Source organism: Emydura macquarii, unplaced genomic scaffold (assembly GCF_026122565.2).
Source record: "Emydura macquarii macquarii isolate MOO-44397 ecotype Brisbane River unplaced genomic scaffold, CSIRO-AGI_Emac_v2 contig_3328, whole genome shotgun sequence".
Classification (NCBI taxonomy): Eukaryota; Metazoa; Chordata; order Testudines; family Chelidae; genus Emydura; species Emydura macquarii.
Window position 1 is genome coordinate 5,012,812 of NW_027133465.1, and position 108,244 is coordinate 5,121,055.

General features: G+C 46.7%; 1 protein-coding gene across 3 annotated transcripts; it reads left to right on the plus strand.

The window, feature by feature from the left end:
• Positions 1–16,249: 16,249 nt before the first annotated feature.
• Positions 16,250–83,170, plus strand: MAP6 (microtubule associated protein 6). Of its 3 annotated transcripts, none has more exons than XM_067533263.1 (4): positions 16,250–17,200; positions 64,742–64,955; positions 66,767–66,926; positions 82,999–83,170. In XM_067533263.1, exons 1-4 carry the CDS (start codon positions 16,431–16,433, stop codon positions 83,046–83,048), a joined length of 1,194 nt encoding a protein of 397 aa, XP_067389364.1. In that variant the 5' UTR covers positions 16,250–16,430; the 3' UTR covers positions 83,049–83,170. The 3 variants fall into 3 exon arrangements, 2 of the variants coding, with proteins under 2 accessions (XP_067389364.1, XP_067389363.1); XM_067533262.1 differs by having other exon boundaries at positions 16,251–17,200; positions 66,767–66,963; XR_010917169.1 differs by having other exon boundaries at positions 16,252–17,200; positions 66,767–67,882.
• Positions 83,171–108,244: the final 25,074 nt, after the last annotated feature.

Below are 108,244 nucleotides of genomic sequence, written 5' to 3' on the forward strand. Positions count from 1 at the left end.
ATTAAGTTAATTATCAAATTATCCCCCATCAACCAGGCCCAGCATCCATCAGTCAGAGGCTTAGGGACACCCAGAAGATGGGGCTGCATCCATGACCATCTTGGCTAATAGCCATTGATGGACCTATCCTTCCTGAACTTAACTAGTTCTTTTTTTGAACACAGTTATAGTTTAGGCCTTCACAGCATCCCCTGGCAATGAGTTCCACAGGTTGACTGCATTGTGTGAAGAAGTACTTCCTTTTGTTTGTTTTTAAACCTGCTGCCCATTAATTTCAAAAGGCAACCCCTGGTTCTTGTGTTATGTAAAGGGGTAAATAACATTTACTTTCTACTCACCATTCATGATTTTATAGACCTCTATCATATGCCCTGTAGTCATCTCTGCCATTTTGTTGCCCAGTCACCAAATTTTTGGGATCCGTTTGCAACTCTTTGCAGTCTGCATTGGACTTAACTGTCTTGAGGAATTATGTATCATCTGCTATCTTTGCCACCCCACTGTTTACCCCTTTTTCCAGATCATTTATGAATATGTTGAAGAGTACTGGTCCCAGTACAGATCTTTGGGGAATGCCACTATTTAGCTCTCTCCATTGTGAAAACTGGCCATTTATTCCTACCCTTTGTTACCTGTCTTTTAACAAGTTACATGAAAGGACCTTCCTTCTTATCCCATGACTCCTTACTTTGCTTAAGAGCCTTTGGTGAGGGACTGTGTCAAAAGCTTTCTGAAAGTCCAAGTACTCTAGATCCACTGGATCACCCTTGTCCATATATTTGTTGACCTCCCCTCAAAGAATTCTAATAGATTGGTGAGGCATGATTTCCCTTTTAAAAAAGCCATGTTGACTCTTCCCCCAACAAATCACATTCATCGATGTGTAGAGCACCGCTGTGCTCCTGGTATACAAATCCAACCGGTAGATGACTTGCTGCACTCTCGTTTCACTTCAGTTTCCAGAATATCTCAAAATGCATTTCCAAGATAGAGCGCAAAAGTCTGGGGGTTTTCAGCTGGTTGCTTTTAATGATTACATTTGTAGTGAGAGAGAGAGAAAAGAGAGAATTCTGCCATGAGAACTAAAAGCAAGGTGTGTGGTTTGGGGGGGAGGGGGAAGGCACAAGAGGCTCTCTGATTGCACAACTCACGATCACCACAATAATTGCTTGGACTATAAACAGTGCATGTAGTGTATGATTTAGATAAGTGAGGCAGCTAACTCAACACTTACCAGAAGGGATTACTTTGTTATAACTACCTTAAAACATACAGTAAACTTCTACCTTTACAATAAGGAGGAAAAATAGATCAGACAACTGGGAAAATAGAGAAATCTTGTTCTTATTCATGTACTGTTGCCTTCAAAGGAGGCAACACAGCCCAGTGTATGGGACACCAGCCTACACGTTGAAGATTTGAGTTCAGTTCCCTGCTCTGCCACTCACCAGCTGTGACACCTTTGGCAAGTTTAGCTTTTCTGTGCCTCAGTTTCCTCTTTATCAGCAGTTAAAGATACACTTTCTTTGGGAAGTGCTTTGGATATCTCTGGATAAAAAACATATTGAAAAATTAGAGAGCACGGGGAGAGATCTTATATTACTACAGCAGCTCAATCTACTTATCTTATTAAACAGACTATCTGGTGCTAGAGGGCTCTTTCACCCAGCAGACCACTGTATAACAAGATCCAGTTGCTGAATGCAAAATAAGATGAAAATTTTAAAGGAGGGACTCTAACCAGTTTGCTAATGGGGGGTGATAAGTTCTCCATTGCTTGAAGTTTTAAATCAAGACTGCATGCCTTTCTGAAGATATGCTGTTGTGCAACCACAACTTTTTGCGTGAGATACAGGCCATAGATTTCCTGTATTAGACCAGACTAGATGATCAGAATGGTTGCTTCTGGTCTTAACATATATTAATTGAAAGTGCTTTTATCAGAGCTAAGGAGTGGTTAGGTTTGTTATGGCTGAGAATACCCTGGTGACTAACGTATGTCTTCTACAAACGTGTCCATCCACCTGTTTTGTTCATGTGCCATGTTTTGTCTAAATCTTAGCTTGTGAACTCTCTGGGGTAGGGGATGTCCCTGTGGCTTGTTTGTTGCCTGGTACAATGAGGTCCTGATCCCTCTGTGGGGATCTTAGTTGCTATTGCAGTAGAAGTAATTATCATATCATTAGGCCTTCATTGCACAGACGGGGAATGAAGGCACGGAGAGGCTAAGTGACTTGCCCAAGGTCTCACAGGAAGTCTGTGGCAGGGTAGAGAATTGACCACTGATGTGTCCTATCCACTCGACTGTCCTTTCTCTCTAGCTTTGTCACCTAAACCATGAGGTATGAGAGTATGAATGAGCTTTCTTAATCAGAAGAATAATGGCTAACAAACTCCAGGTACAAACGTTCAAATCTGTACTAAAGTTCACCAAACCTTTTTGTGGATAACCAGCAGTAGTCTGAATAATATTATCCCCCAAATCACTGGGAAACATAAATAGATCCCTTCCCTCACCCCTCACCCCCACTATTTGGCCAGCTCTGATTAAGAAATTATTCAAGAAAATGAACTAATCCATTCCCAGTCCCCTATGCTGTGTAACAGTGCACATGCAGTGTGACGCCTAGAGATAAAGGCTTTGCATCATAAAAGGATAATAAAGTAATAAATGTTGGCAGAGAGACACTTGCTAGCACTGTCACCTTTCCGATAACCAGAAGATTGCAAAGCTTGACAGTTCAGAATTCAAAAGTTGAAATCTCCATTTAAATCAAATCTCCGTATGTAAGTGCTTTGTGGGTGGAGAAGCTGGGGAAGTGTCGGGTGCCTGTTAGAATGTGCAGGGGTATCACACCTTTCAAACGACTGTGTGCAATCTGCTGTGAGGGGATCTCTTCCTTGAATAGCTTGACTCTGCCGGTGAGGCTTTTCATGAAAATGATCAAATTCTAAAAGTAGCCAACTGGCTCTGGTGGCCTCCCTAATTGTCCCTTCCCCCACCCACTCAAGACAGCAGGGCAGAGGTAGGTCTAGACTATGCCTGGTCTGTAGCTGGCTGGGAATCTTCTGACTGAACGGATTGTCAGCAGAAAATAACAATTCGCCGAAACCTAAATGTTGTGTGGAAACGTAGTGGTTTTGATGAACTCCCAGTTAAACGCAGGCCGGTTTCAGAAATGAAGGTACCAAAGCTTCCAGGATCTGTGGCAATGACTCTGCCCCACATGTGGGCTGCCCCAGTGACTGCAGCGCTAGGGAAGCCCAGCCATATGGACTACCTCAGACAAGGACTCCAGGGCTGTCTGTGCACCAGGGCTGATGGGAGTCTAGAAGCCCTGAAATTTGGGCTTCCAGGCTTAACTTCTTTAAGCAAAATGTTATTTGGAAACAAAGGGTTTTGGGTTTGGTTTTTTTATTCCCGTTTAGTAGGAAACTGAGAAATTTCTATTTTCCTTCCAGAAAGGGAACAATCTCTTTTCAGCACTTTGGAATTTCCCACTGAGCGGAAATTCCGGCTTTCAGGCAGCTCTAAGCTGGTCCTTTCGTGTGTGAACAAGAGGTGGGAACGTTTCTTCTCGCCTCGTCCTGGATCCCCGTAGGCAGGGGCCAACTGCAGCTGCAGTCGCTGCACTCACCTGCATGGAAGGACTGCGCCTGCTGCTGGGGAATGTGGGCAGGATGGAGGTGAGGCCGTGTCACACACCTGGCACCGTGCACCCTGTGCGGAGTAGCATAGGGTGCATTGTGTCACCCTGAGGCACAATGCAACCCGGTGTTCCTACTAGGGCTGTGTAGGCTTATGCTATGGGATTGATGGGGGCGAAATTCTATGGCCTTAGTTCTGCAGGTCAGACTCGGTGATCATAATTGTCCCTTCTGGCCTTAAAAATCTATGAATTAATAGCACAGAGCAGCTCTGCACCACTTCTAATGCAAGGCAGTAAGGAAGCATCACAATGTGGCCTTCAGTGACCATGATATATGGAGATCTGCACTGCTGGGGGGAGGAGGGTGGAAGGCGATGGTCTGGGTCATGCATGGCTAATGGCCCAGGACTTGGCCTCGGTGTGCCATTAGTTCCTCATCTATTTCAATGGTGAGTTCAGGTTAGAACCTGATGTCATGATACAGCCCTTGGAAAGCATGAATTCTGACCAGGCTCAATGCATGGTCACGTGGAGGGGTCAGTCTCTTTGCTCAGAGCCCAAAATAGCAGTGATGAAATAGTCTGGGATCAAACAGCTCTTTAAAGTGCCTGGCTGAATTGCTGCATGGTAAGTTAAAAGGTAACTGAAGGGTCATTTCTGCCAGACAAATGAAAATCTCCTGTTGTGAGAGCTGAAGCAAATCCCATGTTATTTATGGCTACTTGTAAACTTCAAATGTAATTCCCTTGTAATGGACAAGAAGGAAATTACAAAGCTCTATGTGCCATGTCGTTGCAGAGAAATTACACGAGTACTTTTGCTCTACATAACAGAGGGCTGCTGTAACTCCTTAACTGTGTTTCCAAACAGCACTGACCGTGTTCCCACTAAAGATCTCGGAACCCATTCATTTGAACTGGGAGGAAGTTAACTGCTACCATTATTTGCGTTACAGTAGGCCCGAGGCCCCAGTTGAGACAGAGGTCTCGTTGTGCTCGGTGCTGTACAAATGCGTAGTAACGGACTCTAGATGAAACCATTTGCAGTGAACCACTTATTCCATTAATTTAGCCCCTTCCTCTGTTTGCAAATTATCAACACTTTTTAATTTGTTCATTAGTAAAAACTGTTCAGTGACTGACTTATTTCATGCTGACTTATTTCAGCCTGGATTTTTGTTTGCAAGTCTGTTGCTGAAGCTGCTGCTTTGGGTACTCATTAGATGTCTGAGTCCGAGAGGTAAGGAGCACCTCCCCAGAGCTGTCGAGAGTCATCTTCACTTTCAGGAGGTGCTCAGCACCTTTCAGACTCAGCCCTTAGTGGTGCTGAGTGCTGGTCTCCTCAGTAGTGTGGTATTGTTGATTGGGCGACTTAAGTCCATCCGCTTTCAAAATAGCCTCACACACACATTTCTGATGTGAATACTCTCTGGATGGCCACACACAAACATTACCGACTCTCTCTTTGACACATAGTAGAAAATTATGGAATAAACAACTTCTCAGGGAAGTTTGCTTCCTTACCCTCATCAGTTAATAGGTAGTTCATGCCCTGAAGCATGCATTTACTGGTGCATCCCTTACCCCCCACTCCCTGTGTAGCATACTGATGAGAACATCCACAAAATTCCTGCTAATTCCTGCTAAACTCTTGGCCTTAATTATACCTTGTGGCTGTAAGTTCCACTGGTTAGCAACGTGCTCTGTCTCTTTAAATCTCTATCAGTTTTAACCTTTCTGCATCTCATTGTCATTGACCGTTCCCTGCAATGGCGTGTACTGGCCCGTTAAGGCTGCCGAGGGGAGTCTCCCAGGCCATGCATGGGTTTTGCTGCAAAGACCCAAGGAACAAAGGAGGCAGCCCCTGGGTGAGAGGAAGGCGACTGGTGCTCTGAGAAGAACCTAGGCTGCTAGTTCTGTCAATAGCTTTGGACTGGAGTTTTGCAATGTGGGTGGGGCTCCCACTTCCCTCAGCCAATCAGAATGAGTTCTGAGAAGGGGGATAGGGGGACAAACCAACCTCCTTCTCTCAGAACATGGGGGGGAGGGGGGAAGGGCAGGACAAAGCTGTGAAGGGAGGCAGCCTACCCCACCCACTCCTCTGCATCAATAGCTGCTCCCCTCTGTATTGCTTTCCACTGCTGCCATGCAGTTGCACCAAGCAGCGGTAATAAGGGTGACCTTCCTGCTGTCATTGATCTGTCAGTTCCAGCACAGACCTTTTGCAGACACCTGGTATAAATCTCTGCCTCCTCCAGCTCTTGAAAGGGTGCTGTCAAGTGGCCGCTTCTGCAACGCCCCTGGCATCTGGTCTCCCTATAATAAAGCTACCATTAGAAACTAGATGCAAACGTTCATCAGCAACAGTAGATTGTTTTTTAAAGTTTAGAGAGAAATCAAAAGACTGTCATTGCATCTGAGAGGGGTTGTTTGTTTTTTGTTTTTAAACCAGACTAGGTTTAAAACACAGGCTAAACTCTGACCTTGGAAACACGCTTGGGTGTAGGATGGGAGCAAAAGGTCTTGGAGTCATGATCTCCGGTTGTGTGAACAGTGTCCCGAATGCTACTCTAAAAAGGAGCAGTAATGAGAGAACTGAAATATTCTGTTCCAATAATGTTGAAGGAGAAACAGAGTACTTTAACCTTAGCGAAACAGCTGATGTAACCACAGTCTGAATATGTAACTAAAGCCGGGTGTAATGTGGTGAGCATTAATTCAACAGGTTTTAAAATAGAAAATGCCTTAAACTGGGACTACCTAGTTTCTTGCAGGGTGGCAAAAAAAAATATTTTACTTAATAAAAACCACTTCTGGTAAATCCAAGCCATCCCTGCTTTCCACGGCACCACTAGTGTTCATCAAGTGCTTGGCAGACGCAGCAGCTCTTTGGAGGAGACAAGGCGTGTTGGCTCACCTGAGGAAGATCAACCACAGCAGAACCCCAAAAGTCAGCCACACTTTGGACTGCAGCCCGCTGGGGTCCTTGGTAGCTGGACTGAGCCCTTCTGTGAACCAGCAGCGTCCAAGGGACGGCTAATACTTCTGAGAGTCGACTCGGCCCAAGGGGCTTAGGGAAAGAAGCGCTTTTGGTAAAGTATGAAAGTACACTTGCTTTAAGATAATTGAAAGTTTACAAATGACCATCTGTCTGTAAGCACAAGAGAGTAGATAATAGAATTGTGTACTATGAAGAAGGATCACATGTATGGTAAAATATTAGGCCTATGTATTTTTATTTGGTTTCTTGTCTGTTGCAGTTATGTTTACGGGCTTTATCTTCTATGGTGTAAATAAATAAGTAATATTTCTTCAATCAAAGCTTTGTTTGCATTCTTGTTCGGTCACCCCCATCCCCCAGTTGAGGCAACTCCTCTGCTTCTGGAACCCCACAACCCTGGAGCAAGTGCCTTGCAGGCCGCTTTGTGTCCACAATGACAACCTACTGCTATTCTCAGCTGCTCAGTTAACTCAAGTGGCAGAGGCCTGGTAAGTGCATATGACCCTGCTGATGAGCCATGGGGGAGTCAATACAGAATGTCCCACAAATGGAGGTATGCTGCCACATGATAGAATTTCTGGAGGGGTTTCCATTTGCTTTTTAAAAACAAATAAACACTGAGTCTGGGGTCCTGTATATAAATAGTCTGCGATGGTGTGGATTGTCTCATTATACATACACAGACGGGGCTGAATTAAAGTTACACAGGCACCTTAATTCTCGGATTTCATAACTTTTGAGTGGTTGACTTTGCAAGCTTAATCTTCTTTTGGGATGTAGCTTGTGTGTAATTCTCTATAGGCTCTTATCCTGCCCTCATTGCTGCGGTATCTGAGCACCTTCCAGCAGGGCATAAGGCGACATGACTGTCATCTGACCCATAGCTCTGTGCCCATTTAATCTAGCCTGAAGTCTGATTCTTGATTTAACTAGTCAGCTGTGTTCAGCTACTGGTTAACCCTAGGGAGAGCTAAGAAGACTGTTGTCTGTGCATACAGATGTGCCACACGCATCAACAGGGTAGTTGAGCCACATCTGTAATCCTATAAAATCCACTGTGGAGACCTGTTTTAGCATAATAAACCTCAGACAATCTACTATAAGGCCAACCACCTGAAAGATGGGACCTCCCAACTCAATGCCCCCTCACCACGATGGAGGGGAACTGGTTTAGCATTGTCTTCACTGCAGGGTTAAGTCAAGCAAACTCCTTGTGAATGATGGTGGAAGAGTTAGTTATTTTGGTAAATATCCAAATGCAGATGAGCCCTTAAACTAAGCTCAAGTGAGAACAGCCACATGGAGAAATAACACTGGAGCTATACAGCGCGTGTGCATTAGCAGCTGATGGGTTATGCTAACTCAGTCTTTTGCCTGTGCCCTCTGAGCCCACCAACTCGCGATAAAAGCACTACGGCGCTTGACGTGAGGATTCTGTGTGTGTACGGGACTCAACTTAGAGGCAGCAAGACAAGCTCTCAGAAGAAAGAGCATTAGGCATCGTGCGTGTATGCGTGTGCGTGTGCGTGTGTGTGTGTGTGTGTGTCTTAACTTAGAGAAGTCCATACTTCTCTTGAACAGATGAACAATTTAAATGAATCCTCTTTCCTGATGGCTAATCGGTGTGCTCTGGTTGGAAGGAGATTACCAAAATAATTTGATATGTGCTAAAACTGAAATTCTAGTGTTTTCCTGCTGCTGATCCATATTGCCCATCTCTCCAAGTGGGAAGGTGCACACAGCTGCACTTAGTTGATGAAGCATACTGACTCTCCAGTGTCATTGTTATTGCAAATGAAATAGATGGCTTCCCATTTAGAGCAACAGGATGCAACACATTATAAATACTATTCTATACTGTTCATGATCTTCTTTTATGTGATCTGCCAACTCAACTTTAATAGTTCCAGAGATGTAGCCGTGTTAGTCTGTTTTTAGCAGAACAGCAAGAGTTCTGTGGCACCTTAAAGATTAACAAATGTATTTGGGCATAAGATTTCATGGGTGGAAACCAACTTTGTCGGATGCATGTTAATGTGGATTTCTGCCCACGAAAGCTTATGCCCAAATAAATTTGTTAGTCTTTAAGATGCCACAGAACTCTCACTGGTCAACTATTATAGTTTCCACTAGTCCTTGTCAATGTTGGCGCATGCACGCACCCACCCACGCACGCACAATTATACGTAGGTGAAATGGTCTATTGAGATAAGTGGTTGTGGAAGTACCTAAGACCCAGATCCTCAAAAATATTTAGGCTCCTAACTTCTACTGAAATCAATGGAATGTTTAAACTAGATACCAGTTCTAGAAGATGTGCACCACCCTCTGGGGCAGTCCTGCTGTGGTAGGGTCCTGGAGTATATGATCTGGCCTCTTTCATTTCTGTTTTTTATGGTTGTGTGGTGCACACTTGGTGATCAGTCATGTAGTGCCAACTTTGATTAGGTTAATCAAAAGAGGCATTCACCAAATATGGCAAGATAAAAGCATGTGTTGAAACAACACAATCCAAAATCCACCGTGGCTTGCAATCCATCAAACTCAGTGGAGCTGTGCAGGTTCTACCATAAGTTAGGGCGAAGTATTAAAGTAATGTTTTTTTCTTCGCAACTTGCAGGTGGCTGCTTATTGGTGCTGACTTTTGTTTTTGCCAGCAGATGCTCCTCTTTTCCTTCTCCCCCAAGGCACCCCCCACCTGCTGCTCACTCCTTTCTGCCCCCTCCTGCCTTAAGGGCAAGTGATGGAAGGTGGGGCAGAGCAGGTGGAGAGGAGCAAGAGGCAGGTGGGGAGGGGGCCTCAGGGGAAGGGGTGGAGTGAGGGCGGAGCCTTGGGGAGAGAGGCTGAGCAGGGCCTTGGGATGGAGCATGGGCGGGATCACGGTCTGGGCACCTCTGCTCTAACTACTAGACCACGCTGCTAAATGACAGTTCCAAAGTCATACAGGAAGTCTGTTGCAGAGCCAGGAATTAAATCAAGATCTCCACAAACCAGTGAATCATCCTTCCTCTCTGCATCATCAAAATCCATAGCAACCTTCTCATTAGCTTCAGTAGGTGCGACATAAGTAGGTAGGAGACCGAGCTAAAGGTAAAGAGTGAAATCCTGGCTTCTTTGAAGTCAGCTGGGGTCAGGATTTCAACTAGATGATTTACATAGCACACTTGTTTCTGCTGTTGGTATTTTCCCACCATTACACAACAATCTGTATAAGATAAAAGCTCTTCCTGTATTCTGCTACCACTGCTGCAATTTAAAAAAATAGGCATTTTATTTATTTAAACTTCTGTCCTTTATGAGAGAGGTTTAAAGCCAGTAAAACCAATCCAACTGATTGGCACTAATGTACTTTACTTGTGGAAAGAGATTAAATTATTTTCTGTAGCTGCTGATTCATTTTCAGAAATAAGCTATGTTTCAGGAATTATTTTTTTAACTGCAAAAACAAACAGGCTTTACCAAAGGCATTATGATATTGTCTCATTATGGAGCTTATTACAACTTCTTGATCTAATTGGTGTCTGCAAAGCAGTGAATTTATACCATCCTGAGGCAGCAAATACTGCACAGTACGTGGTCGTGCCTCATCTCATCAAAAATAAGGCTGGCTGTATATGACAAAGCATTTCATATCTCCTTTTTAAAAACCTATTAAGAACTACAGTGAAATGATATTTTAAAGCATCTTTCAAACATTGTAGCAAAATTATTTGTATGAAAGTAACACCTGGAGGCCCCAAGTGAGGTCCAAGGCCCATTGCGCTAGGTGCTGGACAAACACCTAGGCTATGTACACACTGACGGCGATGAATTCACCGCCGTCAGATCGATTTTTTTTTTTCCAGATCGACTGAGCGGCAGTGAAGATACGCTCAATCGATTTGGAAGTCAATCTATTAAAACCGCTTCCAAAAAAACGTACCACTGCGTTGACAGGAATGCATTCCCTGTTGGCGCAGCACAGTGGAGACGGCGTGCTAAAGGGAAGTTACAAAGTCGATGGGGATTACGCAAGGTACCCAGCGTAGCTTGCGTAACTCCCATCCACGGCTGCCGAATTTTGCCGGCAGTGTAGACCTGCCCCGAGTGAGAAGGTCCCTGACCTAAAAAGCTTGTAGTCTAAGCAGACAACGGATGGGAGGGGTGAGAAGATAAGATAAGATATGCCCAAGGTCAATGGCAGCAGTAGAGGCAGAACGCAGGGTTCCGAGTTCCAAGTCTAGTACCCTCTCCACTGGACCACACTATCTCTGTTATACTTATAGCAATTAATCACACCAATGGCCTTTAAGGCAACAAATATAAAAGAACAGAGCAATAATATCAGTGTGCAATACAAGAACAACTTAAAACATTTTTCTGAACTAAATGGAGGGATTGTCGAGGATCATCTGGCCCTCTGACTACTTCCCGATGCTACTCATCCACACGGGTACTAATGATGCTGTCTCTGACTCTGAGAGGTCAGAAGTGACTATCAGGCTCTAGGAGTAAGGGTGAAGGAATTGGCAGCACAGGTGGTGTTCTCTTTGATCCTTCCAGTCAAGGGTAGGGGCCCAAGAAGAGACAGATGCATCCTGGAGATGAATGCCTGGCTGCGCATATGGTGTCACCAAGAAGGCTTTGGCTTCCTTAACCACGGGATGCTGTTCTGGGAAGGACGGCTGAGTGGAGATGGCATCCACTTATCAAGGAAGGAGAAGAGTATCCTTGGATGCAGACTGGCTAACCTAGTGAAGAGGACTTTAAACTAGTTTCGATGGGGGCAGGAGACAAAAAGCCCACAGATAAGTCAACAATACGGAGTCCTGGGAGAATCGAGGGGTGGTGGAGCATGGGCAATTATAGCAGGGGCAAAAGAGGGAAGAAGGAACATAGGGAAACAACAAGTTAAAAATTACTTAGGCAAGTTAGATGTCTTCAAGTTAGCAGGGCCTGATGAAATACGTCTTAGAATATTCAAAGAGCTGACTGAGGAGATATCTGAGCCATTTCAAAAAGGCATGGAAGATGGAAGAGATTCCAGAGGACTGGAAAAGGGTAAATATGGTGCCCATCTATAAAAAGGGGTAAAAGGACAACCCGGGGAATTACAGACCAGTCACCTTTCCTTCAGTACCCAGAAAGATAATGGAGCAAATAATCAAGTAATCAGTTTGCAAACACCTAGAAGATAATAAGGTGATAAGTAACAGTCCGCATGGATTTGTCAGGAACAAACTGTGTCAAACCAACCTAATAGCTTTCTTTCATAGGGTAACAAGACTTTGGATAGAGGGGGAAGTGGTAAACGTGGTACATCTTGACTTCAGAAAGGCTTTTGATACTGTCTTCCATGACCGTCTCATGAAACTTCTCATAATACAGCCTAGATGAAGTTAGTATAAGGTGGGTGCAAAACTGGTTGGAAAACCGTTCCCAGAAAGTAGTTATCAGTGGTTTACAGTCAAGCTAGAAGGGCCTATTGAGTGGGGTCCTGCAGGGATCGGTTCTGGGTCTGGTTCTGTTCAATATCTTCATCAATGATTTAAATAATGGCATAGAGAGTACACCTATAAAGTTTGCAGAAGATACCAAGCTGGGAGGGGTTGCAAGTGCTTTGGAGGATAGGATTCAAATTCAAAATGGTCTGGACAAACTGGAGAAATGGTGTGAAGTAAACAGGATGAAATTCAATAAAGTCAAATGCAAAGTACTCCACTGAGGAAGGAACAATCAGTTGCAGACCTACAAAATGGGAAATGACTGTCTAGGAAGGAGCACTGCAGAAAGGGATCTGGGGGTCATAATGGATCACAAGCTAAATATGAGTCAACAGTGCAGCACTGCTGCAAAAAAAGCAAACATCATTCTGGGATGTATCAGCAGGTGTTGTAAACAAGACACCAGAAGTAATTCTTCCATTCTACCCCATGGTGATTAGGCCTCAACTGGAGTATTGTGTTCCTTTCTGGGCAGCACGTTTCAGGAAAGATGAGGAGAAACTGGAGAAAATCCAGAGGAGAACAACTAGGCCTAGAAACATGACCTGTGAGGGAAGATTTTAAAAATTGGGTTTGTTTAGTCTGGAGAAGAGAAGACTGAGGGGAGACATAACAGTTCTCAAGTATATAAAATGTTGTCATAGGGAGGAGGGTGAAAATTGTCTTCCTTAACCTTTGAGAATAGGACAAGAAGCAATGGGTTTAAATTGCAGCAAGGGCAGCTTAGGTTGGAAATTAGGAAAATCTTCCGAACTGTCAGGATAGTTAAGCATTAGAACAAATTGCCTGGGGAGGTTGTAGAATCTCCATTATGAGAGCTTTTCTGGAACAGGTTAGACAAACACTTGTCAGGAATGGTCTAGTTATTACTGAGTCCTGCCTTGAGTGCAGTGGGCTGGACTAGATGATCTATTGAGGTCCCTTCTTTTCCTACACTTCTGTGATTCTATTTGTTTGTGCAGGATTTATTTTTCCAGAGAACCTTGTGACTTTACTGTTTGCTCTGAGATATTAAGTAGCATTTTCTTGACTTGTGATCATTGGTGGTGCCATTAGATTTAAAATGACCAGGTGTAACTGGTACCTACTATCGTATCTTTGCAAACGCGAAGTACACTTGGGATTAGAGGGGGAAACTGGGCAGGGACTTTGGGTTCTGGTTCTAGCTCTGTCACTAATTTGTGACCTCACATATGTCATCTTCTGGCTCTGTGCCTCAGTTTATCCATCTGTAAAACAGGGAGTAATATAGCCACGTCTGTAAAACGTTGTGGGATTCAGGTGCAAAGCGCTATGCATGTGCAGAGTATACCAAAATAACAGCATTTACCTCCTGAATAGTATTCCCCGTTCTTCCCACGCCACCTCACCTTCCATGGTTTGTTGTCTGTCTGTGTTTTCAGTCTAATTTTAAATTAAAAGGTACTGACTGCCCTGGGGTTCTTGTTTTTACAATCCCTGCTTTAAGTGCAAAACTCAGCTCAGCCTTAACTATGACACTTCTTTTATCTGGCTGTAATGTGTCACGCAATGTGTCTCTAGCTATTATTTTTAAAAGTGGTAATAAAGGAGATACATGCATCACACCCAGGTACTGGAGTCCTGTGTCTTGTCTGCAATTATCTTGAGTGCATAAGGAGAAAGAGTGAAAGCCTCCTATTTCATTCATAGTGAAGGGGAAACCCTTCTCAACCCTTTTAAACTGTGCTTTATACAAAAGCAGAAACAGTTCAGTCACTATAGATAAAGGGACAGCTGTTGAATTTGTAGATACACACAGACACACACCTTTTTAAACCAGTAATGTAAATTTACATACGGGTGAGGATTAAAGCCCAGATGTTTAAAGGTATTTATGTGCCTATCCTCCATTGAAATAAATGAGAGTTAGGTACCTAAATACCTTGGAGGAGCTGGGCCTATTTTGCTAATGCCTGTAAATTACTTTGAGACTGTAGGATTGAAAGTGCTATAGTAGTACATCTATTGTTAGCATTACTATTAATAATACAGTGGAATAGCAACTGAGGCTATTCTTTGCTGCACCCCCCACAAATTTCACTCACTTACCTTATCTACTGAGAATCATTTTCTCTCATACTTTGCTCCTTAATTGCAAGAAATGCAGCTGAACCTAGTTCTTTTTCTTCCCCAATGTGTATTTCTTGGAATTAGTTATGCAGCAGGGACTAAAAAGATACAGGGAACAGTTACAGACCCAGGCCCTGATCCTGCCAGCGTTTAGCCCAGGTGGGTAAGCTTATTCATGTGTATAGATCAGGGCCAAATAGCCACATGCTCGAAACTGTGGCATAAGGGGATTTGATCTTGTAGAAGTAGCCCCAAGAGAGAGGCGTGGGGAGGAGAATGAGGGTGGGATGGAGTGTGAGACAGAGAGAGTGGAAGAAGAGGGCGCAGGCAGCAGAATCCTAGGGGAAACAGAACTTGAGCCATCAATGGAAGATGCAGTGAGTCAGCACCAATGGGAGTGGAGAGGAAGACTGAACCTTTTCCCTCCTGATGAATATCCCTCCCTCTGTCCCCTGCAAAGGATATGAGTTGTGTGTGGTGGGACTTCGGGTGGTTTTTTTTTTTACTCCAGTCTAGACTGTTTGCTTTAAGGTGGCGCTGTGATCTGTGTAGGTTTGTTGTGCCTTTTTTTTTCCCCATGAGAGGAACCATTTTGATAGCTGAAATCCACACCCAGAAATAGGAAAGGGAACAATCTCCCCAGCAAGCAAGTGGCTCTAGCCATTTGGATTTTCTTAAAATACCCAAACGTCTTAATAACCAGTAATCTTCCTTCCCCCGCTCCCCGCCTGTCCTCCCCCGTCCAGTTCTAGCAGCGGGGCATGCTATGGGGGGATTAAGGTGGATTCAGTTATTGTTTGCTGCTTCCTGCTCTGCATTGCACTTCTGCATGGAGGTGGGGCTCTGTCCAGAGTTGTTGAGTACTGAAAATGGGCGGGGCGGTAAAACGTCCCTGCCGCTGTCCGGCGTTTGGCGAAACGGCTTGGAAGTATGCACAAACTGACACACACACAGAGAGGTGTGTGTGTGTGTGTGTGTGTGTGTGTGTGTGTGTGTGTGTGTGTGGATATAGAGGGGCGATGTGTGTGTGTGTGTGTGTGTGTGTGTGTGTGTGTGTGTGTGTGTGTGTGTGGACACAGGTGTGTGTGTGTGGACACAGAAGGGGTGTGTGTGTGTTTGTGTGTGTGTGTGGAGGTGTGTGTGTGTGGACACAGAAGGGAGATGTGTGTGTGTGTGTGTGTGTGGACACAGGGGCGGTGTGTGTGTGTGTGTGTGTGGACACAGAGGGGAGGTGTGTGTGTGTGTGTGTGGACACAGAAGGGCGATGTGTGTGTGTTTGTGTGTGTGTGTGGACACAGGGGCTGTGTGTGTGTGTGTGTGTGTGTGTGTGTGTGTGTGTGGACACAGAGGGGCGGTGTGTGTGCTCGCACTCAGGGAGGGAGGGAGGGGAACTGGGGAGCTGCCACCCGCTGGCCGAGCCCGGGCTCCCGCGTCCCGCCTCCCCCGGCCGGACTCCTCCCTCCCGGCGGCAGGGGAGGGAAGAGCGAAGCGGGCTGGCGGCCCCCCCTCGCCGACGGAGGCGGGCGGGTCTGTCTGCACCGCCGCCCTCCCAGAGCATCCCCGGCGGGGCGGCGGAGCGCGGGGCGGGGCGGGGCCCTTTTCTCTGCTGCAGCCGCCGCCGCAGCGGCCAGGCTCGGGTCCCCGCTGGGCAGAGGGGCGGCGCTGGGCGGAGGGGAGGACGGCGAACGCCCCAGCCAGCAGCGGCCCCGCGGCAGGGCTCCGCTCGGCTCCCTGCCTTCCCGCTCCTCCGGCGGCGCTGCAGCGGGCTTCGGGACTGCGGCCGGCGGCGGAGAGCCCCTCGCTCGGAGGTCGGAGCCGGGCAGCCGCTCCCCGGGGCTGGGCTCCCCCCGGCGTCCTGGGCCGCCAGCGAAGGCCGCCCGCTGGCTCCTTGGGCGTGCCTGCCCTCCCCCCCCCCATCGTAGCCAGTGACTCTCCCTCCGGGGCTCGGACCCTTGGATGTCCCGCTGCATTTTGTGGACCCCTGCAGTGAGTAAATATCCCTCTTGAACGAGCCCCCCCCCCCCCCCGGTTCCTGTTGCTCCCCCTCCCCCCCATTTTCTTGCCCCTTGATCTCGGCTGGCGGATATTTGGGGGCAGGGGGTGACCCGCCTGGATTACTTGGCTGTGTTTCTCCGCGGGGCGAAGGCCAGGTGGTCTGGGAGGTGGTGGTGATTAGGCGGGGGGAGAGTCGGAGGAGAGAGTCGCCATGGCCTGGCCCTGCATCACCAGGGCGTGCTGCATCGCCCGCTTCTGGAACCAGCTGGACAAGGCCGACATCGCCGTGCCTCTGGTCTTCACCAAATACTCCGAGGCCACCGAGCAGCCCGGGGCTCAGCTGGGTTTGCTGCAGCAGCAGCAGCCGCCGCCGCCGCGCCCTTCCTCTGCAATCGAGACCCAGCCCTCCATCCTCGGCAGCGACCTGGATGCAGTTGCTAGGGCGACGGCGGCTGGGGACCACAAGGCGGGTTCACAAGACTCGGTGATGCGCCAGGACTACAAGCACTGGAAAGCGCAGCGGCCGGAGCCCAGCTGCAAACCCAAGAGCGAGTACCAGCCCTCGGACACCCCCTTTGAGAAGGAGAGCCAGTACCAGAAGGATTTCCGAGCCTGGCCCATCCCCAAGAGAGGGGACCACCCCTGGATCCCCAAGCTAGCCCCCTGCCCTGGGCCAGCCCCAGACAAGGGTCCGCAGGAGAAACCAGCCAGCCAGGAAAAGAGGAGGAAGCTGCAGCCAGGGCAGGAGAAGAAGGAGGAGGAGGCGGAGCAAAGGGTCCAGGAGGAGCAGCCCAAGACTGCCAGGGCTGGGGAAGGGCGAGAGATAAGGAGCAAGAAGAAAGTCCAGGTGGTGGAGGATGGGGGGCAGCAGCAGCCCGGGCCCTCGGCGCCCCTGGAAGGGGCCAAAGGACGAGCAGCGGTGGATGCCCTCAACAGGCAGATCAGGGAGGAATCAGCGGCCGGGGTGACCAGCTCCTACAGGTGAGAGGCAGATACATCACCCCACCCCCTTACCCAACGCCCCCACTCTCTGTGCACCTCTGCCCAGCATCTGGGGTGTCTGGGCTTCCCCATCCTCTGTTCACTGGCCCAACACCGCTCCTCCATACTCTTCTCTATCTGCCCAGCACCCTGCCAGCCTGCCCCAGTCCTCTATCTGCTCAGCACCCTGTGCCAGCACTCTGCCCCGGTGACATAACAAGGCCCCAGAGGGGCTGGGGCAAGAATAGGTTCGGGGCCTCCTTCCCCAATTCCAAAATGTAAAATGTTGTTTGCTCCAATATCCCTCATTCCCCCCCCCCGCCCCACACACACCTCACAACTCACCCTGTAGCCCCCACCCCATCACTCCCTCCCTTCTCCATAATCCATCAACAGCTTCCCCTCAGCCCCTCCCCTACTGCCCCCAGGACCTTTCTGGCCACTCACTGGCACCTCCCCCCCCAACTCAACACTCCTCTCCCATCCTGGGCGAGGGGGGCTTCTCCCAATCCCAGCCACTCCAATCACCCGCCCCACACTCACTTGGCAAGGACTGAATGTGAGCAAGGAGTGACAGTGCGGCCCTGGGCACCAGGCGAAGCGCCGGAGCGCTGCTCCATCTGGTTAGGCCCCCATAACCTTGTGTGCCCTGGCGCTGCACCAGTTTCGCCATTGCAGCTATGCCACGGCCCTGCTCCAATCCTCTTGGTCCATCTACCCAGCTCCCTGCCCCAGTTCTCGGTCTGTCTTTCCAGCATCCCCCATCAGCACCCTGCTCCAACCGCTACCCAACACCCCTTCTCAATCCTCTGTCCATCTACCCAGTGTCGTGCCCCAATCCTTGAGGTCTGCCCAGTGCCCGGCCTCAATCCCTGTCTGTCCATCTGTCCAGCACTGTAGCCAGCACCCTTTCTCCACCCCGTCTTCCTCACCCTATCTCTTACACTCTCTCTTCTACCCATCATGCTCTGCACCCCACTCCACCCTGAGCTCTCTCCTCCCAGTGATTTATTTGTTGAGGGGAAACCGGGGCAATCTCCTGCCCAGCCTCCCATAGCCTCCCCCAGATATATCACCCTGTGGTGTCCGTGATCATTTCCTGCTGAATCGCTGAGTCTGCAGCTTCGAGAACTTTCTCTGGTCTCCTCCCACCAGTGCAGCCTCACCGATACATTACCGTTTCATTTCCGCCTCCCCATTGTGTGTAACTGCATGTGTTCACAGGCTGAGCTAATGAGCGTACTGGCCACTTTTGCACCATGTGTGCGAGCTTCATAGGAGCCCCAGAGAAATCACCTGGACTGAAGCATGGCCTGTGAGCTGAAGGCAACTTGTGGAGTTTCATGGGGCAGCCTTTGGCTGCTTGCACTGTGCCTTTAATCCAAAGATGCCTCCTGCAGAGGCTACAGGTGGGAGTGTGCATTGCTCCAGATATATCAGAGCAGGAGGCCGCTGGGATGAAAACAGACCTCCACAATGGGCTTCACTGAATGCAGATTAGGTGTATCCCCTACGCTTGCAAAGTTTTGTCACTGCCCTGTTAAATGCATTTGATTGAAGTAGCTTGCTGGCTGATGGGAGAATCGCATGTTTCAGTGTATATAAGATCAAGGTTTTCCCCTAGCCCTGGCGAAGTAACCTCTCTCTTTGGTTTCATCTCCCTTTTGATTCTCAGAAGGCAATTGGTGCCTGATTTCACATGAAAATGGACCTCGGAGTGAAATTTAGCTGCTGTAAAGTGTTTGTTTCTGGTTGAAGAAGTAGGATGTATTGTAAATGAAAAATAAACTGTAACAAAGAGTTGGCAGGCTGGAGGTATACACAGATTGTCTAGGTCTGACTGGAGCATTGATTTCCTTTTGAAATCAGAGATTTTCTTTGATGTTGTTTTCCAGATCTTTCCTTGCCAAAGGAAAGTAGGTTCTTTAGTCCTGGGTCTTTTGGGGTTTTTTGTTTTTTTTGTTTTTTGTTTTGGTGACAAAGTAAATTTTGCAATTCCTCTGTCCCCTGAACCTCCATGAAGAATGCTGGGTGTTTCTAGCAAAGGGAGTGTGGCTAATTAGCCCATTTTGTGGGTTCTATAGATGACACCTGTCACATAGCAGCATGAAACAGTTCATGTGCATTGAAAATATCTACATAATTTAGCGCCTCCATTTTTCTGCTTGGAGTGGGGAAAGGTGCAGTCAACATTCAGCTTAAAAATCATGTAGATTTTTCCTTCTTGTGAACTAAGGCTAAAATGCTGGGCCTGATTCTTCATTGCCCTGCACCATGGTAGCTATGTGCCCATGTGCAAAGTGTACTCTTGTGGGAATTCTGGGTCAAAAAGGTCACAATTTTGCATATTTTATTTATCAAAATAACACAGTGTAATCCCTCCTATTTCAATTATTTTGGTAATTTATTTCAAAATCCTTGTCAGCAAGTATGTCTGTAACAATACAGACAAAAAAAAAAGATTGTTTTTTGACAAATAGATTCCTTACTAGGCATATTGATACAGAACTTTAAGTAATAATTCATTTAAACTACAGTACAGAAATGGATTTCCTGCACCACTCAGAAGCAGTGCAAAGGCTTCATGGGATCAGGGGTAAGGGAGGAGCTGAGGGACAGGGAAGTAATTGCTGGGAAGGAGTCTGGGAGTGAACCTGAAGGAGTGTTAGAGGGAGAAGTAGGGAACAGTTTTTTGAGAGGGGGGATTGTTAGGGATTTGGGGAGCCTCTCCCGTGCAGGTTGGCTGACCCCTAGTTTCTCCCATTCAGTCAGACACATCTGCCCCTGTCACCATGAGTCCCTGCACCCACTCAGCCACCCCTCCTCCTCTTTCCCCATGTCCCTACACCCCCTCCTCCTGTCTCCATGTGTCCCTGCATCCCCACTCAGCCATCCATCGCCCCCTGTCTCCATATGGCCCTGCACCCCCACTCCCATTCAGCCCCCCCCCCAATCTGCCCCCCCCCACTAGCCCTTCTGAGCCCCAGTCTATGTGACTCCCCAGCAGCCCTGTGTGCCCTGATCTCTGTCCCCCCCATATCCTGTGCCTCTTCACCTGGCCCGGTGGGCAGGATGCTCTGAGGAAAGCAGCCTCTCCTCCTCCCACTCCACAGCTGGCTGCTCTGGCCTGTGAGCCAGCTGCTCTTTGTTCTTGCACAACAGCGGCCCCTGGTGGGCAAAAGGCATAACTGCAGCACCTCTCCAGCAGAATGTATTTTCTGTGGAGAAAAAAAAAATCTGCTGGGGACGTGAATTCTGCGCATGCACAGCAGCGCAAAATTCCCCCAGGAGTAAGAGTGGGTGTAAGATAGTGCCACTCCAATCTGACACCCTAACTTTGCACTAGTGTAAATGATACACCGCAAAGAAGAACAATGGTTTTTAGGAGCCTTATTCTGATTTCACATTACTATAAAGCATCAGTAACCCCTTTTGAAGTCAATGGAACTATAGTAGTGCAAGAGCAAAATGGGCCCTAAGATTCTGATATGAATGTGCCACCTGCAAATTAGCTCACCCTTGTGTACAATATTTTAACCTAAACAGTTTAAATAGAAAAAACGATATCTGAAATGGCTGTTTATGGCTAGTATTTGAAAAAAATCAGTAATTAATTTGTATCTGTCAGATCCCCATAGGAAATGTCTGAGTATTAAACATGTTTTTCTTGGGGAAAAGGGGGTTGGTATATACATAATTTAGCCCCTCCATTTTTCTGCTTGTAATGGGGAAAGGTGCAGTCAGCATTGAGCTTGAAAATCATGTAGATTTTTCCTTCTTGTGAACTAAGGCTAAAAATGCTGGGCCTGATTCTTCATTGCCATGCACCATGGTAGCCACAAACCCATGTGCAAAGTGTGCTCCCGTGGGAATTCTGGGTCAAAAAAGTCATAATTCTACATATTTTATTTATCAAAATAACACAGCCTTCTGATTTGTTTTGGAGTTGGGACTGATATTGGAGTGAATCTGGGCCCTAGTTGTTATTGGCTGATGTCAAAGCTCGGTGTGTGACACTAGGGACCTTTATATTCTGAAATGCCTAGGTGCAGCAAGTGTGAAGGACAAAGGAACTACAGTATTTGGACAAGAGTTGCCAAAGGGATTAGTGATTTGGGGTGCTTCAATATTTAAGGAGGGCTCAACTGGAGATGTCTAAAGAGGTTTGATTTTTCAGAAAGTGCTAAGCACAAGTCCTCAAAAAATCAGGCTTCTTTAAGACCCTCCCAAAAATCACCAGTCCTTTTTAATTATGAATTTTCTTAACTTTTTTTTTTTTTTTGGTTTGGGTCAATCAATGCTTTTGACATTCCTTGCTTGTTATTTAATGGTAGGAATAAAAGGTAAGCTGTGTCCTCAAATCATGTGAGAGCTGACATGATAAAGTGCTACCCTCTTCTCTTTTCTACCACATCGAGTAAGGGGATTATTTAGATTATTTACATACATATTTAGGCTTGGGATATTTTGACCCCCTGGTGCTCTGGTTAATGCAACTGATGGTAGCATCGGTCAGTATTTTGGTGCCAGGACTAATTCTGAGGATGCATTGCATACAAGGTAACAGGTGTGATCAGGTCAATTCTGTTTGGTATGCTTAATAAAGGACAGGTTTATGTCTGTCCTCTGAGGCTGCTGGAGGGGTAGGATGTCCCTCTTCACCCCCTCCCTCTAGGTAGCAGTCATAATTTAGCTGATTGCACTCCCTTTGGTATGAAGGGTTGCCTAGTGCTGTCACGGGAGACGACCACTGCAAATGGGGCTAGCCAAGGCCCCATCCTCACACCAGCTAGCACCAGGAGGCATCCCTGGGGTAGCACAAGCTATACCTCTCCTACAGGTGTAGTAACTTCTGCAAGTGACTGTGCTTCCCCTTGTTCTTCTAACGGCATTATGCCTGCTCCTGCACTGTGCCGGGATAATGCTTCCAGCTGCTACCCTGCAGGCGGTGCATCCTCTTCAACACGGGTCAAGATCCTTGAGCCACAGTGGAGTCCTGCCTTTGGGAACAAGTTATTTGCCATCAAAATGCTAAAAGCTGTTTCTGAGGCTGTTTGTTGCCATCTGTCCACATGAGTCTGCAGCTTGGTATTTTGCAAAGTGGATCTTTAGCAGTAGATTCCTAATTCCTTTGTTAGTCTGGGTGTCCAGCGAGGCTCTATCTTTAAAGCTGTGGTGGTGTTGGAATCAATGGTGGTCGAAGGGCCTCAGCACCTGGCAGGATTTAGCCTTAAGTCTGTAGTGTATTATGCCTTTTCGGTATCACTTCTTCCCCCAATCTTCCTCTTCTTTGTGCTCTCACTTTAACCCTGTTAGTCCGTGGAGCATGGCATAGGAGGGGCGTTGGCTATAAAATGGCATCTCTCTACTCTGGCCTCTTGGTTTATGCTGAAGTGATGCTCGATCTAGTTGTCAGGCGATTTCTAGTCCTCTGTTTAATATGGAAATATTTAAGAGTTATTTGTTGTTTAAATAATGCCAATTTCTAGAAATCCTTTTAACTGTTGGAAAGCTTTCTGCTCAGAGGCAGTACTCTGTGTGTGTTGTCTCTCGGACACTTACATTTCCCCCCCGCCCCCCCAAGAGATCAAATAAAAAAGGAAGTGTGCCAAGGGGGAAGGGCACAGTTTGCAAACTTGAATGCCAAAGGTTTAGGCAGCTCAATCCACAGTAAGGCACCTGCTGTAAATACCTGTCTCAAGCACCAAACTGCTGATTTAGGCACTTATGAGCCCAGGGTTTGTGGTCTTGTGCTGTTTCCATACATGGGCGGTGTGAAGTTCACCCTTCAATGCCTCCCCCAGCTGGATAAGTACCGACAATCTGAGGCTAGGCACCTACATTTGAAAATATGTGCTCATTACATGTTGTGCCGTGTATGATGCGAAAGCCATTTTTGACTTGCACAATTGTCAGAATGGATTGAATTGCTGAGTTACTCTTTTGTTTCCTGTTTAATTAAAAAAAAAATCACTTTGAAAAGTGTTTTTAAAATGGACTGCTGTGGTTTCTGGCATGAAGGAGATATTGGTGGCCAAATTTCCAGTCACCTGAACCTAAGGAGTCAGACCCCAATCCTGCACAGTGCAGAGCTCCCTCAGCCCCCAGTGCCATCAGCACAGAACTATGCTCAGCATCTTTCAGGATCAGGCCCATGAAAGCAGATTACAGGCAGAGAAGGGAGGGGCTGGGTGGGCACAGATCTGTAGCAGCTGAGCAGAGGCGCTTGCACAGGGCAGATAAAGGCGAAATGCTGCCGGGAGTTTGGTAGAGGGCTCCTTGTGCCCCTGGATAGCCAATGGCGCAAGGACTGACCACACCTTCAAACCAGTTGGCTATGCCTCCTTCAGCCCAAGCAGCTGTAACAGTACCAGCCCCTTCTCCGTCAGTGCCCAAGGAGTGCTAGGGTCACCGTTATGCCTGGGGTCTGCAGGGGTGCAATGGGAAGAGAAGTGGCTTCTTTCCATCCGCCCCCAGCAAAGCCAAGTAGGGGCAGCCACAGTTCAGACCCTAAGCTCAAGGTAAACCTATTGCTTCAGTGAAACCACGACATTTCATATTGGTGCTTGTCTTCCTTGCCCTTGGCTGTGCTAATGCACAGGTGGGGGCTGGCAGCCAATATTCACAGAACAGATGACCTGGGAGATTTCCTTACCGTCCTTGTTGCTGCTGAACATCAGCATAATGTGATGCTCTAAGGCCATGAAACTGGTCTCCCAACTGAAAGCAAATGACAAATTCAGCAGCAGATGATATGCTGGTTGCAGGGACGCAATGGAAATCTTTGCCTTAGTAAATCACACAGGGCCTGATTCTGCACTGCTTTCTCTAGCAAAACTCCCACGGCACTCAGTGGGGATTTAACTGGGATCAAGCCTATGAAGGTGACTGACTACAGTGGTCTGCTAGAGGGGGTTCTTGGGAGCCATACATTAAAATTCTGACAGCTACTTAAAGCGAAGATTGGGGACGGATTCCTCAGCCCATGTTGGAGTCACTCCCCAGTCCTTCCCTCCATGATCATACAATCATAGGATCGAATCTCAGGACTGGCAGGGACCTCAAGAAGTCATCTAGTCCAGTCCCCTGCACTCATGGCAGGACTAAGTATTGCCTAGACCATCCCTGACAGGTGTTTGTCTAACCTGCTCTTCAAAATCTGCAATGATGGAGATTCTACAACCTCCCCAGGCAATTTATTCCAGTGCTTAACTACCCTGACAGTTTGCAAGTTTTTCCTAATTTCCAACCTAAACCGCCCTTGCTGCAATTTAAGCCCATTGCTTCTTGTCCTATCCTCGGAGGTTAAGGAGAACAATTTTATTCTCTCCTCTTTGTGACTATCTTTTATGTACTTGAAAATTGTTATCATGTCTGCTCTCAGTCTTCTCTTCTCCAGACTAAACAAGCCCAAAATTTTCAATATTCCCTCATAGGTCGTGTCTGCTAGACCTTTAATATTTTCATTGCTCTTCTCTGGACTTTCTACAGTTTATCCTCATATTTCCTGAAATGTAGTGCCCAGAACTGGACACAATACTCCAGTTGCGGCCTAATCAGCGTGGAGTAGAGCAGAAGAATCACTTCTCATGTCTTGCTTACAACACTCCTGCTAATACATCCCAGAATGATGTTTGGGTTTTTTTGCAGCAGTGTGACACCGTTGATTCATATTTAGTTTGTGATCCACTCTGACCCCCGGATCCCTTTCTGCAGTACTCCTTCCTCGGCAGTCATTTCCCATTTTGTAGGTGTGCAACTGATTGTTCTTTCCACAGTGGAGTACTTTGCATTTTTCCTTATTGGATTTCATCCTATTTACTTCACACCATTTCTCCAGTTTGTCCAGATCATTTTGAATTTTAATCCTATCTTCCAAAGAACTTGCAACCTCTTCTAGCCTGGTATCTTCCGCAAACTTTATAAGTGTATTCTGTATGCCATTATCTAAATCATTGATGAAGATATTGAACAGAACTGGACCCAGGACCGATCCCTGTGGGACCCCACTCGATATGCCTTTCCAGCTTGAATATGAACCACTGATAACTACTTTCTGGGAATGGTTTTCCAACCAGTTATGCACCCACCTTCTAGTAGGTCCATCTAGGTTGTATTTCCTTAGTTTATTTATGAGAAGGTCATGCAAGACAGTATCAGAAGCCTTACTGAAGTCAAGATACGCCACATATACCACTTGCTCCCCATCCACAAGGCTTGTTACCCTGTCAAAGAAAGCTATCAGGTTGGTTTGACATGATTTGTTCTTGACGAATCCATGCGGACTGTTACTTATCACCTTATTATCTTCTAGGTGTTTGCAAACTGATTGCTTGATTATTTGCTCCATTATTTTTCCAGGTACTGAAGTGAAACTGACTGGTCTGTAATTCCCCGGATTGTTTTTATTCCCCTTTTTATAGATGAGTACAATATTTGCCCTCTTCCAGTTCTCTGGAATCTCTCCCATCTTCCATGACTTTTTGAAAATAATCACTAATGGCTCAGATATCTCCTTAGTCAGCTCCTTGAGTATTCTAGGATGCATTTCATCAGGCCCTGGTGACCTGAAGGCATGTAACTTGTCTAAATAATTTTTAACTGGTATTCACTATGTCCAATCACTACTAAACTCTTTGGTAAAAACTGAACCAGAAAAGTCATTTAGCACTGCTACCATTTCCACTTTTTCTGTTATTGTCTTGCCCCTCGCAATGGGCCTACCTTGTCCTTGGTCATCCTCTTGCTTCTAATGTATTTGTAGAATGTTTTCTTGTTACCCTGTATGTCTCTAGCTAGTTTAATCTTGTTTTGTGCCTTACCCTTTCTAATTTTGTCCATGCATACTCATGTTATTTGTTTATATTCATCCTTTGTAATTTGACCTAGTTTCCACTTTTTGTAGGACTCTTTTTTTGAGTTTCAGATAACTGAAGATCTCCTGGTTAAGCCAGGGTGGTCTCTTGCCATACTTCCTATCTTTCCTAACCAGTGGGCTGGTTTTCTCTTGTGCCGTTAATAATGTCTCTTTGAAAAACTGCCAATTCTCTTGAACTGTTTTTCCCCTTAGACTTGCTTCTCATGGGATCTTATTTACCAACTCCCTGAGTTTGCTAACGTCTGCCTTCCTGAAATCCATTATCTTTATTGTGCTGTTTTCCCTCCTACCCTTCCTTAGAATCATGAACTCTATCACTTCATGATCACCTTCACCGATACTGTCTTCCACTTTCAAATTCTCAACCACTTCCTTCCTATTAGTCAGTATCAAATTTAGAACAGCCTCTCCCCTGGTTGCTTTCTCCATCTTCTGAAATAAAAAATTGTCTCTACTACATTCCAGCAACTTGTTGGATAATCTGTGCCCTACTGTATTATTTTCCCAACAGATGTCTGAGTAGTTGAGGTCCCCCATCACCACCAAGTCGCCTGTTTCAGATGATTTTGATAGTTGTTTTAAAAAATGATATGACTAAATAATAATTTCTGCCAACATTGACTGACTCTGAAAAATAGTTCTGAAGAACAAATGGACAAGACTGAATCAATGGGTATATATATAAGACAAATCAATGTGTAGAACACCCCCATAGCCCTATGACACCTTCAGCCCTATCCTTCCCTTACAGGGCTTATCTACATAGACAGAAAGGATGCTCTCTATAGTCGTGTTAGCTCAGTCGATTGCCATTGAGAAGCCCTCTTAACACCCCACCTTTTTTATGCCTCTGTAGACAAGCCCATAGTTAATCATGTGAACACTGAGATTGTGAGCTCTTTGAAGCAGGGACTGGCTTTTTGTTCTGTGTTTGCATAGCACCTATCACAATGGACTCCTGGTCCAAACCTGGGGCTCCCAAAGGCTATCGAAATACAAAGAATAAATAATAACGCATGTCGGAACTATACATTTATGATTAATAGTTATCTGTATCACTGCAGCACCTAGGAGCCCTAGTTACGGACCAGGACCCCATTGTGCTAGGTGCTGTACAAACAGCACATCCCTGACTGCCTTCATCCCCAAAGGGTGAATCTTGCTTATCTCACTCCCATGCGCAGCTCCATTGGTTCAATGAGACTACACACATTCTCTTCCGTAGTGTCAGAGCATCAGTGGATTTTAGTCTCACAAAACAGGAAAGTAATTTTTTTTACATATGGAGAAGCGAGGCACCGTGAAGGCTAAGTCACGGGCTCAAGGCCACATGGGGAGGCTCTGTCTGGGCAAGGAATTCCCCATTCCAGTCCCTTTGTGCCTCAGAACTGCCCTAACAGGGCATCTGGGTATTTCAGGGGTGTAGAGAATACTCAGGCAGGGTAACCAGCTCTGTGCTGCTCACTGGAGCTCCCCACCAGACCCGAGCGCTGTCTTGCACGCTGATGACCTGTGGCTTTATAATGGCCACGGAGGCCATGGGTTCCCCAGGCTAACTCCAGTCACATCATCTGATTGTAAGTGATGGGGAAAACCAACCCCTGCCGCTGACTCCTGGTCCTATGACCTCCATGATCTATCTCAACTAGTCCATTGTGCTTCTCGGCTTGTAAGTGGACTGTGCTGGTTGGTAACAAGCCCACTCCCAGCCATGGAGACTCCTTATAAAACCCCAGCAAACAAATGGGGCATTTGACTGACTGAATGAAGAAAGACGCCCTGCAGCGCCGAAAGCAACCGAGGCGGGTTGGCCAGCATGGGACAAGTACGTGACTGACAAGAGGAAGGCTCGGGCTCCAGTAATCCAGCTCATAGGGGGATTAGCGTTGTTTTAAAACCAGTTGTGATCATCAGCCATAGTTGAATGGAGAGGGAAGAACTTGTGTATGATACTCAGTGACTGAACCCATTTCTGGCTTTCTGCTGTGCAGTCTGACAGGAAAACCCAGGCCTACACAGCTCATCCAATTTTTGGATGAATGGGCGGGGTGGAAGAAACCAAATTTGTGGTTTTCAGCTCTTGCTGGTGAACAGAGCCCTTTCATATTCAGTGATCTGGGGTCCTGCAAGAGTAACATTAATACTCTGCTTAATCTCTCCAGGTTACAGATTTATATGGCCCCTGTTACCACAGTAACTCTCAGTGAATTTATCCTCCCCCTTGTGAGGAAGGGCAGTGCAATTATCCCAGTTATACTGATGGGCAACTGAGGCCAGAGATACCAAGTGACTTGCTCAAGGAAGGTTGTGGCAGGACAGTCAATGTAATGTGCGTACGGGTGGCAATGGCATGAAGTCATAGAATCATAGCATTGAAGGCAGTGCCGTAACTAGGCATTTTAGCACCCGGGCCGAGAAAGCATATTTGCATCCCCTACTAGAGCCCTCCGCGGGACTGTTTTTAAAATCCCGCCCGCAATACCCACTCCTACCCGTGCCCGCCTTATTTGTAGAATTTTTATCCCGCTCCCGCTATTATGGCAGAGGGTCCTGTGGGCCCAGCGGGATCCCAGTTCCGTTGCAGGTAGGCTGTACGTCAAAGTAGCACGCAGGGCATCTGCAGCAGGATTGGGATCCTGCGAGTTCTGCAGGACCCGCTGCCTTAATAGCAGGAGCAGGATAAAAATTCGGCAAACAGTGCTGGAGTGGGTGGGAGAAAGTATTGTGGGGCGGGATACGAGTGGGATTAAAAAAATAGTCCTCCCCTGCCGCAAACAACACGAACACCGCTCTCCAACCACCCAGCTCCGAAGGCAGCGCTCGCACCAGCAGTAACGCAGAAGTAAGGGTAGCCTGGTATGGTGTATTGCCTTCAGAACTGGGTGACTGGAGAGCGCCATGTTTCCACCCTGTTTCCCCCCCTGCCCCAGCTTTGCACCCTGTGTGGCTGCGCCATTCTCCCTGCCCCGGTTACTGGCCAGGTTTAAGGCCAGAAGGGACCGCCTGATCATCTAGTCAAACCTCCTGTATATCACAGGCCATCCACCTAACAACTGAAATGACACCAGAGCATTACAGCCCACGGGAGACTAGGCTGTTATGTGCCACAGGCAGAGTAAAAAGGACCTATTGATTAGAGCAGGTGGGAAACTGGGCAATATGTTGGGTGAAAAATTTCAAAACAGAAATTAAACTTTTCTGAGATCTTTTGGTTTGATCAATGAAAAGTATTGAAGTAATTTTTTTTGAATTTTCATTAAAAATTCCCTTGATCTTGGTGGGGAAAATTTGCACTCTATTCCTCCCCCTCTTCCCCATAGAAAAAAGTGAGGAAAAAATAAGAGTTTTGTCCCCCTTCATCCCAATGAAATGAAAATTTTGAAAAAAAAATTAGTTCCTTTGTTTCAAAAATGTTCACTGAAAAATGAAAAATTTTGAGCAAAATGAGTGTTTTTTGTGAAAATGCTCATCTCGGTTGACAAGGCATTTTCCCTCAGAAAAAGGTTTTGATGGAAAACTTTTGTCCATTGTTGTCATGATGTTGATCTCAAACACTAGATATAATTTGCTAGCAGCCCCCTCCAGTACCCACCCAACAAACAGAGGGACCTCTTAGGAAGTGCTGGATTAGGCCCTGAAGGAGTAGCAAATTCATATTCAGAACTATACTTTATGATCAGAGTTGGGTCTGGAATTCTGTCACTGATTCTGAAGATAAGATTGAGTTAGCAATACATACTTGATAGATCTTACTATGACTGGATTATGGGTATTTATTGAAACCATTGGACAGTAGGCATGTCACCTGTTCTGTAAATTAATATTCCTGCTCTGTTACTATGGTGTGAAGTCAGCAGTTACTCCTGATGTCCTCTAGTGTTATCAGACCTGTTAAACTTAATGGGAATTTCTCCTTTGGCTTCTAAAGCTTTGGATTGGACTCATCAGGAACCAAATTTGGCCCATGATATTATTAAAGCAACATATATAGCAGTATGGGCCAAATTCTGCCCTCAGTTACGTCTGTGAAATCTCATGAAACCACTATGTCATTGAGAGTAGAATTTGGTGGTATGTATTTAAAGAAAGACTAAGCAAAGTTTCCTTCAAGACCTTATGGGACATGTTGAAACAAACCATGTCTGATAACTTTGGTACTGAGTGGATATTTAATATGTAAATTATTGATAGCCTGAATGGTATGACTTTGCTGAAGCCAGGGAGAAAGAAAACCTTCTGGACAGGAACAGAGTGCAAACCAATACTGAGCTACTGAAGAGAGAGGCTGAAAACATAGCTGTGGGGAGGTGAACCCCAATACACATTTCACTGTGGTGCCTATGACGAAATCTCTTTCTGGACCATGTCAGTGTTAATTTACCTTAAAGGCAAGCTGGGGGTGGGATATGGAGATGAAAGCCTCTCTCTTTGAATCCCAAGGGCCAGGAGAACAGGTAACCAATGGGATTGGCAGAGCTATGTAAAACCCTGGTCTTCGTTAGATAGTCTCCTCACTGCTGACAAAGGATGTCAGCAACACTTTCATTGCATGTGCTTTCCTGGACAAACCCTGCCCAGCAAACTGGATTTAAAGCCTGCTTTCAGCATGTTTTAGGCAAGGTTTAATGAAATGTCAGGAGTCCCTGGCATGGCCACCCTGCACCCTGGAGTCCAGTTGACTCCTGCCTGTTCTCTCCCCTGTTCAGGTAATAGACAGCACTATGGTCTGATGAGTATAGTCTGTGGTGGGGGTTCTCCTTTCTGCTAGGCTCCTCCAAATTTATACACCCATCGTTCCAATGAATAGAACTATCCCAGCACCTTGATCCGCCTGGACTGAACTCTGGTGCCATGGCAGAGAACAGTCAACGGGCTGTGGTTTAATCTCAGATGATAAGCAGGAACTCTGCCTCAGTCCGTCAAGCACAGTCTCAATGGCTCCTCCAGCCTTGGCTCCAGAGACCTGGATTAAGGCCCTAATCTCCATTCTGAAGAGAGCAGGCAGTAAGGGCAGGATTTCCGGCCAGCTCTCTAGCCAACGCGGGCTCTGGGGGATGGGGAGGCCAGCTTCTCATCTGCCCATCCCGAGCCAGTCAGGGCTCTGGGGTAGGGCCAGCCTTTACAGCACTGCTGCTGGTCTGTGAATTGGGGCTCCCCAGTTATATGACTGGAGGGCAGACTGACGTGATGCTCCAGTCTTTGCCGAGCCCCTTATTCACTATGCGACCTTGGACCAAGTCTCTCAGCATCTCCCATACTGAAGATGCAGAGAACATCTGGTTCTCCTACATTGTAGTCCATTGCGCTGCTGCTTGGTAGAGCAGGCCTACTTTTCTTAAACCCATCTATTCCACCTGTTCCAATCACCTGTCTGTTTAGTCTGCTACCCATACTGATCAGCCTCACACCAGAGAAACTCCCCTTAATATCAGCAGTCACTTGTTTGTGAAGATTCCCAGCCACGATGGTCTTTGATCCCGTGAGCTGCTGCATATTTGAATATTTCATTGTTATTTGTTCAAGGCCTAGGTGCTGTGCAGAACAAAAGTCACAAGGGGTTTACAGTCTAATTCTAGACCTGATGCAATAAGGGAGCAATAAACAGAGGAGGGGACTAAGCGGGAGAGAGGACCAGAGTAATAATCAGACACTGTAGCTCAGAGCTGTCTGTGTCCCTTGGTGGCTCTGCTATGTGACTGTATTTTAATGAATTTATTTATTATTTAAAATCTGTGTTTATAAACTATGGCCCTGATTCTGCAGTGCAACAATTTGCAAGTTTTCTTTTCCCTCTTTATTCCTTCTCCTTGACTACTTTTTTCCCTCCCTCCACTATTTATTATCCTGGGACAAAGAAGGCAGCTAACTGAGGTGGGTTCATGGCTATAGGCCTTGCAGAAGACATCATTTTATTAATGACGTTGACGCACAAACTGGGAGTGTGCTAATAAAATTTGCAAATGACACAAAGTTGGGAGATGTTGCCAATATAGAGGAGGCCTGGAATATCATACAAGAAGATCTGGATGACCTTGAAAACTGGAGTTATAGAAATGGGATGAAATTTAATAATGCAAAGTGCAAGGTCATGCACTTAGGGACTAACAACAAGAATTTTTGCTATAATCTGGGGATTTATCAGTTGGAAGAGACAGAGGAAGAGAAAGAGGAGGAGAAAGGAATGGTTAATGCATTCCTAGCAGGCATCAGGTGAGGCATTTCCAGGAGTCAAGTTCTGGAACAGCAGTGGGGGGCACAAAACCTAACTGGATTTAAGACTGAGCTTGCTAACTTTATGGAGGGATGATACGGTAGACTGCCTACAATGGCATGTAGACGATCTGCGACTGCTAGTAGCAAATATCTCCAATGGCCGGTGATGAGACACTAGTTGGGGAAGGCTCTGAGTTACTAGACAGAATTCTTTCCCAGGTATCTGCCCACATGCTTCAGGGTCTAACTGATCACCATATATGGGATCAGGAAGGAATTTTCCCCCACGTCAGATTGGCAGAGACCCTCGGGTTTTTTCACTTTCCTCTGCAGCATGGGGCCTGGGTCACTTACAGTTTTAAGCTAGTGTAAATGGTGGATTCTCTGTAACTTGAAGTCTTTAAACCAGTAACTCAGCCAGAGGTTAGGGGTCTATTACAGGAGTGGGTGAGATTCTGCGGCCTGCAATGTGCAGGAGGTCAGACTAGATGATCATAACGTTTCCTTCTGGCCTTAAAGTCTATGAGTCTGCCACCTCCCCAGGTGCTTATGTGATAGTTGCCATTTTGGCTAACACACCGAAGACTGAACTGGGTAGCTCCACAGCTAAAAGCCTGACAATGCTCCATAATCGGGGGGTGGGCTGTAAGAACTCATATCCTCTGTGGATCAGCTCAGAGGGGACTGGTAACACTGAAACCTGTTACATTGATGTGTCCCCATGTCTGTAGCATCCGAGGCCTCTCAAACACTAGCAAAGTTAGTCTCACCGCACTCCGGTGAACTAGGGAAGGGACCTTAGCCCCATTTTACAGCACGATTAAGTGACTTGTCCAGAGAGTCACACAGTGAGTCTGCAAGAGAAACGGAAACTGAACCCAGATGTCCTGCGTCCCAGTCCAGTGCATTAACCCCAAGACCAGCTACCCTCTTCTTGGGAAGGATTTGAATGAGGGCCTGTGTGACAGCACTGAGGAGTGCAGAGGGCTGCCATGGCAGTAGGCATGAAAACAGAAGTGGGGGAAGAACACAAGATTCATTATGTTCATCTAGTCTGCCCACTTGCATCCCACCTGCCAAAGAGTTTAACCACGCAGTCCTGCCATGAGCCCAACATCTTGTGGTGGAACTCGCACAGGGCTCTTGGGAAGGCATGAAGTGCAGCCTAGTGGCTGGACCACTGGACTGGACCCCAGGATATCTGGATTCTATTCCCAGCTCTGACATTGTCAAGCCGCTTCACTTCTCTGTTTGCCCTTTGTCTATCTTGTCTAGTTAGACGGTAAGATTTCTTAGACCGGGACCATCTCTTACTGTGTATGTGCACAGTGCACAGTGTATGTGCACAGGACAATGGGGCCCTGACCTCAGTTGGATCCTCAAAGTGCTGCTGTAATAATAAAGAATGATAATGGGGCAAGGAGCAGCTAATTTAGGGGGCAGGACTTTCCCTCTCCTTACACCTACATTTAGAATGGGTGTTTTGTGATTTGTTTGTATCTTCTGTTGCCTTCAGATCATGTCTTCTGGTTGTCTTATCTCCCTGCCATCAGAACAGTCTTTGCCTTGTAAATACTTACACTCTCATCAAGCACTGAGTCTTGCTTTACTTTATCCCTAGCAGAAGGAATTCATTATTCTGATTGTCTAATCACCAGATACGCCCGTTTGGCCCGCTTCATAGCATTTCAGGAATTCAAATACCCCTCCAATAGCCTGACAGCCTGACTGGGAGACAGTGAGTGTGGTCTTAGGAGAGCTTTGGCTAATGGAACAATTATCTCTTGATTTATAACTTCCTGTGCTTGCTTAACCTTTTACCCACTTCTGTATACTTCGGGGCTCCTAATTCCAGACCCCACGTTTTGCTCCTGTCCTCAAGTAGAACATTCTTTGAGGTATATATTGCCTTCCACTGCTAAAATTACACAAATGTATATGGGGCCATTCACCCAGAAGAGCCCCAAAACATTTTGCAAACAGTATGTATGTATGGTATAGGAAGAACTTGGCTACCAGTGGAAAACAACTACCTTCGTGGTGACACACGGCACAGCCTGTGCCTGTGAGACCCCGCAGCAAGCGTGTTTTCTGGTGGGAAAGGGAGGGAAGGTTGTTTTGTTGCAGGGGAAATGACCCAGTTCTAGGGAGGATTTTAGGTGACAAATCAGAGAACCACTGAATGATAGAAGTGTAGTGTTGGAAGGGATCTCAGGAGGAGAGGAAGGGAGTCAGTGGCCCTGTGATCTTCAGCAGTGGCTGGAAGAATTGAATGGTCCCAGGGGGGAGCACTGAATGTATCCCTGAGTGTGACAGGGCTTGTGAGAGCGGTTCACCAGGCCTTCCTCTGAGACAGGGCAGTTGTGCTCTACCGCAGCGAGGGTCAGTGCCTAACAAGCAGGACGGAGCCTTTAGCTTGGCAAAGCGCTGAGTCAAAACTATTTAAAGTTTAGCTTAAAATGGCCTGAGTCAGCACAAGAAACTCTCTTTGCATCAGTTGCTGTGAGATGATCTTGCCTGGCAAGTTTCCGACAACACCCAGTTTGCCTTCACAACACCGCAGTGAAGCGGAGTCGTTGGCGTCCCCAGTTATAGGTTGCTTTGAGAGTCTCAGATGGAGGCAAAGGATAATTAGTGCTCAAGGTGGGGAAACTGAGGCAGGGCTTTCAAATCACTTGGCTCAGGTCACGCATGGGAGAGTTGGTGGTAGAGATTATAACTCAGAAGTTCTGGGCTCCCAGTTTTTATGTTCAAACCCCTGGAGACCACTGCCCCTCTTTATTAAGTGTTAAAGAATAAAAGCTGGTCGTTGCAATTTTGTACTGGATAGAACCGTCTGTCTGTTTGTTGCCGCCACTCCTTGCTGTCTGTTGCTGCTGTGACTCCTTGTGACTGGAGTGACTGGCAATCGCTTAGCACAAGGCCTTAACTGCCATGGGACTTTGCATTCATTGCACTGCAGGAGCACCCCTCCATGCTAATGAAATGTTGTTTATCCAGCCAGTCTGGCGGGTGTGTTTGCTGGAGAAGGGCCGGGCATTCTGCTAGAAATGCAAAGTATTGTGGTTTGAACGTATTGTTTTGCTGCTGCTTTTCATTCCCTTCAAAGAAGGGGTTCAGAAGTTGACCTGTTATTTCATCCTTACTGCTTGTCTGACTTATGAAGTGAAGAGCATCCTTTCCTCAGCAGAGGTCTTTTGGGGGGAGCAGGGCGGTTCTGGTGCCATCCTGACTGCAGAGGGGAAGATGCCAAATTCAGCAGCTACACAAAGGGGTTGGATCCTCAGCTGGTGTAAATTGTCGTAACTAAATAAATGGAGCTAGCGGCCTCCCTGGGACTGTGGCATGCTAACAGAGCCACTGAGCTCCGCCCTCGTGCTTGCGCAGTGGGAATGGCAGGGAGAGAGGTTGTTTAGGAATGAAAACGGCCTTGTGTCTGCTTCGCAGGCTGTCACCGACGGAGGGGTGTTGTGCAGAAACAGCACGATAACATTAATATATGCCAGTCGCCTTGTTCTGCCTTCTCCCTGCTTGGAGAGGGCGTCACCCATGTTGGCCTGGCTCCTGTACTCTTTGCAGACGGGGTCGGCAGTTAAGCCCATGATGGGAACGCCGGTCATAATGGTTAATAGGGAAAAAAAAAATGTGTGGTTGAATATGACGAATTCTCTGCGATTAAATTATTCAGGGAGTGAGTTAATGCTTTCTTCCTCCCTGTCCATTTTCTTCTCCTTCCTTCCCATTAACCAGGCCTCAGACCAGACATATGGCGGGGGAGATGGACTGTGAGTTGATCGCTTTGGGGGAGGGGTGCAAATTATTTCTCAGTGGATCAGCAGCCTTCCAGGGCAGTACAGGGAGCCGGTGTAGTTAAGCACCTGAAAACATGCTAAAAGCAGGATGTCAAAAGGTCTCTGGTGCCAGTGCGCGTAGATGTCCGCCAGAAAACCCGCACCTGGCGGCGGAAGGCTGGGGCAGAAGTTACCTAAGCCTGACTCACGCAAAAACCCACCTGCCTCAGCAGACCTGTCAAACCCAATCTGCAAGGGGATCAGACAATGCCCCAGACGCCAGGGTCCCTGAGACCAGAAATCCCTTGCCCCATTAGCCCCTACGCATATTCCTAAGGTATGCAAACACCTAACCTGGATGCACATAAACCAGTTTAAGCCACGTTTCAATTAGTTTAGCTTAATTAATTAGGTAATTTGGTTTGAACTCTCCTTTGCTCAGAAATCTCAGGGATTTTTCCTTAGCTTGCAGGCGGTCTCTTGGAAGGTAGTATTCTGTGATATGGCAAACCTCATGAATTGCATGGGCAGAAGGAGACAGATGTGATGTCACATTTCAGTGAACCAGGAATTTTTCACAGGACAGAGAAAAGAACGTGCAAACTTTGTGCCTTAAGGCTCATTCACCACACCCCTTATGGTGCTATCCAAACCATCCTGAAATCCCTATGGCCCCGTCCTTAACCGGTGCCTGTCAGCTGGTTAGTGGAGGGACTGAATTCAGAAACCTGGGCTTAAGTTAATATCCATTTTTGCTTTGCATTCCCTGCCCTTGGATGCAGCATTACAATAGTCAAGTGCAAATGGGATTTTTCAAAGAAATCTGCGTAGCAATTCTCTTAGGGAGAACTAAAAACACAGCTAGCCCTTCTTTGGTCAGACTTGGGCAGTTCAGGGACAAATAGATGGGGCCAGTGATTTATTTGTACAAGCCCTAGAAGGGAGAGTCACTCAACCTTAAAGCCCATGCCCCATACCGTGGATAATGACTCTGATTCTCTTCTCACACCCGTTATGACTGTGGAGCTCCATTGATCTGAATTGCCCTGGTGTGAGACCAGAATTGCGTCCAGCCTGTCCTAAACTCTCTTGCAGGCCTGATTCTCCTCTCTCTAATGCTGGGTGTAAATCAGGAGTGATTCTCCTGAAGTCAGTGGAGTAACGGCTCGGGTAAAACTAGTATAAGAGAAGAATCAGGCCCCAGAGACCGAGGGGCTAATTTTCACTGCTTTGTTCATGGGGGACTCATTTACACCCAGACGCGGTGAATGTAACGCGTCACCGTTCTGCTTTCAGCACTTCACACGCCCTTGGCAGAGGTGGGAATGACTTCATAAGGGGTGTAAGATAATAATGAGTGAGTAGGGCCCCCTGAACTCCCATTCATGCAGTCTTAGACCCCTCAGTGTCCAGTCTAGAAAGACTGACAAGTCAGCTGATGTACTGGGGGGGCAGGCAAGCTTAGAGAAAAGGAGAGGAGATTTTTGAGTCAGGATGATAAAGCACAGAGCACAAGTGCTGAGGAAATAACACCAAAATCCCTAGGGACCGATCCTTACGCAACAAGAGATCTGTTCGGGTTGCATGCAGGAGGGAGCCCCTTTCGTTATAAAGCACTTGGCTATGTTTGCATGGGGCTGCCGAGTGAATTGCTGAGAGGCAGCGTAGTAAGTCAGGTAGGCCACGTCTCCAGTGGATAAATGAGCCCATCGGAGCCACGCAAGGGAGTTTGTCACAGAGTCCACAGGTATCTATGGCAACCAGCCCTGTGCTTTCCTGGAGGGTTTCCTGGCAGGCAGCCAAAGGGGCGAGATGGAACAGTGGCGAGGGAGGAAGGGGAACCACATGTCCCGGTTTGTGCGGTGGCGTGTGCTGCTGCTGCTGCTGCAGTGTACTAATGCAGAGAGCCGATAATCCATACTGGAAAAAAAAAACCCCAGCCAGCTGCTCAGAGGTCAGGGAGATCGACAATACGTGGGGGCAGTGCCCTCTCCCCAGCCACTGGCCGAAATACACAGAACACCGAGTAATAAAATATGAGCCACTCCTAATGCACTGCACCTAAGGCAGTGTCAAAACATTTCTGCTCCATCCCAGGACAACACTTCGCACCTCTTCAGTGCGTCTCATGGACATCTACTCCCATTCCAGCAGCGCCATTTCATAGGGGAGGAGAAACGAGGCACATTTTTCCTACAGCATTGGAGACGTCTTAAGACGTAAGGGGACTGTGTATCCTGGAGAGGAAGGGTTGGGGAAGTCTCCCCATGACACTTCATATGTTTTAAGGTCAGAGGGACCATTAGGTTAGCTAGGCTGACTTCCTATACCACACAGGCCATAGAATTTCACCCACTCACCCCAAAATCTAGTGTCTGACTAAAGTGTATCTTCCAGAAAGGCAGCTGTTCTTGATTTGAAGACCTCCGGAGATGGAGAATCCACCATTTCCCTTGGTAGTTTGTTCCAAGTGTTGCTCCCCCTCACTTGAGGGTAAGAAAGGAGTGTGTCCTCTGCGGTGTTGCCAGTTCTCATGATATTTGGTGTTTTTCTTACAGCCCCAGCTGCTGGAGTCAGGGGGTTATGTGAGGGCCTCAGCTTTCATTTATATATATAAAAAAGTCAGTTTCCAGCCTCATGGTTGTAGAGAAAAGCTTGAAAAAGGGGACATGAGGCTCAGAAACTAGAATGCAAAGAAAAAGAACCCTAGATCTCTTATTTCTAAAAAACGCAAAAACCCTTTTAAGCCAACCTCAGGATTTGTAGTGGGCTGACTCCTGAATTTTGAACACTTGGGGTTGGCAAAGCTACATGTGTGCTGATGTGCTCATTAATGCATGGAGAGTTTGTATTGAACAATCGATGATTTCCATGTAAACGGGACACAACACAATGATCAGAACCCGGAGCTGCAGCCAGCCCCTCCTGTCCAGAGCCCGGTTTTCCGCTTCGGAGGTTGTCTCTGCAGCCACACTCCATATCCTGACAGAGCAATTGCATCCTCTTCACACCCAGTCTCGCGAAGCAGCTCTCTTGTTTTAACGATGGATGGGGAAATCAGGAGACTTGATTCTAACCACAGCTCTGCCACTGATTCCCCCGTGACCTTGGGCAAGTTACCTAGTGCCACATCTACTCTGTGATGGAGGAAATCAGACCAGATGATTGTCATGGTCCCAGTGGGCTGTAAAATCTATGAAGCCTCTCTTACATCTGTGGCAGGAGTTGGTGATGTCCTTCAGGAATCTCCCAGGGGGAGTGCGAAAGTGACATATGGAGGAGAAAGGGGTGAGTAGGCGCCTCTTATGACATGGGTGGGCAAGGGCTAATGTGTTTTGGGAGGGGGAAATGCGGGATCCCACATTCTATGCAAATACGCGCAGAAGGAGCAGACGGCAGAGGTTGTCTGCTCTCATAGCCTGATTCTTTGCATAGGCTCAGTAGTGTCCTGTTAGCAGCAATGGAGAGTTGTAACCAGCAGGTGACTGTGATTTTTAGGTGCAGGCTGGCTTATTTTGTTCAAAGCCTCCCAAATGCAGCTAAATTCCATGCATCCATTTGTGCCTCATCTTCAGTTAATTTAACTGCGGTCCCAGCTGTGGTTTGCAGAAATCGATATGTTCTGGCCCAGTTCTTCTCCATATAAGTGCTGGCCAGTTAGACTCTCTCTCCGTCATCTGGAAATGGCTTGGCACACAGAATCAGTCCCAGTGTGGCCATGTATTTTTGGTCCCCATTGCTAGTAGTGAGAGAAGGGGAATGTGAAAAGTCCCACTGTCAAAGACGCTGTAGTGCGTTTATTTTCAGTGGCATTACAGAAATAAGTATATAGATCCAGAAGCATGGGAGAGCAGAAGTGGCGCCAGGACGCTGTATTTGCAAGGGTTCAAATATTCCAGTTTAGCCAAGCTGGGCTGTGGCTATCGAGTGATTGCTGTTAGCCTACCACTAGGGCCAGTTGTAGGTGCTAAAGCCACATGCCCAGGGCTTGGCTCACTGCCCGGTGAAAGTCAATGAAAAGATTGTAATTGACATGCAGCCTTGGATCTGTCACCAAGTGAGTATTGCTGCTGCTGTCCAGCTAGCCTACTCACCTAGCAAATCCCACTGTCTAGCCTTTACTTTGGCAAGGAGCCTTCTCTGCATGAGGAAAGGTCGACCCAGCTTTTCATCCTCATCACTCTCTGGAGAAGAAAAAGTGACGCCATCCCTTCCAGGTGGGAAATAATCTTCTAAGGAGCCCCCCCAAAGGGTCTGACTTCCCAGCTCTACGTCTGATATGGGTTCTGGGCTCCCGTCCTGACCAGGAACCTATTGCAATTCATAGATTTGAAGGCCAGAAGGCACTGTCAGATCCTCTAGTCTGATCTCCTGCTTAGTACAGGATTTCAGGGTCACCCCTGCCCTGAGCCCAGTAACTTGTGCGTGGCTAAAGCATATCTTCCAAAAAGACATCCAGTCTCGATCTGAAGTTGTCAAGGGATGGAGAATTGGTGCCATTGGTTAATCACCCTCTGTGAATCATTTGTCTTTATGTCTAATTTGGATTTGAAATTTCAGGTCTCAATATTTGACTCACCGAGCTACCGCCCACAAAATACTTTGCAAATCCAGATTTAAAAGGCCCTTGATCCAGGGAAACACTTGAGCTCATGTTATCTTTAAAGATGTGAAAAATCCTATCGAAGACACCCTCAGGGAGGTCAGTGGGGTCACTCACATACATAAAGTTAAGCACGTGCTTAAGGGCTTTGCTGCATCAGGGCACAGGTCCAAGGTATGCTGTGCACCAGCTGGAGATTTTCACCACTACATCACCATTGTTTCAGTCACCTCCTCCATGGCCTAACACACACAAAATCGTTCTCTCCATTGATTTTCTCTCAGTGATGACCTTGGTGTTCCTTGCCTTGCTCCACAGGGAGAGTGTTGCATCAAGCAATTACAGTTGTAATAAAAAGTACTTTGATGTGCGTGAGATCGCTTGTGATTCAAATTACCTTTATGGCTCTGTTGATCCTTAATCATGACTTCTTCCCCCTTCTCCCTCCCCACTCAGCTCAGCAGTTGCTCTGAGGCAGCTGGCAGGTGACTGAAAGTCTAGGTGCATGTTAATTTGTTTGAGCCATCATGTCTACCACCTCTATTGGTGGGAGATTTATTGGCCATAAGTGACGAGGGCCTTGATTGGGAGCCTACGTTTTCAGAAGTGACGAGTGATTTTGGGTCCCTGCGTTTTGGGGCGCCCAGCCTCAGCCCCTTTAAACTGGCTTGATCTTCATAGAATTGTAGGACTGGAGGGATGGGACCTTGCAAGCTCATCTAGTCCAGTCCCCGGCACTTGTGGCAGGACCAAGCGTTATCTAGCCATTCTCTATCATCGGGCAGTTGTTCAGATGTGTCTGAGAATCAGGCTGCTTTAAGGGATCTCAAGCTGAGCGCCCAAAAAAGGCGTAACTTGGACATTTATGTCAGCCCCTCCCGTGGCATAGGGCCTCCGACCCCCAGGCTGGGACATTGTCTCTGGACTCAGCGGGTACAGTGCCACCTACTGAACCTCAGACACCAAAGTGCACAAATGCGCTGCACAGGTTGGGTTTGCGAATGCCAGTTAAGGGCGGCACGGAACCACGGACACATCAACTTGCAGACCATGCCCCGCGCCCTACACAACATCTTTGTTGCCCTCTACGGCCTGAGGCCTGAGTGGGCCTTTGGGCTGTCGAGAACTTCTCTCCATGCCTCTCTGCCGGCGAGTGTTGTATGCGCAGGCCTGTGAGTGTGGGTTTGTGAATGTGGCACTGAGCTAGGTACAATATGCAGCTGGAAACACAGGCTGATGTGCATTGGAAAACACAAAGGGAAGACAGCATGCAGTAGAGGCGTTGCACTCTCCCTCCTAGTAAGCACAGATGAGATTATAAGGGGCCCCCCAAAATGAAGCAAGCCCACAAATCCTGCCAGGTTCACAAGGGTCTCTGGGGATCCAGTGGAGTCAGCCGTGTGGCAAGGGTCAGGGGGCACTGCGTTGCCAGTTCAGCCAGAGTCCTCCTCCAGGCTGTGACCTGTCTCTCTAGCAGCTGCTGCCCCTGGATCTCCCCTAAAAGAGAGTCTCTATTTTGGGGGTGGAGGAAAGCTGTGTGAGTTAACACTGATAAAAAAGAGGCTTAATCCAAATGCCAAGGAGATCAGAGGAAAGACTCCCTTCCCCTGGTGTAGAAAGGAGAAGGATTTGATCCTGTACAGCAGAGTGAAGATCTGGTCCTCTTGATTCCTGCTGAGCAAAATAGTGTCGTCTTTAACTGCTTTTGTTGTGGGTTGGGGTGTGCTGGCAAATAAGGAAAGACCCAGCCCTGTCATTTACAGACCTTCACTTTCACCCGCCGCAGTGCTGTTCATTTCTCCCCCAGCTTTAATCGGACTTGATTGCATTTTTTAACATTTACTTTTCTTTATTTAACATATAATATTTATGAAATGTTACAAACTATGAATTATTTATGGGAGAGGAAGGCGCAGCTTTTTCCAAGCTTTCTGCTCTGTCAGTTGCAATAAATATCAATTTAGGAATTTGTTTAAACCATGCGTGTTTGCCGGAAAGGAGTTTTCTTCCTTGCTCTGGTCTCTCAGTTAAGTACCCGTTTAATACATACGTTCTTAGCAGGTTTTAGTTGGTCAATTAAACTTGGAACAGCACCAAAGAAATAAGTATTTACAGACTTGTTTCCAAATGCAGATTATTTACCCAGTGGACCCCAGTGGCTTGGAGGGAGTGTAAACGTATGCAGTATTTACTCATTTAATAATATAAAATAGATTTATGAAATTTCTTTACAGATGTTTAATATCTTGGACATTTTACTTAAAAAAAATTCCATTACCTAAAAGTTAAGAACATTGCCAGCCAAGACACATCTCAAAGCCTTTGCGGGTAGCTGTATGATTGCAAAACACCTTTGGGGAACCCACAGCGAGGAGAGTTTACAGAAGGAGCAGCGTAGAAGTAGGTGAAATGCTGAGACGTGCAGGGTGGTGCACATTGCAAGGAATAACTGGAAGTGTTTTTACACTGTTCTAAATGAACTGTAACCCCTCAGGAACAGGATAGGAGCATCCTTTGTAGATTTAAGGCCATGTGGAAAGGCTGTGATCATCTTGGGAAACATTTTCAGATGTAATTTAGGCACTTAAGAACCTAAATCTTATTGAAAGTCAATGGGACTTAGGTGCGTACAACCCAGACCATCCAATGTATTTAGGTGCCTACCTTCATTTCATTTCAATGGGAGTTAGGCACCTACTGATATTTTCAGATGTGCCTTAGCAAGATAGGTACCTACCTGCATCTTCAGTCTGGCCCGTAGGCACTTACTGACTTTCAATGAGGCGTACGTGCCTCAGTCACTTCTGAACATAGAAGTTAGGCTCCTAAATCGTATAGGTGTTTCTGAAATTTTTAGCCCTAATCTGTGTAACTATTACATCTTTGTTTTCTGTGTACTGCACTTTTACATCTCTGGCAATGTGGTTTACAAAGACCGGCAGCCATTTTATGCTTAGTTCAGTGCAGATATTTATAGAGGAGACATCCACGCTGTACTCTTCAATGGAGACTTCTGTTTGACATGAAAGCCTTTCTGACTCACTCTATATGATTTGCTTTGTGTGTCTGGAAAAACACATATCACCTCTGAATTTGCTTTCTTGTTTGCCATATGTCAGAGGAAAGAAAGAGGAAGGAAGGTTCTGTGGTTAAGGCACTAGAGAATCAGGACATCTGGGTCCAAGTCCTGGGTCTACCACAGATTCTTTGTGGCATCTTGCAGAATTCACTCCATCTCTGTGCCCAAGTTCCCTCTCTGTAACTTGGGGACAATAATTCTTCCTTTGTTTGTCTTGCATGTTTAGGCTGTAAACTCTTCAGGGCAAGGATTGTCTCTTATTAGGTATTTGTACAGCACCTTGCACAATAGGGCTTCAATCTTGCTTCTGTAATACAAATAATAATAACACTATTTCTGTGGCCACTGTAATATATATATATATTTCTAGATCAGGGTTTAGAAAGAAACTTTCAATAGAAAATACATAGTCACCCGTGTTACTGTAAACTCCTTTGGGGTGTAAAAGTGCAACCCGTCTTGTTCGTTGTTCAGCATAAAGGCTTTGGATCCATGTAACCTTTGGAGAAAACCTCAAAGTGCATTAATTATAAAATAACTTTTTTTTTTTTTTAAAGCCTGGCTTCACATAACCTACTAAGCGAGACTTTTCAGCATTTCTGGGTTTTGATGGCAGCGGTCATACCAGCAGCATCTGTGGCAGCAGTCCCAGCTCTGACCAATAATTGCTTCATCCACTTCTATTGTCCCTTGTTTTACCTAATTAGCAAGAGGTCTTACAATGTAGCCATCTGCTGCAGCGTCTGGAGCTGTCTCTTGCCCAGACTCCCCTGAGACACGCTGATGGCCCTGGTGTTTGCTGATCCAATCGCATGGGGCTAAGCCAGTTGTTTGAGAACCAGATTCAATTGGTCTTCTCTGTCATATGATGATTGATGTGCAAATGTTGTTTACATTTTCAAAAGCTTTCAGCCTGTTTTTTGGGGAGAAAAGAGGGGTCTTACTGTGTCACCTTCTACCATTGATCAAATCTCTTGTGCCCTCCACAGGCCTGAATAACTACAAACGAAGGAAGAGTCAGCTGAAAAAGGAGTGGGCCAAGTATTACTCTATTGTGTTACGTGTGCTATGCACTCAGTGGACCTAACTTTGCCCTCAGTTATCCCCATGCTGTCCCTTTGACCTGTAGTTTTGTGTGGGCTTTTGTGGCTGCCTAGAGAACTATGTAGACACAGGACTAGACTTTGTATGATAGTCACATGCTGACTGTCTCTATTTACAAGGGATTTCCACATTTTTCCACGGTGTCCCTCCAAAATACCTGTTTGTCTAGTCTGTCTATTGCGCCTTTAAAGCACCCAATAGCACATTGTCTGGGTACTAGCCCAGTGTATTTCAGTGGAGGTAAAATCCATGTCCCTGCATTTCTTCCCAAAACCCCTACTTAAAATTTGATGTATGGGCTCAAGGATCATGCAAAAAGTCTCCACTTGCCAGCTTGATGGAGTATACTGCGAAGAGTGACAATCTAGAGCTGCATCATTCACATCTGGTTCCTGGTTTTGCTCACCCCAAAGTTAAAGGTTGTTCAGAATTGGAGCAAAGGTGGGCCTGTTTATAGAGATAATGAATGAACTGTGAAGATTTAAGATTAGGATCCTGGTTCAGACTCATAGGCTCATAGACTTTAAGGTCAGAAGGGACCAGTATGATCATCTAGTCTGATCTCCCGCACAAGACAGGCCACAGAACCTCACCCACTCACTCCTGTAATAGACCCCGAACCTATGACTGAGTTATTGAAGTCCTCAAATCATGGTTTAAAGACTTCAAGGTACAGAAAATCCACCAGCAAGTGAGCCGTGCCTCATGCCACAGAGGAAGGCGAAAACCCCCCAGGGCCTCTGCCAATCTGCCCTGGAGGAAAATTCTTTCCCAACCCCAAATATGGCGATGAGCATGTGGGTAAGACTCACCAGCCAGACACCCAAGAAAGAATTCTCAGTAGTAACTCAGAACCCACCCCATCAAAGGTCCCATCATAGGCCATTGGCATATTTACCACTAGTAGTCAAAGATCAGTTAATTGCCAAATTAGGCTGTCCCATAACACCATCCCCTCCATAAATTTATCAATCTCAGTTCTGAAGCCAGCTAGGTTTTTTGCCCCCACTGCTCCCCTTGGAAGGCTGTTCCAGAACTTCACTCCTCTGATGGTTAGAAACTTTCATCTAATTTCAAGTCTAAACTTCCTGACTCCAACCCTCCCACCCACCCTCAAAAAGTTCAGTGGTATTTGGATCTAGGATTTTGGTTCCGATCCATCTTTATTACTGACTCAATAGTCCCAGTTAAAAATAAATACAGCCTTGTTTATTTCAGTACAAGAAACCTTCATGAATACATTGCATGGGAGTAATGGAGGGCAGAATTCAGCCTATCACATCAAAGCCAGCAGCAATACAGTAATTTTTGCTACCTAAAAATTACCTTAATTTCACTTTAAATAGTCTTGTAAAAAGACAGATGTACACCATTGCCAGCAGTGGAATCAACACTGCTCTGGATTAATCTTGGCTACCTACATGTTCTGCGTTACATTATTCATATTTCTATTGTTGTCAGAATGCATGCATGATGGAATTTTAATGAAGATACACATGTTGCATATTGCATGTCTCTATGCCTGATTTCACTCACTGGTAGTACACTCTCAGGACACAGTAGAAATGTGGCTCATTGATTTGCAGAAATGTGTGCTATGAACTATTTATACTGGGTTATGGACTTCTGTGCTACCAGCTGATAGACTAGACAGACAGGTATTTTGAAGGGACACAGTGGAAAAATGGAAACTATTTGTATACCCAAATTTTTAAAAAAAAAAAGTAAGAGGACCCCCCCCCCTCCGAAAAATGCCACTATGGCTAAACAACAGAGTAAAAGAGGCAGCTAGAGACAAAAAGACATCTTTGAAAAAATTGGAAGTCAGATCCTACTGAGAAAAATAAAGGAGTATAAACTCTGGCAAGTCAAGTGTAAAAGTATAATTAGACAGGCCAAAAAAGAATTCGAAGAGGAACTACCAAAAGACACACAAATTAACAGCAATTTTTTCTTAAGTACATCAGGAGCAGGAAGCCTGCCAAACAGTCAGTGGGGCCACTGTATGATCGAGGTGCTAAAGGAACACTCAAGGAAGACAAGGCCGTTGTGAAGAAGTTCTATGAATTTTTTGCATCGGTCTTCACTGCAGAGGATGTGAGGGAGATTCTCACATCTGAGCCTTTTTTTTTAGGTGACAAATCTGGTCGCCCCCATCTCAAAAAAGACATATTAGAATTGGAAAAAGTACAGAGAAGAGCAACAAAAATTATGAGGGGTATGAAACCGCTTCCCTATGAGAAGAGATTAAAGAGACTGGGGCTGTTCGACTTGGAAAAGAGATGACTGAGGGGCGAGATATTAGAGGTCTATGAAATCATGAACTGTGGGGAAAAAATGAAGAAGGAAGTGTTATTTACTCCTTCACATAACACAAGAACCAGGTTACCCAATGAAATTAATAGGCAGCAAGTTTAAAACAAATGTAAGGAAGTATTTCTTCACGCAATGCACAGTCACCCTGTGAACCTCATTGCTGGGGATGTTGTGAAGGCCAAAAATATAACTGGGTTCACAAAAGAATTAGATGAGTTCATGGAGGATAGCCATTGATGGACCTATTAGCCAAAATAGTTCTGGACACAAACCCATGCTCTGGATGTCCCTAAACGTTGAACTGCTAGATGCTGGGACTGGATGACAGGGGTGACGGAGGATGGATCATTCAGTAAAGTGAGCTGTTCTGTTCACTCCCTCTGTAGTATCTGGAACCTGTCTCTGTTGGCTGACAGGATATTGGGTTAGATGGCCCATTGGTTTGACCCACTGTCGCCATTCTTATGTTTTTATGTTCTCTAATTTAGTTAAGCCAGTGTAACGTGATGTATAAACCAAGCCAGTGTGGCCTACGGTGTAGTGCACTGGACAAAGAGCCAGGAGACCTGGATTCTAGTCTTGCCTCTGCTGTGTGACCTTGGACAAGTCACGTCACCTCTGTGTGCCTCAGTTTCCTCATCTATAAAATGGGGATAATGATACTGATCTCCTTCGCACAGTGCTTCGAAATCTGCTGTTGAAAAGTGCTATATAAGAGCAAGGCAGTAAAGGGAATTTAGGCACTTCTGAAAATGTTACCCATAGGCATTGGTGGCAATTTAGGGCATGATCTTGCGTCTCCGCTCCCAATGAATTTGATGGGACCTTGAAATCGAAGAGAGCGTTGTCAGTTGATGGACTGCTGGATCAGGCCCTGTTCCTTTGGTACTAATTAGCAATATGTGCTGAAGTCATGTTCAGTGGGCTGCCACTGCCGGTTTTTCTTTGCACTGCACTTTTAACAGCATGAAATAGTTGGTGTTAATTAGCATGTGAAAATGCTGAAATGGTGGCAGTTCTGCCCAGGGGAAGGCTGGCTGGACGTCTCTGCCGATGCAGAATGCAAAGTGGATTGATCTGACCAGACGTAGGCCTGAAATGCCTGGCTTGTCAATAATTAAGGACATGATCCAGCTCCTGCCAAGATCAATGGGAGTTTTTCCATTGATTTCAGCAGGAGCTGGGACAGGCCCTAGTTGCATTTGCAAAGCGTCATGGTCCTAGTTCCGGTCTCATACTATTGTAAACCAGGAGTGACTTCACTGAAGTCACTAGTGTTACACCAGTGTAAGGAAGAGGAGACTCATGCTCCCTGGCTCTTTTTGAACTGCGAGTCTCCTCCTACGCAGAGCTCAGTTTCATGTTGTTATAAAATGTGCTTCGTTTGCATAGGTCTTTATTTCTGTAAATGTCTTGGGATGATGCTTGCTGTTCTTGGAGAGGCTCTCAGACAGATTTACAAAGTGTGCTGGGAGGGGGGGGGGCTGAATCCTCCCGCTCGCGTTGAGCAGGGTGGCACAGAGGTGTAAAATTCATGTTCTCCCAACAGTAGCGGCCTCTCCCCTCCCCAGCACCCCTGGATAAAAGCCACATCTGAACAGAAGGCTGGGGAGCATGGCCGTGCCCTGCCCCCCCGGGCCACACCCTCTTAGAGCTACACAGCACCCTTCATCTTGCCAGCTGCTAGTGCTCAGCGGCTCTGTCTGGGATGCTCCTGCACGAGTGTACAAGGAGAGTTACATCCCCGCGAGGCGCTGACTGTGTTTTCAGACTTGAATAACCAGTTAACTTTCCCTGTCTGCAGACGAACCTTCGCTTATTTCTTTAAGTCCTACAGTACCTTGTGTCTAGCATAAATGGTAAGTGATACTCCGGACATAGTCAATGGAGCGACAGAACAGCAAGACAATAGCAGCCATTTAAGTAGGACCTAGAGGACAACAGCTTTGCTCCTCCTGTGTCTCCTTTGCTGCTTGGTGAATGGCACTCAGCTCAGTTCTATTCCCACAGCTGTATTGACATGATTGATGAAGACGATGCACAGATAAGAAGGCATATTGGAAAGCCTTATTGATTTCAGGCTCTACTAGAAACACCGGGGCGGGGGGAAACCAGTTGCCAAATGGGAGTTGAAAGAATGTTTTGGCCAATAGTATTAAATGGCGGAAAACAGAGATATCCACCCCTTGCCACAAACCATTCTGACTTTCCCTAGGACAGAGCAGACTGGTCAACTCCCACAATTCCTTCCACACTGAGTGGAGAAAAGAGAGTTGGGAGAGATAGTCGACTGCCATGGTTTGGATGATTAATCTAGGCCATTGTTTAGAAAGTTTCTGGTAAATAAGATACAGACTTTAGGGCAAAACCTAATCCTGGCCAACGCTTAAAAATTAGATTGACCTGGCTGCATCGCTCAGGGCTGTGTAAAATTTCACACCCTGTTCAACATAGTTAGGTCAACCTAAGCCCCACTGTAGACACAACTAGGTCAACAGAAGAATTCTTTTGTTGACCTAACTACTGCCTCTCGGAGAGGCGGATTAACTACATAGATGGAAAAGTGTCTACACTATGATGCTCCAGTGGCACAGCTGCTGCGCTATAGCTGTGCTTCTGTAGTCCTAGCAGTGTAGACGTATCCCTCGATTCACAGATTTTTATAACACAGGGGAGAGAATTTCACCCTGTAATTCCTGCATCCAGCCCAAGAACTGCCCTCGTTGATCTGAGCAACCGCTGCCCTGCTCCATCAGCTCCTCCACAAGTGTCCAGACATTGCTCTGAGGGCTTGGTCCGGCACTTCAGTTGAAACCCAGGCTCGTTGCTGGATCAGGGGCAGAGTCTAGATAACAGGAGCAGGCAATGTGTTGAAATTCCTTCGTGCCCCAGCTTCCATGAAGACCAAAACAGCAGGTTTTCTTCCACAATGGGATTTCTCCCCTGCAAGGACAAATATCTGCACCATGTCATGGTGACATTGATCACCCCCTCCAAAGAGAAGTTATCTCTATCTGGACTCCTGGCAGCAGTTCAGAACAAAAGACAATTCCCCTCCCCAACTCCTGCTGCAGCATGTCAGATCAGAGGGTTGTGTTATTATCTGTCTGCTTGGGAAGTTTTCATTTCATATTCTTTGAACATTCAGATCATTCTTTCCTGAAAACTGTTGCATCCAATTCCTTTGTGTGTTCTACAAATGACCTGTTTTTAGAGCTGTTAGGGGGTCCAACAGAACCCTGATTTTACCAAACCTGAATGTATACATTTGATCCAAAACACCTTTGTCTTTCCCAGCATCCACCACATCACCCAGGTGTGTCATATTTCCATTTTAAATTGAAATTAAGATTCAGTTTAGGTTCTTAACTGCAATAACATAGGCTCTGATTGAGCAATGCACTTAAACACATATTTAAATGTTCCAGAGGGGTAGCCGTGTTGGTCTGTATACAGCAAAAACAACGAGAGTTCTGTGGCACTTTAATTTAAATTTAAATTTGTTAGTCTTTAAAGTGCCACAGAACTCTCGTTGTTTTTGATATTTAAATGTGTGTGCTTCCGTACAGTAAAGCACAGAGATGGACTTAAGCACTACTTAAAATTAAGCACGTGCTTAAGTACTTCACTGAGTTCTGGGCAATAATATTTTACCATCGATCTACAGGCGTGTAAGATCAAACTCTGATAACTTTACTCCAGCAGAATAGTATCTCATTCCACAAATAGGCCCATGGAAGTAATAGAATCACAGAACCATAGAAGTGTAAGACTGGAAGGGATCTCGAGAGGTCATACAGTCCTGCATTCAAGGTAAGACTATGTAATAACTAGACCATCCCTGACAGGTGTTTGTCTAACTTGTTCTTTAAAATCTCCCAAGACGGAGATTCCACAGCCTCCCTACACAATTTATTCCAGTGCTTCACCACCCTGACAGTTAGGAAGTTTTTTTTCTAATGCCCAACCAAAACCTCCCTTAGTGCAATTTAAACCTGTTTCTTCTTGTCCTATCCTCAGAGGTTAACAAGAACAAATTTTCACCCTCCTCCTTGAAAACTGTTATCAGGTCCCCCCTCAGTCTTCTCTTCTCCAGACTAAACAAACCCAGGTTTTTTTCAGTCTTTCTTCATAGGTCATGTTTTCTAGACCTTTAATCATTTTTGTTGCTCTTCTCTGGACTTTCTCCAATTTGTCCACATCTTTCCTGAGATATGGCATCCAGAACGGGACACAATACTCCAGTTGAGGCCTTATCAGCGTGGAGTAGAGCAGAAGAATTACTTCTCCTGTCTTGCTTACAACACTCCTGCTGATACATCCCAGAATGATGTTTGCTTCTTTTGCAACAGTGCTGCACTGTTGACTCATATTTAGGTTGTGATCCACTGTAACCTCCAGATCCCTTTCCGCAGTACTCCTTCCCAGGCAGTCATTTCCTATTTTGTAGGTGTGCAATTGATTGTTCCTTCCTAAGTGGAGTACTTTGCATTTGTCCTTATTGAATTTCATCCTATTTACTTCCGCGCATTTCTTCAGTTTGTCCAGATTGTTTGGAATTTTAATCCTGTCTGCAAAGCACTTGCAACCCCTCTTAGGTTGGTGTCATCCATAAAGTGACTTGTAGGGAACGGCACCATCCAACATATACATTTCTGGCTCATAAATACGTAAGGTGATGGGTACCATAGAAGAACTTAAGCTGGTGAAGGAGAGAACCCATGCAAACCTCCTGGAGCCAGTCTACCAGTACCCAGATATGTGAATGATTTGTACTTGATATTAATTGCACGCAAGTTATATTTTCATCTTAAAAGAAAACCAGAATTTGCAGTACTGTGCTAAGTATTGTTGTCTTTGCAGGGTATTTCACTTTCCTCTAATTGTGTGAGCCCTCCTCCCTGAATTTAGGAAGAAGTGTCCTCTGAGACCTTCTTAAAATCAGGGCCATACAGTGTATTGCTTTGTTAGTCTGAGTATTTTCTACAGCTTTATCCTTGCAATGAAGATGTGTGATGGCACTGCATGTGTTCTCAGGAGTAAGTCAAAGACATAGGGCTCTGTGGTCCAAGAACTGTTTACAGCAACACTTTTACTATTCTAGCTCTGTTTAAATACCAAGGCTTGTCAAGATCTGCCTCCAGCAACTTCTGTACTGGATTCTAATCCTGCTGCAATCAACTGTCAACAGTAAAGATTTTCACGTATCCAAACATTCGTGTAATTAGTTGTTTTGTTTGTTTGACCTTTTAGTATGTTGCATGGTGATCAGTTCACCCACATTTGGAGGGAGACACTTGCAAATTCACCCATTTGTCCTCTGCAGTCCCCACCCCACCACTTTTGGAGTCTGTGTCAATGGGCTTTGGGTCAGACCTGTAGACAGTTATATGATGGTTTAAGTCACCTAACTTCAGAAGCCCCAGATTTAAAGCTGGTCTGTGTGACTCTAATAGAGTCTGGACAATGATAGATGGGCTCAGATGCTCAGCTAGGGTCAATCACCATAGGTTGGACTGAGGATACAGCCTGTGTTTTAAGATAATGTAACTGGATACACAGCCCACATGTGCCCCATAGAGCCATAGCGTTTCATCGATTTGAATGCAAAATGGTCATTCACATCAGTGGGCTTTCCATATGTGGAAGAGAGGCAGGATATGGATAACGAGGTTATAAGGCCCTTGGACGCTCAGCAGCAGTAAGTGTAACCCTTTGAAAAGTTTTATAGTTAGAAATGAAATTGGGTCATTTTAAGAATATTTTACCAAAGACATGTTGATTTAACTCCTCCCTCCCCGTGAGGACATTGTCAGGTTAAAAATTGTAGTGAGGCAAAGTGGCCTCTTTCCAGACACGAGAGGGAGGGCCCATTACCCCCTGGTGGGTGGAGCCAAACCCACCCCACCCCCTCACAGGAAGTGCAAGGGCAGGACAGGAAATATAAAAGGAGGGCCCTGTAGCTCAGTGGAGGCTGGACCAGGGAAGGAAGTGGACATCTCTTCTAGAAAGCCAAGCTCTCTGCAGGATACCAGGCCAGTGGCAGAGCAGACCAGTGCCCTACTGACCCAGAAGGTGGAAGGTCCCAAGGCGTTACTGGAGGGAGGCTGCCCAATTGTGGAGCGGTGAGACAGAGCCTGGTGCTGACGGAGCAACGCCAGTAGAGTTGGGTAGGAAGTAGCCCAGGGCAACCAGACTTTGGACTGGTTGTGCTGCCGGGACGCGAGGCAGTGAGTTTGTGTGTTACTGGTGTCCCAATGACAGGATTATCTGCCACTGCCAGGGCCCTGGGCTCGGACCCTGTGGAGTAGGGTGGTCCCAGGTCCCTCCCAACCTCTGTTGCTGCTCCACTGCTGAGGCTGGCTGCATGTTCACCCTAGGCCAGAAGGCCCATCCTAGGTTGTTGTTCTTGCTCCAGCCAGGAGGCTGTGAGCCACAGACTGTTTTTTGCAAGGGCCAGACTTCAGCAACTTGGCAAAGCTCTATTGGTTTGTGCCGAATTTACACTGGCTGAGGATCTGGCCCCTAATTCCCTTGAATGTTTTGCATTTGTCCACTTGCCTGGTTTATAAATGCTCCTTACCCAGGCTCCTGCCCCACCTCCAGGGCCGTCTCTCCCGGGGAGTTTCCCAGGGTTCCAGGCTGCCACCCCTCTTGTTGGATGTGTGTGTCTGGCTACCATGGGAGAGCGTGAGGGGTTTGGACTATCATGCCGCCAATATGCAGCTGCCGCTCTGCTCCATGTGTCTCCTTTATCTGCCTTGGACTGTTCTTTGCCAGCACCAGGGACTTGGATGAGAGGCAGCAGGCTACAGTGCAGTCTGGGTCAGATGGAGGTGGTGCTAGGAAAAGGGGGTAATTAGAGAGGTGATGGAGATGGTGTCTGCCTCATGGTTGAGGTTTTCACCCTGCACCTTGCTGGCACTAGAGGGATACTCCTGGGTTCCGGATTTCCTCAGGTGCCTGGGGCGTTCAGTGGCCAGAAATGCTTGCTTCCATCTGCTCCTAGTGTGTGATAATTAACCTGGCCCCTTCCTCTGACCCCTGGGCCTTTCCATAGCTCTCCATGCCTTTGGAGCCTCCAGACTGGACTTCATGGTACATGTAGCTACTGATGAAGACCACTCTGAGGCTACCACCAGTGCACAAGGGCTCAGCCCACGTGCTCATTGGGGCTGGGCGTGGGGAGCAGATTACACCCATGGGCTAAAGACTTCCTTGCTTACAGCATCACTCAGTGTCTTGGTATCAGCATTGAAAGCCCCATATTGTTTGGGTTCTGTGCACCCTATAGACTCTCTCTCCTCTCCCAGCACTACTGCAGCCGTTGAAATCAACTGGGGCACTCTCGCTGAAAGTGCCTAGATCTGAATATAGCATCTGGCCATTCTCGGTGGAAGGCACTCAGTTCTGGAACTGCTCCCCGTGTTGGTCCAGCAGACCCTGAAGCATTAACGCCTGGCAAATCTCTTAATCAGGCAGAGCTGGATTGTGGCTGCTCCCTCCCGGATGCCTCACTATCTTACCCTGCTGGTTCTCTGAGGCTCTCTAGCGTATTCCTGGTGTCACCCGTCTGCACCATATTGTTTGCCATGGAGGAGAGATAAGAATGGGTACATCTTCTTCTGTGTGGCACCCTTTGGGGCCACATTGCATGGTTGGCATAGTAACTTGGGGTTCCCATTCCAATGATGACTTGAGCTGCTGACTCTAGCATCCTTCATAACCAGATGGAAGGATGGACTTCTCTGCTAGCTGGATTGACCACATCCTGTTGAGGATGGATGTGGTACATGGACGGCATGTTAGCCTGGTCCCTCTTATAACCTTCTGCCTCATGCTCAGCTCTCATGCACAGTGAGAGAGGCGCCCTACAGACTCTTTTCCCCGTGTATACACCAGTTCAGTCCAGGATCGGATCTCGCCAGCTCCCTTGTTTGATTTGATGTTTCCCACTCAGACATTAATACATCCAATTGATTCATGATATGTGTACATAACTGACTTTATATTGGGCCAACCATATTGAGCTGGTGTGTGTGTGTGTGTGTGTGTGTTAGGTGAAGCTTGAATATTAATGTTTGGAAAAAATCATCTCAGGCACAAGAAGCTGCATCATTCTATTTACAATCCCAGAGAGATATCACTGGAAATTACTAAGGATGCACCAGTGAAAAATGCTGTCTTTTAGCACCCACAGGGAATCTGCTACGGTAACACCTGATGCTGTGTGTAGGGGAGCAGATGGGATAGTTCTTGTGACTTTTTTGGCAAATGTCACTCGCTCAATAGCAATATCAGTTTAGTCGGAAGTGCTCTTCTGATCAAAAGAAGCAGAAATACCCGTGGGCTAATGGTTACAGTCAGAGCTAAAGTGAGGCTGCCTGAATTTCATCCGTCTGCTGCTCTAGCCCCTCCGGGCATTTGTGGCAGCAGGGAATCATCAGCATGTAGGACTCCTACTTCTTCAGGAGAAATAACACCTCCTGCAAATCGCTAATATGCAGATGCCTAACAGTCCTGGAAATTGGTCTGGATGAGGTGAAGGTTAAGGATTTTAGTTGTAGTGTGAGAGCGAGGAACGTGGCATGTGCGTTGTCTTACTGTACACATGGGGGTTACTTAGAGGGTGGAGTCTGTCAACGATGTAAGTGGCCAAAGGGACTTTAAAGAAGGGGACCAATTTGATTTAGGGAGCCCCAACTGTTGACTGCCAATCTGAGACACTTTAAAGGGGCTTGATTTTTGAGAGGTTGGGTGCTCAGCAGTTGCTGAAAACCAGGCTCTTTTAAGGTGTCTCTGGTTGGACATCTAAAAATTGTGGTACCCTAAATGACGAGTCTCTTTTGACAATCTTGGATGGCTACCTTAACTGGACATTCCCTTGCTTTCAGGGGTCTGTGTAGATCAGTGTTCCCCTAAAGCAACCTCAACTGGTCATGAGAATATAACTGAAATCCAGATTTGCTCTGTTTTACAAACCCTGAAGCCCTGTGGATTGCTCAGGGTGTAGATCAGGGCAGAAGTTCCTAAATAGTTTCATTCATACCACAGGACTGCAGTTATTTTGTGAGGTCCAAATTCTGCTCTTTGTCCTGCTGGCATACGGGCCTGAAACAAATCTCAGTGAAGCCATAGGAAAGACTCTTATTCACTTCAAATGAAGTTGAAGCAGGCCTTAAGTACCCAGTTTCTCCATTAACTTCAACAGAGCTACTCAGCTTTTACATAGGTGAACTAAGGACTGTTGCAGTTGATCAAAGGCTTCCTTTCCCCTGATTGTTCAGCTGCTACCGGGTATTTCAGGGTTCTTCTCATTCTCAGATGGGATCTTTCTAGTCACTGGAAATCCTGCAAAACACCTGCAATTCCTTTAGTGCGAGAACTTCAGGAGCTCAGCACCTCCTCTCAAGGTTCAAGCCATTCTTGTGCTTGGAGGGGTAGCTGAGTTAAACCTTAGGCCCCAATATCTTTATGCCATTGGTCCTTGAGGCCATTGCTATGGATGAGTAGGTAGCTGAAATTCCATGGTCCATTTGCAACTTGGCCTTTCTGCTGAGCCGACCAACATTTGTGTCAATTAGTGCTGGCCCTGCTGATGATTTTGTGATCTGGGCTCTTGTCTATTATGAACTGGATCGAGGCAAAGCACTAGAAAATCCCCAGTAGGGATCAGTTCTGCCTGGGCAGGGAGATGGACTGGCCTAACTAATGCCTCTTTACGATCTAACTTCTGTGTTCAATACTTTGAGGCCACCAGCCCCATTTCATGCAGACCACCAAGGAGTCACTACATGGGAACAGCTTCGGGTCAATAAATTATAGATTTGAGCAAATAATTGATTTTTTTGGTTCATGGGCCAAAACCTGAAAAAAAATATGAGCTCAGTTCAAACCAAAACTGAATTTCTTTGGTTTCTCTCCCCAAAATGAAAAAGAAAAAGAAAAAGAAAAAAAATCATTGCAGCTCAAACAAAACATTCTGTTCAACCAGAAGTAATATTTGGGGGTTTCATCATTTTGTTTTGGGTCATTTTGGGGTGTTTTTCCACCTTTTTAATTAGCTACATTTTGAAATGAAAAGTCAAAACAGTTTGTTTCTAAATGGCTGAAATGAACTGTTTCACATTTAGATTTTTTTCCCCCTATTTTTTGGGCGGCCACAACTATTCACTGAATTTGGCCCAAATTTACAAATAGTGTCAGTCAATGAAAAATGCATTTTTTGGTGAATATATTATTCACTGAAAAACTCTGCCCAACTTTAGTCAATACTGACCTGAACTGCATTCCCATCAAGGACTGCAGGGCGAATGGCTCCATGTCTCATTACCAAGTCCCTGAGCCAACTGGTTCGCCAAATAATACAATTTTTAAAAATAACAGTGATGTTTGTATTGCTACACGTAGAAATTTGATCTTATAAAAACCCTCATTCCAGGTGGTGGCTTTTCCTTCATTTGCTGAACATCAGTGTGTGCCGTGGCTCAGGGTTGGTTCCTATGCCACAGAATGGGACCCATTGGTTAGTCTTCATTTTGAACATTAATGAAGCACATACAGTCTTTCAGGAGTGCTCAGGGATCTGTTTCTGTTGCTGTTGACGTCCAAGGGATGTTTGCCTATATGGTTGAGCTTAACTGCATTTTGGCCCTAAGGATCTTATTTTACCCACCTGAGCAGTCCTAGTAGATTTGTGTGAGGATTGAAACATAAAGATCACCAGATTGACTCAGACCCGTGTACTATCCTGTCCACTCTCTGACAGTGGTCACCACCAGATGCCCAGAGGCAGATGCAAGAACCCAGCAGTGGGGAGATATGGGGTAATCTGCACCCAACACATAGCTCTCATTAGACATTAGCTAAGACCCGAAGCATGAGGTTTAATATCCCTTCCAAAATTGTTGTTGTCATTAATTATGATTAACTCTGGACATTCTTGATGCCCCTATAAATGCCTAGTCCTTTTTTGAATCTTGTTAAGTTCTCGACCTCAGTGACTTCTTGTAGCAGAAAATTCTAGAGAAAGTTTCACACGTTGTGTAAAAACATATTTCTTATCGTCCCCTCGTTCTAAGGTGATTGTGGTATCGTCCTCTGTAATTTAGCTGATGTGTAAAATCAGATATCGAGGGCCAGATTCTGCCACCTTTACTCACACAGAGTGGTACCTTGTTCCTCAATGAGTTGCACTGAGCTGAATGGGGCTACTCAAATAGTAAGGAGATATTCACCATGAGTACGGGCATCAGGATATAGCCCTTGATTTGTGCCAGCCAGTCTTTTCTAAAGAAACATTTATCATGGCTAGTTGGTTCTAAGTGGATTTTGCAAATGTTTCTTCAATCTGCACTACTTAGAGTTGCCAAACATGCTGCACTAGTGCAGTCTGCAGCCATTGGTGTGTGTCTCTGAATACCAGGAAATGTAATTCAGTTTCTCTATTAAAAGGGGATGATTTAAGGTGCTTCCTTTTTAACCTGAAACCACGGCTGAAGTGAATGTGATGGAAGCAAGAGACCTTGCATTTTATCAGCACCTTCTCAAATTTGGCTTTAATTTCTGCTTTAATTTATGATGTTCCCTACTGCACAGTTGTATCAGTTCCTCCAATTTTGCCAGCGTTTAACCTGTGACATGCAGCTTCTTTTTAGTAACAGACTAGTGCCACTTAGTATGGTCCAAGATGTGCGGCTTAACAAGTGATTTATCCATCTATCTAATCTATCTAGTTATATGTGTATAGCTCCCACCTCTTTAGCAGCCCAAACACTGCTGTCCAAGTGAATTCAGTGTTAGAAGCTAGTAGTCGTACAGTGTCTGATCACAATGAGGAAGGAGTCTGGGAGATGTATTTTTGGGTGGATAGAGCCGGAGACTGGGATTCTATCCTGTTCATTGTTTTCTAAGCCCCAGCTATAAGTAAAAATGCTGCATTGAGTCATAGCCTTCCTTCATCAGTCTGCAACTTAAAAATGCAACAACAGTTTGCTGGCAGGTAAAACATGGGCATGGGTAGCAAATGCATCCAGTATATTCCAAGTTCTAAACCTTTGCTAAATATCATTTTGTGCATCGTTGTGTCGTCATGAACATATTTTTCTAACTCCCCATCTCCAACACAAGGTAGATCACGGACATCCAGCTTCTATTGCCCAGACTCTGGCGGAGTGAGTACACTTACAGGTTGGCTGGGTCTGCTCAAAACTGACATTTTGGGGGCAAAGTTTTTGTAACAGGACTGCAGTTTCTAGGCTCCTGCATATGGATTCAAGGCACTACTTTTAAGCCATCCTAAGCTCAAGTGTTGAACCCTGTATAAAGGTTTTTTTACAACCCGGAATAAAGATGCAGAGTAAACACTGTTGGTTGCCTGAGTGCAGGGGACTGGACTAGAAGACCTCTCAAGGTTCCTTCAAGCCCTATGAGTCTATGATTCATGCTGGCAGATGGATGTTGCTAGCTTCAACCAGAGTATAAGGAAAATTGAAGTGTGTCTCTAGAGCGGAGAGAACCATGGGCTGGGAGGGAGGAGATGGTGTCGGGAAGATCTAGGAAGTGGATAGATTTGAACCAATAGTGCATACAATGATGGTCATCTCTGGGGTATGAAAATGGGACATGCTAAGAGCAGTTAACCCAAAGGGGTATATCTTCACAGCAGCTGGGAGGTGTGAGCCCCAGCTCGGGTAGACATACACACCCTAGCTCTGCTCAAGTGCGTGTATAAAAAGAACTGTGTGGGCGTGATGGTGTGGGCAGAAGCTCGGGCTAGCCTCCGGAGCACGTACTCAGGGAGCAGGGTGGCATTGTACTTGGGTGCCAAGACCAAGCTGCCACCCAGAGGTGGATTAAGATTTACTGGGGCCCTGGGCACAAAGAACATTTTGGCCACGCCCCCAGCTCCTCCTCTTCCCCCCCGAGGCCCCACCCCCTGGCCTGGCCAGAAGCCAGAGCTGGGCTGTGGTAAGAGCTGCCTAGGGAGCCTGGGCTGCTATAGGGAGCCCCAGTACCTCCACCTGTCCTGGGTGGCGCACTCCAGGGGGCGGAGATATGGACCAGGGGCTGCTCTCAGGCACCCTAGCCTCCCACCAGGGCAGCTCTTACCATGGCTTCCAGCCTGGCCAGGGGTCAGGGCCCTGGAAGGAAGAGGAGGAGCAGTGGGCGAGGCCGCAGTTCCAGCGGCGGTGGCCCCCCACTTCTACAGAGGTTCCAGCGCTCCTGTGAGGGCCCCCAAATTGGCCAGGGCCTATGGGCCCCTGAGTTATTCTGCCACTCGCGCCATGCATGCTGCTGTGGCCACACGGCTATTTTTAGGCACTATCTCAAGGCGAGCTAGCACACCTACGTCTGCTCGAGCTGGGAATCCTATTCCCAGCCACTGTGTAGACGTACCCAAGGAGTAACTCCTCTCACGGGTAGCTGTAGTAGGCTCCTATCTCCTGTGGACCAGCCACTAGAGTGGGATCTCTAACACACAATGAACCAAAGGTTACATGGGCATGCTCTGTTTGTAGCATTTGCTTACAGATACATTGGAAGGGGGGAGATGCCGATTCCACAGGTGTCAGTGGAGTCACTCTGGATTAGCACTAGTGCAACTGACAGTAGGATCTCCCCCTTTGGGTGCAGAATTAATTGAACAGCCTATGCCCATTTTCAGCAAGCATAAACCTCTCTTGAAAGCCCTGTGGTTTGCAGCTTGAAATGGTATTGTTCCGAACCAGTTAATCCTGACCCCTGTAGGCGCCGGCTGCAAAAGCTGAAGAAGATGGAAGAAAGCAGTGCCTGAGTGACCTTCAGTGAGCATCTCCTGCGGTGGCTGCCAGCCATAGTGTGAGATCAGATTAAGCCAGTGTCACACAGGTGCATGTGTGGGGGGTATTCAGTTCCCCTTCCCCTTCCCCTGCAGTCTCCTTTAACTAGGGGAAATCAAAACTAAAATACAAATGAAAATAACCACTGGGAATCCATCTAGCCAACAGGAGAATTGGAGCCTCATCTAAATTCCATTGAAGTCAATAGCTAGAGCACCATTAGATTTCATGGATGTTGGCACTGGCCCGGTGTATCCTATAACCAGGCCAGATAGCTCGCTGACTGCTATCTGCACTGTTATCGCTGACTGCTATCTGCACTGCTATCGCTGACTGCTATCTGGAATATTACCCATGGGCAGAGTACTGTATGATTTGATGCAATGGCATGCTGGTCATTGTACTCAGGTGCGTATTCTGGGTCAGATCCAGTCCTTACTTGGTCAAACGCCCGTTAACATCAGTGGGAGTTTTGCTGAAGGCAGGACTGTGGGGTTTGGCCCATCAGTGGTCGTCTAATTCCACAGACGCTGCTTTTATACTGGTGATGTCCGTGATTTTCAGTTAGTTCTCATCAGATCTTCCTCACCTGCGCCCAGGGCTGGATAGAGAACAAGGGATCTAGTTCCTCCGTGGCCTGCTGCCCCTCTGTCACCGAAAGAAATAGCTCCTTCAAAACGAACTCCCCAAAATTAAGGGAGGGAAAAAATCGGAAACAAAAACTGTGGGGCTAACCGGGGCTGTGCCATGCCCATTCTCTCTCACACATGCTCGCTGCTGCAGTCCTTCCCCGACCTTTGCTTTCACCTTGCCTGTTTAGGGCGAGGAGGTGGCTGTAGGAGGCTGTGTGTGGTGATTAGGCAGCTTGCTTTCTCCCACACGGCCCAAGGGGGAAGGCTTCTGCACCAGCTCTTTATCCTGCTGCCCGCTCATCTGTGTTGACTGGCACGTTGTGGCAGAGGGGTGGAGCCAAGGCTCCAACTATTTCCCAGCCCTGCATGCCCAATTTCCCCCCCTCACCTGTTGATGCTGGAGGCGGAGTAGTGGCTTTGTGGAGGCTGTTGTCTCACTCCAGCAATACATGCAGCCAGTGCTGGGGAGCGAGGAGGCATCTTACGTCTTTGTCTCCTCTGCGTGGAAGCATAACATAGATTACATCATGTTGTTAGCCTGTAGGCCCCGCCAGACAGGAATGTTGTGCTCCCACCTGTTTGCAAGGTGCCTAGCACACTTCTGGGCCAATACAAATATTACATCGGAACGGGGGAGCTTCAGAATCGCAACCACTTACTCCAAGGCTGAATCTGTTTCATTGTTCCAGGATCAGCTGACAGGGCCCAACAAAGATGCCATGGATCCATAGCAGACCACAAGGGGGCACTTTGTTCTGAACAAAGCCTCAGTTTTTGTTTCAGTGCAACATCTCTTGGATATACAAACGCTGTAGAATAAGAGCTTCATTTTAATTTGTTCAGTGCTGGCCACAGGCAGGATTTAACCTTGGTGTACTTTATGTTTTGACACTGCAAGCTAGTTTGCAGTGTGGGTTGGAGCCGTGTTGGTCCTAGGAGACAAAGTAGGTGAGGTAATATCTTTTGGTGGAAGGAACAAGCTTTTGAGCTACACAGAGCTCTTCCTCAGAGGTGGAGAAGGTAAGCAGAGAGTCCAAGGTAACTACAAAGTGGGACAGATTGTTAAGCATAAGTGGTTCACACATGCTGTAGTGGGTAATTGAAGTGGGTAATTCACACCTCTGCAGAAGGTTATCAGACAGCAGGGTGTGCTATTGAGGGCAGGTCTGCACTTAAAACGCTGCATCGGTGCAGCTGCTTCTGTAGCGCTTTAATGAAGACACTCTAAACCGACAGGAGAGAGCTTCTCCCATCGGCTTAGTTAATCCATCTCCACGAGAGGCAGTAGCTGTGTTGATGGGAGACGCTCTCCTGCCAACGCACCAGTGCTTAGGTCGGTATAACTACGTCACTTGGGGTGTGGATTATTCACCCCTGAGTGACATAATTATATGGAAGTAATTCTGTAGTGCAGAGCAGGGCAAAGTGTGGTAATGAGCCATAAAGCCAGTGCCTCTGTTAAGTCCATGGTTTTTAGTGTCCAGGAGATTTATGAATTTAAGTTCCCAGGTTCACCACAGTCACTATTTTGCTTGGAAAGATCGATGTTTCCGGAATGGTAGGTAATGTGGAACAGCATAAGACCATCAAACATATTTTCATCAGTAACCTATTAGGAATTTGAACCAGGGTTTCCAAGCTATTGCACTCGTTCCCTGCACCACTCTGATCCTTCAAGCATCCAATATTTATCACTCATTTGCCAGTATTGTAAAAGGAATCCATTTTAAGGCACTTGGAAGAGAGGAAGGTGATCAGGAACAGTCAACATGGATTCACCAAGGGAAAGTCATGCCTGACCAACCTGATTGCTTTCTATGAAGAGGTGACTGGCTCTGTGGATGTGGGGAAAACGGTGGATGTGATATACCTTGACTTTAGCAAAGCTTTTGATACGGTCTCTCACAGTATTCTTATCAGCAAGTTAAAGAAGTATGGGTTGGATGAATGGACTATAAAATGGATAGAGAACTGGCTAGAGCATAGGGCTCAACGAGTAGTGATCAATGGCTCCATGTCTAGCTGGCAGCTGGTCACAAGCGGAGTGCCCCAGGGGTCGGTCCTGGGGCCAGTTTTGTTCAACATCTTCATTAATGATCTGGAGGATGGGGTGGATTGCACCCTCAGCAAGTTTGCAGATGACACTAAGCTGGGGGGAGTGGTAGATACCCTGGAAGGTAGGGATAGGACACAGAAGGACCTAAACAAACTGGAGGATTGGGCCAAAAGAAATCTGATGAGGTTCAACAAGGACAAGTGCAGAGTCCTGTACCTAGGACAGAAGAATCCCATGCACAGCTACAGACTGGGGACTGACGAGCTAGGCAGCAGTTCTGCATTTGCGCTCCCCCCAGGCCTCATGCACCCCCCGTGCAGGGCAGAGGGGTCCCCAGCTCCCACCAAATGGTGCCGTTCCCTAGCTGCCCCGGGGAGGGGGGCTGTACCTCCAGGTAGGGACATGCCGCTTTCCTCCTCCTGCGCCCTAGGGACTTTCTGGCACTCATGGCGACGGCAGAGCCTCATTCCGCGGCCCTCCCCACACTTATCGGTCACGCGTCACCTGCCTCTCCAGCTTCAGCCCCCTAGCCCAATCAGATCCGGCATTGGCTCCCCCTACCGGGTGGGATAGCCTCACCTCCTGCCAGAGGATAACGGGGACGAGGGGAGAGTTCCTGCTCCTGGTCACCTACAGCTTCCCAGCCCCCGCCTGCTCCTGGGCTCCGTCCGCACACCCCTCAGAGCCTCCTGTGCCCCCCAGCCCGCTGTGCATCATGAAGGGCCTGACCCCCTCCTGCCCCTGCTCCCGCTCCCCCCATCGGTCCGTCACTGGACTTTTGTTTTCAGTAGGGCCAGATCCGCGTAGCAGTTTTCCCATTGACTTCAATAGACTGTGGAACAGGTCCAATGGGAGTTGGTGGATGCTCAGCTCTGGCAATTCTGGCCCCATATGTCTATGGTAATAGGGTTTTCAAAATGCAGAATATACATCGGGGAAGGGCCAGCCAACGAGATGTCTGCTAGGAAAGGGGGGTCAGTTCAGTTTCCACAATTCACCCCTTTTCCCGTTGTTTTAATTTCTGTGTCCTGTTTCTTTTTGAACCCTAGAAATGAATTCAGACCTTGGGTAGACATCAACCGAGTCAAGGTTATAAAAGCCAAGTCTCAGTACAAGCCCCCGGACGAGAAAGTGAGCCACGAAACCAGTTACAGTTCTCAATTCAAGGGGGAGCCCAATAAGCCTGTATCAGCCGACAACAAATTAATCGACCGCAGGCGGATACGCAGCCTCTACAGCGAGCCCTTTCAAGACTCTTCAAAGGTGAGAAAAACAGTGTAGGGGGCCACGGGCCAACAGGCGTTTGCAGCAGACTTTGCAACGCCGCCTAGTTTCATTCCACTTCCCATGGCTTATTCATTTCTGGCCGGGGAGCCTATTAGGAATCATTCTCTGACAACCCGGTAAGAAGCATGGGGCCAGATCCTCAGGGCTGCAGATCAATATAGCTGCCCTGAAGTCAGTGGAGTGATCCTGAATTGCAAGATCTGGTTCCAGAACAATGTCTTTGCCTTCGCATTTCCCTGATCTCGAATGTAGACAATTATTACTTGGTAAACACAAAGCTACAAATGCGTTACCTTCTTTTATTTCAGCTCCAGGAATATATTCAGGGCCAGGTCCTCAGTTGCTGTACTTGGACCCGGCTCCATTTATTTCAGTGGAGCTGCACCAATTTGCAGCAACCAAGGATGGATCTCTAACTGGATCCGATCTGTAAAATTTGGGGTCTGGATTTTTTTTCCTTCGTCCCAGAGTTTAAAGCTGTGCAGTTATTCGAGGTATTGTTTGGGCCAGATATGAAGAGAGAGGGGAGTCAGATGGGAAATTCTGCTTCCAGTGGGATTCTGAAGCCAACTTCTCCCCAAGTTTGGGAGCAAGAATGGGCTGGATCCGGGGTTTTGCTTCACTCCTTCCTCTGATATCATTCCAAGTCCGCGCTCGGGTGCTGCTGTTTCTTTTGTCAGCGGATGAGCTCCAGGCATCCCAATGGGTTTTTCCTCCATTGCATCAACCTGAGAAAGAAGCAGAATAAAGAGCCCTCCCCTGCGCCCGCCCCCAGCCTCCCAAACAATGGCTACAGTATAGAATTTTTAGAGTGTCCAACAGGGGAACCGGAGACTCTTCCCCCGCCCTTTGTTCTGGGCCACCATTTCCCTTGTATTATCCCAAAGAAAGGCAACATCTAATGCGATTGCACAGCCACTCCCCAAATCAGCCAGTAAAGGGGATGACAAAATGGGCCCCCTTCCTCCAGTGACTGACTGGGTGTCCCTGCCTCCCTCTGGGTTTTCCTCAAAAACTGGGAAGTCCAACATACGACATCAAAAAGCCCCTTTTGCTAGGCTGACCATAGCACCCATTATTAACAAAAGTTCCAGAGGGGCAGCCGGGCTAGTCTGCATACAGCAAAAACAACGTGAATCCGGTAGCACTTTAAAGACTCACCAATTTCTGCAGGCATAAGCTTTCGTGGGCTGCAACCCACTTCGTCAGATGCAACTAGGTTGCAGCCCACGAAAGCTTATGCCTGCAGAAATTTGTTTAGTCTTTAAAGTGCTACCGGACTCTCATTATTTTTATTGTTAACAAAGATGCTGAATATTGACAGCTGTTTTCCTCGGTGGTGTCCAGACAGCCACATGCATTACAGAGACATTAGAATGAGAACTTGGACGGCATCCTTAAACGGATACAGTAAGGCACTGAATGATGTCTCCTGATGAGTGGAACTCCTTAGATATCTCAGGCCACATAATCAGCTAGCATAAATCAGTGTAGCTCCATTGACTTCAGTGGTACTATGTTAATTTACCTTATGCAAGAGGGGCTGACCCTTTGTACCTAGATGGCATTTACCTAAGCATTTGGCCTCAGACTTGTCTACTCAGAGATTTAGTGCGAGGCAAGCTGGGGTGTAAATCAAAGTCTCCGTGTAGACAAGCTCTTCTTACATGCTGAACATAACTAAACAAACATTGCCGTCGCTTTGATGCTGTCTCTCTCTAAATCCTGTTTTTCTACCTTTTCCTGTGTGTTTCTGTGTTGGCGGTTTGTATGTTGCGTCCATCCAGGTGGAGAAGCGTAGTGTTCAGACTTCCAAACCAAAAAAGACAACAACGAGCCATAAGCCCTTGAAAAAGGCCAAAGACAAGCAGATCGCATCTGGCCGGGCTGCCAAGAAAAAGAGCGCTGACAGCTCCAGCGGAACAAAGCCAGAGGACAAGGAGAAAAGTAAAGAGATGAACAATAAACTGGCTGAGGCTAAAGAGTAAATTTTACTGCACTTTTCTCTTTCTTTTTTTTTCTTTTATTAAATAAAGGCCACAAAATTAATTAGAGGCTTCTAATCTGCTTTTGTTCTGATTGTATTAGAAGCTTTTGTGTTTTATTTCCAAGGAGGATTAGGAATCCTCATTTCAGAGGTCAGGTTTTCTGCTTTGCCTGCATGACACAGATCTACACCAAACCATGGGGAGAGGACGAGGAGGGTAGAATGCACAGAGGATTGTAGGATTACAAAGGTTTTCAATTAATTGTGCACTGCAAATGTATTAAATGGCTTATTCTTTCCTTGGGCCTGATCCTTCAGTACTTTGATCGCTTAACGCTGCCATTTGTTCCACTGGTGCTCAGTTCTGTTCCCAATCCCAGTGCCCTTTGGGGGTGCCGAGGTCTGTCTACTCCCAGTGGCATCAACAGAACAGACCAGGTGCTCAGTATCTTGCAGGATCAGGCCCTGTAAACCCGGCATAACTCAGTGGAGTCACTTCAGACTCACACTACTTTGACTAAGAGCAGAATTCTTCTCAGAGACATCAATGGGTGGTTTGGCCCAAAGAAGTGATGAAGGATCAGATCCCTTGTAAGGAAAGATTTTGAGGTACATCTCCAGCTGGTGTAGATGGGCCATGACCATTTACACCAGCTCAGGATCTGGCCCTGTGTTGCAGCAGAATGGAAAGTGAAGGAAGGTGCAGAGAGCGTCCAGTTGGTTGCAAAGATTTCCTGAATAGGTGTCAGGACAGACTCTGCAGGTTGTGCCTCCCCATCCTTTTTCAGGATCTGCATCTTTGGATGATTTCTGACTTGTTTTGGATTTTGGTCCGATTCCTTTGTTTTTCAGATGCAGATGAATCTTGTGTGCAACAGGAGTAGGAGCAGGTTTCAGGAATGGATTCAATTTGCAGGTGTGGCTTCTTTATAGGTAGAATGGAGCAAGTCACCATTGTTAGCTCTGATTGCATTTTCATCCAAACTGCTAGAAAATTGTCACAGGCACGATAGTTTTCAATATACCTACATGTTAAGTCATGGTGGATCATAATTGTATGAATGGGGCCATGACCCAGTTGTTTGTAGCCCTAACCTCCAACTTGGCCAAATCCCTGAGGTCTCAACTCAGTGTTTATTGTGTCTTTACTCTGGTAAATTCCCACCAACTTCAGTGTGACTCAGTAAACATAGAGGGTCCATTTCCCAGCTGGTGTCAATTGCACAGCTCTGTTGAAATCGATGGAACTATCTCAATGTACACCAGCTGCAGGTCTGGCCCAGAGTGCCGGTCTCAGGGTTCGGCTCATGATTCGGTGAGAGCTGAGCGAGCTAAGCACCTGGCAGGCTTGATTTCTGGTTGACAAAACGGAGCTGTTGAATCACCTGGTAATAAACCTGCAGAGCAGCTGTAGGAATCAAGAGTGACTGGCCTTGGTTAATCTTTTTTGCTATAACTCAATCCAATTTGCCGATTTCACTGGGCAAAAGCAACTGGGGAAGATGTCAGGTGAGAGCTCCAGAACCATACCGCTGTAGAGGTGTTTGAAAAAGGAATATTTTTCCTTCTGGAATATATTAGATGTGGACTGAAAAGTTTTTTTTTCCTCTGGGGCGGTGGCAATTTCAATTTTCAGAATCTAAATGCTTGTCATTTGGTATCTCTGAACAATGAAAAAGGGCGCCACGATGGAAGGGTAAGAAGGTTTCTAAAGATGAGGGAAGCTCTATGCTACATGAATAACAAGCGTTGTTGGCCTGAGTAATGAATACATGCGAAGTTTAGTGTATTGTGTAATGTCTCCTGTTTGCCTTGTGCTAACAGCGTAAAGCATTTGAGTATAAGTAAGTGTAATGTTCTGAATTCAGTGGTGTATTTCCAAGCTTAGCTGTGTTAGAACTGTGTAGTATGAACTAGCCAGGATGTTTATGTGGAAAAAATGTGTATATACATATATATACCTCCAGGATTTAGGAGGAAACCAGGGAAATCCTCCAGGAAATAAAACTGTGGCACTATTTGCGAATGTGACGCATTTTTGATGTGCATGCTTCATGGAGACCCTCACTGAACTGTCCATAATGGTCATCGCTATTCCGAGTGCTCAGAAATCGGATGGATGTTGCGCAACCGCAAATCTCAGTTCTGCCTTTAGGCACAGAGTAGCTCAGCAAAGGATTTGACTGAAGGATAATGCAGCTCGCAGTACCGTGCCTCAAAACTGATGTTTGTTAACTTTTCGGAAAGAGCTGAGCTTCAAAGACTCTGTGATTCTTGGCGTGTTGCCAGATGCCTCCCGTTCATCTTTACACTTCTCAGTTACATACCTTCTTATCTCAGGCTAGAGGATAGCAACAGTGAAGGAGATGACGTGTCAGAGCAGTTAGACAATGTCAGTAAAGCGTAGAAGTGGTTTGCGATAGCCAGAAACACTGACTCCATCACACATGAGAGAGATTGTACACATTCATTGCAGAGGATCAGACATGCTTACCCATTAGCATCCATGTTAATGCTTCACTAAGTGCCAAGTCTACTGAAAGTCAATGGGACTATAATTTGCCCTAAGAGGTTTAGTAGTAAGTCCCTTGGATAGGCCCAATTTTGTCTCTAGATGTGCATACTATTGAGGGCCCCGGGCAGACATCCAGGGGCATAGTTTGGCCCAATGATAAGTCCTAGGAGGAATAATAAAAGCAGGTGTTGGGTTACGTGAGGTGTATCTCAGCACAGAATTTGGTCCTATGGGCCCCATCTTGCCTTAGTCTGTGATGGAACTCCCACTGATGTCAGAGGTGTGCATGGATTTAGGACAGTATATAGCCCTCTGCCTGCTTTCTAGTTGCTGAGACTTAATACCCACACAGTTAATTTAACATTGATCAGAAAGGAGATGAAATCTTTGCTGATTCAAGTTCACTTTAGATGCTCAGCTTATTGCTTTCATTTGGCATGAATTTATTCTCTGGTTTTGTGTTTCCAACCGCCACAAAGGCTGTTCTATTTCATTGCCAACTTGTAATATGTTTTGCTTTTACTGTTAAAAAGTGTTTGTGTTATCTTTGTGAGAATTCTTATGCTTTGAACGCCTGCTTTCTTATTTTCACCGTGTCTTTTTATTGTGCTGTCACTCCTTTTTGCAAGATGGTGCTAAATGCTAAGGGGCTTTTTCCCCCGACTGCTTTGCAAATCAATCATCCGCTTCCTCATCTGCAATGTTTCTGTTGTAAATACATGACGCCCAGGAATCCCATGTACTCTTGCCTCTTGGAGGCAGATAGGAAGTGTCTAATTAATATTTTGTGGCCTGGCTTTGGTTGCATATCACAAATTGTCTCTGTAATGTGTTGAGCACACCGCCTCTTGGTGCTACTTCATTCTTGCTGTTAGTATGAGAATGACAAAAAAAAAAAGATTAATGTATAGCCAGTTGATTGTGACGTGCTTGTGATCTTTGCTTGCTCAAAGGGTTTTTTCAATGATAAATAAATGCTAAAGACGAATCCCACCGTCTTGATCTTGTTTTCTCGCTAAGAAGCGCAACTGAGTAAGTGAAGGAAGCACCTTTTCCAATGTTACGCAGCTTTCCTTTGGGAGAGCCAGGCTGAGTTTCAGATTGCCGAGATAACAGTGAGATTCTGTTATCTGGCTCTCTTCAGAGGACTGCTAAAGTCACATTAAGCATGAACTGAGAGCTAAACATTGGCAGAGATGAAGATGGACAGTGAAGTCATGTGAACGGCGCAGGTAGTTTTGTTTTTATTTCTAATCGGTGCCGTGTTGAACAGAGGTCTTCTGCTCTGTGTCCCTGTTCATAGGAGACTGCTGGGCACCTTGCTGCTGTTCAGAGCCCAGGCAGCAGGGCCGCAGAAATGGATCCCAATATAGAAGAGGAGAGGTGCTCTTCCATAATGGCTGAGTTATTAGCACTTATACCTGGCATTCAAACAAGGCCACTTAAAGCCCATTGAAGTCAACTGGGAATTTTTTTCATTGCCATCAATGGATTTTGCCTCGGGCCCTTAGACCAGAAACGTACCCTCTGGGTCCTCTGACATGATCATCTAAAATGAAAGCGACTCTGTGGTGAACTAGCAATGGCACATCCTCAACCACAAGCCCAGAAACTCAGAATTGTACTCTCAATCCCAGCGCTTGCGTCATATCTTGCCAACAGTCATGTCCATGTGTTGGGAAGGGATGGTGCCATTCACAAGTTGGTCCGTATACATAGATGACCACGGACAGGTTGATTGCACAGGCAGTCTAAATGAAACTGAACAAATTTTTGACCAGGGTCCATAAAATCCTTGCTGGGGAAATAATATTGATGTTTTACCTGTCCTTTTTTCAGTGATAATTAAGCTACAAAAGGGTTAAAAATACACGTTGGAACATGCACTATATCGGATACATGAGGGAGGCAGCGTGGTCTTATTTTGAACCGCGGATGGGAATCCAAGACTCCTGGGTTCTGTTTTGTGTGCCACTGATTTTCTCTATAAGACTATCGGCAAGTCACAGAGTAATTTCTTTGTGCCTCAGTTTACTCATTTAGAGGTAATAATATCCAACCTCCAAGGTTTTCTTCTGGGGATTAATTAACTGAATATGAAGCACTTTGGATGAAAGTTTCTGTGTAAGTGCAAAGTTTTGGTATAGATAGTAATGTAAATGTGATTGCTAGCTGGGAAAAAAGATGAAGGGGAGGCGGGGTGATATTTTGCCTTCAAATTGTGAACAGCCAGAAAATTTAATTCAGCTTTTTTTTAATCCAGATCTGCAAGCGTCTGCCTTGAATATTATCTCTATTCTTATTTCGTCTTTTAATGAATGCTACATTAACACACTGTGACAGATCCTCAAATGGAGAAAATCATCTGTCCTTGGGCCCAGATTGTGTCTTTTGGCACAGCTCCGTTGACTTCAGTGGTGCTATGCCCATTCACATCAGCTGAGAAACTGGCCCATGTGAAAAAAATTGACATTGTATCGTATGTACAACCACATTTCACACCTATGCCTAGACTCCAAACAACCTGCTAAATGTATTCCATTCCATCAAGAGCTGAAAACAACACCGTGTTGTAGCTTGAGCAACATCTCACAGACACACACCTACCAACCTGTGTTCATGCATTACAACCGTACAGTCTTAAAACAGTTCAATTGCTCTAAGCGCGTCACAGCCACAGGTCGAATGTGCATGTTTGCACACAGCTAGAGCTGGTAGCTAGACAGGAAAAACATGGCATTAAGAGTATGAATTTTGGATGTGTTTGCTTGTAATTGTGGGAGCTAATCAGGATTGTTTTCATATGCCCAACATTTATGCACCCTGATCTGACCTACCAGGCAATCACGAAGCACCTCTGTTTAGCATTCCCACAAGAATGTGGCAGAATCCACCACGCTCAGTGCTGTGAAACATGGCTTTGTTGTGCTATTCTGCTTCTTGGAATTTGCTATGAATTTCAAGAGCTACATATGGGAACGATACATTTTGAAGAGACTGTGTGGCCTAGTAAATGAAAGCTAGTCCTAGGCACCGGGAACCCATGGGGGCTAATCGCAGTTCTGCCTCTGACTCGCTGTGTACCACTGAGCACGTCATTTACTGACACAATTTATCTGTCTCACAGGGGTTTTGTGAGACTGACTGTACAAAGCTCTGAGGACAAGTGGTTTTTAAAAAGGGATGTGTTTTGTAGCTCACTTAAGATGTGGAGGAGCTCACTCGAATGAGCTTAGTGTTGGATATGCATTCAGGGGAGGAAAGAACCAAAAAATATTGAAATGTATAAATTTAAACTACCAATGGTCCATTTTAATTCATTACACTCTTGAAACCTGAATGTTTGAGGTTGGCTTCAGCTACCAATAGCTGACCAGCCAGAACATGAGCAAATAGGTTAAATCTGACAAAATGCACTAGATTTTTTGCTTCACAGTTGGCTACGTTTAGATTGCACAATTGGCTAAAACATGGCGTTGGATTGAGAGATTCCAAGTTGCATATCTAAATCTCCAGATCATCTTTGAAAATTTCAAATCATTGAACTATCATTCCCAATTCCTGAGGGCTAAAATAAAGGCAAAGTAAATCAAGCATATATGAGTATCTCAGTGCTTGATGTGCCACCCAGAGAGATGAGTCCTGCCTTTTGTGTCTCAAGCATTAGGATATATTGGGTCATCTGCCACTGCCAAAGAGAGCAGGAATGTCAAGGCAAATATCTCTGTCATTGCTGGTGTTTCCCAGTGTCCTTGGAATAACGGCGCTCTTCTTGCAATAATTGCAGCATCACAAACTAAAGAACTACCCTGGAACAAGAAACGTTTGTGGACTTGAATATGCATTTAGCACTCAGAATATTATCACCAGTACTATACACGATGCTTCCTGCTTCTAGACATCAGACATTAGCCAGATCTTGGTCACCGATCTGCAGTAGCTCCTTGGTAAGTCTGATTTAATTGTGGGTTTTGGACCCCATCGTGCAAATCCTTATTCGTGTGAGTAAACCTATTGAAATGACTAGGATGACTCACAGGAGTAAAGGTTTGCAGGGACGGGTAATAAATGGCTGGCATTTGATGACTGGTGACTCATTGTGCAGTGTGGAAACTCCTGGTAAATAGCACTGATTTCTGTTGCAGGTGGCCTTGTGAAAAGCTACGTACCCAGGAAACGTCAGAGTGGAGGGGACATGACAAACCTGCGTGTGGACCGAAAGGACCTATGGGCTTCTCGAATGCCAGCTCGCTCCGTGGAGAGTCTGCGGCATAAAGTGAGCTACGGGATGGAAATGTCCATGCTGTCCTGGAAGACAGTGGCTAAGGCAAAGAAAACATAAGCAACAGCCGGGAGGAATGTTTACCAGCAAAGAGAAAATTCGTTTCCAATAAAAGTTTGTTTGAATTTGCAACGACTTGGTTGTCCTCATGATGCCCCACTCCCCGTGATCGCCCACCCTCGTTGGCTTTTAAAGCAAGCTGTCCGAAGTCCTGCAGGGTCCCTTTGGGAAGCACTTGCTTTTCTTCACATCTCCCTGGGCCAGCAGGACTCCGTGGCCTGGGATGTGCGTGTTGCCTGGCCTCATTCTCGGCCCCTTGCCCGTTCACGGAAACTCACTGAGCTGAAAGGGCTGGGTGAGTCCTGGGAACCGACATCAGCCAAAACGGCTGGACTTTGCACTGTGTTTTTCAGTGTCAGCAGCAGACGTTTCCACTTGCGCCGGGGGAAGCGGCTGCAGATCAGAACAGGGCTGTGCGGGTGCTGTTTTGAAGCTGCTTCTCCGTGCTGCACGGCGAGCTGCTGGTCCCCCTGCACCTAAAGCCCCAGTCCTGCCAGCTGACCGCCCACGGTGACCTCCTCTCACTGGGGAAGCCTAGATACCCTGGGACCCTCTCAGGACGGACCGCGGCTCAGCCACCCTTCAGAGCAGGGGAAGGTCACCGGCAACAGCTCACTCTTCTCACGTCACCCCCTTCCCAGCTTCCATCGCCTCCCCGAGTCCCTCCCCAGTTCCCTTCACTGAGCAGGCGGCTCTGCAATTCTCCCCTCTCCTGCCCCCCCCGCAACCCACCCAGAACAGGCCTTCTGTCCCTGGCTTCCCTTCCCTCATTGCGTCAAATTCAATGTCCATCATAGGGCCCTACGCAGCCCCCCCCTCAGCCCCACTGCTCTCATCACGTTACTGCCCATCTTGCTCGCTGTGCTTCTCTCTCATTAGTGCTCCCGCCACGTTCTTTCCTCGCTGTCACTTTCGGGGGTGCTCTCATGCACTCCCCTCCCCCACCCGCCCTTTAACCTCTCCCCGTCCACTACGCGCCTTCTCCTTGAAAGCCCGCCTGAAAACCCGCCTCTGACAGGACTCCCTCCACCAGCCCCGCTCCCTCCTGTCTCATGCCTTGTCTTGGGCCCTGTGAGCTCCTCGGGCCTTCGCTGAGCTTGTACGTCCATCGCTATAGAACTGAGGGGACTAAATAGCGGCCGCTCACCCCTCCATAGCCCCGCTTCCCTCTCCGCCTGTTGTCCAGCGTGAGCACCGCCGTCCCCAGTCTGCCAGGGAATTGGCTGTCTGTCCTGGTTGCCTGGACAGCAGCTGGCCTCACTACTCTGTCATAGCAGCCTTTTGGGACTGCTGTACACACACCTCACTCTTACGGCCGTGGGGGGCCCCACCCAGCCCCTACAGAGGAGGCCTCCCTTGTCAGAGCTGTAATGTGTCCTTCGGCCCTGCCAGCGCGGGTGCGGCTGGCAGAACACTGGGCTCTGTGCAGAGGAACTCGTCAGGGCACCTGGCGCTGTGGAGGCTGGGAAAGCTGCAGCAGCCACAACAGCAGCCAAGGTCAAAGCAAAGGTCGTCCCAGAACAGAGACAGCAACCGGAGCCCCATCAAAAAACTGCAGCCGTGGGCATCAAAGCAGAAGCTGCTTCCAGAGGAAGCAGCAGGAGTCATTTCAAGGGTGGGTTTCAACAGGGCGGTTCCCAGCCTGAGTCTGAGACTGTTCTGTTTCACCCCGCTCATCTTGGGCTCAGCCCAGGCACCGTGCAGCCTGCCATCGTGAGGGGCAGAGCCGGGACTGCATTGTGCCTGTCAGAGTCACAGCTCCATCCTGGCTGCTCAGGTCAGACAGCGTCCAACAACAAATTAGTCTATAAGGAGGAGGTGGGTCGCAATGTTGAGATACACTCACTGACCTGCTACCCAACACCCACCTGCTGCTCCTAATGGACTCCAGTTGGAGACCTGCCCTTGCATACAAGGCGATCACTGGCTGTAGGTAGCAATAGAGAAAGGGCAGCCAGTTAGTAAAAGACCAATGGGAGCCTGCCAGTCAGTGGTGAAAAGATTTCCTTCAGGATCTGTAATATTGAGTGACATCCGAATAAAGTGCCAGCGACAGCCACGCAAACAAGCCAGGTACAATGTCTGGCGTGAGACACGGGAGGGAGTTGGGGAGCGAGGTGGAGATGTGCGGAGAGGAGCCTGTCACTATGCAGGAGATGATCTGGTCCCCTTAGTTCTGATGCTAGCTAGTGCTCATACAGGTGAGCTGCTGATACCCTTCCTCTCACTGAGTACTAAGCTGACACTGCATTGACGTCAAGCGGATATCTGCTGTGAGTAAGGGAATCAGGATCTAACCCTCCTCCCCCGTGCTTTCCCTGTCTGGTGCCACGGTCAGTCCATCAGTGCTATTCAAAGACAGGAGGCCCTGTATACACAAAGCACTTTGAAATGTTACCGAGTGAACGCTCACATGTCTCAGAAGAGGCAGCTAAGTATGGTATTATTCTCTCCAGTCTACATATGAGCCACAGAGAGGCTAAGGCCTAGTTTAGACCCTGAAATCTATTTAGGTGCCTATCTCCCATGGAAATACAGGGGATGTAGGAGTCTAAATACCTAAACACCTGTCAGGGATGTTCTGGATAATACTTCGTCCTGCCACAAGTGCAGGGGACTGGCCTAGGTGACCTCTTGTGGTTCCTGCCAGTCCTACGATTCTTTGATTCTACCTTGAGGATCTAGGCCTCAGAGATGTGCTGAGGCCGCACAGCAAGACATTTGCAGACCTGGGGTTACAACTGATTTTAATGAGAATTTAGCTCAACCAGCAGTTATGGGCTTGAGGCGGAGTTTACTGGGTGAGGTTCTTGGGTCTGTGCTGTGCAGGAGCGGAGACTCGAGGACCCTAATGGACCCCTCTGGCCTTAAAATCTAGGAGGCTAGGAATTTAAGAGTGCTCATCTTCAGGCGCAATCCACTAAACCACACAACCTCTATCTATTAGCACTGGTCTATACTACAGCGTTTTTTCGACAAAAGTCAGCTTTTGTCGACAAAACAGTGGAGGTGTGCACATTCAAACGCTCCTCCCACTGATGTAACACCCTTGCTGTGCTGACATAATAAAACCATCTCGGCGAGAGGTGTAGGGCTTATGTCGGCATAGATAGGGTGACACAGTGTCAATGTAGACGCTGCGTTCCCTTACATCAGCAGTTATCTGTCACGTGTGTCAATTTCCAGCGGAGCCCTGACATTGACAAGAAAACCAGCTGGGAGCAGGGCAAAAAACCCTTGGTGGCTGGACCCCAGCTCCCAGCCAGGAGGGGAAAAGCCCTAGGTGGCTTCTCCGCCAGCTCCCTCTGGGAGCCGGGCAGCCTTGTCAAGTTCACTGAGCTGCAAAATTGACAAGGCTGCCGGCTGCTAGCTCCCATCTGGGCGCCAGAAGCCAGGGCAGCTCCCCAGGGGCAAGAAATCCTGTGCTGCTTCGTCTTGGAACTGCTTCCCCTGGCTCCCAGTGGGGAATAGAGAGAAGCCTGGGCTGGCTCCAGGTGGGAACCAGGGGGAAATTACTGTGGTGGCCGTAAGTCGATGTCTCTTAGGTCGACTTATTTTTTGACTGTAAACAAGTTCATAAAAAAGAGAAAACACATACAGGGAGGTGAGTAAACTGGCCAGTGCCACAAAATTGGATCATTCACTGAGGAGGCAGATGGTGACCGGGGGCGAGATTCACCAAGGGACTTGGGCACCTATCCAACTCTTTCGGCAGCTAGGTCCATCATTTAGGTGTCAATGACATTTATAAAACCACCGCTCAGCTGACGCCTAACCCTGCAGGCCCTCGGTGACTAAAGTTCTGCCGGGGGAGCAAGCGCAAAGCCGCGTAGGTCCTGGTGTGGCCACGCTGCTGGGAGCTGTTACTCACACCTAAGCCCTAAGAATTCTCCAACGAGGCGTCCCCCCCAGCTCCCTTGTGTGTGGGTCCTGAGCTGGTCGCTGTGCTCAGAGCATCCCTCACCTGCACACACAGGGTCAGGAGCAGACATAGCGAGGGGGCGGTGCTGGGATATGCGTCTGTCCCGGTCTACCCAGTCACCCAAGGGTGAGGGCACTCATCTGGGATGTGGGAGTTCAAGGTTTGAATCCCTGATTTAGCGCAGGGACTTGAACCCGAGTCGTCTGCCTCCCAGGTGAGTAACTTCAGGGCTGTGGCTGTAATGGGCTGGCTCGCACGCATGCTGCTGCCCAGCGCCTCTCCTTGGCATTCCCTACTGCCTAGCGTCGGTGGCGCTCCACGCAGCATCCTGCCTTCCGGGAATCCCTTTCTTAGGTGTGTAACTGGCCCCATGGGAGCCTGGGTGCCGCTGGGCCGCAGGGTGTTTAGTCATTGGGGGGGGCTAGATCCCCAGTGTGTTTCTAGCCCCGAGTTCATGATGCCGTGTGCCGATCAGGAATCGAGGCACATAAAGGCCATGCAGTTTGGGGGCAGATCTTCCGCCGGTGTAACTGGAGTGGAGCTATGCCTGCTGAGGCCAGGCCCTCTGTATAGAAGAACATGCAGTGATGGAGAAGCTAGGAACAAAAGCTCCAGGGCCGAAATGGAACAAGAATATGCATGGACCCTGGTTCTTTGAGCTGGGTACCCGCACCTCTCCTCGTTAGGAACGCGTAGCAGCTCACGCCTTGGTTACCAAAGCTAAACCTTAGCAATAAAGCACAGCAGCACGCTAGCGCTTTTCCATCTGAAGGGCTCAAAGTACTCCACAATGGTGGTGAAATATCAGAGCCCCAATTTAAAACTGAGGCACCAAATGATTAAGTGACTCTCCCTAAATGCGTCGGCCTCAGCGTGCGGATGAGCCGCTCGGTCCTTTGCCTCCTAGGTCCATGGCCAGCCCCCAGCGCTGGAGTTGGCCCCCTGGTTTGAACGGCGCTAGGTCCGTGCAATCTAAACACGTTTACGCCGAGGCAAGCCAGGATGAGGCACCTCACTGGTGTGACACCCACGGAGTGGTGCTGTGCGGGCGAGAGGCATCGGGCTAGGCGGTGCAGCGAGCGTGCTGAGACCTTCCCATCTTCCGTAACTGGGAAGGAGAGGAGCGCAACACCGATGGACAAGGGCCTCAGTGGGCCCGTTCGGCCTACAGCACGTCCGTTCAGCCCAGTCAGTTTAGGGCGCTACACTGAGTGCCTGGGGGCACGTCGCCACTGCAGCTGGGGGCCAGCGTCCCAAGCGCCTGTTAGCACGCTAGGGCTTATGTGTGTGACAGCCAGCATCTCAGGCTGGTGTTTTCAGCTGGTAAATGCTGGCCTGTGAAGACACCTGAGGATTCACCACTAAGCCCCTGCATTTCCGGCCAGATCTCTTTCCTACGCGCTCGCATGTCTGTAACCAGCGTGATGAGCTGCTGCCGAGCATCCCTCTAGTCCGCAGGGCACTGAGCTGCCACCTTGTCACAGCACAGCATTCATTTCTGCCGCGAACTTGTTGCGACCCCAGTTTTGTTGGCGGATACGTTGCCACAGCTGGCCCGTGAGAGCGCAAAGAACTTCAGACAAATGCCTTGCCTGGCTGCGACGACAGGAAATTTGAACACACAGGCAAGCAATTGAGCTAGTTTTAGTCCCGGAACTGGCTTTTCTGTCAACCCACCCTTTGTTCTGAGGGTAGATATTTCACCTTCCTGACTCACTTTGCACAGGTCCACTGGACGTGTGTGTGTGTGTGTGTGTGTGTGTGTGTGGTTTCTACAAGGACTTTCACAGGGAATTAATGCAACCGCCCTCCCCAGTTAGCACTTGTGCATTGTTGGAAATGACTCTCACACCATATTCTTATTTCAGTTTCTCATGAAGGATGCAAATGAAGGGGTAGGTTGGGTCTAGAGGTAGGATACAGACCCGTTCTCTTCCAGGAGGCTGGTGCATTGCCTGCTGGGACATTACCAGCTCATGGCCATTCAGTGTCTTACAAGAAAGGCGCTGGTGGTCTCAGATCAGCTCCTAGAGGAGACCTGAGCGCCTGACTGGCCCTTGCAATCCTAGTGTGGGTCGCTAGGGTGTCCGCTGACCCATTCCCGGCATACTGGACCTTCTGGTACTTCTAGGAATGGCGGTGGTCTGCCCCACCGGCGTGACCTTGCCCTGCTGGCATGACCTCACATACGTGGTGTGCATGAGGTCACGCCTGGCAGTGGCAGCCATTTTGAAGAGTGCGCCACTCCACCCCCCTCTTCAAAATGGCATCCCCGTCTGATACTGGACAAAAACCATGTCCGGTTTTGTCTCAATATCGGACAGGACACAAGCCATCCAAGAAGAGGACTGGCTAGTGTAAATCAGCTGAAGAGCTTGCCTGTGCATTGCTGGTTGAGGCATATTTGCATCATGTCATGCAGGGGAACTTGCATGGCTGTTGCTGCTGGATGCCAAGAGGACTTTATGTCTCCACTGCATCTGGGTGAGAACCTCTCAACCCTGCGCTAGTGCCCTAAAAAGAGCTGTGTAGACGCTGCTTTGAACATGCACTATGGGCGGGAGCACAGGCTCTGCCCTCCCCACCCCTGGCTTCAGAGCCCCAGCTCTGGCACAAGCCACATTGTCTACACAGCTGTTTTGAGCATGTTAACAGGAGTCTGTGGACCCAGGCTGGGAGGCCAGCTCCCAGATACAGTGTAGACGTGCCCCCCGGCACTCAGTGCAGCATCCTAACCTGACTGGGCCAGGTGGGGAGGTGCTGTGGGCCTGCCACTGACGCCATTGTCCTTAGTTGTTGGGCTCCCCTCTTTCATGGGTTCACCTCCTTCCAAGTTATGGCACCCGGCAGGTGGGAAAGGCTCAGCTCTCTCACTGTGCACCCCCTGCCCCTGCAGGAAACCAGTCGCGTTACCATCTCACTCCAGGACTGCTCTGGGGGATGGGGAACGTGCCCACAGGGCCCTGCCGATATGTTCTGGCAGAAAAAATCCTCCCTGCTGCCAGTGTGGAGGTAGGCAAACCCTGGACATGGGCTTGAGGTTGCCCCTAGTTGAGCAGCTCCCAGCCCAATTTCTGGCCTGAATTGGCTGATAACCTCTTGCAGGGAAAGTCACCCTCTCAGGCTGCAAACCAGGGTCGCACTGGATTCCATCAGCTGGGCAGGTGCTGCTGCCCGCACACTCCCATGGACAGGGTGTCGGCCACAGACAGGCCCTGCCTTTTAATCCCAGCTCTCATTGGTCTGTACCTCTGGACCAGGCCTGCGGATGAGTCTCATTGCAAAGGGCAGCGCCTGGCACAGCTGTTTTACCTGGACGCCGCCAGGGGACAGCAGCCACTTTATATCTGGCCAGGATGCCACCTGCATTGTCCAGTCCACCTCTGTGACCTCAGCGAGCCCTTCCACCCACTCCACCTCTCTCCCCCCGAGGTCCCAGGGAGCCTACTTCCATGTCAACACTGACCAGCGTGGATCCCTTCCTGACCCCACAGATCCTTTCCCTCCAGCTCTCCCCTGCTGTACTCAAACCCCACAGCCCTCTTCCTCCCCCCCTCCATGGGCACCTGTGCCTACTGCCCTGATCTCCCTCGGCTTCTTCCCCCAGCATCCTCCCTGCAGCTCAGGGTGACCACACATCCCTTTTTTTTAAGCCCTGTCCTGGCAGGCCTGACTTTTTGGGCAGAAATGGGATTTTTCTCCCGTTTGCTCTTTCCACCTTCAAGAGCAAACGGGCCAAAGGCCCACGTTTGCCACAAAAGTGGGGTGCGGAGGAATGTGCAGGGGGGGCTGAGTGGCGAGCTGGAGCTCATGCTGGAGCAGGCAGGGCTCAGGTGAAATGCCGACCTGATTCTCAAACGGAGGGCAGTGAGGCCTCGAGCGAGCAACCACGCCAGCCCCACAGCGGGGGGGGGGGGGGGGGCGGAGGAGGAGCAGGGCTGGGTGAGTGGCTCAGGCCGCCCCATACGGGGGTGAGGGCTCAGACTAACCTCACGCTGTGTCCCAGTTTCCCTTTGGGAAATACGGTCACCTGATCCCAGGCTCCTTTCCCCGCCTGCTTCCACTTGCTGACCCCTGGCATGCAGCAGCTCGCACTGGCGCTCCCATGGCCTGTCCTCCTTCGCGCATAGGCCCAGATCCTCAGCTGGCTATAGCTGCATCGACCCCCAATGTTTGCCAGAAGCTGGGTATGGGCCACAGGCCGGATCACTTGATGATGACCTGTTCTATTGATTCCCTCTGGAGCACCTGGCCCCTATCGGAAGACAGGATACTGGGCTAGATGCACCATTGGTCTGACCTTGGGGGGGGGGAGGGGGGGGCGTTCTTAATGGCGCTCTGCCAATTTCCAGCAGCGAGGAGCTGGCCCCTATGGCACTCTCATCAATACTGATGCCCAACATCTGGGTTAACCCCAAAACGGGGCCTGTCTTGCCCCTTGGATGCTTGAATGTACACAGGAAAGGTGGTGGCAGAGTGGAATCCTGGAAGGGTGACCAGACATCCCGCTGTTATTGGGCCCATCCCAATATTAGGGGCTTTGTCTAATATACACAACTATACCCCTACGCCCCACCCCAAAACCTTTTTCCACACTTGCTAACTGGTCACCCTAAACCCTGGCTTGTATTTTTTCAGGCAATTGCTGTTCATTAAAGCCAATCATTTTAATGACATGGAAGGATCCGAGCACGCCAGGATGCCATAAGGGCAGATGAGACCCCTGAATTGATAGCACCCTTACATTACAGGGCATTCACTAGCATTCATCGCTCGCTTTGAGGGCAACACACTGTTTACTGGTGGTACAATTTTACAGCGAGACCCTCTTTGATTTCCTATGCAGGTTATAATCAATTGGCAAGCATTCTTCATAGCAATTCATGGCTTCCCATTGGGGCGATCCTGTTTGTGCCTAACCCCAGAACAAATCAACTGAAGCCAATGAAAGTGCACAGATGTAGTAAATCAAGTGTATGGGCCTGACCCAGAGCCCGGTGACATTTATGGCAAGACACCCATTGACTTCAATGAGCTTTAGATCAGTCCCTAAATGAGCACAGAATCAGGCCCATCATCTCTACAGCAAACGTATGAATCATTTATTGGGTGTCTAATAAATGAACGCACGCCACGCAGTGATTCATTGCTAGGCCAATAGCAATTGTGGTTGAGTGGGGAGGGGGAGGGCGTGTTCTGTGGTCATTGATTCAGTCTAGCAGCTGTGGAATGACTCTTTTTTTCTGCTTGCAGGACCCTCGATAAAGCCACCGGTGCTACAGACCAGGAACCAAGTCCCTTAGCCCAGGACCCACCCACATGAAGTGAAGCACTTCATTCTGAGTGGCCGCTGGGACAAACACATAGCCTGCATGAAACGTGGCTGGTTCTATGGCGTACAATAAAACGAGTGAACTGCTTTGAACGGGATCGTCTGTTGCCTGTCAGTCACTGAAATGTTACATCAGCGTCAGCGTTATTTCTTCTACTTGGTCATGACAGGGTTTATAGTTGGTTTAGCTGGGAAAGCCAATGAGTCTGATGCTCCTTTCACTTTCATTGGTGAAATGCCACTGATTTGAACTGAGGTACAGTGGCAGAGAGGAGACAGATTCATGCAGGTATCATATTGGATTTTAGGGCTTATCCTAAGAGTAGAAGTAATAGGGATAGCAGTTCTTTCTGAAATCTTCAGAGGATTAATGCAACATAACTGCTGTTTAAAAACTCATATTTGGCTGCCATTTGATTTGGCAGGCTGTACACAATATTCAACAGGATGCTAGAATCCCTTGCCTTTATACTGCAGTCAAGAGCATCTTGTGCTTTTTACTAAGAAATTCACTGGGAGGCAGAAGGCCAATACAAGTCCTAAACACTAGAGCAGGATGAAAATTTTTTGGGGGAAAAGCAAACCCCCAAAATTTCACTTGAGAAATGCTGCCACAGTGCCCCAGGGGCATTGTAGTTTGGGTGCTTCATGCCCCCATTTTCCTCTATAGGCCAGGCTCCCTGGTGGGACTACATTTCCCATAATGCACCACGGTCTCCCTTCTTGCTGAGATATTGCAATACATCATGGGAGTCAAATATCTTCGGGGCATCATGGGAGATGCGTCCAGTTGGAACCCCAGCTCATAGAGTTGAATGGGGGGATGAGGGACATGAACTACAACTCCCATGAGGCATTGCAGTGCAACTATCTAATAAAATTTAGGGTATTGGCTGGAGCTTTTTGGCTTTCAGGTGTCTTTTTTTTTTTTTTTTAATGAAACATCAAAAGTTTCTGCAAAGATCAGATACTTTTCCCGAAGAAATTTGTTCAGTCAAAACCTGAATTTTCCATTGTTTTGATACAAAAATTTTGACTGCTCCCCTATCTACCCTTTAAGCCTTTGGGTAAGAGTTAAGTGGTGCATCTACCTTAGTCTGGTACTGTGCACAGGTGTGAATTTCACCTTTAGTGAGTCATTGCTGTATGCACAAAGGCCCAGAGCCTCAGAGGCACTTCGGCACGTAAACTAGCTTCGAGGGTCTGGGCCAGGGTGGCCGGTCTTTCTTTTCTGACTGAGGCAGCCATTTCTAACACGGAGGGGAAAGAGCTGGGCAGCCATGCATGGCTCCCAGAAACAGTGTCCCCTCTACAGTGGGTTGGCACAAAACCAGAAGGACCTGTTTTTTGGATCTGTTTCCTAACTGGCCCAAGATGAAACGTTGAAGAAAGTCCCAAATATTTCGATGTGGATTTGGAAGGGTTGTGGGCTCAATTCCCCCCCCACCGGTGTAAATCTAGAGAAACGCCAGTGTGGTTAATAGTTTTACACCAGTATAAAACCAGTGTAAGTGATAGGAGATTCGGGCCCTTTGATTTTTAAAGAGAGTCCCTTAGTTATTACTATTGTTTATTATTTGTGTTACAGTGATACCTAGGAGTAGGATCACCAGATAGCAAGTGTGAAAAACCGGGACTGGGGGGTGGGAGGTAATAGATGCCTATGTATGGCAAAACCCCAAATATCAGGATTGTCCCTATAAAATGGAGGCATCTGGTCACTCTACCTGGGAGCGCTATTCGTGGACCAAGAGCCAATGGTGCTATGCGCTATATGAACACAGACCAGAAAGATGGGCCTTGCTCCACACAGCTTGCTAAATATAAACCTTAAGCTTTTGGTATTTGTGTTATAGTGATTCTCTTTGCTGTCACTGGAATGGATGTTAGAAAATCCCAACTCCTGTTAAGGGGATAAAACACAGCCCAAGATTTGTGGTGACAGGGTTTGGCTGGTAACAGCCAAGAAGAAATTAGACTATAGCCAGTCTTCAAACCATTACAAAGCACCTCAGAAAAGATGTGTATGGTAACTAAGGAAACAGTCAGCATAAAAGGAGGCGGATTAGAAGCCTGTGAACAGCGGGGATGAGTGTGTGCATAGCTTGCTAGCTGACGGGTGCTCATTACACATGATTAAGAAATTATCTTCTTGTGCGTAATTACCATGATCACACAATTACTAGAGATAGGCACACAGCAACGCTCTGGCTGCAAAAAGCCTTGCATCCTCGAGGAAGTCTCACTCAAGATCATTGCTGCTGTCTCTATAATGAGCTAAGATAAAACCCTGGTTCGGAATCACACTGAGTTCTGGAACCACTCCAGTCTCACTCTCCATTTGTCACCTCAGGCCCATCGCAAGTCATGAAATACAAAGAAGGTGAAATGGGATCCCTCAAGGAAATGGAGCTGAGGGTGCTTTTTCCTGTGTTTAAAAACCACAAACTGAGTAGGAGAAGCCCTGCGAGCACAGAGTTTGTTTTCAAACGATTTGTAAGAGCGTTGGACAGCAATGGGGGGAATCACCCAAGAGACAAGCCAAGGCCTCAGCTGGTGCAAACCTGCCCAGCTGTAGTGACATCAATGATCAACAGCTACTCAAAATCAAAGCTGGTTAGGCCCACTGAATGAAGGCATCCTGGCGTGCAGAAAAGTGCGCATTTAAAAAGCCATGTCTTAGATTGGGTTAGTAGATTGTTCTTAATGAGTTCGTGGCTGCTGGTTTCCTTATTGCTAATAGTACAGTCTGTTCTCCCTTCACTTTAATTTCTATTTTACTTATCCCCTCCATATTAGTCTCTGCCTCCCTCTCCTGCAAAAAATCCTGGAACTAACCTGACGTTTGCCACCATCAAATTGTTCACTCTGCTTGTGTGTTACACTCCATTCCCCTACCCTGGGGCTGTCCTGAGTATTCAGATTGTAAACTCTTTGGGGCAGGGCTGTCTGTTACATTCTTTTCACAGGCCCTAGCACAATGGGGCCCCATTCTTGGCTGGTCCTTAGGCACTACATAAGAAACATGATTAATAGTTTCATAGAGTCTAAGGCCAGAAGGGATGATCAGATCATCTGGTCTGACCTCCTGCAGAGCACAGGCTGTTAAATTTCACCCAATTACCGCTGTATTAAACCCAAAGACTTTAGTTAGACCTAAACAGGTCATAGAATCATAGAAGAATCATAGAAGATTAGGGTTGGCAGGGACCTCAGAAGGTCATCTAGTCCAACCCCCCGCTCAAAGCAGGGCCAACCCCACTGTCAGGCCTCAGGAAACTAAATTGTATGCTGCAGGCAAAGAACAGGAGAGACCGAGATGCCACTGAGGCCCAAAGCTCCTGCAATGGCAGGGAATTGATTCGGTAAGATATGGCCAGATGATGCTAGCAAGTCATCCAGAATAATACTCTCAGCAACAATAGCAATTCGATGGGTCATTATTTTGTAAATCTCTTTCATGCACAAAATGTTTTCCACCTGTTATAAGCAGTACATCAGCATTTATTTACATTTACATTTATTTATTTACATATATTTATTTACACAAAACAGTAGTGTCAAAGATATGTGTAGCAGGAAAAAATGCAAAAAAACCCAACTCATACATGGCTAAGACCAGAACAGGAAGAGAGCATGGAAAATTAAAAATTAAAAAAGGAGAGGAAAAAGAAATATTTCCAGATGAGAGCGGAAATAAGATGAAGAGCTCCAGAGACACGTGGGCTGCAGAAAGATTGTTGGACTCACGCTGGCTGGATAATGGGAATGGACCTGTGAGGAGACCTGCCCTAGATCAGTGAAGAGAAGCAAAGCCACGGAAAGACTAAAAAACAAGGAAGGCCATTGCTAAACTTGGATCACCCCCTGGTCTTATGGCAGGGCCACGGCTACTGCAGTTCTAAGGCTTCTTACTGGTTTCCAGTGAGTAGAAAGTACAGGGCATTGGAGAGCAGTGTAGATTTGCTGGACGCCTTTCGTATGCCAAAGGCACTAACTGCATTAAGAGGGATTAGTGTTGTAAAAAACCTAATCTTCTGGGTTATTTCCATGTAATGTGTTAATGACTGAGGGAGCACATGTAGACAAAGCCTTCAATCATTTACAAACCTTCCTCTCCGTCAGACTCCAGGGGGATTCACTTAGGAATCCAGGGCAAAAGGCATCCCTGGTGCAACGCCGCTGAATTTGCCCGTGTTGGATTAATTTTGATGGAATAAATGAGCCCAAAGAGTTAAATGTCGTAATATCATCCAGAAACTGCCCAATATTAAATAGTTTTAACCAAGGCTCAGGTTTTGGTATACAGAGACCTCAGCCTGCTTAGTACCATGGCAAACACATCATTTAAAACCTTTGAAAGATATAGGAAAGAGAGAAAAATAGCGGAAGCATTTAAAATGCAAAGTATTAAGTCAGGCCTTCATTTTAACAACATCCCTTGTTCCCTTTAGCTGGAGAGAGAGTTTAAAAAAAAATAAACCACTCCTGTTTGACAGTCTCTTAGGTGGTATTAAAGATAGTAATAACTTTCCTTTTATGGAAAAGAAACGTTAGTTAAGATCGACTGTTTTTGCCGTCTGACCCTGGTTCCTAGAAGACAAAACATGACATACGCATACAAAAGGGTAAAGAAAAGAACAGCAAATATAGAAAATGCGGCTTCTGTCTCTGGTGTTATCCTCTACGTGCAAACTGACTGCTGGGAAAACACAGGGACAGTGCACAATTTTATCAGCCACCCTGAGACCTGGCAAACCAGTGTCGGACAATGTTTAGGGCATTGCTTTTAGCTGCCTCTTTCTAGTCAGAGGTTTACAGCAATGTTGCATGGTATACCGGCTTGCCCAGCTAGGCCAGACTCTTGCACAGAAGGCTAAAGGCGAATAGGAAAGAGAAGAAATAAGATGGGGAAAGAAAAGGAGCACAAGCAAGCATGCATGCGTTCATGAGAGAGAGTAAGTGAGAGAGAGAGATGATGCTGAAGTCATCTGAGTCCTGCTCTTGGCCCAGTCTCGGGATCAGGATAATGAAGGCCCAAGGATGTCATGGTGGATCCCAGGGTCCCAGAAAGTGGTGAGGATGGCAAGTGTGAGGATGAAGCTCACTCCTTCCTCTTCTTTCAGTCAGTAATTGTTGCATTTGCTTCATTCACAGTCTTTTTTCTTTAAAGGACTCAAAAGGGAAGGATGGGTAGAATAGCCCATCTCCTCATTGTTTTGTCTACCAAATGGGGTTAATTTCTGACACACCCATGTTGATTCATTGATTACTAGTCCCACATGTCTCTTGTTTACTAGGCATGATCTTACCACAGACCTTGAGTTATGTCAGTAGGACATTTTGTTTGGACTAATTCAGTCTGTCTCCCTTTTGCGCCTTTTCCCAGTTCCTTTTAATTTCTGTTTAGCTAGCATCCTCGTTCTTGTGTATCTTCCCTTTCTGAAGTTAAATACTACTGTGGTGGGTTTCTTCGGTATAAGACAGATGTTCAATATAATTATATTATGGTCACTGTTACCAGGCAGTTCAGCTATTTTCGCTTCTTGGACCAGATCCTGTACTCCACTTAGGACTAAATCAAGAATGGCTTCTCCTCTGGTGGGTTCCAGGACTAGCTGTCCCAAAGAGCTTTCAACTGGAGTCCGCTTGCTAGGCCTCAACTTTCAGTACAATCCTTAGTGGCTCCTTATAGGCCAAATATTCAGCTGGTGTAAAGACATGTAGCTCCATTTTCAGCAGTGCTGATTTATGCTAACTGAGGATCTGGCCTGACTGTCTTTAAAAAATCCAACGCATGGAAGGATTTCTTACCCTAAGTGAACTAGGACTTTCAAGGGGACTTATACGCCGATGACTCTTTTAAAGCTCAACTGGAGTTCTTTACCCATCATTTCCTCCTTCTCTCTTTGACCAGTTTCTCTCTTTTCCTTTTCTTATTCCATTTTTCTTGCCCCAAGCCGTGATTCCGAACACTTTATTTCTTTTCCCATCGCCATGCATCTTTCATGTTCTACCCCTCTTTGCTATATATTTAATGAGGGACAAGTCTTCTCATTTGGTAGCCATCAGTCTGTGCGACATATCTGGGTTACCCTCAGGATTTCTAGCTAAGTAAAAACGTATCTTTCATTTTTTATGAATCCACTCAATAATTTAGCATTCATTAATGATGTAGAATGAAGTCACCATCTTGGAGATGGGCTTTTGTATGTCGAGATGCTGCAGCGGGGATGGGCTGGGAGAGGAGGGGTTACCTATGGACAGCATTTCAATTTGAGACGCCAAGAAGAGTAGCTCAAATTGGATCCCATTGCCTGGCATTTCGGGAGAGGGAGCAGGCTGAATTCCACTGCCCAGATTCTAAACCCATCCTTATAGAACCAATGGCTTGTTTTCTGGATCCAGCGTGGCTGTAGCCCCATATGGCAGAAATCAAGAGACGTGAGTAAAAGTCATTACCTTCTGATGGGCATACAGTAGCCACTGGCTAGAACCTAGTCAACAGATTTGCAACCCCTCATCCCTCCCCACCAAAGCATCCTCTGCCAGGGAATCCATAACGCCAAATTCAGGGGTGCTAGATCCAGGATAAAATGACCTTCTCCTCGATGCCGCATTCCAACCCAGGCCAGGCAATTGCCTTGCTCAGGTCATGAATTGGCTGGTGTGGATGTGTCCATGTCCCCCAATGGGTGGAATCAGAACTGACTGAATGGCTTGTCAGACTGCTAAAAATGTAGGTCGGCCAGATGGGCTGCCTGGAGCGCAGTGCTGCAGGCAGTCAAGGTGGGGTGATGCGCTGCAGAAGCCAGCTACAAGCTCCCCTGTTCACTGGTACACAAGAAGTGGCGGGGAGAGGAAGGTTTAGAGTCCAGCTGCCTGGAGAACGTAGTGGGGAGCTAAATCTCAGGGATGGCGGGAAGGCTGAGGTGACCAGATTTCCGAGCTCCAAAGCAGGACACTTTTGCGGTGACATTTTCTGTAGTTGTGAACTACCCATAAAAAAGACAAGCAAGCACTTATTAAACAACATGTGCTGGTGACACAACTGCCAGGTTCTGACTCACCAGCTATTTCAATGGGAGTTAGGCAGACAAATACCTTTGTGAATTCCACCCTTTGTGTCCGAATGAGTTTTCAATGAAACTCTGAACCAGCGTCCTTAACACTCCCTCGGAGTCAAAGGACAGCTTTGAGAGTGTCTACACTCTGTCAGCTTCTGTCTTCACTCCAAACACCATTCATCACACTGAACGCTTGGGCCACTGAGCCGTTTACACCTGGTCAACACAGCAACTTCCATTTCATAGAGCAGCACATCTTGAATGAACCAACATTTTGTAGTTACAAAATCAACAAATGTTTTGATTAATGGAAAATTGGGACATTTCAGTTGTCCCAAAAGAAGTTTCCGAGGCTATGTTTACATAGACAGCGGCAAATTTGCCGCCGTCAGATCAACTTATCTGGATCAACTGAGCGGTCAGTAAAGACCCGCTCAGTCAATCCAGATTTCAACGTATTAAGACCACCTCCTCAAGTGGCGCAGTGCATTGAAGACGGCATGCAGCACAGAAGCACAGACATCGACGGGAGTTACGCAAGTTTTTTGCGTTGTTTGCACAACTCCGGTCGACTGCCGCCGAATCTCCGAGGTAAGTGTAGACAAGCCCTGAGACATCATATGGGAAAACAAACAAACAAACAAACAAAAAAAAACCCACAACCAGGGCTATCCCAGTAAGACTGGGACATATAGTCATCTTAAGCCACCTTGTGTGGAGATCATAGCAGGAAAAGAATTCCATCCCAAGAAATAATTATTGTCAAAACTAACCACTGGCAGATTTTACATCAATGAGCATTTTTAACTGGTAGGCCTAGATGTATATGATTGTATATAAGGGATCGGGTGCGGGGATAATGCAATGTTACCAACTTTCACAACAGTACTCAGAATCTGCCAAATATGAGCTGGTTTTCTTAAAGGCCCAGCTCCTCTTTAAGAATCTCAGTTTCAGTTAAAAAAAAAAGTTTCTAGCCCTGATGGTTGTGGGAAAAACCTTGAAAAGGTAACCTGAGTGCCCCTCCAAAGGTTCAGAAACCAGAAGATAAGCAAAAAGAGCCGGACATGTATGGGGTTCATAACATCTCATGATTTAGGATGGGGCTGACCATTTCTGGCACTTGGGATTGGCAATGCTGGGAATAAAAAGTCTTCCATAGCAGTAGAATAAGTTAACATTGCTGCAAAATCCTGGAGTTGTTGCTGTAGAATTTGCTCTCAGGCTATCTATGAAACTTACATGCCTCCTATAACTGCTGTATCTGAGCAAGTCACAACCTTTGATGTATTTAACCTCACGACACTCCTGTGAGATAGGGAAGTGCTGCTGTCTCATTGTACAGATGGGTAGCGCAAAATGGCTTACTCAAGGTCACACCAGAAGTCTGGGGCAGAGCCGTGACTTGAACCCAGATCTTCTAAATCCTATGCGAGAGTCCTAGCCATTGGGCCATCCTTTCACCAGGCCAGAGTACACAAGGCCCTGGCTGTAAGTGAAACTAATTCATCTTCCAAGAGCAGACTGGGTTATCTTAGTACTGCATATATAGAACCCTCAAACTCTGGCTGAAAGATAAGACCTGCTAGTGTTAGCTGCCACTTGCCAACATGAGATTAATTTCCACGCTCCCAAAAACAAATAAATTTGATGCTGAATCTCATGCCTGGCAGGCCCTGTGTATCATACCTAGCCATCAGCCCGGGTAACGCCAGGCTGTCAGACAAAATGGTAGTGCTTGAACTCAAAGTAAAGAGCTCCCTCTGATAAGAGCTCTGTGGTCTCGAATGCAGCTTTCTGCCCCCTGTTGTGGCGTCATTGCCCTTTTTTTTTTTTTTTTTTTTTGGCTATGCTACTTAGTCAGGGCTGTTGGTCCAGTCCAATGCAATGTCCTAGGATTGTGACGGGTTCGTTAAGGAGATGAGGGCACACTTGGTTGTTTCAGGTATTTGATTTGAGAAACAGAATGTACCTTTATAGAATCATAGACGTGTAAGGATGGAAGAGACCTCAAGAGCTCATCCAGTCCAGACTCTGGGCGGAGGTAGGACCAAGTATACATAGACCATCCCTGACAAGCATTCATCTAACGTGCTCTTAAAAACCTCCAATGTCAGGGATTCCACAAGCTCCCTAGTCAGCCTTGGCGAGTGGAAGCATGTGACTGCGAGAACCCGGCAGAGGAAAAGACGGGCTAGTGAAGGAGAAATAGAGCTCAGATATAGGTTTGCAGTGTTGGAAAATGAGGTGGTTATTGAAGGTGGGAGGGCAAGGAAGAAGAGAAGAACAGCTACTCCTGTACAAAGAGTGGATGAACCAATGGAGATAGCACCAAATAAGAGCCCCAGGAGGATACAGGAACGGTTGCAGAGGATTGCAAAGGAGAATAGTAGATGCAGTGACTTGCAGCCAGAAAGAACAGGGGACAAGCCAGAGAATCACACTGTCACCAGGAAAAGGCAGGTCTATGTGATTGGGGACTCCCTCCTGAACAGAACAGACAGGGCTGTAACCAAAGCTGACCCAGAGAACAGAAGGATGTGCCGTCTGCCGGGTGCTAAGATACAGGATGTGGACGTGAGACTGAAGAGGATCCTAACGGGAGTGGGAAAGAATCCACTGATTGTCCTTCATGTGGGTACAAATGATACAGCTAGATTCTCACTGGAACGTATCAAAGGAGACTAGGCCAGGCTGGGGAAGACTCTTAAAGAAATGGAGGCTCAGATGATCTTCAGTGGGATTCTGCCTGTCCCTAGAGGAGGACAACAAAGGCGTGACAAGATTCTGAAGATCAACAGATGGCTCAGGCCGTGGGACAATAAGGAGGCTTTGGGATGTATGGTCACTGGGAGGCATTCATGGACAGGACTATTCTCTTGGGATGGACTTCACCTGAGCAGGGAGGGAAATGCACTTCTAGGTTGGAGGCTGGCAAAACTGATTAAGAGAGCTTTAAACTAGGGAGATGGTTAGGAGATACCCAGGTAATCTCCACGCCTGATTTTAGCATTCAACGGGAGGAAAATGAAGTAAGAAAGGACACAGCAGTGGGGAGCAGAATGGACATTAAGAGGAAGGGTAGTGTAGATACCCGTCTAATAGGCGATATTGGCGGTAGAAAGACTGAGATTCAATCCTGGTGAGTCTTCAGCACGGTAGAGATCCTCTTCAGGCTTCCACTCTAGCAAGAGGCGTCTGTCTCCCTTGGTGGCTCCAGCCCAACTGAGCTGCAGGACCTGCCTTTTATACTTCCTGTCCTGCCCCTCTGCTTCTGGTGGGTGGGCGTGGCTGTCCTGGCTCCACCCACCAGGGGGTGAGCAGTGATCCCTGTCAATCTTAGAGGGAGGCCATGCCCCCTCGCTACAAGGAAGCATCAAATATCATGAGACGCAAAATAAAATCTCAAGATAAAATCATAAGTGTTGACAACACTGAATTTTTTTAAAAAATGCTTTCCTAAACCAGCTTAAAGTATACTGAATATTTTGTGTTTTCTGGCTTTTTGGAAGCATTGGCTATATTTCACTCTGCAAATGTAAAGGAGAAATCTTACCAGAGCTTTTGGTTGCTCTGTTCACAGTGCTTGTCATCTGAACTTCATTAATCTTCACGGAAGTCATTAAATCAGACAGATCGAGAAAATGTAACTGATTTTCCTTTTTTCTCGATGGAACACATTTATGATTAGCAATTCCTTATTTGGCATTCTTGGGGAGAGAAAGGCAACATACATTTCTGAGCCATGAAACTATGCAAAACAATCACGATCCCCATGACAGTCGTTTTTCAAAGGACCAGCAATTCTTGTATTAAACATGAATGTTTTACTTGGGGGACTTATGACAGCCAAAGCCTTTATTAGCTGGTAGGGATTATAGTTATTAAGGATAGAGAGCTAAATATTAAACTCGGTCTAAAAGAAAGATAAACCAGGTATTCAGCCCAGGAAACAAACAAAACCTTCCTGAAACAAGGGCCGGCTAGTAAAATACTAATAGATCTTAGTGGAAAAGGGTTTTTTTTGCTCAAAACCTCAACAGGGAGTGAGTACATTTTGGAATAGTACAGACTAGCACCTAGGAAGAAATTCTAAGTTGTCATTTCACCAAATTGTCCATCTGGTTAAAAAATTTTCATCACAAAGTTTTCAATTTAAAAAATGCATTTTTTGAATCATATGAACATTTTTGGGAAAAAAAAAAAAAAGAAGAAGAAAATTGTACCATTTGATATTTTCTGATATTTTGGTTAAACAATTTGAGATAGAAAAAATAATCTGTTTTCAATCAATTCAAACAAAAAAGGTTCCTTTTGATTGGAATCAGATGGAGTTGAAATGAACTTTTTTTTTTTTATTCTGCCTTTTTGGTATTTGGTGGAGATGATCTAATAGAGAACTGCAGAGGTCTATAGAGAACCAAGTATATGAAATGTAGGGAAATCTCAACCATTTCAGTGGGCAGAGCATGCAGTTAGGATGACAGAAGACAAATCTTTTATCGAAGGACATCCTTATGGCATCTGATGAAGAAGATGGAGGGATAATATTGGGCAAGATGTAAATGCTCTTAGTGTGAATTATCACCAAGAACTTGTTTTATTGAGTGCTGTGTGCGTGCATACTTGGCGTTCCCTCAGGAGGCTTTGAAAGAGGTACCGAGCAAGTTAAAATGGGATTGACTTCAGTCTAGGCCTGCGTCGCTCAGGTTTCAGAACAGTTCCATCAAATGAGAGCTGGATCACAGCAAAATAGGTTACTTGGTGTTCATGGTCTAACAGTGATGCCAGGTGCTTGCAATTCCCAATGAGGGCAGCAGGCATCAGGAGTGCTTGGCCCCTCTTGGAATCAGGGAGCGTGCATGTCTGTCTGTCTGGTTTTCTGTTGTCCATAAAGCTTTTTAGAGGACAAAAGATAACTTTAAAAAAGCCAGTGCAACTGTCAAGCAGCACCACTGAGACGGCCATTGAAGAGACACAGAAGCAGTTGATGCTTAAGCAGACTGAGTTTGATCATTTCTTGAAAGTCAAAGCTGCAGCCATGAAGCCACCATTTTGCTTCAAAAGCGCATGATCCCTTTTAAAAAATGAGCAGAGATTTAGGGCTGGTGAAAGGTGCGGGATTTAATGTATTATTAGTAGTAGTGTGGCAGTCACATCTACAGGTCCTAGTCAAGCCTGGGTCCTCTTGCAGTAGGTGTTGAAGCATCACCTAGCAAAAGAAACAGTCCCTCCTCTCCAGGAATTTACACTTTAATTAGACAAGACAGACCAAAGGGAGGGAGAAAGGAAATATCATTATTGCCGTTTTACAGATGGAAACGGAGGCACACAGAGATAAAGTGATGTGACCAAGGTTGCACAGAAAGCCTGTGGCAGGGCCTGGTGTTTAAGTCAGATGTCCTAAGACTTAATGCAGAGCCTTAGCCACTAGGCCAGCCTTCCCCACTGAAGTTCTTTCTATGATCACAGAGATCCTGTCCATCCCAAGGGTGTTCCAGTTTCCATGGCAAGTCAATCCTTGGCTAGGCTGAGGAAGGCCACAAGCCACAAGTTAGGTTATGAGCACACTGCAAGTGAAGGTATGACGGTAGCTATGGGAGGTTTCATGTAGCCAGCGCAGGTAACAACAGTAGTGTGGACAAGGTGGAATGGGCTTCATAATGGGCACATGAGTACAAGTCCACCAGGACACCTGGGTACCTACTCTAGTTGCTCGCCCGTACGATCAAGTCTACATTACTATTGTAACCCATGCTAGCTAGAGTAAACCAGTGCAGGTATACCTATCCCATGCTACAGTCACAGCTTCACTTGCCCTGTACTTAGCTCCTTGGTGGCAAACAGGATAAGGACTCGGAAGTGAACTGAGATTCCCCATAAGTCGTTTCACAAAGGCCACTGCCCTAAGGGGCAAAGGCAATGAATGGTGCTACCCACCCACATCCCAACAACCCTCTAGAAAGAGCATGTTCATTGCCATGATCTTAGCTGCTCTCACACCAAACACCATGAGCCTTCTGGGCGGCCCAAGCCATGTGATCATAACTGGCACGCCCACTCTCGCCAAAGCTACAGGAAGATCTTTTCACTGCCCAGGAGTGGGCATTTGTCCCTTGCACCTCGGGTTGATGCAACAGCCACTAATGACCCCGTTGGGTCTTAACACAGTGTCAATTACCCTGACACTGATGCTGGTATCAAGTGTCATCTCACTGGGCCAGTGGGCACATCTCTACCTCCCTCTCCTTCTGCGTCATCATCACATGTCAAAGCATGAAGTAATCCAGAGACCCCAGCAGCAGGCATTTGGCAAACAGTTGTTCTACCATCAAGATTCAGGACTTTATTTCACTGAAACTCGATGAAGGATGTAGATCAGCATCTGGAGAATTACCATTCAGAGACACGACCACGCTGGTGAAGAAATGATCAGTAGTAGCAATCTAGCCACTAATTTAGAGAGAAATAGTCTAATTAGCTTTAAATCTGAAGGGTGAAGTGATGGTGCCTAAAAGTATTTTTTTTTTTTTTTTTAGAAAAAGATGAGCTAAGGTAAATAATTATCTTTTCAAATGATTTGAGATAGTATGTGTACCATTTACTTTGTGTTTCATGTTTCGTATTCAGGTTGGATGGTCAGAAATTTCAAAAGAACTCAAATCCCATCTGAGCTCAACATTAAGTGGCCAGCTTTTCAAAAGAGCTTTTTACTACACAGGCTGAGTTCTTTTGAATATGTGGCCATCATGGTCACAAGGGGCACCGGGCCCTTTTGAAAATCTAGCCCTTAATGAAGGACAGAAATGGGAGCTGAACCCTTTTGGAAACCCGCCCCCATATGTCTGTCTGATTTTTGTTATTAAACAAGGGAATAAGGGATAACAGCTGATGTAGCCCTACTTGCTTCTCCTAGGAACTTTCAGAAGAGAGTTTTAAAAACAACTTGGTTATCCCAGAGTGACCTAAACAAATTGGAGGATTGGGCCAAAAAGAAATCTAATGAGGTTCAACAAGGACAAATGCAGAGTCCTGCACTTAGGATGGAAGAATCCCATGCACTGCTACAGACTGGGGACCAACGAGCTAGGCAGCAGTTCTGCAGAAAAGGACCTGGGGGTTACAGTGGATAAGAAGCTGAATATGAGGCAGCAGTGTGCCCTGGTTGCCAAGAAGACTAATAGCATATTGGGCTGCATTAGTAGGAGCATTGCCAGCAGATCGAGGGAAGTGATTATTCCTCTCTGTTCGGCACTGGTGAGGCCGCATTTGGAGTATTGTGTCCAGTTTTGGGGCTCCCCACTACAGGAAAGATGTGGACAAATTGGAGAGAGTCCAGCAGAAGGCAACAAAAATGATTAGGGGTCTGGGGCACGTGACTTATGAGGAGAGACTGAGGAAATTAGGTTTATTTAGTTTGCAGAAGAGAAGAGCGAGGAGGGATTTGATAACAGCCTTTAACTACCTAAAGGGGGATTCCAGGGGGGATGGAGCTGGGCTGTTCTCAGTGGTGGCAGATGACAGAACGAGGAACAATGATCTCAAGTTGCAGGGGGGGAGGTCTAGGTTGGATATTAGGAAAAAGTTTTTACTAGGTGGGTGGTAAAGCACTGGAATGGGTTACCTAGGGAGGTGGTGGAATCTCCATCCTTAGAGGTTTTTAAGACCCAGCTTGACAAAGCCCTGGCTGGGATGATTTAGTTGGGGTGTTGGTCCTGCTTTGAGCAGGGGGTTGGACTAAATACCTCCTGAGGTCCCTTCCAACTCTAATATTCTATCCCATTGGCACCATTAAAAAGTGCTCTGTTCCTGTAATGATCTCTTGACTTTACCCCAGTCTTTTCTATCTGTAGAATGTGAAGGGCCCTGAGGTGTTTATACCATGCCACTGAAAATGAAAAACTGTATTAAAAAAAAAAACAAAACACCTCACTGAATGTTTGTTCAGTTCCAGTGAGACTGACTTCTCAGCAAAAGACTTTTCAGCCCAAGTTGTATTTAAAAATAATGGTGTTTTCTTCTGCAAAACTTGGTTTAAAAAGGGGGAATGTTTAAAGCATACACCATTTCTTTCAAAATGTGGGTCTTTTTCCCTGCAACAGTTTAAGGTTAATTTCCAGAGGGTGGCTCCGCTTAGGGCTTTGCAACTGTGATGTCGCAGCCACAGGTCCAATGTGATCACTACGTGAGAAGAGCAGAGTGACATCACAGTGGCAGCCTAGAAACAGCTGCTCTTTGGTTTCAAATGCGAGAGCTGGCGGCATGCAGAGTGTGTGAGGATCTGTGACACAGCTGCCACTTGTCTGTGTGGCAAAAGCTAATATTCCAGGCCCCTTCTCTGTCTGTGCCTAATCTGGGATGAGGTAAGAGTTCTCTCCTTTTAGCATTACTGTATTTCTCGTCATTGGTTTATGTTCTCTGACCTTCTTTGGTGCCCGCTCTTCTCCTCGCAATGCCAGACTTGAGGTCCATTTTTCTTACTGCCACATGCCTGCTTTCCATGCAGCCCACTCTGCCAGCTCGCCCAGCATTGCCAACCCCAACCACGAGTCAGACCCCTCTCCCCAAATCATGACATTGTCTTAAAGAACCATATGAGAGATTTTAAAATAAAAAGGTAGTTTCTTTTTATTTGCTTTCCTGTTTAGGAGCCTTGAGGGTGCACTCAGGTCAGATTCTCAAGCTCTTCTCTGCAACCACGAGAGCTAGAAGCTTCCTTTTATTTAAAAAAAAAAATGAAAGCAGAGATTCTCACATGACTCCAGGATATGGGGATTTAAGAAAAACAACAGCTATGGAAGCCCTCAACTTGCTCTCCAACCCACTGCTTTCTTCACATTCACATTGTTCCTAAAATATATTTCTCTCTGAGCAGGCCTGGGAGCCATGAATTCCTGACTTCTAATCCTGCCTCTGACAAGATAAAGTTTCAGATGTTCTGCTTGGATTCTTACCCAGACCCTTACCTTTCAGGTCTGCACCAAGTTGCTGGAAATCTTGAAAGAACTCAGACTCACTTGTGAGATTTTTCAAGACTTCCAGGCACATCAAAGGTGCCACAAGAACTGCCTCCCTCTCATGACATCTCAGCATTTCTGGTTTCTGTCCCAGCCAGAACCAGCAGAAAATGTATTTTCATGGGTTCCCACCACTTAATGGAATTGTCTTTCAAAACTCAGAAATGTTTAGTTCACATTTGCTTTGAGTTTGCAGCAAAGCCTAAGGCCTGGTAGCTAGGAACTCCTGAATTCTAGTCTCTGAGTCACTTTTTGACCTTGGGCAAAGCATTTAGTGTCTTTGCTTCAGTTTTGCAGAATGCAAACGTGGGATAACCCTTTATTTACCTGCTTCATGGAAAGTTGTTGTGAGGATTAGTCCACATTTGTAAAGTTCTAATTACAGCGGATAGAATTATTCCTTGAAAAATACGTAACATAAAAGGCCTTGGAGGGAATGGAGCAAAAGCCAGCAAACCCTAATGCAGCCTGGCCCCTCAAACACCAGTTCTAGCCTCACCTAGACATGGTGACAGATCCCCTCTCAAAAGAGCACTTTGTTTCAATTCCCTTTCCCCGAGCCTTTGTCTCAAACCACACCTACTTGGACACTCAGCCAATAATGGAGGGGAAACCCACTACCATAAAATATTGAACACAGTTTCTGCTTGTCATGAACAGACTTGAATTTTCACCAATTGTCATTATGCACATTTAAAAAAACCTCCCTTCCGCTATGTGCTGTTCACTACACACAGGGAATGACTGGTCAGTGAAGTCACAGGGTATTGCTGCAGAGTGAAGCTTATTAAAGCACGGGGGAAAAGAGGTGAATAGAAAATGCTGTCATCTTGTTCACATGTGACTAAGAGAGATCTCTGTGAAGCGCAGCCCTTTCCCGAGCATTGGTGTGAACACATCCTGGTAGGCACCAGGTTAAATAAATGAGACATGAAACGGAGCCAAATCAAGCAGCTGTTTTATGGTTTTCAGTCATCCCTCCCATCAAAATACGTTGGCCCATTACTAGCGTTATTCCCAGCTGGGCCACTCCTGTCCAGGATCAGCGTCATAAGCAGGGACTGAAAATGACACATTCCTGGCACAGTGTTTGCCTGTCCTTCTCCGAACCCCCATTAAGCGCAGAAGGAGTTTGAGGACAGCGACTCGATAGTAATGGCGCACTTAGAGAGGGACTGCAGTCAGGTGTTTATTGATCAGAATTAAAGTCTGCATTGGGAGGACTGCAAGACATGCCATGTCCTGCTTATCCACATCTAGCTTAATGGGGCTCTGAGCCATTTCGTTCTTTCATGCCAGCAGCAGACAGTCATTGACTCGCCTAGCTGTAATAAATGAGGTGGGTGGTTCACAGAGCCTGGTGTGGTTTAATACATAAAGCACTGGTCTGTTAACACTTTGATTCCCTCTGAAGTTGGAAATTAATATGGAACGTCCTGTTGGAAGGTGATCTTTACACTAGAGATGGACCCAAGCTGTCCTTGCAGTGAAGGCATATCCTGTATGAGTTTACCCGTCCCGTAGCCCCATAGTCCAGGGACGTTTAGGTTCACAAACCCAGTTCAGCCCAGTCTAACCCATCATATGCAGATGTGGCTTTGGGCCTACATTTCCAACCCTCCCACCTCAAAAAAAGGTTGGCGGTGTTCACAGACAGAGTTCCAGAGTGGGCATGTTTGAATTTGAATCAGCTTGCTAAATGTGGCTGGAAACCCAATGAGATCAAACTCTCCTGAGGTATTTCTGTACTGGGGTGTGTGTGGGGTGGGGATAGTTCTGGGACCCAAGTGTCTGCACAGGTACGTGCCTAACTTTAAGCATGTCCTACTCACATACTTAAAGCGAGGCACGTGCTTAAATACCAGGCTGAATCAGGACTTATGAAAATGAGGGACTTTTATCCTGCAGCCAGAGAAGCAGGCTCCCGGTTTGTTATGAGCCAGTTACCCATCCCTCACAGGTAGGCCGAGTGTCATCCAAAGCCCACAAATCTCGCTCTCCTTGAAACCGGATGTGACCCGTCCCTGCCCAGGGTAGCCACCTGAAAATGCCAAGATCAGGGCAGGCTGCAAAAGGAGAGCAGATTCTCCCAATCTGGAGGGTGACACTGAAGTCAGGCTTCCCAACCAGCTACAAACTGTGCTTCTGATTCCCCCACACTGGTTATCAAGAAGCCAGTACACAAATGCACACAGCCCCCTTTACTGATTTCAGCCTCTGGCTCCCAGTCAGCCACGAGGTCCAGTAAAGAGACCAGTTATTTAAACTCTGTGCTCTTTACTAAAAAGGTTCCTTCTGACCCCAAATGGTCAGTCACAGCACCAGATCAATATAAGTTTGGTTCTTACCTAAAATACCACGCTGCCAGCCAATCCTTTAGTAACTAAAACTAAAGGTTTATTGTAAAAAGAAAGAAATAAACAGTAAGAGAAATGTTAAAGGCTTAAAGTAATCAGATACATACAAATGATTAAAAGCCCACACACATCAGGTTTCTAGAAGAATTGTGGAGTTTGCAGGCTTGTATAGTTCCTCTGGTATACATCCAGTACCTGGATGGGTCTTAGTCCTTCAGTTCAGTTGCAAAATGAATTGATCCAGAGGCAGGTATGTGTCTGTAGCTGAACAGGAACAAAGACAAAATGGTTTCCCAGGCCACCGCCTTATATATCCACTGGCCTTGGCCACGTTGTTTGTGGAATTTTACAGGGACTAAAATGGAGTCCAGAGTCACATGGGCCAGTCCTGGTGCCTCATCAGGTATGCCTTTAGTTTCTTCCTGGGCCCCTTGCACCTGTGAATGTCTTAATGGGCCATTAAGCAGGCCATCCCTGCAGCCATTCTGTCTGGGGCGTTATCCAGACACAGCACAATTTTAAATACTGATAGAATCATAGAATATTAGAGTTTGAAGGGACCTCAGGAGGTCATCTAGTCCAACCCCCTGCTCAAAGCAGGACTAACCTCACCTATATCATCCCAGCCAGGGCTTTGTCAAGCCTCAACTTAAAAACCTCTAAGATGGAGATTCCACCAACTCCCTAGGTAACCCATTCCAGTGCTTCACCACCCTCCTAGTGAAAAACTTTTTCCTAATGTCCAACCTAGACCTCCCCCCTGCAACTTGAGACCATTGCTCCTTGTTCTGTCATCTACTACCATTGAGAACAGCCTAGCCCCATCCTCCCTGGAACCCCCTTTCAGGTAGTTGAAGTCTGCTATTAAATCCCCCCTCATTCTTCTCCTTTGCAAACTAAACAAGCCCAGTTTCCTTAGCTTCTCCTCATAAGTCCTGTGCTCAACCATATCCATAACTTCCATTACACACACAACACATAAACATAATCATCTTACTTAGCATATTACAGCCTTTCTAACAGTACCTGACATGGCATATATCACATAATTATTATGAGTCTGATATACTGATGTCAAACAATATACTAAATGCCCCCCTCACCGCCCAATCTAACCAGCATGACACCGGACTCATGAGATTGGTCCTGAAAATGTAAGACAAAGCCTCCTATCATGCCGTGTGCTTGGGCCCTGACTAATGTCTGCTCCCAGCAGCATGCGAAGAATGACACCAACATCAGGACTAGGGTTAGAGAGGGAACTTTTCCACTTTTAGTTCGTACACGGCAATTTAGATTTCCTCTAAAAATCACAGCTGGTAGAGCCAGAAAAAAAAAAACCTATTAGATCATTGGGTCTGTTTCCCAGCAAACCCCAGGGGATATAATCCACTGATAGGGGACGCAGTTATTGATTTAGGCATGTACCACATGCTTCAGTTTTAAGCACAGGGTAAAACACAAAATAATTCACAGCCATCTCTAAAAATCGATCCCCTCCCTCATCAAAACTATGATCCGTCCCATTCAAGCCTACCCTGCCGAAAACCTGGCTGCGACAGATAGAGAGCAAGATGCTGCAGAGTCAAGAGCCTTCTACTGAAACTTCCCGGCCTGCAGCCTCCTGTCCAGTCCCATCCAGGGACCCCCTGCTTGAGTATTACAGCTGATCTCCGCTGCCTGGCTAAAGCGCAGAGAAAGAGGAGTTCTCTGACATGTACAGGACTCAGACCACATAGAAGGATTCACAGATCACAACCCAACACCTTTCAAAAGCCGTGAGCTCTGGATCCTGTGGCTGGGCTTCAGGAAGGGTTGGGTGCTGTCATAACCACTAACACTTGTAGCTGTGAGTGCTCAGGTATCAGAAATCAAATCGCAAGCATTGAGGTATAAGCTGATCGCCTGCAGGGGTGAGAAAAGTACATCTCCTCCCCTCTTCCGTGTACTCAATAGCCCTGCATAGCTGACTGGCTGCACTGTGGATGGTGTGTTTTTCTTTAGTGGATACCATAATAGAAATAGAAATAATACAGGCCCCACCGGAGAACAGGGTCCCATCAATGCCAGGTGCTATATAAACACATAGAAAGAGACAGCCCATGCCCCAAAGAGCTTACAATCTGAATAGACATCAAACAAAAAGTTTTAATGTCCCCATTTTACAGAGGGGGAACTGAGGCACGGAGATATGAATTGCCTTACCCAAGGTCACACAGGGAATCAATGCCAGAGCAGGGACTTAAATACAGATCTTCCAAGTCCCACTCCAGTGCCTTAACCACAAGGTGACACTTCCTCTTAAAGGGTAAAGCATAAATCTCCACCACAGGTAGAATGATTAGTGAGAGGGAGCAGCAGGTAGTCCTGGTCTGACACATCCTTTCAAAAGTCTGTGCTCACAACTCTGACCGTGACCCAGATTGAGGTGTCGATAGAGGAAGCTTTACAATAAATTCGTAAAGTAAACAGTAAATCACCAGGATTAGGGTGTTTGGCAGTGAAATAAGAAACACACCCCTCCAAGAACCATGAGGGAATCAGCTGTGGAGAGTTTCAGGATATAAGATGCCTGAAAAAAAGCAGGTCAAGTATGAGAGATGGGACCAAGCAACAGAACTAAATCTGAACCCTGTGCCACCAGACCTTGTGGGAGTTCAGATCTAAACGTCGGGTTATTTTTATGAGGAGCCCAAACTACGATCCCAAAATTGAGTTCCTACACAGGGAAAGATTTTGATACCAGAGGGCTCTCCAGTGAAGCAAACAAAAATCTAATCCCTGGAAGCTGAAATCAAAGGTCAAACAGAAAATAAGGTACTTTTAAAAATACTATTTAGGAAGTTTTAACAGGTTAACAAATCCTTGCCCTGTAAATATCAGAAACAAAACAATAAAACATTATTACAGTCAGCTACAGTACTGGATGTCCGTAAAGATTGGATGTCTTCTAAAATACATAGATTCTAAGGCCAAAAAGGACCGTTGTGATCATCTACTCTGACCTCCTGCATAACACAGGACATAAAAGTTCCCCAAAATAATTCTTAGATCACATTCTTAAAGAAAAATATCCAATCTTGATTTAAAAACAGTCAGTGGTGGAGATCCACCATGGCCCTTGGTAAATTGTTCCTATGGTTAATTATTCACTGTTAAAAATTTGCACCATATTTCTAGTCTGAATTCATCTAGCCTGTGGCTCAATAGATTGAGATCCTTGAGTCTATCACTCTAAGGCATGTTTTCTAATCCTTTAATCATTCTCGTGACTCTTCTCTGAACCGTCTCCAATTTATCAACATCCTTCTTGAATTGTGGATCCCAGAACTGGAGACAGTACTCCAGCAACAGTTGAAGCAGTGCCAAATAAAGAGGTAAAATAACCTCTCTACTCCTACTTGAGATTCCCGTTTTTGAATCCCAGAATCATGTTAGCTCTTTTGCCCACAGCATCACACCAGAAGCTCATTTAGCTTGTTATCCACCACAACCCCAAATGTTTCTCAGAGCTAATGCGTCTCAGGATAGAGTCTCCCAGCCAGTTAGCATGGGCTACATTCTCTGTTCCTAGATATATACATTTACCTTTAGCTGTATTAATATGCATATCGTTTGCTTGTGCCCAGTTTACCAAGTGACCCAGGTCACTCTGAAGCAGTGACCTGTCCTCTTCATTATTTACCACTCCCTCAATTTGAGTCGTCTGCAAACTTTGTTAGTGAGGATTTTATGTTTTCTGGGTCAGCCACCAGTTGTTGACTCAATGCAGGAATCGTTGGGTGAAATCTCTGGCTTGTGTTATGTAAGAAGTCAGACCTTCATAGGTTCTATCCCCTCACATTCTATCCACCCTCTGTTGAGATGTCGATTTTCACCTCTAATCATTCCATTGTGCCAGTCTTCAACACCCACTTGTTATATTTTCAAATGAGCACCTTTGTGCTTTTTCCCGTGCCACCCCTCACACTTGGAAGGAGGTCCCTATCAACATCCACCAAAGCAAACTCCTTATCCCTCTGCAAATACCTCCTTAAAACCCTCCCTTGTTGTGATGCTTACAAAAAAACTTGACAAGGGTTAAGTAGCTGCTGTGCTGAGACCACTGCCAATCATGGAGTATAAGGTCAGAAGGGAACACCGTGATCATGTAGTGTGACCTCCTTCATAACATCGGTCATGGGATTTCCCTGCATTAATTCCTATTTGAACTACTAGAGCAGCTCTTTTAGAAAAACATCCAATCTTCATTCCCCCTATTTAAAATGGCAACTTATTTTCAGTCTGAATGTGTCTACCTTCAATTTCCAGCCATTGGATCTTGATCACAGTCTATAAGTACCCACACAGGGAACAAGTCACTTCTGAACTTTCTTTTGGTAAGGCTAAACAGCTACATAAGTTCCAGAAACTCAGTCATTATAAGGCATGTTGACCAATCCTTTAATTATCACTACGTTTCAATTAACGCAACTGTAAGCATAAGTCCGCCCTTCCCCCCCAAGACAAAAAGGTGTGCGAGAACCTGCCCAGAAGCTTTTGGTTGAATGTTGTTTTGGGTAGGCGTGTGTGGGTGTGAGAACACACACAACCCAGGGACAAACAAGAACGAAGAGAGAAGCAGAAGAAGAAAGCTAAGCAGTAGCCTGTGACTGCCGTGTGGCCTTGGAAAAAACAAGAGAGACTGCTGGTGGATCTGGTGTTGGCTAAAGAGGGTTGGAGCTGTAAGCTAAGAAACTGCCCCTTTTGTTGTTCTTTTTTAAATTAAATGCTATTGTGGTGGGCTTCTTTGGCATTCCCCCCTAAAATGTGCATATTATTTCTAAATTGTCTAGCTTCAATTTCCAGCGCAACATAGAGAAGTGAGGTGACATGATCTAGCTCACACAGCACATCAGTGGCAGAGCCAGGTGTCCTGGATCCAGTGCCCTATCCACTAAACCACTCTGCCTCTTTTTAAAAAGCAAGCTCTCTGGCACAGGAACTGTCTGCATTTTACATCCTTTTTAATCATGAAAATCATTGTCAGGGTGCAGCAAATTAATGGATAACAGCAGCATATCTATGGTGACTGCAGAATACACCACGTAGAAATGAATGAACCAGGAAATTCCAATCATATTGATCCTAGCACAGAAGCTCACAGGTAGAAATGAGCTGAAAATGGAATTCCACGCTGTGGGAAATCCCGACATTTTAATATTTGTTTTCGCTCCAAATCGGAAGGAAAAGTAGAACTTACAAAACTTACTACAGAATGGAAATTCTGAAAAAAATTGATTCAGAAAAATTATGTTTATCACTATAATCCCTAGGAGTCACAGTCATTGTGCTGGGTGCTGTACAAACACAGAACAAACACAGAACAAACACATGGTCCCTGCCTCAGAGAGATGATAATCTAAGAATGAGACAAGAGAGACTGGATACTGACATAGCAATGGATGAGCACAAGGAAACAATGAGACAATATTGGTCAGCATGATGGGCAGTGGTCTTAACAAACCAGCAACCTAGCTGTTGTCAAGTTTTTTTTTTTTTAAATAGGTATCATGGAAACGGGGAGTCTGAAGGAGTATACTGGCTTAGTTTTGCAGATGTTTACGCGGAGTTCCTCTCAAGCACGTTGGGCAATCTGGAGAGAGCCTAAAGGTGCTTGTTTGGAAACTTAACAAGGGGGTGATAGAGGTGGGAGTTGACATCTTGAGCAAATGAGAGATGATAGGCCATCAAAAGTCTTAAAAGATAGGTAGCTTATGTTTAATGTGATAGAGAAGGAGCCAAAGAGTGACATGATCATAGAATATTAAGATTGGAAGGGACCTCAAGAGGTATCTAGTCCAACCCCCTGCTCAGAGCAGGACTAACACCCCAACTAAATCATCCCAGCCAGGGCTTTGTCAAGCCGGACCATAAAAATCTCTAAGGATGGAGATTCCACCCCCCCCCCAGGTAACCCATTCCAGTGCTTCACCACCCTCCTAATGAAAAAGTTTTTCCTAATATCCAACCTAGACCTCCCCCACTGCAACTTGAGACCATTGCTCCTTGTTCTGTCATCTGCCACCACTGAGAACAGCCTAGCTCCATCCTCTCTGGAACCCCCCTTCAGGTAGGCTATCATCAAATCCCCCTTCACACTTCTCTTCTGCAAACTAAATAAACCTAGTTCCCTCAGTCTCTCCTCATAAGCCACGTGCCCCAGACCCCTAATCATTTTTGTTGCCCTCTGCTGGACTTTCTCCAATTTGTCCACATCCTTCCTGCAGTGGGGGGCCCAAAACTGGACACAATACTCTAAATGCGGCCTCACCAATGCCAAATAGAGGGGAATAATCACTTCCCTCGATCTGCTGGCAATGCTCCTACTAATGCAGCCCAATATGTTATAAGCCTTCTTGGCAATAAGGGCACCCTGTTGACTCATATCCAGCTTCTTGTCCACTGTGACCCCAGGTCCTTTTCTGCAGAACTGCTGCCTAGCCAGTCAGTCCCCAGTCTGTAGCTGTGCATGGGATTCTTCTGTCCTAAGTGCAGGCCTCTGCACTTGTCCTTGTTGAACCTCATAAGATTTATTTTGCCTCAATCCTCCAATTTGTCTAGGTCACACTGTATCCTATCCCTACCTTCCAGCATATCTACCACTCCCCCCATCTTAGTGTCATCTGCAAACTTGCTGAGGGTGCAATCCACCCCATTCTCCAGATCATTAATGAAGATTGTCAC

What these genes read in the sequence shown, in the direction of transcription:
- MAP6 (XM_067533262.1), top strand. Translation starts at nt 16,431, where the DNA reads ATGGCCTGGCCCTGCATCACCAGGGCGTGCTGCATCGCCCGCTTCTGG. An exon ending in CCTTTCAAGACTCTTCAAAG is followed by an intron (nt 64,956 to 66,766) that starts GTGAGAAAAACA and finishes GCGTCCATCCAG; the next exon opens with GTGGAGAAGCGTAGTGTTCA. An exon ending in AAACTGGCTGAGGCTAAAGA is followed by an intron (nt 66,964 to 82,998) that starts GTAAATTTTACT and finishes TTCTGCTTGCAG; the next exon opens with GACCCTCGATAAAGCCACCG.